This window comes from Pogona vitticeps, chromosome 3 (genome assembly GCF_051106095.1).
Source record: "Pogona vitticeps strain Pit_001003342236 chromosome 3, PviZW2.1, whole genome shotgun sequence".
Lineage (NCBI taxonomy): Eukaryota > Metazoa > Chordata > Lepidosauria > Squamata > Agamidae > Pogona > Pogona vitticeps.
This window is the reverse complement of record NC_135785.1, coordinates 67,144,892-67,278,509: the sequence shown is the minus strand read 5'-3', so window position 1 is coordinate 67,278,509 and position 133,618 is coordinate 67,144,892. Positions and strand designations below refer to the sequence as shown.

General features: G+C 40.3%; 2 protein-coding genes and 1 long non-coding RNA gene across 3 annotated transcripts; all 3 read left to right on the top strand.

Moving 5' to 3' along the window:
* The first annotated feature begins 50,680 nt into the window (after positions 1-50,680).
* Positions 50,681-56,092, top strand: LOC144587925 (uncharacterized). The gene is made up of 3 exons (XR_013543183.1): positions 50,681-50,744; positions 51,313-51,407; positions 56,055-56,092. It is a non-coding gene; the product is annotated as an uncharacterized LOC144587925 (long non-coding RNA).
* Positions 56,093-57,200: 1,108 nt separating this feature from the next.
* On the top strand, positions 57,201-95,490 carry LOC110075339 (prolactin-releasing peptide receptor). The gene is made up of 6 exons (XM_078389610.1): positions 57,201-57,270; positions 57,366-57,510; positions 59,072-65,475; positions 70,026-77,164; positions 78,655-89,757; positions 93,487-95,490. Exon 6 carries the CDS (start codon positions 93,493-93,495, stop codon positions 94,543-94,545), a length of 1,053 nt encoding a protein of 350 aa, XP_078245736.1. The 5' UTR covers positions 57,201-57,270; positions 57,366-57,510; positions 59,072-65,475; positions 70,026-77,164; positions 78,655-89,757; positions 93,487-93,492; the 3' UTR covers positions 94,546-95,490.
* A 1,459-nt stretch (positions 95,491-96,949) lies between these two features.
* On the top strand, positions 96,950-113,267 carry LOC110075346 (prolactin-releasing peptide receptor). Its single transcript, XM_072995482.2, has 3 exons — positions 96,950-103,757; positions 103,963-108,067; positions 109,260-113,267. Exon 2 carries the CDS (start codon positions 104,108-104,110, stop codon positions 105,140-105,142), a length of 1,035 nt encoding a protein of 344 aa, XP_072851583.2. The 5' UTR covers positions 96,950-103,757; positions 103,963-104,107; the 3' UTR covers positions 105,143-108,067; positions 109,260-113,267.
* The last annotated feature ends 20,351 nt before the right edge of the window (positions 113,268-133,618 follow it).

The window sequence follows — 133,618 nt, the reverse complement described above, 5'->3', positions numbered from 1 at the left end:
TTACAGAGGCATATGAATTATTACCATTGACATCTCACAACACGTTTTTGGCTCCTTTGGATTAGCCTTATCCAGTTTGGCATTACCTTCAAAAACCCATGATACAATTGTTAGCTGTAGTTGACAGAGCCTTCCAGACTGCTGTGGGTGTCTGCACATTGTCTATCCATCCTAGAGTAGAAAAGGCAGAGAGCAATCTCAGCTTCTTATTGGGTCATTCCATGTCAAATCAAAAATCTATTTTAAAACTTGATGGCATGGATATGGTTCATTTTTAGTGCATTTGTACCTTACCATGAGATGCTTAAAAAAAAAAAAGTCAGATTTTTTGGTCCACCCATTTCTGAGATTTTGCATTTTCAAAATTGCAAAAAAAGCCAAAATTTACTAGCCACCATAATTTCAAATGCCGTATAATAGATACCTACGATAGCTACAGACCTGCGACATGTGTCATTTTAAAGCTTATGAATACGGCTTTCATTTGATATACAACATGATGCAATTGTACATTTTCAGAATATTTACACATTTAAAAAAATTAAAATTTGAATTTTTGGGAAAACTGAATTTTTAAAGTTTTCCAAAAACAATCACAGTTAAAGATACATATCTTGTAGCCAGTCAGTCCAAATTTTTGACTGATACCTTATTGTTATCATATAAAACTTAAATTTTCTTGTTGACAATGACAAGAATTTAAATTGACTTAGCCCTGAAAATAGACCAGCATTTCTATACCTAACAATTAAGAACATATTTTTTTTTCTTGGCTAGCATGTTGGATGCTTTTGTCATCTCCTGTGGGGTTAGCTTGTATGTTCTCCCTGTAGCTGCAATTGGATCCAGTTTGCAAAGGATGAAGTTTCCTTGCACTGTAAGAACATCTGATTTCCTAGGATAAGAGAATGATGTTGCTGGTCCAGCTGGATTTAAGAATGATAGCTTTTCATGTTCTGCAGCATCCATTGAAAGAACACATTCCATCCACCATGAGTTGTCATAGGCACATGCCACAAAACCATTCAAATGATCAAAATCTACATCTTGAAGTTCGGGAGTGATACAATATAAAACAGAATTATGAGAAGCTGAAAATGCTTTGGTTTCTAATTTTTCAGTTGATACTGGGAGGAAGGCATGACACTTCTGAGTTCCTGTAAGAGGAACTGCTTCATCAAATCATACTTTTAAAAATCTCTCCTCTTCCAAGTATTCATCATTTGTAATATTAAAAAAACCTTATTGCAGGGATATTTGCCTTCCCCCACTCAAACAACTGTCGAGGTGTCATTATCCGATTTGAGAGGGGTTTTTGGCGGCTGGCCTTTGCTGCAAGTCTCTTCACTGTGCCTCCAACGCCATCACAAACTCCGTTGCCGTGTGCAGTGGCATAAAAATGCCACGCTGCTTCAATGCCTTGGAATTCAGTGTGGTAGTTACACAAATTTGCAAAATTCTTAAGGTTTTTGTATTGTGTTGCAGAACGGTCTGAAAAGTAAAATATCTCAAGTTTGGGAGCAATTCCACTTTTAAAACATTAAGTTTTCTTTGGAAAGCATGAACAATAACTCATGTTTCAGACATTCCGAATGAAAACAAAACTCTTATGTCTTACGGTTGTTGTGGGCTTTTCGGGCTCTTTGGCCATGTTCTGAAGGTTGTTCTTCCTAACGTTTCGCCGGCCACAGAGACTGGCGAAGCATTAGGAAGAACAACCTTCAGAACATGGCCAAAGAGCCAGAAAAACCCACAACAACCATTAGATCCCGCCATGAAAGCCTTTGCGAATACATCTTATGTCTTAGTTGACCATTTTCCTTGTAGTACATAAGAAAGGAATGAACAGTTACCATAGAGTTGTTCCAGTGAAATGAAAGGTTCATCTTGCAGAATGAATGAATAGTTCTCAGAAAAATCACATCACCACAGAATAGAAAGTGAATTCAGAGTAAGTAACTACATTACAAGGAAGGCAAAGAAACTTGTGAAAGAAAAATGGAATTTTGTCCTTACCTAATCCCACACCTGGAAAATTTTTACCCGAAGACAGTCAATTTAGTAAAGGAATTTTACTACAATGAAGAAGTCAACAGCCAAATGTCCAGCAAGAAAGATTATATTTCAATCAAAGATGAAGATGGTTCTCGAACTCATGTCCAAAAGCATCTGATACTTGATAATCTTAGAGAAATTTACCAAATTTTTAAATCCAAGTACCCATCTGAAAAGATGATATTTACAAAATTTGCAAAGGTGCCATGTTCTCTAATGAAAGAAGGTTATACAGAAATTTGCACTGGGTGTGATCTCATGTAGTTCTGGAAAAGCTTCAGTAAATAAACTTTGCAGAAAATATCCTTGCACAATTGTAGCTTTCCCTCCAAATGAAAATGACCCCAAGCTGCTGCTGCTGTTAATATACCCTGTCATACAGGATTTTTTTATTATTAACCCAAGAGATAATTAAAATATACTTAAGGGCATTTTATATACCCTGATATTTAAATACCCAAACTGAACCCAAATCCCCAGTTTGATTTTATAGCGAGTGAATTCACATTTCTCTCCCTATGTAAAGGTAAAGGCTCCCCTTGACATTTAGTCCAGTCGTGTCCGACTCTAGGGGGCGGTGCTCATCCCCGTTTCCAAGCCATAGCCAGCGTTTGTCTGTAGATAGTTTCCGTGGTCATGTGGCCAGTGTGACTAGACATGGAATGCTGTTACCTTAGCACCATGGTGGTACCTATTTATCTACTCACATTTTTACATGCTTTCAAACTGCTAGGTTGGCAGGAGCTGGGACAAGCGATGGGAGCTCGCTCCGTTGTGTGGTCTCGATCTTACGACGGCTGGTCTTCTGTGGTTTAACCCACAGCACCACCACGTCCAGCTTTTTTCCCTATGTAGCTAGGCCATAATGCACATAATCCTTTGGAAACAGATTTTCAAGATATTCAGGTTAAAGGAATGAAGAAGAGGGATGGAAGCCATAAACAGAGAAAGAGAAGCTCGCATAATAAAGATATCACCATTTTTGTGGTGAAAAAGACAAAGCAACAACCTGGAGAAAGGAGACTTCATCAGTGGCAGATTCAAGGGCCAGAATCCTATTGGGATTTTACTGCAGAGTATCTTAAATAATTTAATTCTAAGATAAAATTGTTAATTGGGTTTATAATAATACCCTGTATACTAAAATTGCAGATAACTAAGAAGACTCTGTTTGCATGCTTGGTGGTATGTTAGTCACCTGACAAGATGCAACCAGGCATATGGCCAGCACTTTGTTATTTAGCTGCAGTTCACCACCATGAATTACATAATTGCATTTACTGTACTCAGGAATGACATGCCAACAGGATTCTAGCAAAGGCCTTATGGAAGGAAAACTGTTTTATTTCATTGTAAATTCTGGGTAAAGTTTTAACCCTTTCTTGTTATATGCCTCATTTTTACACACACACACACACACACACACACACACACACACACACACACACACACACACACACACACACACACACACACACACACACACACACACACACCTTTGCACAGATCTTTGGATGGCTTGCATATGTCATAGAGCAGACAGCACAGATAAGCTTTCTCATGGCTGTCTCTAAGAATCAGTCATCATTTCATACTGTACCTTAAAGTACAATAATGAAGGGCCCCCAACAACAGCATTTTCTGTGGCAGCAATTACTGCATGAGGAGGGGAGGAAAGGAAACAAAGAAGGAAGGACAAGTATGTTTGGCATAAAATAGTATAGGGGTACCACCTTTGATTTTATGAAAGTTACTTAACAGCCTTTCCCTAAGCATAAAGAATTGGAAAAGTTGCTTCTTCCGTAACTACACCTGTCAGCCTCTCCTCATTTATCATGGCTAGTAGCTATGCTGACAGGGAATTTTGGGAGTAGTTTAAAAAAAACCTTTTCCAAGAGCTATTCATAAGTTCAAATGAGGGTCTACTCTCGAATAATTGGGCATTGGCATGCAAGCTGGGTTTAAGCCTTTGGACTGTAGCTGTGTTTTCTTACGAAAACTGCTAGAATTTTTAAAGAAGCCAATGAATGCCCATATTAGTGTTGGGCAATCCCTGCTGTGTGTTGAAATATTGTTATTTTTGTTTTTTTTTTAACTTTATGTGAAGAAGAGCAAGATATGCTGCATTTTTTTGACCCTGCTATTCTTGTTGCCCCTTTGAAGTAGGATCTTTCTGTAGCACTTAGAAAGTCACCTTTTATTTTTAATTTACTCACTAGCACCAAATCAACCCCTTCATCTTAAAAAAAAAACACACGTTTATTGCAAGGCTTTGTACAAGCTTGATTTGCTTTCCCAAGGCTATCTTGTGTTAGCCCCACTATGACAAGCAGTTAAGATAAAAGGTGTATTAAATCTTAATTGAAAGTTTGGCTCTGTGAAGAGTTCTGGCTGCATGTAAGCAGCTGTAAACTCAAAAGTCTATTTGAGGGACCCAGTCAAATTGCCACTCCACAAAGACATATTACAGAGAAAGTGATTCATCCAGCAGCCACCCTCTTGTTGCTGAAGCAACCGTGTCTTTTAACGAGAACTGATCCGGCATACCGCTTGGAAGGAAATGGCTGTGTCCACAGGTCGTAAGTGCTTTTTGTACCATGAATCTACATGGTCAGGTGATGTCATGTTTTCAATGATCGTGGATAGTTTATAGTTCTTGGTCTTATTTCTTTCTGGCCACAGTTAGGCTAAGCCAGGGGTCAGGGAACGTTTTTACCTTTTACCCCCCCCCAAAAAAATTATTTACGTTGACATTATCCCCCCTTGGCTCCTGCCATCCACGGCTGACCCCCGCCCTTCCTGCGCTCGCCCGGGACCTGTGGCCACCGTCCAGGCAGCCAGTCTGGAGCTGCCACACCACTGGGAAAGCGTGTCCTTGGAGAGGGGAGGCGGGCACTGCAGGGCCAGCAGGTCCACTGGCCATGAGCTCAGGGGAGGCGGGGTGGGAAGGGGGCCTCCTTGCCAGTGCACCGGGCAGGTGGGCGCAGGCAGGAAGGAGAGCCCCAGCCAGGGCTCCGCCGGGCAAAGACTCCAGCTGACCTGGTCCACTGCCCTCCCCCCCCACACACACTTTGGAGGTGAGGAGGACAGGCAGGTGCCCTGTGCAGTTCCTCGCCAGGGCTCGCTCTCCCCGCGACGGAATGCCCACCTACACACAGCATCGTCGGAAATAAAATGCCTGGAGGTAAAATGCCTGCAGCGACCATCCCCATTACCCCCAGGATTTTCATTTTTACCCCATTTGGGGTAATTTACCCCTGCTCCCTGACCACTGGGCTAAGCTGACTTGTGCATGAGAACATGACTGAAATGCCTTCTTGGCAGATTCTTCTTCATGACCCTGGGGCCTGGTAGTGGGTGGGATACAGACTCAAATGCTGAGGAGCCCCATTTAAGATTAAGTGCTTCTGAGGCCATGAGCCTGAAAGATTTGGGACGTCTGTGACCTAAAGACAAGAAGCTACAGTTTATACAGAATATGGAGAGAGAGAATGGTTTCCTACTGGCAAAGGTGTCAGACAAGTGTGCATTTTATCCCCTCATCTGTTCAATCTGCACATAGAACATGTTATACGGAAAACCAGACTAGATTCAGATGAAGGAGAAATGAAAACTGGTGGAAGAAACATCACTAATTTAAGATATGCAGATTATACTATGTTTCTGGCAGAAAGTAGCAATGACTTGAAATGTTTGCTAAGGAAACTGAAAGGAGAAAAAAAGCAGGACTGCAGTTAAACATGAAGAAGACAAAAATCATGGCAACAGAAGAACTACACAATTTTAGCAACGACAATGAAGAAATTGAAATAGTTAAGATATTTTGTATACCTTGGTTCAATCCTCAACCTAAATAAAGAGTGCAGTCAAGAAATTAGAAGAAGAGTGAGACTCAGAAGGGCAGCGATGAATGCATAAGAAAAGATGATCAAGTGTATGGATGTGTCACTGGAGGGCAAGACCAAGGTCATCCACTCACTATCATATTTCCATTCACCATGTATGGGTATGAAAGTTGGATAGTTAAGAAAACTGACAGGAAAAAAATGATTTGTTTGATACGTGGTGCTGGAGGTGGATACTCTGAATAGCCAGAAAAATGAACAAGTGGTACCTAGAGTAAATCAGGCCTGAACTTATCTCTGGAGGTAGAAATGTTGAAACTGAGGCTGTCCTCCTCTGGGCACATCATGAGAAGGCCAGATTCATTGGAAAAGACAAAAACGCTGGAAAAAGTTGAAGGCAGGAAGAAAAGAGGAAGACCTCATACAAGATGGATTGAGTCTCCAAAGAACTCACAGGCATGAGAGTGCAGGAACTGAGCAGGGCTGTTGAAAACGGTATTTTGGACATCAGACATTCAAAGGGCTGCCGTACGTGGGAGGCAATTGAACAGCACATAACAACATGACCAACAGAAAACCTTCTGTATGTCCTGCAGGCTGTATTATAAGATTATCCCCCCCACTCCCATTAAATATAACCAACAATCATTTGGGACTTCGAATTCAACAGAATAGTGACTGCTTTTTTAAAAATATTGATGCCCTTTGAGTTGCCCTTTAAATCAGCTCTAAAGCTAGTTATAGTCAGCAAATAAAATGTCATCCATTCCTTCACAACAATAAAACATGCCATAGAAATACAGAGCCATCGAAAGAGGTCAGCTGAGTACCTTTCATTTAATAAATGTACAGTGTTTTTACTTTCCTTTTTAAAAGGAAAAATCTGAATAGAATGCTTGGATGTTACCATGGCAATTGGGTTTCTAAGCACCATCAATTGCCCGGCATACAATCAGAAAGGCAAAGAGACAGGCCTGAGTTCGGCAGAAATACTGCAACTATTTTTATTTGTACTTTTTTTAAATAAAGGATTTCTGATAGACCATTGTCGATAAACTTTTCCCCATAACATTTCAAAGTACTAGTAAAGCTGAAACTATCTTAGTTCCCTTGCATAGTAGAAGATTCAGTTCAACAGAAATTCAACATTACTTGAAATGATAAAAGAAAAACAAGACGAACTGAGCAAAACTGGTGAACTTTCTCATAGCACAACTCAGCTTAGGAATCGTTTTAAGAGTTACGGACTTTCTTCAAGTGAACAATCAGAAAACTTCATCTGTTTTTCTGAGGATTTCCTCTGGATTTTTAATGTTGGCACCTCTTTAGGATGAGGGCATCACACTTCCCATGTTGTTTACACATTTCCCATCCTGGAAGTTAGCTGCACTCGCAGCCTAAAGACACCTGAGAGATTGTTTAGTCTACAGTTTGAAGAGGACCGTCCTTTCACTTCCCAGTCTAGATAAATCAATGAATCGGAAAACAGTAATCCTTCAATTTTCTAAATCCAAAAAAAAAAAAAAAAGCATTTTAGGATTAAAATGTGCAAAGGTATACATGTTTTCTGAGTAAAATGTATACAGAGTAAAATGTATACACGCATCCTGGGTGGTTCACAAACAAAAAGCACATTGAAACACAGTCTAAAAAGTGACATTAAAATTCAATCTTAAACAGCAAGAACTATTAAAATTAAAATAACTGTCTTCCAAACAAAAGAAATGTAGACCCAGTTCTATCTGTGTTGGGGGGGGGGGAGAGAAAGAGAAATATCAGCTAAATAAAAGAGTGATTGGTAAACTCCTCACTCCTTGCACTGAGTGAGTGGAGGATCATTTCCTGACCTGCGTGAAAATTTCAGTGTTCGGAGAGCTGGAATTAATAATGCAGTCAGGGTAAGGGTTAGGGCTACGGCTGACTAGGGGCAGAGTTTGGAAGCAACCAGTTGCTTTCGGTGTGATGAGTAGCGATGGGCACGAACCAAAAAACAAACCAGGAAGTTTGTCAAAATGCTGGTTTGTTGGTTCAGGTTCATCAAATAAATGAACCCAACAAACTGAACCAATGAACTTTTAAGTGATTTAATGAACTTCCTGATTTGTTTGTCTCCCACAGCCTCCTTCTCTTTCTTCTCTTCCACTACCACCATCTTCAAAGACAGTAGCCCAGCTTGCTTTCTGGGAGCTGAGCCTGCTGTTTCTGTACATGCACGTGCATATCAGCTGACAGGCACGAGTATGCTCACAGACAGCAGCCTGGCTTCCATGAGCCAGGCTTACTATCTGACAAAATAATGCAACACACAGCCATTCATGTCTAAACTGCTGGCAACAAAAGTGAGTACACCTCTAAGTGACAATATCCAAATTGGGCCCAAGTAGCTGTTTTCCCTCACTGGTGTCATGAGACTTGTTAGTGTCATAACAAGTTGTTGCTCTACATAAAGATAGCCTAGGCTATAAGAAAAACCCTGAAACTGAGCTGCAGCACGGTGGCCAAGACCATACAGCAGTTTAACAGGACAGGATCCACTCAGAACAGCCCTTGCCATGGTAGACCAAAGAAGTGGAGTGCCCGTGCTCACTCAGCGTCATATCCAGAGGCTGGCTTTGGGAAATAGACGTATGAGTGCTGCCAGCACTGCTGCAAAGGTTGAAGGGGTGGGGGGTCAGCCTGTGAGTGCTCAGACCATATGCCGCACACTGCATCAAATTGGTCTCCAGGGCTGTCGTCCCAGGAGGAAGCCTCTTCTAATGATGATGCACAAGAAAGCCCGCATACGGTTTGCTGCAGACAAGCAGACTAAGAACATGGATTTCTGGAACCATGTCCTGCGATCTGATGAGACCAAGATAAACATATTTTGTTCAGATAGTGTCAAGCATGTGTGATGGCAACCAGGTGAGGAGTACAAAGACAAGTGTGTCGTGTCTGCAGTCAAGCATGGTGGTGGGAGTGTAATGGTCTGGGGCTGCATGAGTGCTACCGGCACTGGGGAGCTATAGCTCATTGAGGGAACCATGAATGCCAATATGTACAGTGGTGCCTCACTTAACGACAATAATCTGTTCCAGGAAAATCTCCGTAAAGCGAAAACATCATAAAGCGAAATTAAAAACCTCATTGAAACACATTGAAACTCGTTCAATGCGTTCCAATGGGGTAAAAACTCACCGTCCAGCGAAGATCCTCCATACGGCGGCCATTTTCGCTGTCTGTATAGCGAGGAATACATCCCTAAGCACAGCGGGGAGCCATTTTAAGCACCCGCCAACCATTTTGAAAACCCGACAATCAGCTGTTTTTGATCATCGTAAAGTGAAAATCAGTTCCTGAAGCAGGGAACCGATCATCGCTAAGCAAAATCCCCCCATTTAGACCATTGTTTTGTAAAGTGGATCGTCGTAAAGCAGATTCATCATAATGTGGGGCAATCGTTAAGCGAGGCACCACTGTACTGTGACATACTGAAGCAGAGCATGATCCCTTCTCTTCGGAGACTGGGCTGCAGGGCAGTATTCCAACACAATAACGTCCCCAAACACACCTCCAAAACAACCACTGTGACATAAGGGAATTAGGAGTGAAGTCTTGGGGAGCCCTGTAGTTATTACATTTTGACACGTCACAACCAACTTATATAGGCTTTCAAGGTAAGTGAGATATTTAAGGAGTGGTTTTACCAGTTCCACTACCCCAATGAGTTTCCATGTTGAGTTGGGATTTTTACCCTGATTTCCAGAGTCCTAGTACATCATTATCCACTATACTACACTGGGTAACCTAGTAGCTAAGATATTAAAATATTAATCTGGAAGCCCCTGGTTTTGGACTTTCCTCCACTATTAATTCTGGACCCTAAATGAGCACGGGGGAAGGATAAAAACTAAGATTAAAAAAACAATTAAGGGAGTGACTGAAGAAGAGTAAATGAGGAGAGAGAGAGAGAGAGAGAGAGAGAGAGAGAGAGAGAGAGCACCAGGAAATGCTAAGGGTTTCTCATGCAAGCAAAGCAGGTACTTTTGCTGAGTAGTTATGCTGTGTCATGTGGCAGAAGCCATATCTTTCACTGAACACTCTTCCAACTAGCTAAATCTAGAATCTGGGCATCCCACCTTTGCCCTGGGTATCTCCATTGAAACACATATAGAAGCTATGTGACAGGTCTAGAAAAGCTCTGTAAGAATTGCTTAACCTTCGCTATGGAAAAACATCGTTAAGCGGAACGGGGAAACCCATTGGAACACATTAACGCGTTTAATGTGTTCCAAATGGGCCCAAAACTCACCGTTCTCCGATGTTTTCCCATGTTCCGGTGGCCATTTTGGGTGTCCCGGTGGCCATTTTGGGTGTCCCGGTGGCCATTTTGGGTGTTCCGGCAGCCATTTTGGGTGTCCCGGTGGCCATTTTGGGTGTCTTGGTGGCCATTTTTGGTGTTCCAGCAGCCATTTTGGGTGTCCGGCGGCCATTTTGGAACCGCCGAACACCTGTTCCCCCATCATAATGCAAGCATGCCCTCGCATTAGCGATGGGGAAATCCACATCGCAATGCGGATTCATCGTTCAACGGTGCGCTCGTTATGCGAGGCACCACTGTAGTTTGATTTAATCCAGCTGTGGAAACAAAATACTGAGGTAAAACCCTGGGGAAGCTAATACCTGATAGGCCAGTGGGGGCAATAAAATAGCCTCTGAGCACTGTTTGTTGGGTTGAATGAAGAGAGACAGAAGGAGACACTTTAAAGCACTGATTTATGAGGCTGAATATTGCCAAGAACTGGATACGTGATATGGTAACTGGACTGAATTTATATGCTTTATTGTGTATGGCTATTGCAATGGACTAAGACAACTCTGTATATATGATTCTAATGCTACTACAAACAGTACAGTTTTTTTCTTTACCTTAATGGACTTGCATTCCTTTACTTGTCTGCATACTGGTACCTGAATTGGATAAAACTCTGCTAGGGCTAAGGAAAAGGCACTGCCTAAACCTAAAGTCCCTCTCACTATGTAATTGATATCAAATTGAAAAGTGGACCTAGCTGCTAATAAATCCTCTGAGCATTTGCAGTTAGGATATGCTGTACTGCAAGCCTGCGCTGCAGCAGTTTTTTCTATGTCCTTTTCTGAACCTTCCATTTACATTGACATTCTCTACATCTCATTGTGCAGGATATTGTTGATATAGTTAGTAATAAGTTTTAGGATTAGTAGATTCCTCGATTAATACATGATAAATCAAGAGGAAATATTGATTTACTTTTTGGGGTATATTGGGCAGAGGAATAAAATTTTGTTATATATAGACAGATCTATTAAATGAAGGGTGTGTGTGCGTGTGTGCATGTACTGTTCTTTGGGTAGAATCTGCAAGCAGCATGAAACCTGGGTGTGCTTCTTGCCTGTCCTTAGCAATTTTCTGTTGTCCATCTACGTTTTTCTTTCCTTTTTAGTTCAGGAATTGTATTTTTGCATTCTTCCCTAATACAGTCAACCCTCGACTTATAAATGACCCTAGTTACAAACATTTTGAGTTACAAACCGCTCTGATAGAAAAATATTGACTCGACTTGCAAACTTAGATTCGAGTTACGAGCCAAAAAATGCGCGGGAAATTTGAACTTTCAGTTAATCGTTGGCCAGTGAAGAGGGTGCCTGTCTGCTTCCTCGCTCTTCCCAGAGTTTTGAGAGTGGATTTGGAGACAGTCTTCAGACTGCCTAGTACCGCCTGGTATTGCCAGGTACAGTGTTGTATGGACTGTATTTTTATTTTTTGGGTTTTTTTAAAAAATATTTTTGGATTTTTAAAAGTTGTTCCCTCCCTCCTTTGTTGCCCCCTTTCCCCCCAAAAGGTGCTTGTCTTGATTGAAAAGGTGCTTTTCAAGGTGATCTGTTGTCTGAAAGGTGCTTGGTTTTTCCCAGAAGGTGCTTGTCTTGGCTGAAAAGGTGCTTTTCAAGGTGTTCTGCTGAAAAGGTGTCTGTTCCCTCCTTCCCTCCCTCTTTTCTTTCCTTTTTTTTAACCTAAGTCATTTTAGGTTAAAAGGAAAAAAAGAAAAAAAAATCTGCTCCTAGTGGTAGGAACAGATTAACCAGCTTTGCATTAGTTCCTATGAGAACTAATGATTCAAGTTACAAACTGCCCCTCCACCTAAGAACCAAAAACGCTGGAACAGATTAATTGGTTTTCAGTGCATTCCTATGAGAAATGCTGATTCAACTTATGAACTTTTCGACTTACAAACTTCCTTCCAGAACAGATTAAGTTTGTAAGTCAAGGGTTGACTGTAATATCTCTGGTTTCCCTCAACAGTTCTTCTGGTTCATTGTCAGTTGAGTTAAGTAAGGTAAATCTGTTCTTCATATGAACTTCAAATTCATCAGAAAAATTGTTTAAATTATATTTTGGCACTATTTATTTATTTTATTTTATTTATTTATTTAATTTATACCCCGCCTAACTGGCCCACCGGACCACTCTAGGTGGCTTCCAAATATAAAATCAAATAATAAAACATAGACAAATACATAATAATCAAACAAGAACAGCAGTAAGAAAAAATCAAGCGTTGGCTGGAGGGAAGGCCTGAATAAACAGCCATGTTTTTAATTGGGTTTTAAAGGTAGAATTTTTGTAGTGCTCTTCTCTGACTTTACTCTAATGTTTGATATTAACAATTCACAATCAGTGCCACAATCTGCTCCTGGTCTTGTTTTAACTGAGAGAATCACCTTCTCCATCAACTGCTTCCTTTACCAGTGTCACTGTGGCAGAACCCCCATGTCACGCCTGTCTATCACGAACAGCTCAAGAGCAGGAGCCAATGAGAGGACAGGAGGGGTTGAACCTAAAGGACAGTTAGACAGTTGGTTAGACAGTTAGAGAGGAGAGATGGAGAAAAGTGGTTTTGGAGATAGGGAATTGAAGAGAGAGAGAGTTGTGAGATTGATTTGAGGAAGTTTACACAGAGATTGGAAAGTTGTAATGCTAGAGGGAATAGAAAAGAGTTCAAAAGCCTAGAGAATAACTAGATAGTCAATGGATAGTGTAAAAGTGAATAAAAATAAACAAACCAATGTGAAATCAACTGATATTTAATGAATGATCATAAACATCTGTGATTTTCTCCAGTGATTTGCATAACATCTATAATATCAATAAACCTGTAGTATTGGCAGCATCTGTCTAAGATCTACAGTGGTGCCCCGCATAGCGACGTTAATCTGTTCCGAATTAATCGTCGCTATGCAGAAACATAGCTAAACGGAACGGAAAAAGCCTATGGCTCCCAAACTTACCATTCAGCAAAGTTCCTCCATAGTGCCACCATTTTCACACCCTCGGTAAGAGAGGGCAGGGCGTGAAAACACTTGCGGTGGCCATTTTGGGCACCTGGCGGCCATTTTGGAACCACCAACCAGCTGTTTAAAAAAACATCGCAATGCGAAGATCGGTAAGCAAAACGCTTACCGATCATCGCAATGCAATGTTTTGCCTATTCAGAACATTTCAATGCGATCGCATTAGCGATCTAAAAAAAGAGATCACTATGCGGATTTGTCATTAAACGGTGTGGTCGTTAAGCGAGGCACCACTGTATTTGGTATTGAGGGAATAATACCTGGTGGCAGCATGCTGTGAGGAAACGCACCCAGAGGGTGGATTTGGGATTAGAGAAAATAAACCAAGGACATGGGGTGTACGTCACAGTCACCGTCAGCTATGGCTACTGCCCATTAGCTATCCTTCAGAAGTTTCTCCGCTCAGGTCAGCACTGGAACCATCCTTTCTCTTCTGCTGAAGCAGCCATTAGTCCTGAAGAGGGTGGCTGCCTGTTAAATCTGGTGCCTCTGCTGTGAGCATTCTGCCTTGGATAACCCTGTGAGGAGTCTAGGCTCTAATGGAAGTCTAACCTCCTGACAGCACCACTCTCGGCTTCTCTGACACACTCAAGCCCCTCCTCACATTAAGGTGCGAATCCAAGAAAATGAGTCTTAGATTAGTATTATTATGATGTCTTTCTTCTCTAACTGATGGCCTTTTGGTGATCTGACTATAATATCACTATAATATCAAAGGTTATTATTAATCTTCTTTTGTCAGTGAGGAGCATTCTAATCTCCCCTAATGACTTTATGACCTGAGCTGTTCCCAGAAATGATTTAATGAAGGTCGTCTCTGGATGGAAACAAAATATTTAATACCACGTACTTCAGGTTTTGCATTCAGACTCTCTGTTACTCATCAGCTGTGTGGGAGAGAGAACTTACATTGCAGCCCTATCCTTAACCTTCATGTAAAATAATCAGTAGGAAGAAGAGGAGGGTAGCCTTGTTAGTTATTTTCAAAAGGTGGCATAACCTGCATGTGGCACAGCAGCAATGATGTTACAAAACTATGTTACCTTAAATTGGTGGGTAACTAGTATACTGTTGTAACTGCTTCCGCTAGGGAGCTGGGAAGGGGTCACAGAAGCTTGATTCAGATAGTACATCTACTGGTGGCTTGGCCTTACTGCTTCTGCTGGTGCAGTGTTATATTTACACAATATATGGTCTGAACCTTGATGAGAACACTGAAGTGTGCATTCTCTTGTCTCCTGTTCTTCCACAGTAATGTGGTGAAAATAGGCAAGATGACTCCTCCGTACCTAAGAGGCACTTGTAATGTCTCCTACAAAGAGAATTCAAGGTAAGTGTACCATTTAGAGAAGATATTGTTGGCATTTAAACCTTCAAAGTTACCATGTACTATAGAATACAGTTGAAAACCCAGGTGATCATTTGGAAACCCGTTTTTTTTCTATATGCTAACAACCCTTCTTACTTGAAAAATTGAGAACAGTGTTTGGTATGGAAGAATGTTGAAGGCATGTGTTATATTACATTTGTGCCTTGTTCCTTTAATGTGAGCATGGTTCGTGGTCTGAAACTTTGGAAGTGATTTGTTTTACTTGCCCCTCCATCACTTTGGAGTGAAAGAATTCATTGTACATACTGTACAAATTAAGCAAAAACCACACATCATGTGTTTCTAAAGACCAAGTAGAAGATTGTGGTGCCATTGGGTCCAGAAACACAGGCAAAAACAACTTTTGTGTTTGAACAGCATCACTTGAGTGATGGCCTTGAACAGGTATGCTTACTCTGCAAACAACCCTTAAAAAACTCTCTTCTATCTCAGTTCTGAAGTCTCAGCCCTCAGCCACTGGCATGTTGTTGATACATATATTTAGCCCACGTGAGGTTATACCCCACCACCACACCCATTTATATGAGGGAAAGTAATCTCTCCTGCTTCTCAGAAACAATGTGGAGCAGAAATTCTAAAAGAAAAGAAAGACCACTTTCAAAGTGTTAAATATGCTGTACGCATGAATCTTCTGTTGGCATGCTAACCAACAACAATTCTGGGGAGAATGTTGAGGAGAGGAGGAGAATTGAAAAACAAGTAAAGTGGTGCCTCGCTTAACGGGTGCTCCGTTTAGCGACGAAACTGCATAGCGATTAACTTTTTGCGATCGCAAAAGCGATCGCATTGTGATGTTTCCTATGCAGTTTTATCGCTTTGCAACGATCGGTTCCCTATTTCGCTTACCAATCATCGCAAAGTGATGATTTTTAAACAGCTGATCGGTGGCTCCAAAACGGCTGCCGGGTAAAAAAATGGTCGCCCGCTGTGTTTTCGTGCTGATTCCTCACATAAGAGGCAGCGAAAATTGAGGATCTTCGCTTTAAGGTGAGTTTTAAGCCCATAGGAACGCATTAAACAGTTTTTAATGCGTTTCTATGGGCTTTTTAAAATCGCATAGCGACAAAATCGCTTAGCAGCGTTTTTTGCTGCACAGATTAACATCGCTATGTGAGGCACCACTGTATAGAGACTCCCTCCTGTGTTTTTCTGCTTGGTAAAAAAAGAGAGAGAATTGCTTTTTCCTGAAGTTAAAGTCAAACAAGACGTTTACGAGAATGCATGTCCCCTTATGATTAATCCGTTTCTCCTTCCAGCATGGGTTTCTTCAGCAGTAAGTGCATCAGTAACCAGACATGCAAGTTAAGTCCATGTCTTATTTTCAAAGACCAGACACACAACAAAGCATGCTAAATAATAATAATATGTTACAAAAATTACATGCTCTGACAGACTTTTTAAACACTTTCTGGAGACGTAGCCACGTTAGTCTGTTTCAGGATGTTTGGCAAAAGTACAAGGGAAAAAGAAAGAAATTGTCGCACTTTAAACACCACCACATTTCAATTGAGTCGATTTTTATCCCCCTCTTTCTTTCACTTAGTATGAATAATTTTGACCTTGGTTTCTAGTGACAATCTCTGTGTTCGCTACCATTCAAACATGTTGAAAAACAGCCCTGACAATGACTTTGTGTTTGGGTGAGAAGTGGTTAACTAATTAAAAAAAATCAATTTATGAGATGTTCACTGTGTGAATGGTAGTGAGCACAAGAGCCAGGTGTCACCCTGTGAAAGATAGTGAGCACAAGTTGGGAACCACTGTAGACCAGTAGTTCCCAACCTGTAGAAATTCGAGGTGTTCCTGGACAGAGCACAGACAGAGTTCTGACTCCTGTCCTCTGAAGATGCCGGCTGCAGAGACTGGCGAAATGTTAGGAAGAAAAACCTTAAAAACATGGCCAAACAGCCTGGAAAACCCACAACAACCATTTGTTCATGGACTGCAACTCCCAGAAACCCTGGCCAGCACAGCTAGTGGTGAAGGCTTCTGGGAACTGCAGTGCAAGAACATCTGGGTTATCCAAGGTTGGGAACCAATGTGGTAAATCATCCTGACTGCTGCCATTGGTGTTAACAACATTCAGGCTGCCCTTTGCTAAGTAAAGCTTTACATCCTGTTTCTTGTTGGCAACGTGGGCACAATATTGTATAGCAATATCAGGCCGTTTCCTGGCATTTTGAATTGTGGATATTTTTTAATTTATTTTATTTATTAGTTTTAGTTATATGCCGCATTTCTCCCAACAAGGGACCAAAAAGTGGCTCACAGCATTAAAATTCGTACAATTTAAAAACACAATGAGTTAAATATTAAAAGATAAATTAAACAATATATGATTTAAAATACAATTAAAAGATTAAAACATGAAAACATAAAGGAGATTAAACTTTCTGCTGAAATGGAGTTCAGGGATTCAGTTATAATTGTTAAATTGTTACAGAAGGACAATATCCCACATTCATAAACTAGAGGTTTTCTGAACAATCAAATATCTCACTTACCTAGAAACCCTTATTAAGGTGGCTGTAAGTTGGATGTAACATGACAGCACATAATGCTTATGAACATTGCATACATTTCATTTGTTTCTGAAAATGTCCATTGCTCTGAGTAGGGGGGAAAATGGTTATTTCTTCATGCCTTCAAAATCTCCGAAGTTTTTATCTCTAGATTCCCCTCCCCCCAATATTATTACATTCATTATCATTTGTATCTGGTGATATTTTACCAGGGAGGTTGGCAAGTCTTTGGGTCCGAGTCTCAAGTCCGAGTCCAAGTCTTGAGTCCCAAGTCCCAAGTCTGAGTCTTTGGTACCAAAGTCCTGAGTCTCAAGCCCTAAGTCTGTCCCTATTGAAAATAAGCTTTTTTTTCTCCCAGAAAAAAAGGGGAGAGGTGGGTGGGTTCTGAGTTGCGGGTTGAGTCCAAGTCATTGAAAAAGAAAACATTTTGAGTCCAAGTTAAGTCACGGGCGCGACTTCAATCCAACTTGACAGTGAGATACATGACTCAAGTCCCTGTCCCTGTGTTTTACCTAATATAATTCTCATATAAAAGTTATTTACAAAACCATTTCCCGGTAGTCTATGGATGCTTCCTGATTGGTTAAACAAAGCAATTTATAAAATTAATCAAAAGCGAATTAGAAGATACTGATAACTGATTGAGACATAAATAATTTAGATCAATGAATGGCCATACCAAAAGCATCTGTATAATTGAAAACAAACAGCCAATGTTATGTTTTGTTAATTGACATTTGATATTTTTGGATTTATGCTGTTATAATTGTATATTTTATGTTAGCCGCTCAGAGTGGTACTGACCTACCAGATGGGCGGGATACAAATCAAATAAATAAATAAATAAATAAAATATTCTCAATTGAGATGGGGATATTTGTATTCGTATACAAATATGAATATCCCTCATGGCAGCTGTCCCTAATGAGTGTCCAGCCCCTGGGACCGGACTGTCCACTCATGGGTCCTGCTGCGGTGATGGTCCCACTTGTCCTGCCAACGGCACCCAGAGCTCTGCTATTTTCCTGGTCAGCTGGCCACTCCAGGTAAGGGGTGGGAGGACAAGTCCCTCTTTAGAGCCAGCTGTGATGGGGTTATTCGTATTCCAATACAAATACGAATATCCCCATCTCTAATTCCCCACCCAAGATATCTGAAGTCCAATTTTCTATGCACTTTGCTGACACATAAATCTCACCAAATTCCTCCCAAATAATTTTGCATTGAATTGCATCCTAAAACAATGTACATAACTTGGTACCAATATCTGGGATTTCCATTCCCATATCAAAGCAAGAAGAGATTTCTAGTCTTTGTGGCTGTGTGTGGTATGGATGTGCTAAATTTATAAGGTGGTGGCAATGTGTTCAAAAATTAAATGTGCCACGATGCATCCAGCGGGGTATCCCACTCTTTCTCAGGAATTGTTATTTTACATATTTGACCTAACATTCATAGGGGATATGTATTCTCAGCTGATGACTCTCCACAGTGCTGGCATGAGAAGCTGTGCTGCAGTGGAGGATGAATGCAGCTGACGTCAGCTCCAGGTCCTCCCCCCCCCCCAGAACAGGGCCTATGATGTCATTGAGGCAGGATGGCAGAATAGATAGCTCAGTGGTTTAGGTATCTGTCTGTGAAGCCAGAGGTCAATGATCCATAAGTCCCTTCCCATTCTGGAGTTCTAAGATGATGACTGAAGTGCCAGTGCAATTAATTGATGTTGAACAAAGTTCTTTGATAGAGCTCTTATTGTATGCTAGGAAAATTTATTTACAAACTATTTTCCAGTTTTGATCAGAAGCCAAAGGTTGCATTTTATCTTTCTGAAGAACTTTTGTTAAAACCCAACTTGTTTGCCAAGCTTCAGTCAGAAGTAAGCGCTATTAACTAAACTGCAGATAACTCTGCATGGGATTCAGATTCATGCCCCATATTCTGTGATTTTATTAGTTTGATGTTGTCTGGAGTTATGATAATAGTGTAAAATTTAGCCTGTGGGATCATTGAGAGTCATTTTATCTTGCTTTTCTCTGTTGTTTTTCTCTCTGCCTGGTAATCAGAGATATATTTAGTCTGAAGATGACTAATAGTTGTTCTAGAATTTATTTTAAAGAGAGCACAACAAGAAACCAAACTGAATATAAAATTCAGAACAACAAACCTGTTCTTATTAGGCTCATATAATATGTATGGTGTGCCATCAAGCTGATTCAGATTTATGGTGACCCATTCCACGGTTTTTGAGATAAAGAATCCACACTAGGCTCATCAAGAGTACTTAATAAACAGTACCTAATTCTATTTGCAAAAGGTGATATGGCATGGATTGTCATGCTAATTGCATTTCTCCATTTGGAAGGTTCAGGTTGCTCAGAGTTCAAATATCTCCCACCCCCACCCCCAAGAAAAAGAAAAAGAAATAAAAAAATAACTCAATCCTCCAGTACCTTTATTTCACCAATTCCAAAACCAAAACCAAGCTCTAGTGGTTCAAATGCTTAGAGTGGATAGGTTCATGGAAAGCAGTTTATATGGGCTTTGTCTTTAGCACTGCAGCTAGTTCTAGTATTGATTTTGGAAATACTTGATTTATCTCAGCCATAAATGGTAGAGTTTTTAATTAACTAAAGCTCCAACAGCAACACCACGTTTTTTAGAGACTTCAATCTGGCTTCATGTTATGTTTGTAAGTTACGTAATCCTATTGAACTGCAGCGAGTGTCCATTCACTTATCCTTGGGCTTAGGATGTCAGGTTTTCTAAGTGATTTGCAGCCACTCCCAAGCTGTTTTCCATGTTTTCTCAAGGTGGTGGAAGAGGACTGTTTCTAGCACATAGACACCAGACCCTGGAAATATTTGAGGGGTGGTACTACAGTGGCCGGAAGGGATGTGGTGCTGCTGCGGATTAAACCGCAGAAGCCTCTGTGCTGTAAGGTCTGTAGATCTTCAGCTGTAGATCAAATCCACATGACGGAGTGAACACCTGTCGCTTGTCCCAGCTCCTGCCAACCTAGCGGTTCAAAAGCATGCAAATGTAAGTACAGTGGTGCCTCGCTTAGCGATGTTAATCTGTTCTAGGAAAAACGTTGCTAAGCGATTTAATCGCTAAGCGATTTAAAAAGCCCATAGAAACGCATTAAAACGTGTTTAATGCATTCCTATGGGCTTAAAAACTGACCTTATGCGAAGAGCCTCCATAGGGGCGGCCATTTTCGGTGCTTCTAAAGCGAGGCAAAACAGCGGGCGCCCATTTTGTTTTTCCAGCAGCCATTTTGGAACCGCCGATCAGCTGTGCAAAAAGGGTCGCTTTGCCATGATCGCTTCCCCACGATCATCGCAAAGCGATTTTTCCCCATAGGGGCCATCGCTAAGCGATCGCTCTGGCGATGGCCAAACCCCCATCGCTAAGCGATTTCATTGCTCAACGGAGTGATCACTAAGCGAGGCACCACTGTAGATAAATAGGGACCACCTCAGTGGGAAGGTAACAGCATTCCATGTTAAGTCGCACTGGCCATGTGACCACGGAAGATTGTCTTCAGACAAACGCTGGCTCTATGGCTTGGAAATGGGGATGAGCACCGCCCCCTAGAGTCGAATACGACTGGACAAAAATTGTCAAGGGGAACCTTAACCTTTCCCTTACTAGGGTGGCCACTGCTCCATTGCCAAAAAGAAGTGGAAATACAACACTGCTCACACTATTGCACAGGATTGTGGCTAGGTAACCACCTTGGGACACAGTGTTGAGATAAAGATGGGATATAAATCAAATAAATAAATAAACAAGGCATAATTACTGTTTGTGATGGCCAGTGCCTTGTATTTTCTGCAATCTGACTGAAAATTAACATTTCTATAAAGAAAATAAACAGTATTCGCTGTAGTTTAGTTGAAATATCAAGCTTGGCACCAATCGTTTTTTTTTTTCCAGAGGAGTGGCCTGAATAGTGCTTTTAGAACTTCCATTCCTGGGACTGACCCTATATGTGGAACTTGTGCAAAATTGACATGTCACACCATATACTTTCTGCCATTCATCAGTTGTTGTATCAGTTTGTATGATTTCGATCTTTTCTTATAAAATGACACCCCCCTCAAAGAAAAAACATTTTACTTAAAAAATGAAAGAAGTTTGACTGAATACATTTTAAAGTTCCTACTTTCCTTGACTGGCCAGGGAAACTCACTGAGTGTTAGGGTGACAATTAAACATCACCAAAATGTAGGACAACTCTCCAAATGGAGGATCATCGTCTGTAAAGGAGAACATACAGCCATTCTGGAAACTATGATTTCCAGAATACTCTACCAGTAAGTCAAAATTTTTTGAAAAGATCTGTCTCATTTTATTAGCAGGCTTCTATATCAGTCAACAACCTCTCCCTTACCAGCCTTCCTTATCACTGATCATACCCGCCAGGGTTGCTGGGAACTGAGGTTCAACAACATGTGGAGGGCCCCACTTTGCTCACATCACAGCATAGAGTAGATCACTATCAGAACCATTAGTAAATGGCTATATTCCAGTATCTTCTTCAGCAAAGTTATATTTTTCTAAAATAAGTTGAGAGTGGTGTGTACCATATGTTAGATCATCATTGCATGGTAATACAATGAAAGAATTTGTGAAAAAGAGTAGCTATTAAAATTTTTGGAATAACATACATCCTTTTGGGGTGAAAATTGTAGTTGCAACTACTAAATGCAAACAATGTTACTGCAAAATGGATGAAAAATTATTATTAACCTGAAAGTGCTAGTGCAGGAAGAATGAAGCAAGCAAGCAAACAAACCAAAACACAAGAAACTTGCAAATCTCTGTATTTTGAAAAAAGTGGTAGCAACAAGGACAGTGCTGTTGATACCCTGTTTCCCCCAAAATAAAACCTAACCTGAAAATAAGCCCTAGTATGATTTTTAGGATGCTCGTAATATAAACCCTACCCCAAAAATAAGCCCCAGTTCAGTGAAACCCCCACCCTCCACCATTGTGTAGCAACTGGAAGAAGATGACGTGACTGTGTTTGAATAAATGTAGATAACATGAAAAAAATCCCCTGAAAATAAGCCCTAATGCATTTTTTGAGCAAAACTTAATATAAGAACCTGACTTATTTTCAGGGAAACACGGTAATATGATCTTTGCCTGGGAATGCTGCAGAGAACGACATCTATTGATAGTTAAGAATCATTCAGGATCTCTGCCCACTATCAAAAGGTGTCTGGCTCAGTGCTATAGGCCCGAGGGCGGGCAGGTGGGGGGGGAACGGCAAGGCTTGGAAGCAACTCTTTACAAATAATGGGGGCGGGGGGGCTGTTGCTTAACATAATCAAGTTGCACTTGAGTAGGCTAACTGAATCAGTGGAGATTTGATAAGTCAACTGGTCTATAAGTTCCATGGGCTTATATGGGACTACTGTAGTTGTGACTTACCGTACCATGCTATAATGTAGTGTGGTAGATAAAGTGACAGATTAGGTCTTAGGACATCTTGGTTTAAATCCCCACCCAGCCATGAAAACTGAATAGAAGATGACACTGGTAAAACTGCTCCTTAAATATCTCACACTCCTTAAAAATTCTAGTGTGGTTACCATAAATTGGATGTGACATCTCTCTCACACACAGACACAATTTATGAGTCTATTTAGATAGACAGACAGATAGAAAGATATATAAAAGCTAAATGGAACACACAGAGAAAGCAAAAAGAGACGGAGGTCTAAACTGTAGGGCAGGCCCACAACAGATAAGGTACAATGATGAATTAGAATGATCCAGCTATAAATGCTCACTTCTGTGTAGGTATCTCAAGCTTGAGAGGCAATTCTATGCAAACATGTTTGAAGACATCTCTTTTGAGATGAATGCAATATTATCTTTTTAAATTATCTCAGACTGAAAAAACAAATATTGATTTAATACCAATATAAAACATTTAGACTAAAGGACTACCTATTCAGTCCACACCTTATTTCCTAAAGGGATAAACTTATTGCCCATAAGCAGGGCCAGCATGAATTAACCTCTCTCACTGTTGTTGTGCAGTGACTTATATACAGAAGCATGCCAACACAGATCTGGGAAGTAACACCAGGAATTATGAGTACTTGTTACTCTTAGCCTTGATCTTACTGTGTTACCTGGGAATGAGTCTGACTGAGCATACTTAGGACACCTGCATAGAACTGTGCTGTTAAATGAATATTTGAGTGTTTCTGTCCATGTTTCCTCATGGCCTTCAGTATTGCCCCTGTCTGCGAACTATCCAGTTTCATTTTATCAAAAGTGCAGAATATTCTGAAGAGTACATAGCTCTGGCCAAAAGGGCAACTTTATGCAGTTGAAAACCTTGATAACTTTGTCTAAATTTTACAAAAATGTAGATATTAGAGTTCCAGATTGTGGGAGAACAAATCAATTAAAAATTCATGTATAACCATGATAAATGGCATAGCAATGTCACTGAAAAGGTGATGTAACCTACCATCTGGGCATTTAAAGCAAAAGGGAGGCAGATGGCTCACATTTGCTGAAACAGAAATGAAAGGTTATTGAATTTATGGACACAGTAGGCCTCCAAAAGGCTCACACTGTTGCAACACCCATGGCAACAGACGTTGTGAAGAGCAGAGAGGAGAGTGAACCTTTGCCAAACAATAGCAAGCGCAGAACACCTATAGGAAAGCTTTTATATCTAACAACCACTGTTAGACTTGACATAGGTACAGTATTGCTGTAAGAATGCTGAGAAGGAAAAAAAATTCACCAACACAGGGTGAGAGGACAGCTATAAAAAGGGTAGCTAGATACTTGAAAGGCACTTCTGACTTTAAGCTATGACTGCCAGCCAACAGAAACCCAAAGCATATTGGGTATATGGATACAGACTGGGCAGTGGATAGCACAGATGATGAGTCCACTAGTGGGTTCCTGTTAATGTATGGTAATAGATGAAGAGATGCCAATCCAGATAATGGAATATAACACGAGCAGCTTTATACTGTCTCAGCACACACCAAACACATTGGCATGAGGTATCACCTGTTGTGTGATATGACCACATGAAAGGGATCATCCAGATAATCTACTGTCCCACTGCAGAAATGACAGCACATATCCTGACAAAGTCTCTTATCAACAGATCACTTTGAAAACCTGCACAGCAAGATGAGGCTTGATAATTCTTGCATACAAACTTGAATGAAGATATTGGGAAAATAGCAAACTTGCATGCACTAACAGTGGGTATCAGTGGGAAGAGGGATTCACAGCCTAATATGATTGTCCTTTGCCACTAATTTGAATGGTAACATTCTTTTTTCCAGCCACTGGCATATGAGTCAAGCTCCACCCCCTCTTCCTGTTTCTTTTGCTTGCTTCCATGTGGTGGAGACTTGATCACCCTCCCTTATTAAACTCTTCTGACTGTCACTACACATATACTAATCATCTAGAACTCCTGTGCTCTATCTAAGTGGATGTTCATGTGAGCACAATATACTGAGCTTCAAACGATTATATATTTGGACAACAGCTTCCAGAATTTGTCAGTCAGCATGGCCCCTGGAAATCCTGAATCGGGCATTTTGGGAGTTTTATACCACAAAGTAACTTTTCTGAGATGTACACTAGTAAAGTATAAGCAGTAATCTGAGGTTGGATGCAGACTAACTTAGCAGTGTGTGGATCTCATTTAAATCAGCAGGGCAATTCTTCACAATAATGCCTACATTATTAGCTCTTGCCATTTAAAGAAATAGGATTTTGTACCTATTTTGTTGTTCCAGGTTTTTAGCTCTGAAACAGTAATAGTAATTGCCATTATGCCATATGTGTGACTGTGTATACTAATGCATCTCTTTACAAGAGTACAGAGGACATGGGTGCAATTTCTGCATTAATCAAGCAGGTTTCCATACAGGTTTTCCAGCCCATGGTGGACATCTCAAGTGAACACAGACCTTTTCCCTCTTCCGATGTAAGCTTTATAGTTAAAGCAGATATACTTTACATAGACATGCTTAATTTTCCCCCGAGGCCTTACTATAGGTAGCTATTAGGATTATTATGGCCTCTCAGTATAGTAGGATCATGGTATCGGCAGGGGATCAGTTCCAAGACCTCTGTGGATTCTGAAAAATGCAGAAGCAGTTGACGTTATATATAGCATGGTCTCTGGTGGTCAGCTCTGGTAAATACACACTGGAAATATGTATAAATCTTTTTTTTTAATTTTATATTGTCAGGCAGAGGATAACCAAATCCATGGACACCAATCCTGCACATAGGAGGGTTCTACTGTAGTTAATCTAAAATGACAGTAATCTTAACTAAGAGCTCTGTGGCCCTGTCATCACTGAATATTTCAATTGCTTTTACTTGCATATGCATTTGGAAATTGTACTTGGATCATTTAAATCATGAGCCAAAATAAAGAAACTATCTTGTTAGAGGAAGTGATCTAGAATATAATTTGCAATGGATTTTTAACAGGTTTAAGCGGTCTTTCTAAGAAGTAATTAAAATTTGATCTTTATAAAACTGTAGAATTTATCTTTCCAACACAAAATGGATGCAGTCTGAAGCTAGATCACAGTCAGAACATTTTTTTAAATTAGCAAGGTGTTTCTTTCTTGTTTCTGTTCATCTAGTTGACCTGGATGTGACAACGCTGTACCTTGTAGTGCTCTTTCCTGTCATTTAGTAGGATTTAAACAATGTCCTACCAGGCATCACATTTATAGTGTAATTTTGCTGAACCTTTTGCTTAGACATTAGCATTTCCCTACACAATTCAAAATACGTAATAGGCAAAGCCATTGTAACTAGATAGCATGTGACTGATCAGATATATTGGAAGTGGTCCATCAAGTTACATGCATGAGCTCAGAATGTTCTCAGTTTATACAAATTAGCACCTTTGTATATCTTGAAGTTAACACCAGTAGATATTAGAAGCTTAGGCAACCAAACTGTGAGATTAGGGAACAATAAGCAAGCTCAGCAGAAATTAGTGGTCAGTAAAATAACAGTAGTTCCAGCACGCCCTGCTATGCATCGTATTAACACCTGAGAGATGTTAGCAATTAACCCAAATACAGGACAAGCAGTGTAAAGAGTATCTCATTTTTCTGCAAAGAGGTAAGGCAGTTCAGGGGGTGGGAATGAAACATTTCATTGCACCTTGTAGACACATCTGATGCCCTACTGTTCCATTGAATAACTCTTGATAGTGCTATGTTTCAAGCACAGTAGTGTACAAGTACCAGAAGCAACTGCCGAAGCTCTTCTACCTGCCTAATGCCATCTTGAGTTCTATATGGGTCTCTTAGGCTGATTGGACCCCTGCTGGATTGTTTACATGCAAAAATATCATCATATCCAGTTAACGTCTTGCTGCTTTTCTTGGGAAAAGTGAGCAAGATGTTTTGCTTCCTCTACATTAAAAATCCTTGTAATTATGCACACTTGAAGCAAATCACTCATTTATTTGTTTATTGCAAATGGTAAACACTAGAACCTCCTTCTCTCCCAGGGTAAGGGTATCAACACACCTGGCCTCTTGCATTTCCATTTTGCAGGAATGGAATGCTGCACAAAGAACATGGAATAAGTGTTCTTCTATATATTTCACGGTGCTATGGGTTTCCAAGATGCCAATACAGGATATCTCTACTGAGCCTTCATTGCTGTGGTACCTGGTTGAGGAATCTGCTGACTTCCAGATGTTCCCATCAGCCCTGCCATACTGCATAGCCAATGGTGCAGAATGACAGAGTTGCAATCCAATGTCTGGAAAGCCACCTATTCTCTGCCCTTCCTTCTCTTTGGCCTACTTTAGCAAGCAATGTTAGTGTTTCTTACACAACAAATGTGAAAAGAGAAGTATGAATTGGCAAGTGTGCCGTAACATGCTGCCTTGGTGCATTAAACCAACAAGCACCAGCTAGAATCTGACCATTCAAGCCCAAGTAGAATATATGAAAAATGATGTAAAAATAAATGGAAAAGGACACTTCTTATTGCTTAACTACAATTGGAACTACATCGGTTCCAAATACGTTATGTTATTATCATACTTCCAAAGTCAAGGATGAAAACCCACCCTCCAGTTTAGAACATGAAGTTATGGTTGAAATTATGGCTGTTTAAAGGAAATTCAGACCATAGACCAACAATCTCCATAGTAACTCAAACCATGGGTGTGTTAATGGACCTATTAGTGATGGTGCTACCGTGTTTCCCAAAAAATAAGACAGGGTCTTATATTAATTTTTGCACCAACCAAAAATGCATTAGGGCTTATTCTCAGGGGATGTTTTTTTTTTCATGTACAACAATCTACATTTATTCAAATACAGTCATGTCATCTTCTTCTGGTTGCTGCACAATGGTGGAGGGAGGGGTTTCACTGAACCGGGGCTTATTTTTGGGATAGGGCTTATATTACGAGCATCCTGAAAAATTATACTACGGCTTATTTTCAGGTTTGGTCTTATTTTAGGGGAAACAGGGTGTGTAATCATAGGTTTGTCTCTCTGGAGTATCTGTCTTTTGAGAAGGAAACTTCCTTTTATTTCAAAAATGGCCTGAGGTTTGGTTTATTCTGTAGATGTACAGAACGCTTCATACCTCTGATAGAAAGTTATTTCTATGAAAGAAGCCAACTAATTCTGCACTGCTATGCATGCCTAATAATAATAACAATCATGATATGCTACCAAGTCAATTCTGATGTATCGTGACTCTTTTTCGGGGTTTCCCAGATAGAGAATACTCAGAAATGGTTTACCACTCCCTTCTTCTGGGAGTGCCCTGGGAGTGGGCAGCTTGCCCATGACTACACAGAGGCTGGCTCTACTCGTAGGAGGCACAGTGGAGAATCAAATTCCCAACCTCCGGTTTTGCAGCCGGATTACATAAATCACTGAGCTATCCAGCCAGCATTATTATTATACATATCTACTCAAAGATAAAGTGATAACTCCTGTCTAAAGGCATTCATCGTGCATTCACAGCAGAGGTTCATTTTTATGCTTTAATGCCTTTTAGCACCTGCTGTGTAAAGCTCTATGATTTTAGATTCTTAAACCTGAACATGAATAAGAAGTAACAAGTTTGCTTTTTGTGACATTCTTGGGCAGAAAAGCATATACAGGTTTTAGTTCATTCTACAAACATTATAATGTAGGTTTTCTTGGATTCTTAGTCTGTTAATGTAGAAGTGCACAGCTAGGAGCCCAAGGTGTTTTATGTTAGAATTATCTTGGAACTTTAGAGCTGGAAAGGACCCTATGGGTGACAGTAGAAGACATAATTAAAATTTAAGTGAGCTCCTCAAGAAAAAAGGGTCTTCAAGAAATTAACGTTGCTCCATTTAATTAGTTGAAAGGCAGACTTCACAATTTTCCACAGTAAACACCAATCAAACTGGAAGATGAAATCAAAGGATGCTGGTGGAATTCTTGCTGGTGTTAAGATACTCGGTTGGCTGTTTAAGTGTCACCAGTTTGTAGCCTAGTATGAGGAAGTAGATTGTGTATCTGCTGATGTGGCGCAGGATGGGTCTAGTCTGCACATGGATAGGTCTAACCTGTACATGTGGATGGTTTCCTGTGGTGCCCCAGATAATCTGATATAAGAATACACCAGATCTATGTCAGGCACATTTGTCAGGTGTTCTGATTGACTTCTGCGTGTTCGGTCTTGTTCCTCTGTAAGAAATCAATGGACAGATAATAATTTGCCATGATGTTTTTGAGAAAACTGTTTTGGAGCTTGGTGATCACTGTGTTCTTTGTATTCTTGAAGGCTTTCACGGCCAGGATCCGATGGGTGTTGTAGGTTTTTCGGGCTATTTGGCCATGTTCTGAAGGTTTTTCTTCCTAACGTTTCGCCCGTCTCTGTGGCCGGCATCTTCATAGGACAGGAGTCAGAACTCTGTATGTGTTCTGGTGCAGTTTGTGGGATAGCTGAATATTTATAGCTGTGTGATCAGCTTTTTGTCCTTTTCAGAAGATTGGGTGATTATGGTGATTAGCGTGTTTTTTGTTCTGGGTGTATTGTTGTGATAAGGTGGGGAGATGATCTGTCACTGTGATTGATGGATGTTGTTAGTTGGTCTTTTGCGTGCAGTGATCACCGGTTCTTGTGGCTGGATAGAGTTTGTTGACCTTTTTCAGGCTATATTTTTCAGTGTTGGGAGCTAGGCTTTGTTGAGTTCTTTCCTATATCCTTATGTTCTTACACTTCTCAGTTGCTTGCAACTTCCATCAGCCCTGTATTAAATGTATTTTGTTTCTTTTTAATAAAATGTCATTTTAACTTTATTATTATAGCAAGGAAGATCTATCTCTGTGTCTGCATAAGATCTCCAAGTGAAGCACCAATGGAACACAACTAGGGAGTGGGCATTATAGGTGGGAATTCCAATCTCTCTACAGAAAGCAGTCAGGATTTTTAAAGGGTGAATGTTTCCCACTATATCTTTCAGAATGTACTTTTAAGGATGTATTCTATATCAGGGGTTTTAGTGGTGACAAAGGTAAGGGTAGACAGGACGTGTACTTTAGGGAAGATTAAACCTGGGTTCCACAATAAGGTAGGAAATCATTAAATAGAACTTAATGCCCAGGCTGGGCCAGGGGCAGCTGAAGGAGAGAAAAGTTGGTTTGCTGAGGCTGCCCAAAAGATCATTGCTCTTGGGGTCCACCCTTGCTTAGGGACTGCAGCATGCAAGAAATGGAATGAAATGTGAAAGATCGGACAGGCATGCCTTTGTACAGTTAACACTAGTGCACCAGCTGCACCTGTTTCATGAGAGGTTTGATTTTGCTTTGGCCATGATGACACATGCCCTAGTTATATCTTGGCTGGGTTACTGTAGCACACTCTATGTGGGGCTGGCCCTGGAAAGTGTTTGGAAACTCCAGCGGGAACAAAATGGGTGTGCCAGATTGCTAACTGGGACTGGTCACAGGAAACATAATACCTTCCCCTGTTACAACAGCTCCACTAGCTATCAACTTGTTTCCAGGCACAATTCAAAGTGATGGTTTTAACCTATAAAGCTCCAGGCGGCTTGGATTCAAGCTATATAAAAGACCACATCTCCCTCCATGAGATTGGTCAGGAAATAAGATAATCAGGGGGGAGGCCTTTCTCTCTGTCCTACCACCTCACTTGGTAGGTATATGGGAGAATGCCTTCTCTGTCCCAGACTCTGCAATCCCCTCCCACCAGAGGTCAGGCTATTTTTACTGTCCTCCTATAAGCAGGCAAAGACCTTTCTCTTCAGTTTTTCCTTGGCTTTCTGGGAGGGGTCTTTCAAATTGGATTGCTGTGCTCTATTGCTTTTAAATCTTGTTTTTTGTATGGATCTTATTTACCGTTTTAAATAAAATATTTGTTTAATTCTTTTTAAATATTTGTATACTCATCATTTTTAGCTTTTAAATATTGTCCTTGGGTCCACCTTGGTCATTTCAAGGAGGAAGAGAAGGTAAAAAAGTATTATAAATAAACAAACAAACTAGACAACAAACATTTGGCATAACTCGGTTCCTTGATCTGCCTTCCTCTGCTCCTCCCCCTCTCCACCCCATTTTACGGCTCTTGTGGCAACTGATCTTGGATCAGCCAGTAGAGGGATTAGGCTGGCGCAGGGGCAGTTGTGCAGGCACAAAGGGCTTAAACCCATTCCAACCAGCCTCTCTTGGAGTTTGGATTGTGCCTTAAAACAACTGGATCTCTATTGAAACAACATATCTCCAGAGAGGAGACAAAATAGTCTTTTTTTTTTTTTTTTTTTTTTGCTTCTCCAAGATCAGACAAGTTGCACACACACAAACCCTACCCAAGGGCAAGATGTGATGTTACTACAATTTTCCGCCCATAATTGCCACCCTAAAGGGTTCATTTGGCTGAAAGTCACAAGCTGAGAATTCATAGTAGTAGAAGGTGTCAGGACTGAGAGATGGAACTGCAGCGTCAATGAATAACAGCCATTATAAAATGTTGCCTAAGGGGAAAAGTCTTCCCGATTTGTTTCTGTGAGGGAGATAACATGAAACCTCTTATCAGCAATAGCTATGAAGCCATGTTTAATGTACATTGACTGGAATAGGGATGTTGTTCACTTTTTAACTCAGGCAGAAAAATATATTGAGCAAGGCCTGAGAGTCATGGCTATAATAGATGGGGGGGGTTGTTTCTGCAAATAGGACAGTTTCTGTCAAAAGGGTGTAAGGAAAGGGATGCAGTAAATAGGGTGTGTGTGTGTGTGTGTGTGTGTGTGTGTGTGTGTGTGTGTGTGTGTGTGTTGGCAAATTATGGCTGTGTTAATTTCCTAAGCCACTGCTTTTGGATTTTTAAAAAACATATTTAGGAAGGCTGCAGGCTATCTATTTGCTCGCCCTGATAAGCAACCAGCTTTGAAATGTTTAATGTGTAATGAGTGCAAATCTTAGGGTGGGTTGGAGAATTCAGAAAGACTTTAACAGCCTAAAAGGCTGAATCTGACAGTGGACACAAGTCATTGCAAATCCAAAATGCTATTAAGAGGCAGCAGGCGTATGCTTTTAGCTTGAATATTTATCATTTAATCTCATTTTTGTGCCGGGTGTTAGACAGAAAACAAAAGTGACATTGTCTCTGCCCTTAGAAGCTCCCATCCGTAGATGGAGAAGACAAAAACAATATAGTTGACCTATGCCTGTAATTAAGTAGCTCACTTTGGGATTGCAAGGACAGGCAGAAGAGCTTTGAAACATTATGTTCGCCACATTTATGAGTACAGTTAGCATGACATATGTGTAATTACTTGGTTAACCCAGACGAGTGTATTAGGCAGATACATTCGCTGTGGTTTTATATTAGATAAACTGGAAACCTCTTAAGCAATTTTTGAATGTTTTTACTGCATATGATTGAAAACAGCACACCATGAATAAAGTGCTCCATTAGATGCAATTAGAAAAATAAATATTTTTTATATTACTGTGCCATGGACTATTTTTAATTCTTTAAGAAGAGGCTTAAACTTTCGGTGAAATAATGCTGCAAATTCAGGTAGAATAATACTGCAATTATTGCCGAAGATTTTTTCTTTGACACAGTCATGATTTACTTTGAATATATGATGCAAAGGAAAGGTATAATTTGTTTAATTATTCAAAAAACTAAAATGCAAGGCAGGATGCAAAGTTTGTAAGGATCTTTTCCATACAGAGATGATGGATTAAGAACCTCCAACAGTGGGAAATGGTACTGAGAGTCTTGCTGGACCAGACGACCTGGATCCATGAGGCCTCCTATTGGCTGGACGGGATGCTGTTATTTCTTGCCCAGGACAATGGGTATTGTAGTCCAAACCCATTTTTCCCGGCTCAGAATTGTTATATCTCTCCTTATCTTATTTGCAACCTGGTGCAAAAGCAAAACTAAACAAAGTGTGCTGCTTATATACTGCTCCATGATGGTTAAAGCACTCTCTGGGCAGTTTACAATCTGCCACACACACCCTGCAAACTGGGTACTCAATTTACCAACCTTGGAAGGACGGAAGTCTGAGTCAACAGGGATATCTTCAGGTCTGAGTCCTGAGCCCTGAGTCCCAAGCCTCAAGTCCAAGTCTTGCGTCATTTGCCCTGGCCCTCCTGGGACTCAAGACTTGGGACTTAGAGCCAAAGACTCAGACTGTGCATGTGCCACCCAGCTGATAGGCTGGCACCTGTGCAGAGACAGCAGGTCTGGAAGGGAAGCCAGGAGGGAACGCACACATGTGCAGAGATAGCAGACTGTCTTCCCTTCTCAGAGCCGGCCCCTGCCTCTGTACATGTGCCAGCCTATCAACTGGGAGGCAGGTGTGTGGGGGGAGGCATCAACCAGCTCCTGGAAGGGAAGCTGGGCCTGCTGCCTCTGAGGATGGTGGTGGTGGTGGCAGCATCAGGAGGAGCAGGTAGGGAAACCCACCCCTAACAGGGACTTGAAAGTGTGAAAATGTATATATATTGGTGAGACTTAAGTTGGACTTGACAGTGAGTCACACAGGTTGTGAGCCCAGTCTTTGACTGCAGTACTGCAGTTTAACCACTGCACCACGACACTCCTGCTACTTGCTACCCATGAGGCTCCTAATGCCACTTAATGCCGTGTCTGTATTTCCCAGTGTTCAATGTTTTTTCACCTTGAGGAAGCAGAAGAAATAGCAGATAGTGGACGTCGAAATTAGCTGTAAGCAATATCAAAGCAAGGCCTAAAATGGATCGGCTTTGTCTGCATTGATTCTGCTCAGTTTCATTCCAGCAGAATTCCTTGCCTTAGTTGAGTCATCCTGTGTACTGTATAGCAGCACATAAATACCAGTCTTGGGAAAATAGTCTACCTTTCCTGAACAGTTTAAGGTAGCAGGACTTTTCTATTGTATAAAAAAGATGGCCGTACAAAACAGGTTCTCAACAACAACCTAACAATAATCTGGGAAATGCAGAACTGCAAGGGACCCTAAGGATCATCAAGTCAGCTCCTGTCAAGGAGTCACCATGTGGAAGTGAACTCTCAACCTCTGGCAGCTGCCTAAGCCACTGAGCTATCCAGCATAAAACACCTTGAACTCTCCGCCCCCCCCCCCAGCTTCTCCTGATCTCTAAGGAAACAATGTACATCCACAAAGGAAAATAAGCTGCTGTTTAAGCCACTCCCTTAAAGAGACAGATCCTGTATACAAGGGATTGCTCACAGATCTGTTGCCTGATGACCACTCGATGTACTGATTAAAAAGGAGCAGGACTCACAGGTATTGCTGCGGCATCAGTGATAGCCACAATTTAAAAATAACCAAAAGAGGGTGGGGTGGGGAAACATGAAACCTCTTCAACCATAGCTATTTCGGAGCTAGAGCCACTGTATAACACCTATGAGTTTTTAGTGTCAGTTGGTGGTCCTCTTGGAAGACAAGGTCCGGCAGCTGGAGGCCTGTGTTCTACTCTCTGCACTATCAGGGAGCAGGCTGGGTAGGTGGGGCTCATCAGCCTTGGAAGGAAGCCCATCTAGGAGAAGGAAAACTCCGATTTCAAACCTCCACTGCCTTGTGGCTATATCCAGTGGTGGGATTCAGCAGGTTCGCACCAGTTCTACAGAACCGGTAGCTAATGTATTATTGGTTCTGCAGAACCGTTTGTTGGCCTGCTGAATCCCACCACTGGCTATATCCACTGATGGAAAAGGCTCCAGGAGTTAATCTCGAGGCAAATTCTGGAGCCGGAGTCCCGGAGGCAGTTCATGTTGTTCTGCCAACCCCTGCGACGCTGCTGGAACCAGTTGTATTAGCTCTTGCCTTTCCATTGGACTATTTCGGCAATGTGGAGAGGGGGGATTTGGTGCTTGAGTAACTGCCTATCCTCCATATTATTTTACCCAGGCTTCATGCTCTGGAGAGGACACTCCAGCTTCACATACAGCGTCGAAACAACACAGGAAATAGCAGTTACCGGTTATAAGTCTTTGCTCAATTGGCGTAGAGCATGACGCCAGGGGCTATTTCTGAAGGTGGGAGAGGTCATTGCATCTCACTAGGTAGCTATTGCCCACCTTAAGCTGGGCAGTCCCCAGCCAGTAAGATGCTACCTTGCCATAGTCTGTTAAACTCACGGGGTGCGTGGGGTTTAGTGTGAAACCCGACAAGCAGATTGATAACCCTGCATCATGCAACAATCGTAAGAAAACTTCTGCCCTAAAGCTGGGCACCTGGAATGTACAGACAATGACCCCTGGCTTTTCTGACGACCTGCAAGAAATAGATGACATGCACAAGACAGCTGTCATCAACATGGAACTGAGTAGACTGTAGATGGACATTGTTGCCCTGCAAAAGACGAGATTGCCAGACATGGGATCTGTCAAAGAAAAAACAACACTTCCCATTCTTCTGGCAGGGAAAACCATCGAATGAGACCCCGGAACATAGTGTTGTCTTTCTGGTCAGAAATACTCTGCTGAGATCCATTGTTCCACCTACTGTGGGAAGTGAAAGAATCCTGTCTCTGCAGCTCCACTCATCAGCGGGACCGGTCACCCTCATTAGTGCATATGCACCAACACTGTCATCAGAACACTGTCTGTTGTGAAGACAAAGACACATTCAATGATGATCTGGTAGGTATTATCAAAACAATCCTCAAGAGAGAGCCACTGTTCATTCTCAGAGACTAGAGTTGGTGCTGATCACAGTACTTGGCCCACTTGCCTTGCCCATTTTGGCATTGGGAACATGAACTAAAATGGCCAACGCTTGCTGGAGTTTTGCTGTCATTATGGTCTCTGTGTCAGCAACACATTCTTTAATACAAAACTTCAACACAGAGTTTCCTGGAGACATCCAAGATCCAAGCATTGGCATCAGCTCGATTTGATCCTCACTAGATGTTCTAGCCTTTGTCGTATTAGGCTCACACACAGTTACCAGAGTGCTGATTGTGATGATGATCACTCCCTGGTGTGTAGCAGAGTCAAACTGTGAAAAAAGAGATTGTATCACACAAAAAAGGAAAGAAGACCATGTATTGACATCAGGGAGAAAACTGGATGAATTTCCTCAAGTGCTTGAGGAAACCCTTCCAGGTCTGGCTGATGCAAATGCACTTGAACGATGGGAACATTTCAGGAAAGCTGTTTATAACACCGCCCTGTCCACATTTGGCAAGAAGACCAAAAAGACAGCAGACTGGTCTGAAGCCCATTCGGAAGAGTTGATGCCAGCCATTGAGGATAAGAGGATAACTCTAGCAGCACACAAAGCCTGTCCTAATGAGTACAACTTGCAGGCTCTTTGAGCTGCTCGTAGCCAAGTCCAACAGGCTGCCAGATGTTCCAATGATTATTGGCTTCAGCTCTGCTCTCGGATACAGATAGCAGTGGACACAGGTAACATCAAGGAAATGTATGATGGTATCAAGCAAGCTCTAAGTCCAATACAGAAGAAATCTGCTCCCTTGAAGTCTGCTACAGGCGTGATCATCCAGGACCAAGCACAGCAGATGGAACACTGAGTGCAGCACTACTCTGAGCTAAATTCTAGAGAGATTGTAGTAACTGAAGAGGCATTAAATAACATTGAGTGCCTGCCTGTCTTTGAAGAGCTGGACAGTGAACCAACTTTAGGAGAAATAAAAGCGGCCTTGGATTCTGTTGCCTCTGGCAAGTCCCCTGGGAAGGATAACATCCCCATTAAAGTGCTGTAAAAAGATCATCACCACTGAGCTGTATGAAGTCTTTTGTCTTTGCTGTAGGGAAGGTGGAGTACCACAGGACACGAAGGATGCAAACATCGTCACATTGTATAAGAACAAAGGAGACAGGGGCGACTACCATGGTATCCCTCTTCTCAGCGTTGTAGGGAAGCTGCTGGCTCGTGTTGTGCTGAAGAGACACCAGGTGCTTGCAGACAGAGTCTATCCAGAATCACAGTGTGGATTTCGAGCTAATAGATCCACCACCGAAATGGTATTTTCCCCTCAGACAGTTGCTGGAGAAATGAAGTGAAATGTAGGGAACAACAACAGCCACTCTTTGTGGCCTTCATAGATCTCACAAAGGCCTTTGATTTGGTTAGCAGGGACGGCCTTCTTAAAATACTTCCCAAGATTGGATGTCCACCTCAACTCCTCAAGATCATCAGGTCCTTTCATGAAGAAATGAAGGGCACTGTAGTTTTTGATGGGTCAACATCAGATCCCTTTGACATCCAAAGTGTTGAAACAGGAATGTGTCCTCACGCCGACCCTGCTTGGGATCTTTATTGCTTTCATGGAAAGCTCTTTAATCTCTCTAGATTGAGAGCAAAGACCAAAGTCCAGCTGAAATGCATGCAGGACTTGCTCTTTGCTGATGATGCAGCTATCGTTGCCCACTCTGCTGAAGACCTCCAACAACTCATGAATTGTTTTAGCAAGACCTGCCAAGACTTTGGATTAACAATCACCCTGAAAGAAACACACAAGTCATGGGCCAGGATGTGCACTCACGTCCCTCTATTACCATCTCCACACAATAATTGGAGGTTGTTCATGAATTTGTGTACCTTGGCTCAACGATCTCTGACACTCTCTCCCTAGATGTCAAGCTGGACAAACACATTGGCAAAGCAGCTACCATGTTCTCAAGACTCACAAAGAGAGTATGGCTCAATAAAAAGTTGACGACACATACCAAGATCCAGGTCTATAGAGCCTGTGTCCTGAGCACATTCCTGTACTGCAGTTAGTCCTGGACCCTTTGTGCATGGCAGGAGAGGAAGCTGAACACCTTTCATATACGTTGCCTCCGACGGATTTTTGGTATCACCTGGCAGGACAAAGTTCCAAATAGAGTAGTCCTAGAATGAGCTGGATTTTTTGGCATGTATACACTACTGAAACAGCGACGTCTACGTTGGCTTAGGCATGTTGTGAAAATGGCTGATGGTCGGATTCCAAAGGATCTCATGTATGGAGAATTAGTGCTGGGAAATCGCCCCAGAGGGAGACCACAGCTGCGATACAAGGACATCTGCAAGCGGGATCTGAAGGCCTTAGTAATGGACCTCAACAGATGGGAAACCCTGACATCTGAGCGTTCAGCCTGGAGGCAGGCGGTGCATCATGGCCTCTCCCAATTTGAAGAGACCCTTGTCCAGCAGGCCGAGGCAAAGAGGCAGTTATGAAAGCAGCAAAATCAGGGAGCTGGACAGGGGACAGATTGGATTTGTCTGCAGTGTGAAAGGGATTGTCACTCTCGAATTGACCTTCTCAGCCACACTAGATGCTGTTCCAAGTCCTCCATACAGAGCACGTTACCATAGTCTCTTGAGACTGAAGGATGCCTAATCTAATGAGCTTTTAGGCCCAATTCCTGACCAAGTGGCTTGTAAAAGGCTATACTGCCATGGAGATGAACAGCTTTTACAGTGTTCCAGCACTTTAAAGTACCTGTTCTGCTTTTACATGTTTTGAGAGTGACTGCAACAACATTTTGCAGCCAGAAACAAGTGCTTTCAGTAATGGTTCATCATCATTCGCATCTGTTTCCATAAGTTAGGAAATAACCATTACTCACTATGGAATCAGCTGCAGGCAGTTTAATAGCATTCTCAAAATTCTCTCTCTCTCTCTCTCTCTCTCTCTGCTATGCGTTCATGAATCATTTGCAGAGGAAGTTTTACTCCTATTAGCATATCCGTACAGCAGTGAAATTGTACTTCATGTAAAGTTGTGTTCCAAGATGGGGAAAGACTGCTGGTGGTAACTGATTAAAAGATTGTTCTTTTATGTCTCATCAGAGAGCTTCTGGGTTGCAGTGATCATATGACATAATGATGTCCAAAAGGTTATTAAACTGAGTCAATCTATCTCATTTTAGATCTGTCTTCTACTTTTCTAGGAAATCCAGACCTGGAAACTATCTGGATCAGCATTCCTCATGCCTTACAGATATTTACATAAACATTCTGGTGCTCATGAAGATACTAGCAAAGGACCAATCATGGCAACACATATATGAAACAAGTTTTCCAAAATGAAAACTATAACCCAACTTTGGCCTGTTAGCAAAATAAAACCAACTTAAGGAGATGAAAAAGTTCAATTGCATGCAAATATGGCATTTGGAGATGGGCACTATGTATAAATGCTTGTGTTTGAATGGAAGGACCTTCTCGGCCAAGATTGTATGGAATGGGTATAAGACGTCAAATACTGTGTGGTGCTCCTTTGGGGCTTTTTAAGGGGCTCTCCCTAAGAACTGTGATGTCCAGAAAGTGTGGTACCAGTTTCCATTTTTGTACATTAAGAACAGGAAGTAGGTCTGAGACAGGCATGGAGACTCCAAGACAGGCCCTGCTCCGGGTGAGCAAATATAGGTGTCTAAAAATACCTGTAGGACTAGAATTCCTAGAACTCTATCTGAAGAATTCCTGGACAATTATGGTAGTTGGAGTCCAAAAAGAATGGGGATGTTTACTGTTCCTGAGAGCTAAAGCTAGAAGTAAGCATGGAATAGTTCATGTGATATTTCCACATGACAGGGTCTCCAGACTCTTGAAATAGAAAGCAAGAAGGTGCTGCTACTTAATAAGTTATTATGACCCTACTGGAGGGATTCTTTTTGAAGATAACCAAGAGCCTTTGGCCTGTATGGTGCTTAGCAGCAGAGCATCCCTGAAGATACTGGACTGTTGAGCAGACCAGTGATGGAATCCTATGTCTCAGTTCGGGATGATCTGGGACGAATACCCACCCCTAGAAAATATGCTAAATTGGATGGAAAACCTGTCTATAAGGAAAGATGCTTAGGTGTAAAGAGGGATTCATGCAACATTTTAAGTCCTTAAAAAATTAAAATCATAGAATGACACATTGACTTCTGTATAGTATGCACGTAAGCCGTAGTATGCACATAAGTCATGGCAGCTATTCTATGTGGCATTGCTAATAAGGGGCTGAAGTGACAACCATCCATTGTGAATGTGCAAAGAGGTCAAGCATGTGATAAAGGAAAGCAGCTGTTTCTATTTCATAATTGAGACAACAGCCCCACGGCACAGTGGTTAAACTGCAGTACCGCAGTCAAGCCTCTGCTCGCGATCTAAGTTTGATGAGCTCAATGGAGGGCATGGGACTTAGCATGGCTAGTCTCTATGCAGTGCCAGTAGTGTGGATTAAACAGGTATTTTGGTGAGTCCCATAGCAATATCAGGTAATTATAGCTCATCTGAACTCCTAGCGCTGCAGATCGTGTGATTACAGTGCTTGGGGGGCAATGGGCATGGGGATGCTAAAAAACAACTTGGGGGGCATATTGTAAACCTTCCCCACCCCAAATTGTAAGTAAGACATCTAAGATAATCCAGACTTCTGTTTCCTGTCAAGCAGTTTTCCACAGTGTGCTTTGACTGGTCAACCTTTGCACAACCCTCCCCATGATTTACATAATTACCAAATAATTTGTGTGGTATGCAAATAGAGCTACTCAGATTGGAGGAACTGGAATATCACAACCGTAAGGCAGAGAAACCCTGACAGCTGGTAAAAATCGAGAGAAAGGAAAAGAAAGCATTTGTGTGGAAGAGAGGAGACTATTGAAACCAAAAGCCAGAAAAGAATTGCCATTGTGTATGAACTGTCACAATTTGGAAACATTTCTCTTTGTTTGCACAATGATTTTGCAGCTGTGTCTTCCAAAGTGGAACCATGAAGAAGAACGTAATGCAACAAATTATTGGAGGCTGAGCTTCTGCTATTGTTCACGCTCTCACAAGATTGCTTTGTCTCACAGATGGGCACATCCAATTCTTGGAGTGGCTGAGACTGTGCTTGGAAATACTGGCTACCACATTGTAGTGACTACAATTAAAAAAAAAAAACTTCTGTTGACTTAAGATGATAGAGAAAGCTGGACAAAGAAATCAAGTTCCAAGCAGAAGGATTTTAAATAGTTCACCCTGTTTTCTTTTCCACTCTATGGGGACTCTCACCACAGTTTATGCTACGACTGTGCATAAACTGTGGCTCGTATAAAGACACAATTTTTTTTAAAAGGCTGCAAAATATAATTATGCATGCATTTTAAAAGCAAGTGCCAGAAGCAAAGGAACAGAGAAATTGTATGAAATATGTTTCAAGAAAGCCTGGTGGCACAGAACAATTTTTTCCTTTGTTTTTCTGGGGGATAGGGGACATTTAGATGACTCTTAGAAGTATAGTATTTTGGTTATGGAGGCATTGCCAAGAAAGAGAGTGTGTATCACATAGACAAAGAGTGGAACAAAGTCAGGGGGGTAGCATAAAGATGGGCACAAATTGTGCAGCAGTTTGAAACGGATAACCGAGCAGTGAAGAAACAGAAAAAAATTGTTAGACAACTAGCAATATCATGTAACACAATTTTTATAAGGGTTATAATATGATAACCTTTTGGTTTCCATACCAAAATAAAACTCTGAAACCATGCTATAATTTTATCTTTTTGGTGGGAACCTCCTCTTCTTCACCTTAATCAGTACTTAATCAGTACATAAAATTGGTAGGCCGTGTTGACTGTATTGTATCATGGATCAGTTTAAACCAGCAGCTGAGTTGTGTGCTTCATAGGCAATCATGGTGAACCCTATTTTGAGTTCTTTGAAAGGTGAACTTTGAAGAAATACTGTCAATGCAGTAAGTTGTACTTTCTAGAAACAGGTAATTTTGTGATGACAATGATACCTGAATCTGCGCTACAGTTTGGTGTTTTTTTTAACTTAACCACACTAAACATGATTACAACATGTATTTCCTTAAAAATAATGAAAATTCTGTGCTTGGAGGCATGAATATGTGCTAAGCATCTTGGCTTCTGCACTAATAGTTGTATCCTGCAAGTGATCTAAAGTACATGTTCTTCTATTGTTGATGTCTGAGATGAGAGACATCTTGAGGCAGCTTGTGAGATCAAAATTACTCCTGAAAGTGTAATGTTTTGTTCAATAGGAGTTTTCCAATCTGACAGCAGAAAAGCAATTTGTCTGTTTCTCTGTTTCACAAACACCTTAGGCAGAAAACTAAACTTTAGAATTATGTGGCCACTTGTTAAGTTGGGAGTCTCTTCAAAATTCTGAGATAGTAATATCACCCCCTCCCACATGAAGAAGAAAAGGAAAAGGCAATGTGGCCCTTATACACAGTCTGAAAACAAGGGTGAGCAGCACCTTTATTAGAATCACTAAAATCTTACAAACAAGCTAGCATTCAAGCTTTGCAGAACATTTCATCTGGCTGGCCATTATATAGTTGGAAGTGGCAGGGGAGTGACAAAAAGAAGCAGAAAAGTCCCCCAAATCGTCATGGCCAGTTGCTGAGGCCAGGCTTTCCAGTCTAAAGTACAGTCGTGCCTCAACATATGAACATAATCCGTCCCAGAAGATGTTCATAAGTCGAAAAGTTTGTAAGTCGAATCAGCATTTCCTATAGGAATGCATTGAAAACCGATTAATCCGTTCCGGCTGGTTTTTGTTTGGATGTACAGGCGCTGTTTTTAAGTCAAAGCATTAGTTCCTGTAGGAATTAATGCAAAACTGGTTAATCCGTCCTCTACCACTAAGTCATCTTAGGTTTTAAAAAGGGCAGGAAAAGGAGGGAGGAAGGGAATGAATACCTTTTAAACATAACACATTTAAAACCAAGCAGCTTTAAACCAAACCAAGCACCTTTTAAACCAATTCTTACATTTTAAAATTACAGTTCCAGGCAGTCCGAAATCCATTTCCTGCTCTCCTCACAGTTCGTAAGTCAAAGCTCCATTTGCAAGTCGAAGCAAAATTTTGCGAACTGAGCTGTTTGTAAGTCGAAATGTTTGTATGTAGGGGCGTTCGTAAGTCGAGGCACCACTAAGTTGAGGTAAGTTCTAAAATGGATGCTACAACTTTGTAGAATCTGCTTGAGGAAGCAAGTTTGTTAACTATCCAGAACAGTACATTGCACTAATGGGACGGTGTGACAAACCCAGACCTACTGGGATCTGCCACACGTTAACTAAGCTGCCACCAACCATTCCCTTTAAGAAGTCACACAGACCAGGGATGGATTTTTTAACAAATAAAAGAATGAGGTTTATTTAAATCACACACAGGGAAAATAAAATGATCAGGTGAATAAGATTTAGTAACGTGGCTTAGTTTCACTCATACATACACACAGTTTGGTTCACACAGAACCCTTAACTTGAAGCACAGACCCTGAACCTATCAGTTCTGGCTAACCATTCAGACACCTGAACCTATCAGGTTGGTACTGACACACAGTAGTACCCTGTCTGACACACAGACTCCCACACCAGCTTCTTCTTCCCAGCTGCTGCTTTGTCTCCTCCAGCGTCTTCTGAGCTTCACCACACACGCTCCACATATATATACAGTACAGCCCCTCCTCCTGATGTCCCGCCTTCCACTCCCCATAGGATGGAACTTTCCCTCCAAACCCATGACAGACAGGTAACATCAGTGCTGTATGTAACACCTCCCCTCTTTATAAGTTGTTTTGTAGGGGGAAAGCTAAGGTGCTTTTTCCCAAAAAACAACCTGGATAAAACACACAACAACAGTTATACATACCATATCATACTTACTTATACTTACATTCTAAGTTAACCATAGCAATTAGGCATTTAAACATTTACCATATACATTACATCAATTTACCTTTATTCATACAAACCAAATTCAAAAAACCAGGTACATTTAACTTTTTGTTCACCAAAATATATACATAGTCCATGTTTCTTTCGCCGTCTTCATTCTTCAGGTCTTCTTGACAAGGCGTCAGCAACACAGTTCACTGACCCTCTGACCACCTTCACTTCAAAGTCATAGTCCTGTAGGTTTAAAGCCCACCTCATAAGTTTGCTATTGTGGGTTTTCATTGTCTTTAACCATTGCAGTGGTGAATGGTCAGTACACAGAATAAAATGTCTTCCCCAGATGTAAGGCTTGGCCTTCTGGATCGCGTAGACTATGGCCAAACACTCCTTCTCCACGGTTGCCAAATGTCTCTCACCTTTCTGGAGTTTCCTACTCAGGTAGGACACTGGATGCTGGTCACCATTCTCATCCTCCTGGCAAAGAACTGCTCCTACCCCGCTGTTAGACGCATCGGTGTAGATGATGAACTCCCGGTCGAAGTCTGGAGCACGCAGCACGGGATAGTTGATGAGCGCCTGCTTCAACCTCTGGAACGCCTCCTCACAGTCGCTGGTCCACGGGATGCGGTCATCAGCCTTCTTCCTTGTCAGATCGGTCAGCGGAGCCGCAATCTCGCTAAACCTCGGGATGAACTTTCTGTAGTAGCCCACCAACCCAAGAAATGATTTGACTTTTTTCTTGGTGTTGGGTCTAGGCCAATCACGAACAGCTTCTATTTTGGCCTCCAGGGGTTTTATCACTCCTCCCCCTACCATGTGACCCAAGTATTTTATTTCTGGGCTACCCAGCTGACACTTGCTGGCCTTTACTGTTAGCCCTGCTGCACTTAACCTCTGCAGCACTAATTCCAGGTGTATCAGGTGATCTTCCCAGGTATTACTGAAGATCCCTATGTCGTCAATGTAGGCCACTGTAAAGTCACTGAGCCCTGCCAAGGTCTGGTCCATCAGCCTTTGGAATGTGGCTGGTGCATTTCTGAGACCAAAGCTCAGGACTCGAAACTCATAGAGACCAAAAGGGCTGCAAAAGGCAGTCTTTTCTTGATCCCTGGGATCAATTCTTAATTGCCAATATCCCTTTACCAGGTCCAATGATGAGATGAACCGACAACCCCCTATGGTTTCAATCAGGTTGTCTAGCCTGGGCATTGGGTAGGCATCAGGAGTGGTTACACGGTTTAATTTCCTGTAATCGACACAAAACCTAATGCTCCCATCAGGCTTGTCCACAAGGACTATCGGAGAGGACCAAGGACTAGAAGAGGGGACGATTATGTTCTCCCTAAGCATCTCGTCCAGCTCCTTCCGCACCTTGTCCCTATAGGGTCCCGTTACTCGGTATGGGGATACTGCCTGCGGGGGTGCATCCCCTGTGTGGATCCGATGCATCACTCCCTTCACTATCCCCGGCTTGTTGGAAAACACCTGTTGATATTTACTAAGCAGCATTTTTAGTTCTTGCTGCTGGTCTTGGGTGAGTGCAGGACTGATCTTTACCTCCTCTGGGTTGTATTTTACTTCCCCTCTACCCTCCCAGAAGGGTAATTCAGCTTCCTCACTCTCAGCTGCTTTTATCGCAAATAAAACCCTCTGTTCCCCTCTGTAGTAGGGTTTTAGGGCATTCACATGAACCACCCTCCTTGCTTGGTTCTCCTCCTGCTCTATAAGGTAGTTCAGGTCTGACATCTTGGAAATGACCCTATATGGTCCTGCCCATTTGAGCTGCAGTTTATTTTCTCTGCAGGGCCTAAGCCAAAGCACTTCCTCCCCTGGGTCAAAGTGCCTCTCTCTAGCTTTGTGGTCATACCATGTTTTCTGTCTGACCTTCTGAGCTTGCAGGTTTTCTGCTGCCAGCTCTAGATTTCTCTTTAGGTCATTCATCAAGGTGTCTATGTATGTCACAACGTCTTGTGGGTCATCCTGGGTGATCTGCTCCCAATTTTGTTTGATCAAATCAAGGGGCCCTTTCACCCTTCTCCCAAATAAAAGTTCAAATGGACTGAACCCGGTACTGGCTTGTGGCACTGATCGATAAGCAAACAAAAGGGATTGCAGCTTCTGGTCCCAATTGTTTGGATTCTCTGCCAAGTAAGCCCTAATCATGCGCATTAGAGTCCCATTGAACTTCTCAGTTAACCCATTACTTTCAGGATGATAGGCAGTAGTTTCCTTGTGCTTAATTCCACAGATTTGCCATAAGCGTTTCATGAGCTTTGACGTGAACGATGCGCCCAAATCTGTGATTATTTCTGAGGCAAATCCCATCCTGGACATATACCCCACCAAGGCATCTGCCACTGTGTTAGTTTCAATGTTAGTCAAGGGTATGGCTTCAGGGTACCTCGTGGCATGGTCCACAATGGTGAGAATGAACCTGTTCCCCCTCTTTGTGGCCTTGGGCAAAGGTCCCACAATATCCACCCCTATGCATTTGAACGGAGTGTCAATCACAGGCAAAGGGCACAACTTTGCTTTGGTCCTGTCGCGGCTATTCCCCTGCCTTTGACACACATCACATTGTTTACAGAACTCCCTGATCTGCTTCCCTATGTCAGGCCAGTAAAAATTCTGTGTGATTCTCTGCTGTGTTTTGTTCACCCCTAAGTGTGCAGCAAACATGTCAGAGTGCCCCCTTTGTAAGATCATGGGGCGATACTTTTCAGGCACCACTAGCTGACTTCTGATCCCATCTCCCCCTTTTGAGATATTCCTCAGGGTCTCTCTATACAAAATCCCCTTTTTCTCTAGAAATCTCACTGGGGTTTCAGGTGTTAGCTGGGCGTCAGTCACCTGTTCAAAACACTTTTGGAGAGTGGCGTCTGCCTTTTGCTCCTGTCCAAATCTGCTGTCTGTGGTTAAGGTTTCCACCACAGCTTCTGAACTCCCCCCACCTGCTTCCGTCTCTGGCTCATCATTACCCCCCTGAACTGTCCCCGTGGTGGCTTGTGAACGTGTAATCACTAGCACCCGTTTCACATGTTCAGCCAGGTCATTTCCCATGAGCACGGCTGCTGGCAGAGTCGATGAAATCGCTAGCCGCCAAACTCCCCTCCAGCCTTGAAAGTTGACAGGTACCTCCGCGACTGGCAGTGAGATTACCTGCCCCTCAATCCCTGCCACCTTCATGCTCTCATTTGGGATTACATACTCCCTAGGAATAATATCTGGATGGCACAGGGTCACCTGAGAACAAGTGTCCCGTAGCCCCCGATACTGACGGTTAAGTATTCCTACGTCCACCCCTGCTGTCTCAAACAACTGAGAATCTGTTCTCACCAGTAGGCAGCGCCTGACCTCTACAAGAGGACCATTTTCCTCAGCCTGATCAGCAGATGTAGCTGTTCCAGATTGAGTAGCCATGGCAACAGGCTCCCTCAGTGACAATGAGCCTTGCTCTTTCTGGACACAGAACACAGCTTTTGGCTTGGTCCCACTCGAATCCTGAGGCACAATTCCTTTTAGCTGCTTTAATTTCTCACACTCTGAGATTAGATGGCCCTTTCCCTGACAGAAATAACATTTTCTGGTGTATTTTGATTCTCTCTCATCTTGTTTTGGTTTTCCCTCCAAAATCTGAGGTCTTGGTTTCATTTCTGAGGGCTTCCCTGCACCATGGGCCCCTCCCCCTTGCTGGTTTTTCCCTGGTCCCTGAGAGTACTTGCTGTAGGTTTCTTTGGGTTTACCTACAGATTTCCCCTCACCCAAGGGCTTTCTTATTTGGGAAATAAAATCTGCGATCTCGGCTGCTTCTGCCACAGATTTTGGTTTCCTTTCCCTCACCTGGAATTTCAGTTCCCCATGCAGGACTGAATAGAACTGTTCCAGCGCTATCAAGTCTTTGAGCTGCTGAAAGGTCTCTGTCCCCTCCTGAGATAGCCATTTCTCTAGCAGCCTCACCAATTGAGCCCCCACTTGGGTAAAAGTCTGCTCTGGTTTCTTTGTGAGGGACCTGAATCTTTGCCTCAGCTGTTCCGCATTTATCCCATGTCTGGCAAACACCAGTTTTTTAAACTCTGCAAAATCTCTCATCAGTTCCTGTGGCATCTCTGAATAAACCTCAGCCAGGCTACCACTGATTAAAGATCGCATGATGGTCATCTTCTCAGTTTCCCTCACTGAGAAGTCCACAAACGCTCTTTCCACTAAGGAAAAGAACACCTCAGGACAATCTCCCTTGTGGTACACAGGGAATTTCTTCAGGTCAGCTTTAGACAATTGGCCTCCCTCAGAATCCCTATTGTTATTATTGTTCTGGTTCATCAGTTCCAATCTTCTTAACTCAAACGCCATTCTTTCTTTTTCCAGAGCAATTTTCTCTCTCTCCCTCTCCATTTCCATTCTCTCTCTCTCTACTTCAAATTGCCGTTGTTTCTCTCTTTCCCTTTCCTCCATTTCCCTCACCCTCAGTTCATGCTGTTGGGCTAGGAGTATCTTTCTGAGTTCTGGGTTCTGCTCTCCTGTGCTGTCACCCTGCACTGAGCCAAATTCATCCTCAGAACCTTGGTCTACCTGGGGGTCTTTCACTTCACCCATTTCTGCCATTTGGCTTCGAGTCAAGGGCATAATCCCCCCCCCGAACAGGCTGCTTTAAAAAGTCAAGCCTCAAAATAAAACGACCACTTTTTTTTTCTTTTGCCTCAGAACCAGCTTTCCCTATAGATTGCTGCTGTCCTTCAGCACTACTTGCAACTGTAGCCAGCCGGAGTCCACCCCCCTCTGCTGGGCCTCTCAGCAGGCAGGCTGAATCACTTCTACTTTACAGTTTTGCCTCAGCTTTTTCCCGCCAAAACAGGCTGCCTCAGAGCTCCCTAATCTAGCCCCCAATCTGAGGTTACACGTTTTTCTACTAGTGCACCCCCCCGTGAGGTACACCTAGAAGATTACCTACGTGCTCTCAGATTGTCCCTGACTAGACCCCCCTTGCTCTGGGCACACTTGCCAAGGCTTTGCTGGACCGCTGGACAACTGGACCAGTCGTATCCCACACGCTGGACACCAATCAATGTGACAAACCCAGACCTACTGGGATCTGCCACACGTTAACTAAGCTGCCACCAACCATTCCCTTTAAGAAGTCACACAGACCAGGGATGGATTTTTTAACAAATAAAAGAATGAGGTTTATTTAAATCACACACAGGGAAAATAAAATGATCAGGTGAATAAGATTTAGTAACGTGGCTTAGTTTCACTCATACATACACACAGTTTGGTTCACACAGAACCCTTAACTTGAAGCACAGACCCTGAACCTATCAGTTCTGGCTAACCATTCAGACACCTGAACCTATCAGGTTGGTACTGACACACAGTAGTACCCTGTCTGACACACAGACTCCCACACCAGCTTCTTCTTCCCAGCTGCTGCTTTGTCTCCTCCAGCGTCTTCTGAGCTTCACCACACACGCTCCACATATATATACAGTACAGCCCCTCCTCCTGATGTCCCGCCTTCCACTCCCCATAGGATGGAACTTTCCCTCCAAACCCATGACAGACAGGTAACATCAGTGCTGTATGTAACAGACGGTATATGAATTAAATAAGTAAATAAATAAATGCATAATTGAATGTAAAGGCTGTGGGCTGATTGAAGTGTTGCATGACACTAGGGAAGACGGATAGTCTTCCAGAGTTCTTAGTAATGTACAAACACACACACTGCAGAAACATAGTTGTCTGCAGTATTTTGTTAGAGTTGCTTCTATTTCATATCAGTTTTCATGTTTTGCAACACTTTGCCCTGAGCAAGCAAGTAAGCAAGGTAGTATTGTTTGTTCTGCTTTTCAGCAAAACAAGCTAATTTGCCTTCCTACACTAATATTTTTGCTAAGGTTTAGGTATCCTTTGAATTACAGGACACGTTTCTGACTTTTATAGTGTAGTTCTTCGCTAAGAAACATAGATTTTAGGAGGAAATCCATGCAAAATGTGGGAGGAATGCATGTTAGAATGAATATTTTGGAGAAACTGCATATGACATGTTTTTTAAAAATTAGGAGACAGATACAGAAAAAGAGCAAGCCTTTGAGTAAACACATGTGAAACTGACCAGAGGGAGGTTGATCCATCCATTCCTAACAAGCTTCCTGTTTCTAGCAGAAGCCAACCAGGTACTCTTCTTCATTTCTACCTTCATTTCATAATGTTTTGCTTTTCTACTTGTCCCATCACTTACAGAAAATGAAGAATCTGTTTCATGAGTTGCAGCAAAGACATATGGAATTTGAAGAACTTCATAAAGTTTATATATTGTTGAGTAGTCTGCCAGAATCTTACGAAAATCTTGTGATCAGTCTGCACCCTTACTATTCCCTCCATAAGTTAACTAGTTCCAAAAGATGCTCAACCCCACCATCCCCCCAATAATTTTTCACTGTCACTTCCTGCACCTATTCCAGCAGGTTTTTGAGCAAGATGAACAAAACAGCACATAATCTTCCAGATGTGGTTGCACCCTGGATTTCTATCATGGCTGTTATCATGCTGCCACATTTAATTTACCTTCCTCTCTTAAGAATCTGCAGGAAGAAACATGATTTCTTCCCTGCTGTGCCACACAACAAACCAAAGCAGATTATACCTCAAAGCTATATCTGGCATCTACATCTCTCCCCCACCCCCTTCTGTTTTATTCTAGAATAATTGCAGACCAAGTCTGGTCAATAGTGGGATTGTGGCAAGGGGGTCTTTAATGTGTACTCTTCACGGTAGTCCCAATCAGACTGAACTCGCTGTGTCTGCCATCTGTATTGTGGATTTGCAGCCTGTAAGAGTGAACTGTTGGGACTAGGAAAAGAAAAACGTTTTCTCATATTTTTCCTTAGGAAAAAGGTTACATGATTATGCATGTGTGCAATCACATTGTGGGACTGCTGGTTACATTTCTGGAGGAATGGGCTTGACAGATATAGAAAAGCTTTCACATACTGTCTGAGGAAATAGAGTGTACACTTGGTAGCAACAACTGAGAATATGAATTCTAAGCACAATGCAGATTTTGTACTTCCTCTCGCTTGTGTTTATTATTATTATTATTATTATTATTATTATTATTATTATTATTATTATTATTATTATTATTATTATTATTATTATTATTATTATTATTATTATTATTATTATTATTGTTGTTGTTGTTGTTGTTGTTGTTGTTGTTGTTGTTGTTGTTGTTCTTATTATTATTCTTATTATTCTTATTCTTATTCTTATTCTTATTCTTATTCTTATTCTTATTCTTATTCTTATTATTATTATTATTATTATTATTATTATTATTATTATTATTATTATTTCGGGGTGGATGCCTGCCTGCACAATTGGTCTGATAACATCTTTAAAAGAAAGGTAAAGAAATGCATTGTTTTAAACAGATTTTTTAAATTAGGTCAGTGATGAGCAAAATGGACCTTCCCAGTTTGTATCACCACTTGATCTTTGCTGCTACTGTACCTCTTTCCTTTATTCCAATGATTTTTGGTGCCACAACCAAGTACACTCTGCTTCATCTCACTTCCCTCTACTTTCAGTAAAACATTCCAGCTAATCTGAAGGTATTCATTCTCATGGAGTTTTATGAATGTTATGAATTCTCCATGAGAATGAATACCTTCAGATTAGCTGGGATGGCTTGATAGGCTTTCAACAATATGTGCTAAGAAGAGGGTCACAAGGTGAAGATGGATGTCTAGGTATGAGAAAGTTACAGCCTTACTCAAGTATCTGCTAGTGAATCTTAGCTTGTAATGTCCTAGAAGCCTTACTCTTAATGACCAGAATCCTATTATTTATTTACACCAGCATAAGTAGAAGGGCACTGACTTGCTGCTGATCATACACCTAGCAAGTGATAAGGAATACAAATGGAACCTTATTAACTGAGACAATTAACCACTGCCATTTTGTTGTTGTTTAGTCATCAAGTCGTGTCCGACTCTTTGTGACCCCATGGACCAGAGCATGCCAGGCCCTCCTGTCTTCCACTGCCTCCTGGAGTTTCATCAAATTCATGTTGGTAACTTTGATGACACTGTCCAACTATCTCATCCTCTGATGTCCCCTTCTCCTCTTGCCTTCACACTTTTCCAACATCAGGGTCTTTTCCAGGGAGTCTTCTCTTCTCATGAGATGGCCTCTAGGGTTGATTTCCTTCAGAATGGATAGGTTTGATCTCCTTGCAGTCCAGGGGACTCTCAAGAATCTCCTCCAGCACCACAGTTCAAAAGCATCAATTCTTTGGCAATCAGCCTTTTTTATGTTCCAGCTCTGGTCTGACATTTACACCATTACAATTACGCTCTTGTGAATAAACAGTAGGATTCTGACCAGTGTAATTTAATGCTTAGGGTACTGAGATCCTGCACCGAGCTAATTAAGTGTGATATAAACATTAGAATTAGTTGGACATGTTTACTTAAGCATGAGCCCTATAACCTGTGAAAAGTGTTTCCTAGGAAGTATGACTAAAACAAGATAATTAGGTGAGTCTAATAGCAGGATTCAAAACAAATAGACTATTTTGGTTTCATAATCTTCTGCTGCATTGTCAGTTGCAAAGATCATTTTTTCTCTGTTGTGTGATTTTCCACATAGGAATGTGCTTGGCAATTTTTTTTTCATATTTGTTTCACTATAGATTATTTTGGGAGTACAGGCTCTTTCGTTTCCGTGGTTTTTGTGCAAGCTCTCTCATTTCACACAAAGAGGACCACATCTTTTTTGGTATTTTGTTTTTGTTTTTCACCATTGTGTTTTCTGGTGCTAGCAGTCTAAAAGCCCTGAAAAACCCTCAAAACTAAAATGAAATGAAACAAAACAAAAACAGTGGTTAAGGTAACAGAGAATCAATCTGTACAAGAGAAATCAAAAAGACCTACAAAACTCAATGGCACACACACACACACACACACATACAGAGAGAGAGAGAGAGAGATAGTACTGTAACTTTTTTTAAAGGGGAAAAAACCCAAGAACACAAGCTCCAGACAATATGGTACAGTGAAATAAGTCCTTCACTTTGTACTGTACATTAAAATCCTCACCACTTCCAGAAATGCAGTGTGCGGCTGCTCCAGTCTGATGACCTCAATGAGAGATGCCGAGCAACTGGAGTGTGCAGGAGACATCTCCAGCTTCATGGTGAGGAGGTAAAGTATTCTGTATTCTCCTTTGGCTCCAGTCCACCACCTTCCTTGCAAAGTATTGTTAGCTTCTATTCCCTTCTCTCAATTCTTAATTGCAGTTCCTTTTTATTTATTTATTTATTTAATTTATATGCCGCCCACTCTACCCAAAGGTAGCACCATGAATCTTGAATTTGACATGAGGGATCTGTGGGCAGTGCCTCTCCGCCCTGTGAGTGCCCATCGGCTCTTTGCTCTACATTCTGATCACCATGGAAATGCAGAAATAGCCCTGGTTCAGTCTGTGTTTACACATTTGTCCAAAGGCAGTGCACATGCTTAGTTAATCATATCAAATCCTGCATGAGAATCAACACATCTACACTCTGTCTGATCACCTCCTGGCTCTGCTAGAATGGCCAAGGCATCTCTTCATATATTGACACAGTCGTCAATATATATATTCAGAAAACAGCGTAAGGCTTTATTCATTATGGCCTTTGAATTTTTTTAAAAGGTAGAATTAAACATAGTAAGAAAAGCAAATGCAAGCTTCCTCTTTTTGAAAAAAAACTTTTTTAAAAAGTTGCTTAGGAAAATTACAGGCACCACTGAATCATTGCTTGATTGTACACTGCTCTTTTAGATACATAGAAGATGATGATGATGAAGAGGAACAATTTGGATGCTAATGTGTTTTCTTTCTGGAGCTTTCCTGATGTGTAGTGAGTCACTTAGGGGAGTATATTTAACTTGTGCTTAGTGTTTTGCTCCTTGACACTTTTCTTTTTAACAGCAATCATCTCAAGGTTGTTTACTGAACTTCTAGCCTTTTAGGAGAATGGAAGAGCTTTCCACTGTGCTATTTGAATATTAAAATGTATGTTCAGAAATATAATTTTTTAAAAAGCAATTTCAGAGCAAAATGCAGATTTTTTTCCCAAGTGCAAATTCAACTTAGGCAGTTGTTGGTACTTCACCCCACTCCACCCCACCTTGGGAACTGGGTGACAAAGCAGTGATTCATATTAGTGGTAACATGTTGGACAAAAGATGCTGGCATTTCAGCCTAGACTACAACTCATGTATCCAACCAGTATCAGTTACTCTTTCCCTGAAATTCTCCCTGACCTAGGCAGGAACTACATGTTTCAGAGAACTGCAGTGAGCCAGCCAGTACTAAGGTAATCAGGAAGCTTCCCACCACTGTTTAGGTGGTGATCTTGGTCTTGCCCGAGGGGCATCTCCAGCAACTCCATTTTTTGGGGCCACATGTTGAGCAGGTGAAGATTCTGCTGCCCCAACCAAAGCAACATCAGAAGCTGGGAAGCCTCCCAGCATTGACCAACTGGTGATGGAAGCTCTGATGCAGCTTTAAAATGTGTGCATTGGCACCATTTTTGAACCAAGTCAGAGCGCGAGCATGCCTCATGTAGAATGACATGGGGAAAAAAGTTGATGTTAAGGGTTTCCCCAAAGGTGTTCTTATGGCCCCACTCAATCTTAGCTCCATGAGGTTTGAGACCTATCTGGACATTGTAAATGTGTTTTTCATAGCAGGCATGAAATAATCTTTTGAGGGTATATTGGGATTTCATGGAAACAAGAGTTTTAGCAAAAACACAGTATTTATTCATTTACTTTTTTGGTTTGTTATTTTATACATCCGTTTTCTTTTTTCTTAGTGCTGTGTTAAAATTTTCCCCTGTGGCAAATTTGACCGCTGTCAAATGGATGGAAAAGAAATTACTTTCAAAAAGAATGTCAAGGGAGAAGTTCTGGAGAAAACCGATGAAAATTATTAAGATGATGTCTGGGGTGCTGTGCTTACCTTAACTTATTTGGGAAACGGGCTGACCAGTGTGTTGGTATACATATTTTTCATTGGTCAGCCATCTATGTGGCAGCTAGCAAGCCCTTCCACTCCTCCCCCTCAGTTAAGGTCCAGGAAAGACATAATGAAGTAATTCCTTTCACAAGGCTTTTTCAGATCAGGAAATGTGGGCGCTTAGAGAAGCCACACAGTGAAGATGAGGTGTATAATAGAAACAGGAAATCAGAATCCTCAGCCACCTTCCAATGTTATGGTACACTAAAAAATATAACTAACAGGACATTCCAAAGGGGCCTAATAATAAGGCAGAAAATGGAAACTTCTTACAATTAAATGTTGGAGACATACTGGAACAGTTAACTCTCTGAAATTCTGTGTGCATTGTATTGTCTGCGGCTTACTAAAAATTAATACTGTATACTGTACAGTATATAGAAAGAAAATAGGGACTACTATAGTTTTTGGATTTTTTTAAAAAAATCTCTAGCTAGGCAACAATCAGTTCTTTCAGAGGAATGATCTGAGTGGTGCTTTCAGAATGTCCACTTGTGGCACTGGCCTCACATCTGAAGATCATACAGAACTGACATGTTTTTCCTGCCATTCAGCAGTAGTTATATCAGTGTATATGGTTTGTGTCTTTTCTTACAAGATTAACCCTCTGGACCACTTAACATAAAAAGTAAGAGAGAGACATATTTACCGATCAAAATCTCTACTTCCTCTGCTGAACCAGGGAAAATCATGGGGGGGGGGGGAATAGGGTGGCCACTTATACATCACCAAAAAGGAAGACATCTCTTCCAGTGAAGGACTCTAATTATAAAAGGCCATTCCTGGACAGCTGTATAGTTGTCCAATGTAAATCTCTTTCTGCTGAAGGAATTTTGCAAGATTCCTTCCTTCCTTCCTTCCTTCCTTCCTTCCTTCCTTCCTTCCTTCCTTCCTTCCTTCCTTCCTTCCTTCCTTCCCTCCCTCCTCTTATTTATAGGCTGCTGTTTCCAGCTCACAATATTAAGAAGAATAGAATTAAAAGCAAATTAAATACACATTAAAAACAAATAAACTATAAAACTGCTTAAAATACACTTGAATAATTAAAAACAGATATAACATTAAAAACTCTCTTAACTAAAAACTGGCATTCAGTGACTCAGTCATTATGGTTTAAAACCTGCCTGAAAAGGTGGATCTTTAGCTGTCAGCAGAGGGATAAAAGGAAGTATAGTGTACGATCTGCTCAAAATTTGAGGAAAAACTGGTTAAAGATGTCTGCAGACTGTAACATGTGATCTAAGACAACTTGTTCCCAGAGGCAAAGGATAAGATAGTGTCCCCGGAGTTCCATATACTGGGGGCAAGTGGGCTGGCCATTGAGATACCTTCAACACCGACTCTTTTGACAGCACATGGGGATGATGGAATAGCTTAGGAGGCTCAAAGCTGTCTGTGAAGTGTCCATGGCTGTGTTGTCCAACATCTTGCTGCTGTTCCATGTTTTATGCCAGACTTGGCCACCTCACTATGACAGCTCCTCATTTCAGTTCTGAAAGGAAACTTGAAAAAGATCCCTATCATTGGTTGATATGAACAAACTGTTGTGTGGGTGTGTATCTATGTCTGCCTGTCTGGGTGTAAGTAACTACAACAATTAAAGTTTTGTCTTGTTGACACTTCTAAGATACTGGATTTTTTTTTCAGATTCTCTCCTCTCTGGAATTTTGTCCATGATCAGGTAATTAACCAGTGTTCTAATTACCAATGAACATGAACTGATAGCTTAATAGTTTTGCATAAATCAACTCATTTACATTTTACCTTACCTCTTAAAAAATCAGCCCTGCCATAAGCCAAGTTGGTCCCTGCAGGTAGCATGTCACTGGGGACAGGAGTGAATGCATCATTGCAATTCACTTTCTGCTATCTGGAACTGTCATTAATCATAAGGCATGTTGTGATAATAATACAGTAATTCAATTCATTAAAAAATCTTCCAGTTTATGAATGTGGGATATTGTGCTTCTGTACCCACGACTCAAAAAGCGAGGAGATGGCCCAATACTGCAAAATATTGTGTCCGCGTTGCCAGCAGGAAAAAGGATGCCAAGCCTTACATAGCAAAGGGCAGCCTGACTATTGACAACACCAATGGCAGCAGTCAAGGTGGTCTATAGGATACCCTCTTGTGCTCACCACCAGTTACAAACTGACACCAAGGAAGAGAAAATCCCAGAAGGTTTCATCAATTAGCAACTTATCCTTCATTGTTTTAATAAAATTGGCGGGGGAGGGGGTAGCATAATGCACTAGTATCACAACATTTCAAATCACTCAAAAAGGCCACTACTCATAATTATGGCTAAAACTAATAAATTGAAGTAAAGTGAAATATTAGTCATCATGAGCCCATACAAATTGTTTGGCATTTGGTGATTTTAATTAGCAGTTATCAAACACATAATGCATTTGGAGTAACAAATGACTTTTTAATCAATTCTTTTGAAGCTCTGTCTTGATACATGAATGGATTACCTGCTGCTCTATAGTAACATTGATTAGGCATCCTTCAGTCTCGAGAGACTATGGTAACGTGCTCTGTATGGAGGACTTGGAACAGCATCTAGTGTGGCTGAGGAGGCCAATTCGAGAGTGACAATCCCTTCCACACTGAAGACAAATACAATCTGTCCCCTGTCCAGCTCCCTGATTTTGCTGGCTTCAGGACTGCTTCTTTGCATCAGCTTGCTGGACATAATGGTGCAATAAATATTACAGGACTATATAATAATTTGGAGAAAGAGCGAAAGATACAGTTCTGAATCTGTGCAGTCTTGGAAGAAGCCTGTTGATTTATTATTTTATCTTTCTACTTTTCTGTTCCTAGCTAACACATAGCAATGCTGATTCTGTACAAAAGGTAACATGGCATATCTCAAGTACCATATCCCCTTTTGTAATATGTTGGAACAGCCTGCATGTTCCTGCATTTGTTTCATTCTCTTCATCTTGTAGATTGTTCTAGCCAACAAATACTGTAAAATCATATGAATCAAGCAACTATTCTAAAAAGGAGTTAGAACAAGGCCACCATCTACACGACAGTCCTTCAGTTATTTGAACATAGCTGTTCATATTGCTAAGGATTCAATATAAACAGGTGAGTCATTGCATGGTTTTATCACAGTACAATCCATGAAGGTTGATACCTCTCACTAGCAGTCTGCATAGGTTTGGAAATTAACAGAAGTCATTAACAAGAGGCTTGCTGATAAATTTACCATAATGTTCAGAAGGGTTCGCTTATAATGAATAACTTGATGCCATGTGACAATTAGGGGCACAATCGGGGTACATAGTTCATGATTATTTATTTATTTATTTATTTAATTTATATCCCGCCTATCTAGTCGTGGTGGACTACTCTAGGCGGCCATAGCTTGGCCCATATCTTTCATGAAGATGATTGTATCTAGGAAAGTTGTTTGCTCACCTGATGTTCTAATCTGTGGTATGAACATAATATCCTTTGTGAAGTGGGAGTTTCTAAACTTTACTGATCATTTCTTGGTGTCGCAGATACATTTGATTCAGAGTCAAGCTGTAGATCATGTTTCTTCATATTATTTAGGGTGCCATATTTCCAGTCCAGGAAAGGGTGGAAATCATTGGGTTTTTCAGAAGGATCAGCAACAATGTTGTGGTTCTGAATAGCCAGGAGGACATTGAAAAATTGGATATACAGTATGAAGGTTTAATGGCTGGACTTAAGTGTAATTGTGGGATAGCAGATTTAGTATAATATTGCAATTTTTCTAGGCTTTCCTTACTCTTCTAGGCTGTAAAAGTTGTCCTAATTTTACTACCACCATATATGAGATTTTGACTGGCGTCTTTAATAATTCCTCAGACTTTAATGTCTGAGGAAGTGGACTTGTCCATGAAAGATAACATTAAAATATAGCAGTCAGTCTTTAAGGTACCACAGTATTTTTGTCTTCTTCATTTTTTCATTTTTTCTTTGTTTCCCCCCCCCTGGTATCTTTAACAATGTTGTTTCCTAATTTGCCCTCACAGAGATTTGCATTAAAAGAAGTGACATAAATGACCACTGTTGTGTCGAAAAACTAAACAATGCTCTTCACTGACTGTAAAATTATTACAAGGGCAGAATAGTGTTGCTTGAGAGGAATAACCTCAGTGGGAGAATCATTAGAATTTCAAACGTTGAGGATTCATTTAAAGCACATGAGTCTTGTGGTGCAGTGGTTAAACTGCTGTCCTGCAGCCAACACTGTGCTCACAGTCCGGGGTTCAATCCCAGGTAGCTGGCTCAGGGTTGATTCAGCCTTCTATCCTTCCAAGGTCAGTAAAATGAGTACCCAGTTCGCTGGGGGGGGGCAATATGTAGTCTGCATAATTAACTTGCAAACTGCCCAGAGAGTGCTTTAAGTGCTATGGGGTGGTATATAAGCAGCACACTTTTTTAAAGCTTCAACCCTTAATTATAAGATACAGTATGTGGGTATACAAAGACGTCAAACCATGTTTGGTCTAACAAACAACCATAGTATCACTATCTGTTTATCCAAAGATTTAGTTATGAATAAGAAATAATTAGTGTTTATGATATAATGGCAGAAGGGTATTATTTTTTTAAACATCATACTCTTAAATATGAGTCATTGTAAGGATATAAATGGCGTTTTTCACCCTAACAGGTGGAGAGAAGGAGAATCACCTCTATCATGTACTCTGGGGCATAATAAGTGACACCATTGTTGAGTTCAATGAGACCGGTATGCTAATGTTATAGATGTGTTCATAAAATAATAGAAAAGTGAAGTTGGAAGGGGTCTACAAGGCCAACCCCCTGCTCAATGCAGGAACACCATCAAAGCATCTCTGCCAAGTTTTTCTTGAATGCCTCCAGTGTTGGAGCACTCACCAGCTCCCAAGGTAACTGGTTCCACTGTCGTCCTGCTCTAGTATTAATAAGCTATCTGCAGTTTTTACATCTAGAGATTTGTAATCTGTTCATAACAGGAAATGGAACAAATAACTTTCTAGAGAGAGAGTAATAATAATGATTGGGTCCTAATGCCTAAGCATAATGCCATAACATCTCTGGTTGAGGATAACAGCTGGATTTAGGTTGTATTAAATAAATTAGCAGCCCAGAGTAGTCAGTTGACTAGATGGGCGGGGTATTAATTAAATCAAATAAATAAATAAAAAAACAAACAAATTCATTCTATATTCTAGTTTTCAAAAAAAACTCTGGTTTATGAATGTAGGATATTGTGCTTCTATATCCATGATTCAAAATGCCAGGAAATGGCCCAATATTGCTGCACAATATCGTTCCAGCATCACCAGCAGGAAAAAGGATGCCAAGTTTACATAGCAAAGGGCAACCTGAATGTTGAAAACACAAATGGCAGCAGTCAAGATGGTCTACAGAAACGTTGTGTTCTCTACCTTTCACAAAATGACACCAAGCAGGGGAATATCCCAGAAACTGACTCCTTTTTTCAGCAGTTAACCACTTATCCAAACACAAAACAATTATCAGGGTTGTCTTTTGATAAAAAGTGAATGATGGTGAGTGTTTTTTTTTTTACTGTTTTTGTGATCGTCCATTGTCCTCCAAACATCTTCATTCCCATTCCACAAAACTACAGCAATGTATCTTCTTTGCAATGCTCTTGTGGTAAGCATGATCCATGCATACTCAGTTTATAACAAAGTCACTTACCGTTTTGAAACACCTTTTTTGAGAATCAATATTTCACACACACCCCACAGCCTGGATTCCTTCCAAATAATAAAAAAAAAGCAGTGGGCCAACCATTGTCTTTCAAGATAAGCAAAATTGGTATTTTCAATTTATTTGATCTGTTTTAAATTTGGGAGTGTTTAAGGTAACTTTTTCTTCAAAGGGGAACAGTTTTACTTTTTTTAAAAAAATACCTCAGAAACCCTTTCCCCAAACTTCCCTAAACTTGGCACAGAGCAAGGGCAATCTGTCAGCTACACCTGTGCCAAATTTGGTGGTGATCTGAAGTCCATTTTTAATAATACACATTTTGGTTTTGGCTGCCTCCATTTTTAGATTTGCCTTATAGAATATTGACTTGCTGTGCTGCATAATATATGATGAGTGTTGTGTACCATGTGTTATGTAACATTATCTTTCAATAATGTTATATTATCTTCAAACCATGATATGTCAGTAATTGCTTCCTTTCATATGAATAGATCTTAGATTTATATTCACTTTCTGAAGTCTTTCTCAATGTTCTTTCACCAATTCAAGCAAAACTGGTGGAGATGGTTGAGGGCCTAAGTAGAGGAATAACCTCCCAAACCAGAGTCTTCTACCCCTATATAGTTGAGTCAAAGGGGGGGGCATCTAGTTAGTGTCGCCTCAGTGATGCAAGGTGTCCATTAGTGTAACAGAGAGGAAGATTATTCTTTCAGCTTCTTATTCCTCTCTGAAGCCTCCTCATGCTACTTCAAAGAGTCCCTCAACTCTCCAAAGAAGATGAAGAACGATTGCAGTGAGGTAAGGGAACCACTGTCACTAATCTCCTATTCTGCTGATGCAGAAAAAGAAGACATTTAGCTGAGGAGTTATATGGTATCTTGCTAAATACATCTGTGCATACATACTGTATGTTCAGTGGGGCTTTTTCTTAGCTAAGTGGGCTCAGGATTGCAGTTTCAGATCCTAAGTGTAGAATGAGCATCCATGCATGAGGCAAAGTGTGGTTTGGGCCCCAAATGTTTATGCAGTTGTTTATTAGCTCTCAAGATACCATATGATTATTGACTGTTATGAATAGGATTTTGGCTTTTATTCATTTGTTTAGTACTGATTCTCCACAGGAATAAGTCAAGCAAACTGCTGTACAAACTGGAGTATAGCTCCTAGATATCTAAGCTCAAGAAAATGGTAGACAATTGATGTCTGCAGAAGGTTAGCAGTATGAACTAGAGGTGCTTCTACCAGTTTGTTTGTTTGTTTTGTTTGTTTGTTTGTGTTTGTGTGTGTGTGTGATAGACACATAAAGAATTATGTGCTGTAGTAAGGATATAACAGCAACAAAAGGACTATTATCAAATTGCTGATCCTGTTAAGAAAACAATAATATATCAAATATTTGTCCTGTCAAATCAATCCTTTTCTAAATCACTGAAACAAAGGTAGGCTTTGCTTTCATGTTCTGGACTATTGTTTTCCCCATAACTTCTTCTCAGCTTTGTCTGTCACACCAAGACGAACACCTACAGCTGTTTATCTCCAACTTGAATGTGGATGAGTCATTCCCGTGGTTTAGTTGTTCTGGATTTGTCTGCAGAGTGGGGAGAAGCTGCCCAGTGATAAATTTGCCACCTCTATCTGATGTGGAATCCTAACTAGTTTGCCTTGTTGGCAGTCTGGCTGAATAAGCCATAGCCACAACATGTGGCCCAGGTTTTGCCTCAACACCCAGTTTTATGCCATCTTTGTTTGTTATAGAGTTCTGACGAATTTGTAAACTTACCTTACTTGTAATTTTCTAAGTAAAAGATAACCTTAGACTTACTTCTTATAGTGTTTTTTAAAAGTCTAATAGCTCCTTCTTATAATTTCAAGACACTTTCTGCTCTGTCTTCAAAATTCACCTCTATAGAAGTCAGAACTTCTGATACTCAAAAGCTTGTGACATAAAAAGCTGGTGACCTTTACATTTTAAAGTACCGCAAGACACTTTGTTCTTCTTAAGGTGCTGCAGCTTCTGTACACAGAAGGTAGATTTGGTTTTCCTGTGTTAGTTTATATCACTGGGCATTTTTCTTTATTTGAACTAACCGTTGGGATTTTTCTTGCTTATGCACTGTGATCTCCAGCTGTTTGGAAATGTTCCTGCTACTTTTTGAGGGGACAGCACCTAAGCATGCTCACAGGATCCTCCCCCCCCCATGTTGTTGCTGTTAGGAAACTTTGGTGACTAATGCAACAATGACAATTGCAATGTGATTCATTTTCTCTGGGTGAATTAAATCTATGTGGCCTTCCTGGTTTGAAAATTGGGAAGAAGTCAGTTTTGGGGAAGACAGGGCAATTTCTCACTATGGATCACTTGCGTGGCATGATGATGCATTATTTTATTTTCAAGGCTAAAGGTTAAACCTGACTTGTCAACTGAATGGCAAAATTTATAGTGAAAACTCTTGCTGGTATGTAGATAATGGTCTTGCAGCTTTAAGCATCTCAGTGACTTCTTTGATTTTAGAAATCCCTGTTAAATCTATCAGTATCTGCTACTGAATAATGAATATGATCAGAATAGTCTTAGGAAATGATGGGATCAAATACTGGATCCCCAAATTTAGCTAATTAAGAAAACATGGTTCTGGCTTCTGTGCCTGTTGTGTTTGTGGCTTTGAAGCTGCAAATGACCTAGCAAAAATGCATATTTTGTGTATACCAGACATCAGAGTGCCCTTTACTCAAAGCTTGAGTAATTTGGCCAACTGTTGGCACTGCTTGAGACATATGATTTAGGGATAACGAGTTGCAGCTTCTTTTTTTGGAATGGGGAGGTTATCATCCATATTCATTTATTATTGGAGCAATGTTTGAAACTTGCAGATGTACATGTGCCTTGAAATTATTTACTGATTTTTTTTGTGGGAAAGAGTGGATAAAATAATATTAAGTGGAAGCAGATTCACCATACCTCCTTATTGACCTAAAGACTTTCATTTCATCACTTGAAAGATAAATGCTCACCTGTTATCCATCAGATTGGGGATCTTACGTCTATTTCAACATCTGCACATGTGGCATACAGATGTCAACTGAATTTGGATATCTGTCTGGGCATTTGATTGCCTTTTCTAGGTATTGTTATTGTATTTTCATTGAAAACTCATACTGTAATAAATCTGTTACTTTTAAAAGCTCCTCACAACTCTTAGGTATTTTGCTGTGACAGACTACCAAGGTTACTTCTGCAGAGATAATTTCTATGGAATTATTTTTGCCCTTGATTTTTCTTTCTTTCTTTCATGCTTTTCTTTTGGTGCTTCTGTATATGAGCTAGCAGGTTTAAAAACAAATGAAAATAAATCCTTGAAGCAACCTTCCCATGCCTTTGTAGTCCCCTGGATGTGCTTTTCAATGGTAGTTTTTAAACCAGTTGGGGCCAGTTGCATGGATCTTCATAGCATAATTTCCCCAGTGGAATGGAAATTATCTGTATCTGTTCCAGGGCAGATTTAATTCTCTCCCCACCCCAGTTATGTGTGTGCAGCTGGATGTGTTTTCATAGTTTGCCATTGCCATATCCTTTGAGTTTCAATGGCCAAACGGGTTTGAACCCAAGTCCTAATCTGGCACTAAATCTACAACACCACACTGGCTCTCTAGTTTGGTTAATCAGGTGCATGCAATTGCCAGATGGAGCCATTCCTTTGCAAAAAATGATATTGAGATATCACACAAGGGTGGTGATGTGATCATGCATGCAAACCCTAATTCTAGGATATGTATGTACCTACTTTTTTGGGGGGTGGGTGGGATTTTTGTGCAAATATTTGAAAAGGGTTTGTAAACCTGTTTAGCTGCACATATTTAAAAAACACCTAACGATCAGGAACCCTTATAAAGCTGAATTCCCTCACACAGGGAGACCTGTTCTATGCAATCGCAACATTTTTCCTTGTTGCCGTTTCCCTCCCTTCCTTCTTTCTATTAAATACATGGATAGCTCTAGGAGAAACTAGGAGCCTGGGGGTTGTTGGGGTTGAGCCTTGCCTGTACACAAAGTCTCCTTCTTAGTTAAATCTTTCAAGTGTTATAGGAAAAAATTCTGGCTTAGGGTGTAAGACACATAATGATTCCAGGTCTATGTTTCCAAATATCTGTTTGTGCACAACATGCTCTGTTATTAAAGGGCAAAATCATTTTATATCACTATGCAGGCATAGCTCAACATTGCACCCATCGTAGCTATGGCAGTGCTGAGGCAATGCTTCCACTGGTGCATTGTACACTCTGTTGTGTTAGGGATGCACAATCAATTACAAAATCATAGCCTTGATTACAGGAATCAAATATGCATCTGGAGGAACCGAAGGAGTAGAACATGTGACAGGAGTAAATGATTCATCAAGCAGCACCACAGTCAAAGTGCTTTAAACAAATGAGTGTCAGTGACTGATACAAGTTATTGACTGGCTGAAATGTTTTTTTAAAAAAATTACAAAATTGGATGTATTTAAAGAGAAATGAGTCTTAGAGAATCTTAGAGATTATCAAGTTTATTCTGAGATAACTTTTCTGTCTAGCATCTACCACATCAAATGCATTACTTCAGGAAATTTTAGTCTTTTTTAAAGCTTTTAACTTTGTTTCTTTTAATACTTTAAGCCACCTTGAATCGTTTAGGAGAAAGTTACCATATAAATAGTTTAAATAAATAAAATAAATAAATCTATGCTAACTTGCACAACCACTTTCATGGATTGCTTGACAGCATCTTAAAAAGCAGATAAATTTTATTTATTTATTTATTTATTTATTTATTTATTTATTTATTTATTTATTTATTTATTTATTTATTTACCTTATATGCCACCCACTCTACCCAAAGGTCTCTGGGCGGCTTACAACAATTAAAATTCAATTAAAATACAATAAAAGATAAAATGATTAAAATACAATTAAAATTGCTATCAGGACCCACAGTTGATGTTATTTCAGTTAAAAGCCTTCTGGAACAGGAAGGTTTTGACCCGGCACCGAAATGTTATCAATGTTGGCGCCAGGCGAATTTCAGTCGGGAGGGCATTCCATAGTCTGTGGGCAGCTGCTGAAAAGGCCCTTTGTCTACAAGCCATCCCTCTTACCTAAGAGACATCACCTTGCCAACAAAAGTCTGAATAGTCAAAACTATGGTTTTTCCTGTAGTGATGTACAGAAGTGAGAGATGGACCATACAGAAAGCTGACTGCCGAAGAATTGATGCTTTTGAACTGTGGTGCTGGAGGAGACTTTTGAGGGTCCCCTGGACTGCAAGGAGAACAAACCTATCCATTTTGAAGGAAATCAACACTGAATGCTCACTGGAAGGTGAGATCCTGAAGCTGAGGCTCCAATATTTTGGCCATCTCATGAGAAGAGAATACTCCCTGGAAAAGACCCTGATTTTGGGAAAGTGTGAAGGAAAGAGGAGAAGAGGACGACAGAGGATGCGGTGGTTTAGACAGTGTCATTGAAGCTACCAACATGAATTTGACCCAACTCCAGGAGGCAGTGGAAGACAGGAGGGCTTGGCGTGCTCTGGTCCATGGAGTCATGAAGAGTCGGACATGACTAAACGACTAAACAACAACTTGCACAGCAAGAGTCTTCTTTTTGATACGACAACACAGCTACTTCTGTGGAAGATAAACTGGATCTTAGTTAGGGCTAAATGGAGGCACAGGACTTCTGTGTGTAACCTCACCGCCACCACAAATCTAGCTCTTTATGTGTTCTCCAATCTGCTTGAACAGAGCTAAAGATTTGTATTGATGGGATGTGAGTAACCAATGGTACAATAACTAGATAGTCAGTTCTGGCTTTGGGATTCTGGGAGTTATAATTCACAAAAATATAACTGTATTCAATTTCAAAGTGCAGTTGATGAAAATCTAGAGCACTGGTTCCCAACCATGGGTCGCCGGATGTTCTAGGACTGCAACCCCTGAAAATCCTGGCCAGCACAGATATAGGTGAAGGCTTCTGGGAGTTTTAGTTCAAGAACATCTGAGGACCAAGGTTGGAAACCACAGATCTAAAGTGTCAAAGTTTCTGGAACATCTGCCTCAGTTAAATACTTTGCACAGAGAGAGAGAGAGAGAGAGAGAGAGAGAGAGAGAGAGACCCTCTGTCTCTACTTTTTGAATGTGGAGAGGCAGGCTTTCATTTTAGTTATGTGCAAGTGCCATAAAGGTAAAATGGCTAGTATGTCCATTGTGTGAGTAACTTGACAGGACCCTAGCTATAGGCACTTAGCAGTTACTCAGATCTTGAAGGCGATATTTTGCACATGTGGTTGTTTTTATGCAAATTTGCAGTTAATAACCGAGATCCAGTGGTATACTACCATATCTAACTCCAGTGGAATCTATTCTAGGTGGGTTCTCAGCCTTCTAGACCTGATTTTTAGGGAGGATAGAAGCTGTATGAAGAACAGGTAGTTGCTGAATCGGCCAAAAGCAGTGAGATCCAGTGGAAGTACAAGATTAGACCCTGAGCTTTGTTCTTTTAAATATTGTTCTCTGATCCCAGGTGATGAGGAAGCAATTTTTAGGGAGGGCGCAGCAAAAATGGAACCCTGTATTTCATGGTCTGTCTACAGGCGTATGTGCATGGGTGCATATGGCTGTGCTTACAAATCTTCTATAAGTCACAATAGGATTCATCCACCTGACGTCTACAAAAGCTTATTCTACAACAACTCTATTTGTCACTAAGGTGCCACAAAGGCTTCTATTTATTTCCATTTGAAAGGAAGTAACAGTTGACACCTCACAATGACTCAGTAAAGATTGTTGGGTGACTGTTCTGCTAACCTGCTGTCAGTCTCTTATGTGCTTGGAAGAAAGAACAGGGAGATTTTAAAAGGAAATTGTTGCAAACACATGTACTCCATGGGGCCTGCTTAATGTTGATAAGTGTTTAAGAAAACAGCCAGGTGAGAGTCTCAGCCCACTCAAAAGAACAAACAAGGAGGTATTGTTTGGTTTTTGAAAACTGTCCATACCATTTCCATGAATACATAGCAATACATTGAATACATAGCGTTGCCTAGATATTATGTATATATTACAGTGACTGCAATCCACTCACAAGTATTCATGTCTAGGGAGACATGTTTTGGGGAGGTAAATTAGTATATTAGAGAGCTGGTATAACGTGGTGGTTGGAGCAGGGCCTACCAGTTTGAAGCTTTACTCTGCCTCCTAAGAGAGGATCCATCTGAGATTACACAATATGTGTGGTTGATAGGGTTATGTCCCTGCCATTTGTGCAGCCTCCAACAAGCTGAACGGCCCCGAATGTGACCAGAAGGAGACCCTGGCAAATCTATTTTATACCTAGAAAACCCTGGGAGAGTCACCATAAATGAAAACTGATTTGCTGACAGGAGCCACAGTTCAATGATATCTACAGGTTGTTGCGGGTTTTTTGGGCTCATTGGCCGCGTTCTGAAGGTTGTTCTTCCTAGCGTTTCACCAGTCTCTGTGGCCGGCATCTTCAGAGGACAGGGGTCAGAACTCCAGACAGAGTTCTGACTCCTGTCCTCTGAAGATGCCGGCCAGAGAGACTGGCGAAACACTAGGAAAAACAACTTCAGAACACGGCCAAAGAGCCTCCCCCCAAAAAACCCACAACAACCATCAGATCCTGGCCATGAAAGCCTTCAAGAATGCAATATTTATTTATTTATTTATTTATTTGACTTATATCCTGCCCATCTGATAAGTCTATACCACTTTGAGCGGCTAACAGCAACATATATACAATTATAATAACATAAATCGAAAATATCAATTAACAAAACATAACATAAATCATAAATAACAGATAGATAAGGAAAGTCAAATGAATTAAATTAGATTAGATGCTGGCAGGAGGGAAGGCCTTAACATAGAGCCATGTTTTTAGCTGAGTTTTAAATGTACCCAGGGTAGGGGCCGCGCGAATCTCAGGAGGGAGATTGTTCCAAAGGCGAGGAGCCACCGCCGAGAAGGCCCGGTTTCGCGTCTTCTCCCTCCGGGCCTCCTTCGGCGTCAGGCTCCTCAGCCTCACCTCCTGGCTCGCACGGGTGGTCCGGGTAGAACTTGGTGGGTGAAGGCGTTCCGCCAAATATCGAGGTCCCCAATATCTACAGGATTGAAGTCTCCCCTCCCTTGTCCTGCAGTTTGCTACTATATAATGAGCCCAGTCAGAAATTATGGTGTTAACAACCTGCTTGCATAATCTGTCTACTGAAAATAGGGTCAAAATTAGGGAGGTCTACCTGCACTGATAATTGTTTTCATCAGTGGCTACATTTATTTATTTATTTATTTATTTATTTATTTATTTATTTATTTATTTATTTATTTATTTATTTATTTATTTATTTATTTATTTAATATCCCGCCTATCTAGTCACTTAAGACCACTCTAGGCGGCTAGAGTAATATAGATCTAATATATCCTGATCAAAGCTCCCATGCCTTGGAGGAACTTCTGCAATTCCTTTGGCACAGATTTCTGGGCAAAAATCCTGGTTAAAGGGATCAAAGAAGGCGGTATCACTCCTGTGCCTCATTAGGGTTATATCCTGCCCTTCCAGGTAATGTATCAAGCAGGCTATAGAGCAATATATGGTCCTTGTTGTGCCTTACATTGATTCTATCGACTAGGACTGCTGGAAGTTGTAGTGGGGTAATTCAAGTCACAGATGCACTGTGTGATATTTATCATTTATTGGCTCTTTCCCCACATCCAAAACACTTTGGCCAGTATATGAGCCAAGAATTATGTACATGGAGCTCTAACTCTAGAAGATTCCTGGGTAATCTGGGACAAAGTGCTGGTTGCATGCCCAGTCATGCAACCTGTCAGATCGCCATGGCAACTTCATCAGTTGGAGCTCCACACGCATTCAATGCTGTAATTTGATGTCTCAATGTCAGCAGCTGCCATGGCAAGACCCAAGTTCAGAATGCACATGTCTTGTGTGATGCACCATCAGAGCTACAGCTTGGAACGTCTTTCCGGCAGTTGTAAATCCTCAGGTTCTTGTGTGGCCCTGTCTAAAGGGATAGTCTATGGGCCCTCTTGGATAGGAAAGGCTGCACAAGAATTGCTATTTGTGCAGAAGCATTGCCTGTGCAAGGAGGTCTTCACGCCTCTACTACATATTGTGCACCACTTGAGGCTTCTCTTCCTAGCTTGATCCTAGGCTGTGATCTCCTGTCTTCCCTCTAGCAGTTGCCTGTGGCTGAGCCCTGACATTCAGGAGCTCAATTTTTAGAGTAGAAAATTTTGTATGCATATCAGGTTGGGCATATATGCATAATACTAACCAGATGTGAAAGAGTTGTGATGCATAGCTATAAACCAGGATATAGAGGCATTTTCCATGCAAAGGAGTGGTATGCAGTAAGGTGCTGAATCTTTCCCTTGCTACCTGTCAAGACTCCCAGATATGTTTCTCTGTACCAGGCTCACTTCCAGTCTTGATCTCTGTGGTTATGAGAAAAACAGTGAAGGGAAGGAGCATATTAAGACAATTGGTGGGGGTGGGGAGGATGTATTATTTCTCTCCTGCCTTACACTGGCTCTTATACTTCCTAACTTGAAAGTCTGTTAGCAGGGTTATATTGATCTAATCCCTGAGATGTGCTAATGATACACTAATATTACCCTGTCAAAGAGAGAGAGATGTTCTTATGCCAAGATTAAGGAAGCCTTATAACTGCCAATATTGATTTTTCCCCCTTGAGTATTGACTTCCCCTTCAAAACAGGAGTGGTAAAGAAAAAGCAGAGAGAAATATATCTTGAGTTAAGAATATATGAATTTTCATTCAAGTAATGATGCTTCAGAGAGGGTTACTACATCTTGCTCTTATTTTGCAGTTTAGTAATTTCCCTGATAATCTGCTGGAACTGCAGTTAAAGATTCTGTTTGTTGTTACGTGCCTTTAAGTCAGAAATGATTTATACTAACCCTAACAGAGCTTTCAAGGTAAGTGAGATATTTAAGGAGTGTTTTTTTTTTTCCAGTTCCACTCCTATAGTGAGTTTCCATGGCTGACCAAGATTTTGAACCCGGGACTCCTGAGTCTGTTACTCTACCTACTACACCACACTGGGTATTAAAGATTCTGTGGAAATTCATAATAAAATCTTAATAGGAAATGTGGTGATTATCACTTGAATGATCTTTAATAGCTACCACCACCACCTCATAGGCAAAGCAAAAGCAAAAAAGCAAAAGCAAAGCATTCTGCAAAGCAAAAGCAAAAAGCAAAGCATGCTGCAAGTAAGTCATATATGTTTATTGACTGTTTTAGAATACAGAAAGGTGAGAATTGTTTTATCATAGCTACAATTGCATACATTCTTAGTAACCATTCCTTCTACATTCTTCAATGGACCTTACTTTTGGCTGTGCATGTATTATGTCTGCCAAAGTTCTGCCTCTGAAAAGAGCACCTGGAAGTTTTTTTATCACTTTGGGCTAATCTTTGAGATGAAAGTATATTACAGTGGGGTCTTGACTTGAGAACTTAATCCGTATTGGAAGGCGGTTCTCAAGTCAAAAAGTCTGTAAGTCAAGTCTCCATTGACCTACAGTGCATTGAAAACCGATTAATCCCGTAACAGGCCGTTTTTGTTCCATTTTGTTTTTTTTCTGGTCTGTAAGTCAAATCTCAGTCTGCAAGTCAAACCTAAATTTTGCGGCCAGAGGAGTCTGTAACTCAAAAAGTCTGTAAGTCAAGCCGTCTGTAAGTCAAGGGTCCACTGTACAGTAAAATCTGTGAAGATTCTCAGTCATCCAGGTGAGGCTATCTGGAAGCTGAGTTATGGCAACTGGACATCTTTCTTATTAGGCAGAACCGTTTCACTATTCAACCAAGTAGCATTTACAGTCTGAGGAGAGTTGGTAGGAGACCCCAGCAGAAGTGGGATTTTACTAACCCCCCCATCCTTTGTCCATCTAATGAGCCTATTCAGACTAGGGGGAAGTGAAACCAACTGGGAGGATATATCAGGGATCTCCTACCAACTCTCCTTAAACTGAAAAAGCTACTTGGATGAATAGTAAAATATTTCAACCTAATAAGAAAAAAATCCACTTGCCATGACTCAACTTCCAGATACAGTAAAATCATTTGTCAATGTAATATTTCATCCTTTCTTTTTTAAAAAAAACTTGTTTTGCCTTCAGTTGAAGAAAATGCTGTCTATAAGCATCAAAAATATCTTCCACTTTATTTCATTTTGAACAATTTTCCTTTTTTGTTTTTATTTTCATTTTTGCCTGCATGAAGACCCCCTTGAGGGTTTGAACAAGCTAAAGTTAGTTCTATAAAAGAGTATACCTGAGATAATGAATGAAATACTGTTATGCAGTTATGCAAAAAGTGTAATTTTCAGTGGGTAAATTACTATAAATTAAGACATTTCTATGGGCATTACCAGTTGCACGCCAAGTCGCATGACTCAGTATGCAACAAGTAATGTCCATGGAGATTTCTTAACTTACAGCAATTCAGTGCTAGAAGCTATGCCTCTGGATTTCGGCCATTTCTTGCTTTGCTCCTATGATTTTATGTTACACACCAAAAAAATCTGCTATGATGCAAAATAGGGGTTCAATCAAGGTTGCTTTTTTCTTTTGTGTATTAAAATCAGATTCAGGAGGACGGGAGGAGGACAGGAGAAATTTGCTACTAACAATTTTTAATTTTTTTATTCATTTATTTAATTTTTTTAACCTGCTTTCTTTCAGGAAAAAAGGGCTCTTACATAATTAAAAACACAATATTAAAAGCTAAAAATAGTAACTTATTCAAATACAAAGAAGAATTAACAAAATTAAGCTAAAATATTAGGTAAAAGCATACACAGTCTCCAAATCCCGTGAGGTACTAGTTTGGTACTGGTTAGGCCTCATCTCAAGTACTGTGTCCAGTTCTGGACAGTGCACTTTGAGACGGATGCCAACAAATTGGAACATGTTCAGAGGAGGCCAACAAGGATGATCAGGGGGCTAGAAACCAAGCCTTATGAGGAAGAACTGAAAGAACTTGGCATGTTTAGCCTTGAGAAAATAAGACTGAGGGGAGATCTGATAGCACTTTTTGAATATTTGAAAGGCTGTCATACAAAGGAGGGGCAATCATCCCAGAATGCAGGACACACAACAATGGGCTCAAGTTACAGGAATCCAGATTTTGTTTGACTATCAGGAAAAGCAGCCTGTTAGAGCAGTACAACAATGGAACCAATTACCTTGGGAGGTGGTGAGTGCTCCAACACTGGAGGCATTCAAGAGAAAATTGAACAGCCATCTCTCAGATCCACTTTGATTTAGATTCCTGCTCTGAACAGAGGGTTAGACTTGATGGTCTTGTAGGCCCTTCCAGCTTCATGATTCTATTATAACAAAAAACAAATTTAGAACCAACAAAATATAAGCCATCCTGTTAAAAAGCTTCCTGAAGAAAAAGGTCCTTCTGTGCCTGCTTGTAGAAGGACAGCAAATGGGACCAGCCCAGATCTTCTGTGGGAGGGAGTTCCAAAGTCTGAGAGCAGCAACAAATAAGGCCCTCTCCTGTGTACCCACCAGGTTCACCTGTGAGGGTGGTACAACTAAGAGAAAGGCCTTGCCTGATTATCTTCACACCAGGGCAGATAAATAAAGGGAGATATGGTTTATGAGATAGCTTGGGCCCAAGCTATTTAGGGCTTTATAGTTGAAAACTAACACTTTGAATTGTGCCTAGAAGTGGATTGGCAGTCAGTGGAACTGCTGTAACAGGGAGGTGATGTGACCCTTGTAACCATTATTATTGGAATTTTTTTTTTGGGACTTATATACCGCCCCATAGCGCTACAAGCACTCTCCGGGCGGTTTACAATTTAATTATACAGGCTACACATTGCCCCCCCCCCCAGCAAGCTGGTTACTCATTTTACCGACCTCGGAAGGATGGAAGGCTGAGTCAACCTTGAGCCGGCTACCTGGGATTTGAACCCCAGGTCGTGAGCACAGTTTTAGCTGCAGTACAGCGTTTTAACCACTGCGCCACGAGGCTCTCATAGAGGAATCTATGTCTTCTGTTTCAGTGGTAGTCAAAATGCAACCATCCAGATGCTGCTGGACTGCACTGACAGACCTTTGGCTCTGCTAACCAGGTCAGGTGCCATCCAGCGGTATCCATATTTTCCCTATCTTTTCCCACAGGTTTACGTAGAAGGAAATCATACCATATTCAACCAAACATACTCCCTTTCCACATATGCCTAGGACTGAAGCATCACATTTTATACTAACATTTTATCGTTTGATTTTATTCAAATATGTTTAGATTGCAATGCGATGTTTACATCACAAGATGTGAAATAGATATCAAGATTACTGAAGCAGATAAAAAGCATGGTAGTGAATAAAATTTGGTTTTGTTTGCCAATTTGCTTTCTTTAAGGCTGGTTTCACTAAGCCTTCATTCTTTCCTGACAGCTGCTAAGCAGTTTTTCTTTATCTTTTATGGATTGACAACTGGATTTATGAGGCTGTATTCTCGGAGCAACTGTTCCTCTATGATTTTAATACTGAGGTGCAGGAAAGCTTTGCCTGTAGTGTGTTGATATCCGCTGGGATATAGCTCTGTGATTTTTAGAATGGACCATTTTTGTTCACCCATTTTTATAAAGAGTGGTTGTCTGTTGTGCCTCTGGAGAATAATTTGACACAGCTTCGAAGTAATAAAGCGTGTGACATTAAAGAATATCAGTGTCTCTCTTTCAGACTTCTAGGCCAAAGAATATGTGATGCTAAATAGGTCTGTGGAAGTTTTTACTCTAAAGAGCAGCTGTGGTGAGGGAAGGATCAGCATGGGAATTGTAATATGTGGGTAGGGTTGCTTAACTCTGTCCATTCACACATGATCTGACAAACCTGTCATCTCATCCCACTGTCAACAGCTATTATTTGACTCCGGCAAAGCTAATAGTGCTACTTTTCACTGTTGGGCAGTTGTCACAGCCACAAAATCCTGGCAAGACCTACTTTTGGAATCAGGCAGTGCTTAGAACTAACACATTATGTTTCGTGTGTTAATTGTAATAATTAGGTTTTTGTTACCACAATGGCACAAAAATACTGGTATAGCAAGATAATTAAATAAGATAGCAGTCATTTAATATCAAGAAACTGTTTATTAATTGTTACAGAGACACATGGAATACTGGTTCTTGATATGCTATACCTCACACTGCTTCTATGTGCTGTAGCCTTCATTATAGTTGTTGAGTACTCACAACAAAAAGGAGAAAGAAAGAAGACATATTAGGTGTAGACTAAGGAAGAAAAGATGGAAGAGGAAGGAAGGAAGGAAGGAAGGAAGGAAGGAAGGAAGGAAGGAAGGAAGGAAGGAAGGAAGGAAGGAAGGAAGGTATAATTTAGAAGAAGATCAGATGGGTAGGTGCAGGAAAGGTTCTCATGTAGAAGTTGCAAATATATAAATATGTATGTGTATGAATATATATATATTCTGAAACTGTTAAACGCTCACATTTATGGCATGTATGTGCAGGGTAGTTTTGCTTTCTGAGGAAAAATCTTGCAGTGTGTGTACGTGTGTGTGTGTTGGGGAGACATTTTAATAGATTACTTTCTTGGGGATGGAAGAGGGAGGGAGTAGCTGGGCAGATGAGATAAGTAGACATAACACGTGTAGGGTCATTGGCACATTTGTTTACCACGACATGATTGTTAATGATAACATAATGCTAATGGTATTTAATTGTAATGTAGTAAAGTAGCATAATAAATGTAAACCTTTGTCATATCTGTATAATCTCTGCTAAAGAGCTCTGGAACATTTCCTCAAATTACAGCACTACAGTATAGTGTGCTCTAGTACAGGATTTCTTGGGATGGAGCCATGGCAGTTCAAATGATATCCCATTGTTATGACACTGGTATTTTATTTATGACTACATCTATGCAGGCCAATGAATGACATAGTAGGATTGCATGTAGGTTAATTACAACTGTCTCGTGTAGACACACTCTTAGATTCAAACTACTGTATTTTTCCGTGTATAAGATGCCCCCATGTATAAGATGCCCCTACTTTTCTAACCCAGAATTAAGAAATCCAAGTGGGGCTTAGCAAAAGAAGGGGGAAAGGGATCAAAGCAATCCCGTGACTGCATGATCATTTTGATCCCTTTCCCCCTTATACATATATGGGATTGCTTTGATCCTTTTCCCCTAAACTTGCTAAGCTGCATGGGATTTAGTAAGCAGAGGAGAAAGCAAGGATCAAAGCCGTCCTGCAGCGCTTTGATCCCTGCTTTCCTTTTGTTAAGGCTTAGCAAGTGGAAGGGAAAGCAGGCATCAAAGCCCTGCAGGATCACTTTGATCCCTGATTTCCCCTCCACTTGTTTTTCTCTCTCTTCAGCTTACTTCTGTGTAGAAGATAACCCTCAATTTTTAGTCTAAAGATTTTAGACAAAAGTATAGTCTTATACATGGAAAATACTACATGTTCATGGTATACTCCATTTTATCACAATCTTATGCTTCTCCTCCCCTTCACAAGACTGCTGTATTTTTAAGTAGAGCAGTCGTGTAATGGGGAGGAGAAGCATAAGATTGCGATAAAATGGGGTATACCATGAATAGTTCCCTAACCTCCAATTGGAGGAGCAGCTCCATTGTCCTTCAGGAGCTTCAGACCTTTATACTTTTGTCATCTACTGGCTGTGTGGCAATCCAACCACATATTGTTAGAAGGACATTTGTTATACATTGTTTCGACCCATTGGCCAAAATTGAAACAAATGGAATGTGACAGAAAAAAAGTACATCAATGGAACCTATTTTACTGGCAATATTACCAATAAAAGACACAATGTTACATTAAAGTAAGAAGTTGTGTAAATGCTGAATGTGTACAAGAAGCTAAACGTGAAATACAGAAAACATGACTGATGTAATGTCACTGTATTGATGAGCTGCATACAATTTCATTTCAAAATATCATTCAAACCAATTATTCAGTGCAAAACATCTTGTTTTTGTTGGAAGGCAGCTGAAAATATATTCTGGCTTTGAATACATTTTCCATTAAAACACAGTAAAAGTGTGTGAGATGTATCCAAATAATTTCACAGAAGTTCAAAAAACATTTTGTACACAATTTATAAAATAATGAGATTTTCCTTTCATAAAAAATGTATTCTATATTCATAGAGTCTGAAGCATGAAAATAAGATACAGTCCAGAGATCCAGCAATCTTACCACTGACATAACAGAATCATTATTTCTGAATTTTGTATTTAGTCTCTTGCTATACAGGTTGGGTGATAAAAACAATTTAAATTTTCCTGATATAATACTGTTATCAACATATTTTATCGTTACCCACCTTATCTTTTTCACACATTCCACTGACTCTATTCTAGGTTCCTTTTCTCCCATTTTGGGGTGAGATGTGCCTTTGTAGTTATTATGGCAGCATAGACTGCAGAACAGAAACCAGACTTCACCTGATGCCCAGGTAGCACGCTAGACCACCATCCCCTTTTCCTCAGTACGTTTGGTACCCGGCTGCACAGCCGTATGTCAAAAATTTGGTCCCTCATTGTGCCTGTGTGTCCTTGGGAAACTGCACAGGCTCAAAGGGCCCCTAGAAGAAAGGAATGGTAAACCACTTCTTGAATACCATATTCTTTGAAAATCCTGGGAAAAGTGTTTGCTGTAAGCTGGAAATGATTTGATGGCATATAATGATTATTTATTTGTATGTTTATTTTAAAGGAACATAATAACTATTCAAGAGTAATTTGGTTACAGAGAACTAAGTTTTATGAAGAGCTTTGCTGGATCAGACCAAATGCTTATTTAGTCCTACATTATATTAAGGTAATGGCCAACCAGTTGTCTCTGGGAAGCCCAACAGAAGGAAAAACAACAACAACTACACCTTCGATTTTGGATTCCCAGTGGTGTAAACGAGGAAGAAGACTGGCCAAGGTCTGGAAATTGGGTTCTTGAATGCCGTTATATAATTCTGTGGGCTTAATGAAAAGAGGAAGGGGACGTTCCTTTAGGATGGTATATGCAAATCAGGATAAATGCCGTACTCCTTTGAGCTATAATTAGGAAGAATATTCAGACATAAGTAACACAGTAACTTGATAGTCCTCCCAATTAAAACTAAACTTTGAAAGCAAGAACTTATCTCTAAATTGTCTGGTTATGAAGTAATACAGTACACAGAGAATAAATGAAATGTTTAAAATGTATTGTGTTAACAGATACATCATTCTATATATTATTGTTTCCTTTTTTTTTATGGCTCTTTTCACACAACCATATTATAATTTAAAACTGCTTTGTAGGAATGGCTAATGTTTCTTTCACGTCCTTTAAATTTTTTCTTTTATTTTGGAATTCCTGTCAATTACCATTCATATTTCTGATAAGCTGTGAAGCTTCGCCTTTAAAGCCTAAAGCTTCTCCTGATCACTGGTTTAATTAAAATGTGGATGACAGTTTAATGGTAACTGACATCATTCTGGCACCAGGGAAGAACTTTGTGCAATGATTTACAATTCTCTACATTTGATAAGAAAATTTGGAAGAGAGCCCCAATTAGATGGGAAAGAACAAAGAAGTTGACAAAGTTTAAGCCTACTAATTAATCAGTGTAAAGTCATTTTTATTGGAGTGATGTAATAACCATTAGGATATATACAGAAGATCAGGGTGTTACTAAAAACAAGTAACTTTATATATTCACTTATTTTAAATGCTGTAAGCCGCCCAGAGACCTTTGGGTAGTGTGGGCGGCATATAAATTAAATAAATAAATAAATAAATAAATAAATAAATAAATAAATAAATAAATAAACAAACAAAATATAGTTGTTTGAACTTGCTTATCTCTCTTTGTTCCTTTTGGATGATTTAGACCATATGCCTTCCCTTGAGAAGAGAAAGGCAATTTTACCCTCTAAATTAGCTGCATCTTCTTGATTTGCACTGTAATTTTCTTTCTTGTAGCTTTGAGTATACCTGCCCTTTTGGAAAATAAAGTATTTCTTTTTAAAAAATTTCTCTTCAGCTTTGCTCCTAACCTGGGTCATCATTTTATTTCCTTTCATTTTTCTAATATAAGCCACCTTTGTTTTTAGCTTTGAACATTGTCTTTTAGTGATATAATCTGTCTTGGTGTGTGTTGGGTTTTTTTTTAAGAAGAAAGGCAGGGTAAAAATATTTTCAATAAATAAATAAATAGCTTAGTTGCATACATATTTTATGAAAGCTTATGCCATAATAAATTTATTAACATTCAAGGCACTTTGGCCTAAATCCCATCTGACTGTCAAAGTGCATTTGAGATTCTTCTGCCCCTTTATCCTTGCAGCCCTCTCTGATGCCAAAAACTGTTCCCAAGAGTTCCTGAGTTTTTGAGCCCTCCAAGATGATTTCTTTTTTATTGTTTCTTTGTTTTTAAGTAGACATGGAGAAGGATCTGAAGGAGGGAGGATTGTCATTCTACCTGGATTCTCATAATGGACTTTCGCAATCTTGTCGCAAACATTTTTTCTGCAACATATATTAATATCGGCAGCCCTATGAATATATAGTTTGTGCAGTAATGTGTGATTTTCGGCCACCTGCAGTTAAAAGTCAATAGAGTACAGTCTGATTTGTCTAGACATAGTTCTGAAATATGATTTATTGGTTTAATTCATAATTGGTGGCTCCAGATTTTGCACTGTTTGTCTCCTGTCTGGCACATTGAATACCTTCTGCTCACACAAGACTTCAGGTGGAGAGAAAAGTCAAATGAAAAATGTTTGATATAAACCAGAGTGTATCAGTTGGTTTTCATTAAAACCTAACTACAAAGTGGCCAAAATCCTATTGGCAGTTTATGCTTCTGCAAGGGAAACTATGTAAGTTCTGATAGCAAATTGCCGCTCATTGACTAGGTGCAGCTTGTATTCATAGGCATGCACCTGACAACCTAGCTTTCAATGAGTGTTAGTTCCTGGGTTATAGTAACAATTCAAAAAAACCAGTGAACAATGTCTGTTTGGATGTAATCAATCCGCTATGAAAATGTAAGTCTTATATAAATACTATATTTGGTGAATGTTAAATGATCCACTGGGTGAAATGTGGGGGAAACCATGTACATAAGGACAGTTGCACAAGATGTTTTCCCTTTTTGCTCACTGTTTGTCAGCTTACCTGCTGTGCAAACAGGCACAGAATTGCATCAATTGCTGAGTCATGTGGAATGTGCTGACAATTACTGTACTTGCACGGTTGGCCTTATGTAAGGCAATATGATTCTGTCCATGGAGATAAAGAGATTATTTTGTACATATATAAGAGGTAGCTGTGTAAGTCTGTGTAAACATTATAGGTAAAAACAAAATAAAAGAAAAAATAAGAAAAGGACAAATAAAAAGACAAAAACTTGGTGGCACCTTAAAGACTAACATTATATTGTTTAATGTGAGCTATTACCCCAGACCAGAATTTCCCAACCAAGTACCAGTCAGGTGATTTGGATTATGACTCCCATCAGCCTTAACCAGTATAGTCAATAGTCAGAATTTTATTTCAAAACACATGAAGGGCACCTGCCTTTGAAAGCTGTCCTACCCCTTGAAAAACTATTATTAAATCTCTCTCTCTCTCTCTCTCTTTCTCTCTCTCTCTCTGTGTGTGTGTGTGTGTGTGTCTGTCTGTCTGTCTGTCTCTGTCTCTCTCTCTCTCTCAGTGAATTTATCAACCCTCTATCTTGTTGTATTGAGCCAACTGATGATATAGGCTAAAGTAGGATAGGGGTGAGCTACATTTTCTATAGCGAAATGTTACTGCTTTGTGATTGGTTCCACAAAGTTTGAAAAATGGCCTCCCACTAGCCACACTCAGCTTAAAATTTGTCTCCACTCCCCCACCCCTTTGTATTTCTGGTGCTGAAATGCTGCTGGTCAGTGTAGTCAATACTGGGAGAGAGGGGCTAATGGCCTGATAGAGTATAGAACCTCTCCAGGATTGTATCTGAAACACATTTGTTAACTATATAAGAGCCCAACATATACAGATAGCATTTTTCAGACAAGTAGTCTTTATATGTCATTAAGTCAATTCTGACTTACAGTGACCTTTTCCAGGGTTTTCTAGCTAGAAAGCACTCAGAAGTGGTTTAACATTCCCTTCTTCTAGGGACACTCTGGTATTGTGCACTTGCCCAAGGCTACACAGAGTGTCTGTTTTCCTAGGAGGTGCAGTGGAGAATCAAACTCCCAACTCCTGGCTCCGTAGCCAAATACGTAATTCACTGAGCTATCCAGTCAACCCTATCAGTCAATAAAAATCCAGATAGATAAAGAAGGTGGTTACATTGAATTAATTCTCCTCTACTTCATATTGCAGAAAAACATGCTCATGTAAATACTACTTTTGATCAGTTTTATTTTAGTCATGCTTGAAAACAGTAGTGTATTAAAGTGACCCTGTCCAAATCTAATGGAGACAGGGATGTGGAATGCAATTTTTTTTAAAAAAATGGCTACAGTTGAATTGCAAGTGCTTTGTTGCTAGGATCCTGAAGAATTTCAAGTACTTATTTCCCTGTGGTAGTCACACAAGTAAGAAATGAAAACTGGGAAGGAGAGATGGTTGTCCTAGAGAATATGTGCATTGAGCAACACACATGTGCCCATGCGCGCACAGAGGAGGGAAAGGAAGGGATTTCTAAACTTCTTCACACTATACCTACTAATGTCACAATTCTTTGTATTCAATAATTTAAAAACCTAATAATTTAAGACTAGGGTTGAAATGATCTCATACTGACACAAGCTCCACAGAGTTGTCTAACATAAGGGGAATCTTGGCAAAATTAAAGTGGGAAAATAAAGGAGAAAAAAAGTCAAAATGTTGCAGCAGTCTAAAGACGAACAGATTTATTTTAGTGTGAGCTTTTGTGTACCAAAATCTATGTTACTCTTCTTTAATGCTCAGATGTTGTGGGTCAGGAATGTATTTTGTCCCTGGGATTCATTATTACTGTTGTTCTAGTCCATCTTCACTCAATGAATTGCCTCAAGAAGCCTTGAAATTTTAAACTTCTCTGCCACCCAGTGGCAACAGATCCAGCTGAGCGTGACCAGTAGAACTGATGCCTCAATTTAGGAGCAATAATTTGGTTAGCAGTTATCTCTGCCAGTGATCTCTCACCCCTTTATGTAAGGGCAATGTTGGTTTGGAAGGATGACAGAGTAGCAGGAAGGGCTGCTTGAAAGTAAGTCCATTGTGAGCCTCAGAGAGTATGAGAGATCACTTTGCTTAACAGAATACACGTGTGAGGTTAGCCTTGCAAACAGAATACACTAGACTCCTTGAATTAATTTAATATCCCTCAAACATTAGAGCACTGCCAACATTCTAGCTTCAGAATGGAACAGAGCATGTACAAGGTAACTTTGCTGCTATTTATTGCTGTAGATTTTAATGGGGTAGCAAAACCATAATAACTTTCAGCTGTTGTTCAGAACATCTCCAAACCAATGCCACATTACCTTCTTGGGACGCATGAATACGTAGTTTTTACTAAAATTTGACAGAAATATAAAAGTCCCTTGGAAACAGAAACCATGCGTCATTTTTCATTTTTTTAAAAAAAACTAGTGTACTTTTAATTGGATAACGTGAGATGTAGCATTTTAGAATTCAGCACACATACCATAGATGCCAAAGCTCAGTTTCTTAGTCGCATTTTTGTAAGCAATAGAATTTTATCAAGGTGGAAACTTTTCCTTGTTTTTATGACTCAGAAAATCTTAGAGAAGTAATTTATTCTAATGCTTACGAACCAAAAAATGCTTATATATGAATGCGTGTCAAATACAAATATTCACCAATGGAAGCAATGGCTGAAACACAGCATTAAATCACAGTTAGAGTAGACCCATTGAATTAATGTAACACATGAAGCAGTTGACTCACCAAATCCACACTGATTCAATAGGCCTCCTTTAGTTGCAACCCACTACTGGACTTCAGCCACAGTGACCTAAAACCAGTCTATGATGTTGGTTGACTGATTCCTACAGCCAAGGCAAAATGATGTTGCAGTCATCAGGCACCATGGATATATTTGCACAGTTGTCCAGTGTTTCCAGCAGCAATTTTCCAGCCCTGCCTGGAGATGCCAGTGATTAAACCTGGACCTTCTGCATGCCAACCTTGTGCTCTACTACTGAGTTACAACCACTCCCAGCAAGTAATGAGTGGGATTAAGAATGTGTTTCATGTTCTCAACTGTTTGTCCCACATCTTTTCCCTTTGGCATGGGCAGGAATGTTTAAAAATAGAAAAAAGCCCTGAGCCTTAGCTTACCTCATGTGCACCAGATTACATATCTGTCGGTTCCTCTTGTTTTATCTCGACATTAATCCTTGTTTCCTGCTCTACATAGGAGAGGAATTGGAAAACTTGAATGAACAGATAACATGACTTATCCCACTCCCAACAATTATTGAATATGAGGCTTTATTAGGATGGAAAACAAAATTATTGTACCCAGATTCTTAAATGACCTTGTCCATCCTTTCCCATGGCATCAGCATTAATGTAAGTTCTGGAGGTGTGACATATAATAGCAATATTTCTACAACATATTTAACAGTCCATCTCCCAAGGAATATGAAATCCCAACTTAATTTCCAGATGTAGTTTTCTTAACACTAAAATTATTCACAAATCCAAAAATCAATACAATATATTAGTGGGAGCTATCTATTCTGTGAAGCAATTTCTCCTGCGAATCTGCTGTTAAGCGCCAGGGTTTTGACATGGTCATTAATGTTCACTTAAGTGTGAAACCTCTTTAGTGAGAACTGTCAAATGATCTGGACCATTGTGTGCTTCTTTCTATACATTTTAACAGAATAAAGAGACAGAGTCACACTGGGCTTTTCGGGATGCAGTGAAATGATTCATACTTCGTTGGTTGTAATAGTGCCATAGAATTTTTTGCTGGTGTCCCTGTTTCTTTTGTATTTTTTCATTTCCTGTACTAACACTTTTCACTCTGGCTAAATCGAAGGGTGTTGGCTAATGAAATAATACCTGTGTAATGTTAAACAGAGATTAAAAGCAAACAATGTGCCATTGTTAACATTCTGTGCTGGTACATTGAATAATAAGTGGAAGCTTTTATGAATAAAACAAAAGGAATTGTATCTGATACAAAGTACAGTAGGAAAAAGATGGGAATTAATTAAGAGGATTCAATCTGTTTGATGCATATGTAGTTAGGTATAGCCTTGGCATTTCATTTTTCCTCTTTCCTTGTATACAATGAAAATGTCATTTCAGTGGCCCTAAGTAATAGCCCTTTATATTCCCATTCAAGGTGGAGTTTATAGCTCATTTAGATTATAGGAGCTTCAGTCACAGTAGAAGAATAGGTGGATCAAGGCCAGGGCGAAATACAGCAGTCTACCTAACTCACATTAATATGAAATCTACTATAGTGATGCACAAGTTCCTTTATGCCTTGAGCCATGATTATGTTATACTTTAACATAACAGAAGCAAAATGAAGTGCAATGTGGACAGTCACAGTTACTGCAAAGGCAGGACAAAAGCATTTCCATAGATGAAGGCATTTGAAAAACTTACCTGGCTAGACAGGAAAGCCCACTTTATTGGAAAACTTTGCTCTTTGCCCATTTGCATTGCAGATGAACATCTCTGTATTTAGGGTGCGCATACCTTCAAAGAGAAGATGATAATAATTTAGAGTGCCAATGTTCCTGGATCTCCTGCCTCAGTTAACACTTTGCTGAGAGACCAATTGCCCTTACTTTATGGAGGAAATGCAGAGACACAACCATTCATTTTAATTATGTGACACCTTCTGGCAGCCCATAAGGATGCTAAACTTTAGATAACAAAGGGTAGCCTGAAACACCAATGTCAACAGTCAAGATGGTCTACAGGATTCCCTTTTATGCTCATTACCATGCACAAAGAGATAACAAGCAAGGGAAAATTTCAGAAGAAGATTCCCTTTTTAATCAATTAACCACTCTTCACCTAAACAAAAAGTAACTGCCAGGGCTGTTATTTTTGGTGTTGTTTTGACAAGTGTGAATGTTATGCCCTTTGCTATGTAAAGCTTGGCATCCTTTTTCCTGCCAGTAACACAGCAATATCAAGCTATTTCCTGAAATCTTGAATCCTGGATACAGAAGCATAATGCCCCACATTCATACATCAAAGGATTTTTTAAAATTGTATTTCCTGTTTTTTAAAAAAATGGAGGTTTGACTATACATACTCTACACACAAATTTCAATAGAATTTATGTAGAATTACATGAATTGGAAGATAGATTTCTAGACGATGCCAGGAGATGAGCACAGGTTCTGTACTGTGGATGCTGCAAGAGGACAGAAGCAAGAACAGCTGGGATGTGGCTATAGTCTCTCTGCCAAAATATTTTGAAGGGCTGTTTTCAACTTAATGGTGAAGCAAAGGTGTGGGTAAGTGCAACTCATACAATGGAGAAATATACACATCTTTTAACCTTTAAGATAAACTAAGGTTGCCATGCCTGCTTTGCATAATGCAGACTAGAAAGCTTTCTTCCAATTTCCAAACCCTTTCCTTTGGGTAGGCAAGCTGGGGAAGAAAAGCTGTATGAGGCCAAAAGCTCTATAATACGCCATGTGCATAATTTTCCAAAAGATGTTCCCTCACCTTTTGAAATTAAAAAAAAAGAGAGAGAGTTGGGAGTTAGCAAAGATTGTCACTGGAAACCTAGGTCAAAATCATCCATACTATGTGAAAGAATGATAGTTAGATATGGACAACCCATTTATTGAGCTGTTGGAGGAGAGTCTCACAAGATAATACAGAGAGGCAGAAAAGCAGAAAAGTGGATGCTCAATCAAGTTGAGCCTGAATTATCACAAGAGCAAAAAAATGAGTGATCCTACCATGGACATAAAGTGAAATTGCAGAACTGATCAGAAATGACAATATGGCTGGGAAAAGTAGGGGATAGTAGGAAGAGAGGAAGACCTAGTATACAACAGATTGTCTCAATAAAAGACACCACAGCTGTTAGTTTTCAGGGCTTGAGGAGAATGTACAGAAAAAGATAATACAGTGGTGCCTTGACTTACAAACGTAATCCGTATTGGAATGGTGGCCGTTAAGTCAATATGTTCGTAAATCAAAGCATCATTTCCCATAGGAATGCATTGAAAACTGATTAATCCGTTCTGGCCAAAGGAAAAAAAATACCAAAAAAATTAAAATTAAAAATAAAACACTGCAAGTCCCATGCTGGGACTGCAAAAAACAAAAACAAAAAACAAACAAATCAAAAAATAAACATTGGAGCAAGTCCCACGCTGGAACTAAAAAACAACCGAAAGACAACACAGAAATGTAACCCCCACAGCACAAACCTACCCTCCAAAACCCTCCCAGAACAACTTTTTTAAAAGGAAAAAGCAGCACCTTGCCAGTCTGAAGCCTCTGCGGAGGCTTCCCGGGCTTCCAAAGCACCGGCACCTGACCGCTTCTCCTTCCTCCTCCTGTGCCGCCACGGAGCCCCTCTGACCCGCGCCTTTGGTGGTGCTTACTCATGAGTAGACCCACACCTTTGGCGGAGCTTACTCATGAGTAGATCCGCGCCACCCTGCGTCTCCTTCCTCTTCCTGTGCTCCAGGAGTAAAACAGTTCCCTAACCGCCTACTCTAACCGTTGGGGTGAAAGAGGTACAAAGAAGCAGCCTCTTTGCCACCAACAGTTTGAATTTCCCGCCTTTCCCCCCTGCCTGTTTCTGTTCGTAAGTCAAAGCTCCATTCGTAACTCAAAGCAATATTTCGCCTCTGGAGCTGTTCGTAACTCAAAATGTTCGTAAGTCAGGGCATTCGTAAGTCAAGGCACCACTGTCTTGCTAGGCAGAAGGGGGCAATAGGAAGAGAGAGCAACCTAATAAAGGATCCTTTTGGTTTGCAAGATCTGAGCTGAACTGTTAATAATAGGGCATTTTGGAGGTTACTGTATTAACTTTTAAAATATTCACCACAAATCAGAAGTGTCTTAATGGCACATAACATCTTTGAAGTTTTTCTTTCTTAATTACCAGACAATTGTACAGAGACAAGATGGGTGATATGGTTGAAACTATGACAATGTACAGGCACAAAACCTCTGCTAACATTGGATAAGAATATCCCCAGTCATAAAGAAAAAAAAACACAGTAATTTCACAGCTTAAACAAATGGGGGCCTGAATATTTGGTCTCTTTTCTTTTCTTTTTCTTCTTTCTTTTAAAATTATTTTTGCAGTCAGAATCCCTTTTCCAACACCAATGCCTATTTGGCCAAGAGGAGTTTAAAAGTTCTCCTCCTGAGAGTCAGCTGATTCGGTCCTGACTGACAAGGTCAAAAGATTGCCTTGAAAGAATTTTCTCAGGAGCATTTTCTCAGAAATCCTGAGATAATGTTTACCGAAAGCACTCAGGGGTGGAACAAACACAACTGCTCTTTGGTTTTGTAATGCAGAAATACTTTGAATATGCCTTACAAAAATGCATGGTAATTCCCTAGAGATACATGGCAAAATGTATGTCTAGGGATAAGACACTCCAGGCTTGCTTTAGATGAAGAAATGGAGTGAAAGTTCTCCAGAAAGGCAAAATGTCCCTTTCTGGAGAATCTTCACTCCATTACTTCATCTAAACCAAGCCTGGAGTGTTTTTTCTTCTTTTTCTTTTTTCCTCTTCAAAACAATTTTTTCACTATTTCTGTGATCTTTCTTTGCCCTTCAAACATTTCCTTCCCCACCCTGAAAATGCAACAATGTGTCAACTTCTTAACACTCTTGCTGGTAAGCCTGTCCCATGCATACTCAGTTTTATAACAAAGTGGTTGTTTTTCCATTTTGAAAGGCCTATTTTTATTTGGAAGGAATCCAGGCTTAGATTGTGAGTGCCAGTTGATGAGAAAAGGGAGCGAACTAAATTGGAGAAATTGGGGATATTTTGTTCTGTGATTCCCTCCACTTCTGCTGTGCAACTAGAAGAACTAAACTAAAAATTCAAAATGGTGCAACATATTCTTACATATCTTTTTTTTTTTTTTTGGCTTCCCTGTGGCTGGCCATTCTGGCAAACAAGATGATGGAGTGAACTCTAGTTTGGCCTGATTGACCAAGAACCACTTCAAATGACACCATACTCAATTTGCAGTCAGCTTGTCCATGTGTCCTCTCAAATATCCAAAACGCTTAGAATTCCTTATGAGGCAGGTGTGATGTGTCAGCTGGCAGGGCTGATCCACTTGCCTTTCATGTTGTTTAAAAGGTCATAATTTATTAAAATACTTTTTGAGGCTTACCCGTGTTAAGGGCTGAGCATCTGTAGCTCTCCAGGTGCTTCTGGAGTGTGGCTTCCATAATCCATCACCATTGGCTACTCTGGCTGGGGCTGATGGGAGTTGTAAGCTGAAAGCACCAGGAAAGCCACATTTGCTGACTTCTGTTTTTTAATCCCCTCCCCACAAGCATTCCTTCCAGTCCATGTCACAAGCAACATTAATAAAATAATAACACTGTGCCAGTAACACCTGATTGTGGAGGTCTAAGTATTAGTAAAGACCGTTTGCTTGTATTAGAAAAAAGCCCACCCTCTCTCCTCCCACCCTGAACGCTGCACACTGAGCATAGCCTTCCACCCTCAGTTTACAGAAGCTAGATGCTTGTTCTTATATTCTCCATATATAGATATTTAGGAGAGTCTGTAAGACATAAGACATTTTACCCCACAAGCTACGCAGCATGAATATTGCTTGCATTCTTCAAAAGGAAAAATGGGTATGCTGATGTGTATACAATCCTTATAAATGGTGCATAAAGATGTGATAAAGTATGAGCTAATATTTGTTGAAAAAGTTCACAAAACCTTCCTAAATTTAAAAAAGCGGAAATATTGTGGATTCCTGTCTTTGTGGACAACAGCAGTCACAGTTAAATGCTAGAGGATTATAGTCAATAAATCCACTCATATCTGAAAATGTATTGATTTCTCCAGAAGATTCTAGATTATATTGGTCTTATTCTGAGATGTGGCAACATATCAAGCTTTTTCTATAAACATGATTTCAATAACTACAATTCAAGAGGAAGCCGGCTGGCTGGATAGCTCAGTGAGTTAGGTTTTACCACATTTCGGCTCATTCCAGTTCAGTACTAGGTAGGTTAGGGCAGATCCAGATTGGCTTATGTAGACTTAGGGTCACTTTGACTTACTTTAGAACTGAGTATGCACATGCCTGCATTGGCCTCTTGTGTCTTTGTCTGTGTTTTGAATAATTAGACTTCAGTGTTAGCAGGGCAATGGCTTTCTTTCCCTCCCCCCCTTTTTGGCAGCATTTTGAGGTATTGTTGTTCAGTTTGCCTCAGGAATTCTACCTTGCTGGGGTTGGAGTCTTCTGCCTGGAATCAGCTAAAGCAACTTGCTGTTGCAGCCTTTGGGCTGCCTCAGATATGAAGAGACTGCTACATAAGCTCCCCTAGCTTTTTCTTTCCACTGCCCACTCTACATGGGATTGGAAGGGAGGTTCCACAGACTAGACCCTAATGATGATTGGCCAGAGAAACAGAATATTGCCTGTAGCATTTCCTTCCTTCTCCTATGCTACATGGGTGTAAGGAGACATTCTTGCCAGGCAATAGCCAAGGCAAACTTGCAGTAAACCCACTTAAATTTAAAGATATTTTTGTGTCCCCATTCAAGTGGATGGGGGTTCCAGAGACTTGGAAATTTGAATATCTGTCCAGCTCTAGGACAGAGCTGGACAGATATTCAATTATTATCTGAAGTACCAAATCAAAATGGACAATGAATTGACATGCCCAGCCCTTTTCTGACTCATTCTCTGGTTGTTTCAGTACCATGGAGAGCAACCATGCTTTTGTCTCATGAAACCATCACCCAGATCTTTAAACAAGAGAGGTACAGTACTTGCTTCTATTCCTGCCACCATGCCAGCAGATTTGGAATCAAAAGTGCCCTAGAGATGTTTTCCAGTTCCTCCCAGAACTTTCCAGATTACAAAAAAATTCCAAAAACAAATTTGCTTCCCAACTCAAATACTTCAATTATTCTGTTTAACTAAATGTTTATGAAATTTATGTTTCTCAATACACCAAATTATTTGGGAAGATGGAGAAAATACCCTGCAGTTTAATAGAGGCACGTCTGTTTTGTTGACTAAAAGTGGAGGTTTTGAAGTTGCCCCCCCCCCAAAAAAAAGGATGAATAAAATCAAAAGAACATAATGGGAAATCAGCAGGCATAATGTTTGGGGAGGGGGCACAGCTTCCCATCCAATGAAATCTTTCCATTTGTACTTTACCAAGAAATCTATCTCTGTCCCTTTAAAGTCTTGATCATCAAACAGTGTGGCTGGTTTCACAATCCAGGCACAGCATATTGGCTCAGGAAGACAATGATACCAGATCCAGGACGGTCTCCTCATCATACTGAATAACACAGCTCACCCAAGTCAAGGTAGGGAAAACAGTGCAGATGTTGTGAATCCCATTTAATCCATTTCTGATGCAAACATGTAGATGGATGTTAATTCTGTCTCTTCCTCAATAGCATGCATATTGTGGCTGATTATAAAACTGTTGCTTGTGGTCACCAGAATCTCTTGAGTAGAGAGGCTTGCATATTCATTTAATACACATTGCTTTAGTTTATGAGCTTCTTTTGTATGCATTATATTTGTCCTTGCAACTTCCCTTTTCTTCCTGTTTGTTTGTCTCTTTTAACTCCAGAAGAAACTTACACTATGACCTATGAGTATTGATGCCTGTTACCTTTTCCCATTCTTCAGTCTGGGAACAAAGGGCATTTGCAAGGCAGCTGAATTTAAAGATTTCGCACCCTTGCCCCTTCATTTCACCTCTCTTTTTTCCTGCTTTCATTCTATTTCTAAATGAGCATTCTTCAGCGGGTATGGGCTCCATGTCTGCTTGTAAAAGAGCTTATTAGTGTTTCTGAGGGCCATTTATTTCCATCTTTCCTCAGGGTGTTTTTATTTATAAATTCATTATATTTTTCAGCTTATCATACTATGCGTTATATTCTGTACAGACAGAGTAGGCTATGGTGACCAGAAAGTGCAATGTGAGAAAACTAGCTTCAAAAAAGAGTAATATAGGGTTAGAGGAGCTCAGTGATTGACCTAGGTTTATTGATTCCAAAAACCTAAATGGGTCATTTTGCACTGTTGAGATTCTGCAAGAAACCTTCAAGGACACAAAAATCTTCCTGAGGAAGAGCTACTCTGTTCTTGGTGAGAGGGAAAAAGCTCTTTACACATATTCACCTGAACAAACAGTCGTTCTCCCTTTGCATCTTCAAATCAGTTTAATTTCCCCCACCCTCTTCCTTTCTCTTACCAGACATTAGGGACATGCCCGTCAGGCATTCATAGGGAGATCAGAAATAATTTTGTGTTACCACTGTGTGTGTCAATTTCTAATCAGGTTTACCAGGAAGAGACTAGGTAGATTCTCTCTCTCTCTTTTTCATTAAGAACAAGTTACCAGCTATCTGCACAGGGGTCCTTTGTACCCTGGTGGCAATTACATTATTTGTTTCCTCATTAGTGAAGGTTTTCCAGAAGTGATCCTGGTAGGTGGGAGATTGCAAAAAACCACATATTTCTCACAACTCCTTGCGTAAATGGCTAAGCCAGGAGACATGGCAGAATCTTCATATATCCTCCCACCACAAGAGTGACAAAAGACCTCAGTGCCCCGGAGTTCTGAATCTGTTGCTAAACTATGGCATTCATCCAAATGGATCAATTTTTCTTTAACTAGAAAGTGATAGAGAGTAGAGGAAATCGCTGTCACTGACAAAGGGCTTATGTAAAAAGTTCAATGAAAAAATTATTATTGGAATTTATTTTATTTTTGCTGACTTAATAGTTTATCATTTAAGTTTGTGCAAGCTGCATTGGGTCTTGTTGAGTGGAGTATAAATAAGTAAAATGAATGAAATAAGAAATTTGGGCAATATTATCCTTTTCTTCCTCCATACTCAACCATACTTTGATTCATTTTCTTGGGTTTGTCCAGTCTCTTTCCAGAATTTCCTCCCAGCTTTGTTCTTCCAACCTGCTTTCCACATTACCAGGTGCTGAAGCCTGACTCCTTTCTAGGTCTGGCCCAAAATAACAGAGGGCCAAACTACGTGTATCATTAATTACAATGATTTGTCCTTCCATGTGAGGTTTTCTTTTTAAAAACAGCCAGTGTGAAATGCCTGACCCAGTTTAGGATTACCATTTTCTGCTAAAGTCTCAGAAATTGGAGGAGGGCTAACATGGTCCCTGTCTTCAAAAAGGTGAAAAAAGAGGTATGTGGGAACAACAGACCAGTCAGCCTGATATCAATCCCAGGGAAAATTCTGGAGCAAATTATAAAACAATCACTCTGCAAGTATCTTGAAAACAATGCAGTAATAAATAGAAGCCAATGAAGATTTGTCAGAAACAAATCCTGCCAAACTAATTTCATTTTTTTTTTGCATTGGGTAGCCTCCCTGGTAGACGGTGGGAATGCTGTAGACATAATATGTTTTGACTTCAGCAAAGACTTTAACAAAGTGCCCCATGATATTCTGATTAGCAATCGACATTGGTGTGGGCTGGATAGTGTAGGTGTCAGATTGATTACAGAATCATACTCAGAGAGTGCTTATCAATGGTTCTTTCTTAAACTTGGAGGAGGTGACAAGTTGGGTAGCACAAGGCTCAGTCCTGGGCATGGCACTCTTCAACAGTTCTGTTTATGACTTGGATGAGAGAGTTCAGGGAATACTTCTCAGATTTGTGGATAATACAAAATTGGGTGGAATCGTTAGTACCTTGGAAGACAGGAACAAAATTCAAAAAGATCTTGATAGACTTGAGCACTGAGTTGAAACAACAGAATGAAATTTAGCAGAGAAAAGTGCAAAGTTTGCGGAAAAAAAACAAATCTGGGGAAAAAAAACAAATGCAGTTACAAAATTAGTGCTATAAGTGAGAAGGATCTTGGAATTGTTGTAGACCACAAGCTCAATGTCAGCCAAAAGTGTAATGTGGCTTGAAAAAAACAGAATAAAACAAAAACTAATACTATTTTATGATGCATTAACAGAAGTATACTCTCCAAATCCCATGAAGTATTAGTCTCCCTCTATTTGACACTGATTAGGCCTTATCTTGAGTACTGTTTCCAGTTCTGGACACCACACTTTAAGAAGCATGTCAACAAGCTGAAGCTAGTTCAGAGGAGGGCAACAAGGATAATCAGGGGACTGGAAACCAAGCCTGATGATGAAAGACTGAAAGAACTAGGCATGTTTAATCTTGGAAAAAGAAGACAGAGGGGAGATACGCTACCACTTTTCAATACTTGAAAGATACAGAGGAGGAGCAGAATCTGTTCTTGATCATCCCAGAATGCAGGACATGTAATAACAGGCTCCAGTTACAGGAAGCCAGGTTTCAGCTGAATATCAGGAAGACATCCTGACTGTTAGAGTAATGCAACAATGGAACCAATTACTTCGAGAGGTGGTGAGTGCTCCAACACTGGAGGCATTCAAGAGAAAATGGGACAGCCATCTCTCAGATCTACTTTGATTCGGATTCCTGCACTGAGCAGAGGGTTGGACCTGGTGGCCTTATAGGCCCCCTCCAACCCAGTTATTTTTTGTTTCTGTGAAATCACAGGTAATCTAAATGTGGGTTTTTAAATGTCAAATGCAGTGAACACCTTATGATTTTTCATCTTCTCTTTCCACCTACTCACACATGCTTTGGGCCACTTCTGTTTCTGCTTTCCCATGCTCTTGAAATATAATGGCAATCATCTGAGAATAAACTTCGGGAATGCAGTGTTCCCCATATATATATGGGGAACATTGCATTCCTGAAGTTTATTATCAGATGATACCGTATATATTTATTTGATTAGTCATTTTGACCATATCAAAAAGTGTACAAACCACACAGATCCAAAATAAAGAGCTAAAATACATTTCAATAGTGAAATATAAAACAACATATATATATTTTAATTGAGTGAGTCACCCCTGCAGGGAACCCCATACACTAACATTAATCATATCATTCAGATTGCAGATACAGCAGGATGTAAATGGAACTTGATGTAACACTTGAGTTACAGGTGCTCCCAGACTGCTCACTAACATCCATAGTTTATTGTCTTGCAGGCCAAAATGTCTGAGTTCACTGAAGGTTCTGACACCGTTCTGACCAATTACACTGCAATATCCCACAACTCTGGTACAAATGGGACCTCCATGGTTTTCCAGGGCTTGCAGCTGATACAACGGCTGAAGTTGTTAATCATCCTGATGTACACAGGTGTGGTTGTGATTGGGATGGTAGGCAACTGTCTTCTGGTTCATGTTATCTTGCGCATCAAGAAGATGCACAATGTCACCAATTTCCTCATTGGGAACCTTGCTCTTTCCGATGTGGCTATGTGTGCCACATGTGTGCCACTGACTCTTGCTTATGTTTTTGAGCCACGTGGCTGGATTTTTGGCAGCACCATGTGCTATTTCGTCTACTTCATGCAGCCTGTCACTGTTTATGTCTCCATCTTCACCTTGGCCACCATTGCAGTGGACAGGTATGTGGTCATTATGCACCCGCTGCGACGCCGTGTGTCACTGCAGCTCAGTGCCTACATGGTTCTCTTCATTTGGATTCTCTCCTGCTGCTTGGCATTACCAGCCATGGCCCATACCTATTACGTGGAGCTGGATCAACAAGGAGTCACTCTATGTGAGGAGTTTTGGGGAGAGCAAGAGCGACAGAGACAAACTTATGCCTTGTGCTTGCTGCTCATCACCTACCTCTTCCCTTTGTTGGTCATCCTGATCTCCTATATCAAGATCTCTCTCAAACTGAAGAATAGGGTCATGCCAGGAAGTGTGACTCAGAACCAGGCAGAGTGGGACAAAGCCAGACGCAAGAGGACATTCTGCCTGTTGGTTATGGTAGTCGTAGTCTTTGGGGTGTGCTGGCTTCCTCTTCACACCTTCAACCTTATTCGGGACATTAACATCAATGCTATTGATTCCTATTATTTCAGCCTGATCCAGCTAGCCTGCCACTGGTTTGCAATGAGTTCGGCCTGCTACAACCCATTCATCTATGCCTGGCTTCATGACAGCTTCAGAGAGGAGCTTAAAAAAATGCTTGTTTGCCATAGAAAAGTAATTCCTTCTGGGCAAAGTATGACTGTAAGTGTTATTATCTGATCACCCCTCCTAAAGATTCATCTCTTCCAGTTAATGTTAGTGTGTTAATGTGCAAAATGATTTCAAGTTGTATGTTTGTCTAAACCATAAGTCCATATAAAATACATTCCTCTCATTTTCTGCAGATGATGCCTTTGATGAATGTATAGAGGAGGAAAAAATTCAGGAACCCAGGTTTAGCATTGCATTCTGTATGTATTCCCTTTAAGGGTGGGTGTAATAATTTTAGTTCTTTCCTTGGTGTCATGTAACAGAATATTTTTCATATAGAGAATGGTGATGTAAATGCAATTAGCATCTGATTTATGTATTTTGGACTCTGCGGACACAGTGCACAATGTGTAATAAATACAGTACTAACTCGAATTAAAGGCATGTGCTTGCAAATGCCAGTAAAATGTCAAGATTTCAAACAATGTGTTATGGTTTGCACAGCTTTCTGAATTATCAACTGCTGTCTATTGTTATGCCTTGTCATTGTTGTAGAGATGCTAGATGCTGGACCCTCTCTCTCACTCTTATCAAACAAATCCATTGGCAACTACCCTAAACAGGAGCCACATCGACATCTGATTAAACTTTACATGAGAGGGCATCCTTATATGTTCAGACTGTATTACAGTAAGAGACTAAACTATGTAGCATGGGACATGTGAATTATCTCAGCAATGTCAGAATAGTTGTATTATCAGCACTGTGTTGTGAATGGTCACTGTGCTTATTTTGCATACATTGAAGCTTTGGTGTGATTGCCCTAGTTTAAGGTAAGCTTTCCATTTTGTCTCCCTACCATATGTGTGTAAAAGCCTCCCACCTGTGGAGAATGCTTCCTGCATCTGATAAAATGGACTCTCATCTATGAAAAGTTACATTATAATAAATGTGGTAAACTTCTGGATGCTACAAGTATATTTGCTTCTTTATTAATAAATTAATAGTATTATACCTCTGGAAACCATTTCTTTATTCACAAGTCCAGATTTGTTGACCAAAGTATGTTAAAACATTCAGATCACTAAATGTCTGTCCAATGATATAAATGGATTTAGTTTGACCAAAAATTAACTGCACCTTCAAATGATAACAGGCTTCAATTCCTGTAAGCCCATCTGCTATCTTGTACCTTTGTTCTTCCCAGAATCTTCTATTTTTATCTTGCACATCGTCCGCCTATATGACCAATGACCATGACATCTGGCCAGATTTTTTTAACTTCTTTGTCTTCCCTAATCCCCCAAATGTTGTGTCATCTATGCCTGAACCAGAGGTCTAGAAAATCTGAACATTTGCCATGTTTTCAGTACAACAACAACAATAACAACAACTACTACAAAAACAAAAACAACAATGTGCCATTAAATCGATTCTGAGTTATGGTGACCCTTTATAGGATTTTCCAGGTAGACCATGCTCAGAAGGGGTATATCATTCTCTTCGTCTGGAGGTACCTGAGGCCTCTGCAGTTTGCCCAAGGCTATACAGGCTGGCTCTTCTCCCAGAAGGCACAATTGGGAATTGAAATTCTCAACTCAGGTGCCACAGTCAAGTACCCAACGCACTGAGCTATCTAGCTAACTTTGCAGTATTTTAGTGATCCAGTAAAGGTGCTTACCCATAATGAGACTGACAGATGAGTTCAAGAATAAAATCATTTCCCTTTTAAAAAATCCACAAAATCACAATGTATAAATTGGAGATTTCTTTCCCACATTTCCTGTGTCCAAAGGAACAGATCCTGTTTGTTAAGATGGCCAAGGAAGATGTTTATCATCTGCCAGCTCAAGGGTAGTGTAGATTTCTCTCCAAGTTATTACAACCTCCTGGCAAGTAGAAGGGGAAGATATTGAGGCAGTGACAGATTTTACTTTCTTGGGCTCCATGATCACTGCAGATGGTGACAGCAGCCACAAAATTAAAAGACGCTTGCGTCTTGAGAGGAAATCAATGGCAAACCTGGACAGCATCTTATAAAGCAGAGACATCACCTTGCCAACAAAGGTCCGCAGTTGCGATGTATGGAAGTGAGAGCTGGACCATAAAGAAGGCTGACTGCTGGAGAATTGATGCTTTTGAACTATGTTGCTGGAGAAGACTCTTGAGAGCCCCCTGGACTGCAGGGAGAACAAACCTATCCATTTTGAAGGAAATCAATCCTGAATGCTCACTGGAAGGACAGATCCTGAAGCTGAGGCTCCAATACTTTGGCCATCTCATGAGAAGAGAAGACTCCCTGGAAAAGACCCTGATATTGGGAAAGTGTGAAGGCAAGAGGAGAAGGGGATGACAGAGGATGAGATGGTTGGACAGTGTCATCAAAGCGACCAACATGAATTTGGCCCAACTCCGGGAGGCAGTGGAAGACAGCTCTGGTCCATGGGGTCATGAAGAATCAGACACAATGACTAAAAAACAACAACAAATTACAACTCCAAGTGATGCTTTGCATTTATGTAAACAGCAAGAGGAAGAGCTTTTTCATATTGTGTCTCATCCCTATGGATACTTTTGGTGGATGCAGTTTGCACATCTTCGTGAGTTAGTAAATACACTGGTGTGTGACTCCTAAAAGAATGAAGCTGTGTTGAACCACAAGACTAAAACAAAATCCAGAGTCCGCAGGTGGGCAATACATTTAGAACGTTGATTTGCACTGCTGCACAATCACACAGCTGCACTACCATGCAGGTACAATTGCTTTCCTTTTTAGGTGTTTAATGTTTACATGATGACCAATATTTTAATATTTGTGTATTTATTTATTTATTAATTTATTCAAGTATTTCTAACCTGCCCTATAATGATGAATCTCAGAGTGGGCAAAATCAATAAAACTGATATTTAAAAGAATCTAAAGCAATCTGATTCAAGCTGTTCAAAACAATGTACAAATATTTTAAACAGTCTCCATAGTAAAAGAAAAAGTGACCCCACCCTCAATAAAATGCCCAGGGTTGCTATACCTCCCCCAACCCCCAGTTCTTGTGAATTTGGTTACTAAGTCTGGTTTTGGTGAACCAAGAAGGTGCCTGAATAGATTGACAGTACCAGGTTCTGGTGGTCCAATCCAGATAGCAGATACAGCCTAGAGTGACTAGGAGGAATTCAAAAGAAAACTGGAGATAATCTGTTAAATCTGCTTTGTTTTTGATTCCTGTGTTGAGCAGGGGATTGGACTCCATGAGCTTATAGGTGGCTTCCAACTAAATTATTCCATGATTCTGTAAGATACAGTTTTGTGGCCCTTCCTACATAGTCTGTTTTGATGAACACTCTTACCTGGACCTTTGATAATGAAATGTATTCAGGGAGTAGTATGGTGGCCATAATGGAATACATGTTGGTGTCCATTTTTTGGCTTGCTGAAATATATTGGACAAAATCGTTTTGCTTAGTGTGGTAATTTGCACCAGAGTAGGCTTATTGAATCAATGGAGATAAGTGAGTCATCTCCTTTGTAGATTCCATTAATTCATATTGGCGTACTCTAATTGTGACTTACTCTGTTAAAGTACAGTGGCACCTCGACTTATGAACGTCCCTACTTATGACCATTTCGAGTTACGACCAGCTCCAGCTGCAAAAATTTTCTTTGACTTGTGGTTACGAACAGAAAAAGGCAGGGGAAAAAGGCAGGAAATTCAAATTTTAACTGTAGGTGGCGATGAGGCTGCTTCTTTGTAGCTCTTTCGCCCCAGCAGTTAGAGAGTGTGTGATCAGAGAAGGCTGCCTGGTAAGGTAAGGTGCTGTTTTCTGCTTTTTAAAAACTGTTCTGGGTGTTTTTGCAATGTGGTTTTGGGCTGGGGGGTTATGTTTCTGTGCTGTGATGGGTAATGAAGAGGTTTTTTTTGTTTGTTTGTTTTTCCCCTTGATTTCTGATCAATCTTGGGGGGTTTGGTTGCTTTTTGGAGTGTTTTTTCCCATTTCCAAAGGATCGGGGGGGTTGTTTTTCTCCCCATTTCTGATGGTTCTTGGGGGGTTTGGTTGCTTTTGGGGTTTCCCCCCATTTCTGATGGGTTTTGCATGCTTCCCTTGCTTTTTCCTTTGTTCTCTGTGCACTTCTGAACTGCTCCTGTTGTTCTCTGTGCATTTCTGACCTGGCCCCTTGGTTCTCTGTGCATTTCCAATCTGCTCCATTTGTTTTCTGTGCATTTCTGACGGGACTTGCACGCCTGATTGCTTTTCTCTCCCCCTCCCCTCAAGTCGGAAGGGATTAATCATGTTTCCAATGAGTCTTGCAGTGATTTTTTTGGTGATTTTTTTCCCCTTCAGCCAGAATGGATTAATTGCATTTCAATGGGAAATGGTGCTTCAACTTATGACCATTTCTACTTACGCCCATCTTCCAGAACCAATTAAGTTCGTAAGTCAAGGCACCCCTGTAAGTTGCAGTTAGAATAGGCCCAATAAATCAATGTAACTTATGGAAGAAATGATTTGTCAACTCACCATTGATTCAGTTTGCCTGCTCTAGTGCAATTTACTACATTAAGCAATATGATTTTGGCCTTTGGCTGAAATCCTATTGCAATTGATGTTAAATCTGAAGATGTTCATGGAGAGTTACACCCAGGTAGTCTATGTGTCTGATTCGCAATTAGTTGCACAATTGACTGCACAACTAGTTGAGCAGTGGTGTATGGAACTGCTTCCAGGATATGACTTCTGCCTTGGCACAAATTTTGCAATGGCTTGTCCAACCTCAAGATATGCAGGCAAAGCTGTACAAGAAGATTTTGAATAATGGCTATAAACCACTGGCAAAATCACACTGATGGATTATCACTACCTTAAAGATATTCTTATTTTTAAGGAGCCACAACACCCAGTTTTCATATTAGAAAGTTACTTGAACAGAAGATGGGAAAAAAGAACTAGATTTACATTGACTGTTCACAAAGAGAACCAATTTTCTTGCATTCATTCTAATTCTGTCAACTCAAGTCTGTAACCTATTCCAATTTTCTATGTGACCCAAGGCTAGACTTTTGTGGCTCCATCCATTTTAAAAGATGGTAGTTCTTTCTCCCAGATAATAAGCCTGACATTCTCTGCTGTTTCCTCATTATTCACAGATGTTCTGGGGGGGGGGTTCCTTTCATTTTAATTTGGGAGGGGCAAATTAAAGAGTGAACATGAACTTGATGTAGATGCCTTGAGTCCTTCACTATTATTTATATGTTGCTAAATTGCCTCTGATTTATGGTGATTTTATGAATGAGACATTTCCCAAATGTCCTTACTAGGATCTTTCCCCAGAGAATCTTACCTTCTCATGATGTGCTCAAAATACAACAGCCTCAGTTTCATCACTTTTGCCCCCAGATATAGCTCAGGCTTGACTTACTCTAAGACCCACTTGTTCATCTTTCTGGCAGTCCAGAGTATCTGCAAAACTGTCCTCCAGTTCTGGGAATCTCAATCCAGGAATGCCCGGGTTACCCAAAATGGGCAACCACTGCCACAGAGGAACAAAAGACTGCAACTGCAGCTTTCCTAGAAATGCACGTTAAAGTTTTCTAGAAATTAGAGGAACTCATATTGCCACTCTCTCTGCAAGTAGGAGCCCCCTTCACATGTTCCTGCTCATTGTGGTAAAGTGGAGTAATGTGTGGATGGGGATGCTGGGAGCAGATCTGGCCTGGGCAGCCCATGACAAAGACACATATTGGTCTGATGGCAGACATTCTCTTTCTCCCTGGCATTTACATTTCAATTCACAAAATCCATTGAACACATTAAGTCACAATGGTGAGAGAATTCAAATTTCCATCATTCTCTATACCACTAGACATCCAGCATGTATGTAGGGGCAGAATAGACTGGAAGGGAATGGGAAATGGAAGAGAGTATTGCATCCACACAGGAAGGATCACTGGATCTGATTGCAAGGAAAAGGCCCTTCCACCTAGGATGTCTTGCTACCTTGGATGCATTTCAGAATCGTGCTATTCTTTTCTGTAGAGGGACTCTCTTTGAACTGTGAGTAAGGACTGTGTATAATAATATAGCCAATGTTAAACTTTGAGTAAAGGGTTCTGCGCTCAAAGCCTTGCCTAGGTGACTAATAGCCTACCTCACAAAGTTTAGAGCATTGATAGCCCTTTGGACCTAGGAGGAAGTGGAGATAAATATAACAAGGTAGTAAATGTTAGGTTCCTAACCTTAACAATCTGCTCTAACAATGCCATATTTTGCATCTACTAGAACAACCAAAAAGCCAGGAGAGGTTGTGTGAATCCAACTCAGTCACAGTACAGTGGACCCTCTACGTGCGGGATTAATCCATATTGGAACGGTGGCTGCCGGTAGAAAAGTCTGTAGGTCGAGTCTCCATTGACCTACAATGCATTGAAAACCGATTAATCCATAATTGGCCGTTTTTGTTCCATTTTGGTTTTTTTTCTGGTCCGTAGGTTGATTCTCCGGCTGCAAGTCGAACCTGAATTTTGCAGCCAGAGAAGTCTGCAACTCGAAAAGTCTGTAAGTCAAGCCGTCTGTAAGTCGAGGGCCCACTGTACCTAGAGAAACAGAGTTCCTCTCCTCCAGTGACTTTAAGACTGCACTTTCTCACATTAAAAAAGTGGTAGGTCAGCAAGAGTTGGCAGCCTACAAAGTGACATACTAAAAGAGCCATAATTACTAATTTTAATGCTGGGGGCTTTGATGTCCTGTTGATAAAGCTTGGGTTACATGAGACTGCCATATGTGGAGAGAAAATGGATGAATGTGGTGGCCCAAAATTAGTCTACCTGTGTTGTATTTTTTTTGTATCAAGGAAGAGTGGTTGGAGATGGTATGGGTACCTCAGGATGGTGTGTTTGCACCCTTCTTGTAGCAAATTTGGGGGTCTTTAAATTTTGGCATCCTGGCCCTGGATTACCCAACCCTGGTTATGAGAAACACTTCTTTTTCCTTTCCTTTATTCTCCTCTCCTTTTTTCTTTTAGGTTGCTTACACATGCAGAAATAAACTAACATGACTACCTTTTGAAAATGAACAATACAATGATAAATCACGTTAAACAGCAGTGGCTTCACTTGAACAACAGACCAGTGATGTCGGAATCATGCTGGTCAATATTTGCAGGCTCATTCTCAAGATACCTTTATGGTAGATTTCTGTGAAAGCCCTTACAGTTACAGGAATGATCTCTTCTCATTTTAATTGTTCAGTAAGTACAGTAGTAGATGATTGATAATAACACCAGAGATCTAGGGAAAATGCCATTTCTGGAAGATGTATGAAATTTGAAATTTCTTGTGAGACAGTGTCTGTAGATAGGTTCATGCAAAGTAACTTCAGTATGAAGAAACAGATATAAGTCCGTTGACAGCACTGGTTGGAAAAGAAGGGCTGCTGTGATCACAGAAAGAGTCCATAACTAAATCCAGAATCCAGTTACAAAGTATTCTATTTAAGTCAATTTATTCTAATTGAACTCAATCAGCCTAAAATCAGCTTAAAGCCCAAATCCTGTAGTTTACTGGTGGGTGGCCCACAGCCAGTGGTTCTGATAATGTTAGGAAGAGTTAATTAGCATCTTGAGAAAAGGCACTAGCAGAAGCATGCCCGACACAGCTTGGCATCCAGGAACATATCTAACACAGCTTGGCATCAGAAGAATAGATGGCATTTGGAATGTGATTGGAAATTAAATGCTATTATGAAATCTTGATTCTCCTTGAGTTCCTCAGTGCATGCTGTGGGTTGTCTGCACATGCCTGAAATGCTGCAATGCTTTTTGAACTACACTTCCTAGAATCTTCCAGCTAGCATAGCCAGTGGCCATGTTGCCTGGGGTATCCTTGAAGCTACAGTAAACAAACAAATACCCAAATCTTTTTCAAGCTCTGTTTCTTTAATAGCACTGCAGTGATAAACTGAATGCGTTCCTTTGAGACAAGGACCATAGGAAGACCAAATATTGGCATTGCTCTCTGGTACAGCAGAACAGATACTGAAAACCAGGATGAAAATGCTGCTAGCCTTGGCCACCATAGAGGGCTATAACAGTCAGCAGTACCAAAGGACATAATCATCTGTCTGCATCAGGGTGCTATGAGAGGAGAGCTCTTAACTTTTCATCAATTGCTTGGAAAATAACTGTGACGTTCTCTGAATGGAGATGTTTATGATTCTGAGCATGGGCACAGAGTGACAAAATATTTTCTGGATTACCATAAATGAAATTAATGTTTGTTGGTATAAAGAAAATAATTCAAACATAAAATAAAAAGTGGCAGCCAAGAGACGATTATGATTCTGCCTAAGTGGTTTTATATTTTCCGCACTTTCTTGACTGAAATCATTTTCAATCACAAATAGGCAGACAGAATGGCAACGTAAGTACTAAAGTAGTCCTAAATTCTAAGCTACTATGTTGAGAACAAATGAAATAACAAACTCTTTAACACAATGCATCCAAACAGCTGTGCTGAAATGACTAGATCTTTCAAAACAAAAATGAAATGCCACTTTGAGCAATGTCAGTCTAGCAGGTTCAAAATATAATTTCCATATTCCTTTTAGCACTACAGATGTACTGAAAATAAACAATGTAAATGTAAGGCTTCTAACTGTACATTAGAGCCCAGTAATTAGAGTCCCCAACACACTCATAACTGAATATGAATCAATGCTACATATAGATTGCCCAGCAAGTTCGATCAACTTTTATGTAGCTGAGTCCCTCTAGTGGTGTCAGCATGTTTAGAATTAATCCATTGCTTAAAAGTCAAGAGTGGCAAAGCCAGATTTTGTTTCAGGAGTCTTACCAAGACATCCAGGACGATGGAGTCTCCACCCAGATACTGCATGATAAAGTTCTATTGTTTCATGACACAGTAGTGTAGAGATGCATGACAAGAAGAATAATGTGTTTCACGAACGAAAGATGGTTTAAGGAAGGCATGTAAGGAATACATGTAGTACCCCAGATAGCCAATGGAGGTACGTCCTTCCATAGTACATTCATAATGAGTAAGTAGCAAAGGCTGCTAAAAGCATTGCTCTGCGCTTCATAATACATAAAGCAGGGCTCACTTTCCCTCCCTCTCCCTCTCCCCTCCTTCCTTTTGCTCTCACACAGAGAGAGAGAGAGAGAGAGGATACAGACAGATCTGGCTACGGAGTTTGGACAGAAAATAAACTGGAAGCAGCAGATGTCAAATGGCATATTCAAGACAATCACTTAGCCTCTAGTGACAACCACTGTGAGTATACTACACAGTACTGTACTGGCTGTAATTATCTACTCAGTTGCATGTTTTTGAAGCTATTGGTTTAAGCTGAAGTACAAGTCAGAATTTGAGCAGGCTGATTGCATCTGAAGTGACCTTTCTTATAAATAAATTTTAAAAACAGTGTTGAGGCTTACACCTTTGTTCTGGGTTTTATTCTGTTTTGTTGTTTTTGCAGATGAATATACACTCATTTTGAGGGTGGCCAAGACAGAATTGATTCTTCATCCGATGTGAACAAAACTGTAGGTGTGTATGTGTCTGCCTCTGTGTGTGTGCTCGTCTCATGTGTGGAACTGGCAGCACAACTACAAAGGAGAAAGATGACGAACCCAGAGAATCTGACTTCCCAGAGCTTGCTTTCCACAATCCACAACAATGCTAGCAACCTCTTCTTGGGGCTTCAGGTAGTCCAGTTCTTCAAACCTCTGATCATTCCTTGTTATTCCCTTGTGGTTTTCATTGGTATCATTGGGAATTACCTCCTCATCTATGTTATCTGCAAGACTAAAAAGATGCACAATGTCACCAACTTTCTGGTGGGCAACCTGGCATTCTCTGACATGCTCATGTGTGCCACCTGTGTTCCCTTGACCCTAGCCTATGCCTTTGAACCCAGAGGGTGGATCTATGGACGCTTCATGTGCTACTTCGTATTCCTTATGCAACCAGTCACAGTGTTTGTCTCTGTCTTCACCCTGACTGTCATTGCTGTGGACAGGTACCATGCCATGATTTATCCACTCCAAAGGAGGCTCACAATACCAATCTGTGCCTATATTCTGGCTGCTATTTGGATATTAAGTTGCATTCTAGCTGCGCCTGCCTTGGTCCACACTTACCATGCAGAATTCCCAGAGCTGGACTTCTCTATCTGTGAAGAATTTTGGTTCCATCGGAAGAGGGATCGCCTAGCTTATGCCTATAGCACTCTCATCCTCACATATGTCCTGCCTTTAATCATAATCTCTGTGTCTTACCTGAAGATCTCTGTCAAGCTGAAAAACCGAGTTGTCCCTGGCAATGTTACTCAGAACCAAGCTGAGTGTGACCGAGCCAGAAGACGGAAGACCTTTCGCCTGCTGGTTCTGGTGGTAGCAGCTTTTGGAGTTTGCTGGTTGCCTCTGCACATCTTTAATGTGATCAAGGACATAGATATCAAACTGATAGACAAGCAGTATTTTAACCTTATTCAGCTCCTCTGCCATTGGTTTGCCATGATGTCTGCTTGCACCAATGCCTTCCTTTATGCCTGGCTACATGACAGCTTTAGAGGGGAACTGAAGAAAATCTTTGCTTGCCGAAGGAAAAAGACAGGACCGGCCACCAATTGTATCATGGCCAGTGTGGTGCTGTAAATGGGGGCTTTCTCCCAGGGCTGTCTTGCCTCTCCCATCATGAATGTTACAAGTCTTTGTACTATGACTGACACGTGAGTTTTCTCAATGGGTAGCGGGCTGCCAAGTTTAATGTAACCCAAATTATGCACCATACAACTGACTTTTTTTGATTGGAATAATTTACATGATTGAAGGAAGTTTGCAGACAATTTCTTGCTTTGCACACACTACCCTGAAAATATTGCTGCTGTATATGTAAATAGTGAATTCTTCAGGTTAGAATTGGGGTGTGCACATGAAAGTAAAGGAAGGAAGCAGCTATATTTGACTTTTAGTAAAGAGCAGCAGCCACGTAAAGAGAAAGGTTACGATGAGACAGGATCTGAAAATAAAGAATGAGGTATTGTAATACCAATGAAATCCTTATGGTCCTTAAAGTAGTGTGAGTCAATGTGTATGAATTTCATATTCTCCAGTTGTTGCTCAGTTTTGCTAAAAGCAAAAGTGTACGGAGGAGTTTTAAGTTTCTCCTGAGGGAAAACATGTGGGGAGTGTTGACAGAAATAAATAACTTGATAATATACTTCTCCTTATTTAGTGCATTTCTATCAGTGGTTCCCAAACTTAGGGTTGCAGGTATTCTGGGACTACAATGGACAGATGTTCTGACCATTGGCATGCTGACCAGTATTTCTGAGAGTTGGAGCCCAGGAACATCTGGGTCCACAAGGGACCACTGGTTGAAATCTTATAGGTGTTTGCCTAAAGTTTGCATAAATTGCCATGGTTAATTGCAGCTAACTGATTAGGTGCCAAGACACAACTCAGTTGTGTAACTGGGCATGTGACCAGGCATGTAACGAGTACATGCCCCAAACCTCATCAATTAACCACTGTTATGCAAACCTCACAAAAATACCCATAGGATTTGTGCTATTGATCTATAGACTCCCTTTTCTTGTTTGATTATCTGTTCATCCATTCATTTGTTCCATTTGTATCCTGACTTTCCTCCAATAAGTTCAAATCAGCACACATAATTCCTCTCAGCACAGCTTTTATCCTCACAACAATACCAGGTGGGGGATCAAGATGAGAAAGAGAAAGTGGCCCAGGGAGACATGGTGAGTTTCATGGCAGAATGGGGACTTAAACCTGTGCGTCCCAAGTCTCAGTTCAGCACTGAGATATAGGCATGTTTCTAGGTGATCTCTCATCCAGGTTCTCAATTAGACTGAAACCCATTTAACATCAGTAAGATAGATGAATCATGCAGCATGCTATGGAGCCAGCAAGATTTTCCTGGCCCAATGCACTGTATGTGGACTGGAGTATTGTCCAATACATGTAAAAGAACACTGATGTGCATATAAATGAGGTCCTTTAATTTTTATTTGCAGATATCAATTAGTATGATCTAAAGGCATCTTATCATAGCATAAAACCATAACCAAATTAAATTGCTGTATATGTTACCTCTGTTTGAACCTCTTTGCTTTATTTTTCGGTATAAAGCAGAGGTGGCAAGCCTTTTGTCTGCAAAGTGCCATTGAGCCATATGAGTGTGTGTGTGTGTGTGTGGGGGAAATCAGACAGGTTACATTCAAGTAGTAAGAAGTATAAAAGACAGCATGCCAGCACAATGTATTTCTTAACAGTTGTATTCCCATATTAGGGAAAGCTTAAAATGTATTTTTGCCTACCATGCATTTGTTGAATGACTCATGGGCTGTAATTTCCTCTGGTGCCAATCCTAAACAATTCAAAGACTGACATTTTGTGAAAACCAGTTGCGATATTGTTATGACTTCCATCAGTTGATCATAGATGCCACAGTCAGACCAGCCCCCCCCAAAAAATCCCCTTTTCTTTCTTCCCCCCTCTCCCCATCTCTGTATAAACAGATCAAGAATTTGTAGCAACTAAAACTGAAGTGCTTAAGTGTGCCTAAATTCAAGCAGATTTTTAAAAAATCCTTTAAGATCACTTGTGGTTATGCATTATTCTTCATTATGTAAAAAGTGTTATCCTCCCTTTATATTTCCAACAGCAAAATGCCCCATACCCCCCATGGGATAATAATCATCCCTTTTCCTCTCCCCCATCTTGGTATTCCAATCAACATAATTTCAAAACTCTATTTAGGAAGGCAGGAAGGCAGGCAGGCAGGAAGGAAAATAACAAAATAACAATCCCAGATTTCACTGCAAGGTTGTTGTATGTTACTCTCCTACAACAATCCTGCCCTTAATATATGGGTATAACTTCATTACTTTCCTGGTGGGTATTACTGCTACTCTCTTGGATGATATTACTCCTACTATCTAAACCAGAATCCATCAACCCTCATGTAAGTGAACTAATGATAGAGTTTTTACATTTGCATCAGTAGAATGGGTTTTGAATGTTTGAAAACACTGATGTTACACAAGCACCTGTTTTCTCCTAACATAGGCCGTGAAACCCACAACTCCTTAACCCCACTTTTAAGTTTAAGTAAGGATGTGCATTTGGATTCGGAAATATTTGGAATTCACCATATAATGCCATAGTCAGATAGTTCTGAATATATCCAAATCCAAATTTGACATTTCCAAATATCTGTAATAATAATTCTTAATATCCTGAGTCCCACTTACTTCTATAGATTAAAAAGCAAAAGACTGGGTTTCTGGTTGCTAGAGGAAGAAGTGAAAGTAAAAACTGTTTCTCAGGCATCCTGGAGTGAATTTTTGAGAAATGAAACTTAAAGACACTTTGAAATGAAAGGTAGTGAAGGCAGAGTACTTGGTGTCTCCTTATTGGGGTTAACATGGGTTTCGCAAAGGAGGAAGGCTGGGGTAAGAGCAAAACCTGTAAATGATATCTATCTGCACCCATGATATCTGGAAAGGCACAAATACCAGAAAGGTTTTTTTCACATCGGTTCTTTCCAATTGAAAGGTGGGTTTAGCTGCTTATAAATCCTTTGAGCACTTGCTGTTAGCATATGCTCTGGTACAAGCCTGTGCTGTAGCAGTTTTCTCTGTGTCCTTTTCTGAACCTTCCATTTACATTGACATTGTCTACATCTCATTGTATATTGTTTACTTAATGTAGTTAAGAATAAGAATTAGGATTAGTAGATCTATTAGTACACTATAAATCAACAGGAAATATTCTATGAGGTTAGGCTCCTTTGGGTATATCAGGCAGAGGAATAAGATTTTGTTAGATACAGTGGTGCCTCGCATTACGATCACTTCGTTTAATGACAAAATTGCAAAATGATGTTTCCTATGGGGGAATTTCGCTTTGCGATGATCGGTTCCCTGCTTCAGGAACCGATTCTTCACAAAATGACGATTTTCCAACAGCTGATCGGCAGTTTCAAAATGGCCACCGGGTGAATAAAATGGCTCCCCACTGTGTTTAGGGACGGATTCCTCACAAGACAGGCAGCGAAAATGGCCTCCCTATGGAGGATCTTCGCTGGACGGTGAGTTTTAAGCCCATCGGAACGCATTAAACAGGTTTTAATGCGTTTCTATGGGCTTTTAAATTTCGCTTTACAATGTTTTCATTCTACAGCGATTTTGCTGGAACGAATTAACATCGTAACGCGAGGCACCACTGTATAGGAAGATCTATTAAGTGAATTGATTCTCTCTCTCTCTCTCTGTGATTTTCATTGGAAGGGGTTGTGTTCTTCTGTAGCAGAATCAGATTCTTTTCTTCTTTGGGTAGAGTCAGCAAGCAGAATGGTAGATGCATTTGGCACTTGGAGAAGAATGCTGCTTACCCCAAGGCATCAGCTTTTGCTGAAAGAAGTGGAAGAACGAGAAGAAAAAAACAGCATACAACTCCAGTAATGAGCCCCCCAAACAATACAACAATATTCCACCAATACCAGCAATATGACAATATTCAGTTGTCATATTGGTGGCCGAACCTTGACCCATCCCACTCCAGGTTCAACCCACATCATGGCATGGAAATGGCATTGGTGGCCTTGCAGAATTACCTTTTGAGGGAGACCGACAGGGACAAGATGTCCCTACTGGTCTCCTTGACCTCTCAGCAGCCTTCAACCTGGTGAGACTCTCTGGGTGGGAGATTGGTGACTCGGCTTTGTCCTGGCTCTGATTCTTCCTAGAGGACTGTTCTCAGAGAGTGCAACTTGGGGAGATGATGTCCATTCCTTGAATTGCTTGTTTTATCGCACGGTGAATTGCCCAGAGTGTTGGTAGCCAGATGGGCAGTATAAAAGTAAGTAAGTAAGTAAGTAAGTAAGTAAGTAAGTAAGTAAGTAAGTAAGTAAGTAAGTAAATTTATTTATTTATTTATTTATTTATTTATTTATTTATTTATTTATTTATTTATTTATTTAACACCGTCACTAGGAAAGACCAGTGGACAGAGAATTGTCTTCGACTAAACAGGTCCCTGGTGTCAAAACTGTTGGGATCTACTGATCTGCGGCAACAGCAATGCTGCTGCTTCTGTGGTTGCAAAGGAGATTTTTTTTCTGGCCTGAAGTGGTGCTCCTGGCTAGCAAGCACTACAGGTTTGCCTCCTGGTGGGAAAAGAAGGAGTACATTCTACCAACCACCTTGGACCCACAAATTAAACAGTGAGCACTGAATAAGCAGCAGCAAAGGGAGCGGCAATGCTAACCTACTGTCTATCACATGCAGCAGCAGCTAGTGAAGAAGGTCTGGCTAGCACTGAGGGGTCACACATAGCAGGAAGAAACTAATAATGTCCATAGCATCCGAAATAGCAGTACCAGCAGTTCCATTCTAGATTCCAGGTCTCTCACCCCCTGCAACAACAGAGCAAGCTTTCTGGGACTCTTGATAGAGTAGAAGATTATCCTCAAGAGACACCAGCCCAGAGCAAGGACATGGCAGAAGCAAAGGCACATATGTAGGAGCCCTGCAAGCCAAAAGAGACCAACCTCTTGTCTTACCTACCAACAAGTGTGGCCAGTGATAAAGTGTTCCCTCAGGCAGGGGACATTGTCAGCCCATGTCACTAACACCTGCAACCTAGATCTGGTTAACCGCTGTACTGAAGCCAAAACTGTGCTCACGACCTGGGGTTCAATCACAGGTAGCTGGCTCAAGGTTGATTCAGCCTTCTATCCTTCTGAGGTCGGTAAAATGAGTACCCAGGTCGCTGGGGGGGAGGGAATGTGTAGCCTGCATAATTAACTTGTAAACCGCCCAGTGAGTGCTTGAAGCACTATGGGGCGGTATATAAGCATCACGCTTTGCTTTGCTTTGTATTTGCTAATTTGCTAGTGTTTGATTTGCTATAGAAAAATCATGTTTTGGAGAAACAAAATGTTTAGAAGCCTTGTGTTAACTACTATTCAAGGAAATATATTAATTGAGCACTCTTGCAATTGTTTCAAGGACAGATGAAGTGTGACAACGTGCTGCGGAGAGTGTTTCATAAACAGTAGCCTGGAAATTGAAGTATTTTCTGCATTCAAAAATATCACTTAATTACAATGCTTTATTGGTTAACATAAGAATGAAGGGTAGTTTACTGTTTTCACATGGTGCATTATGAGTAAGAATTAATTACCCAAAGGATGGATTGTTTGCTAGTTCCATTTAAAAGGTCAATGAATACACTGACAGAGCAGAAAGACTGAATATTGGAATCATGTTTACCATCTCATGTTGAATATTGATAATTCTCATAGGTACAATTTCTAGCAATTAGATTCACAAATTAAGCCCATATTTAGCTTCCACATTGACTGATCGCAAAACAAGGCTGCTAAGTCCAAAAAGTATAGATGAGGAAAATCACATGCTGTGACAAACACATCTTTACTACTTGAGAAAGCACTTCTTCACAAACTGTGTTAAATATCCTGTCCAGTAGCATTTGGCCTAGCTCTGTTTTACAGGCCAGCCTCCTGAAAAACACAGACCAGAAACCTGACTCCCACTGGCATAAATCCAACGATGTAAATTTCAGTGATAAATTGCAGCCAGTTAAAAAGTCAAAGCTTGTATTTCTTGTCACATATCAAGTAACACAACTGATATGTAGCAAAAAATACAAGTGCTTATTTCCTAAGTGGCATCAGTTCAATGTTCAGTTGATGTCCTGAAGTGTCTTACTCATTAAGCCACTTCAGGATATTGGAAATTCTAATCTCTGTGTGTAAGTAACAGGATGCTTGCTACAGAACAGAATGTGACCTGACTATCCAGAAGTAAGCCCACTAAGCTTGGAGGGACTTTATGAATTTTTAAACACTCATGTATAAACTGTATTGAGAATCATGTAAAGGCCACTGTCTCCCCCAGTACTGAACACTTGCAGGAGCAGAATGCATAGATACATGAGGGATAAGGTAAGAATTCTGCAGGTCCTGGATTGAAGGGGAAAGAGGGGCTAGAGAGTATTATAGTCTACAACTCAAGAGGAATTAATAATGCCAGAGCAATGATCCAAGTTATATGTCAGAAGAATAAAGCATGGAACATATAGAGGAACAAAAACAGTTCCTACTTGTTCACAGCCTTCTCTCCCATATATGACCTTTGTTTATTCCTAACACTTGTAAAAAGCTTCAAAGATAAAGGAAATGTATTTGGCCTTGGTATATCTAGGGCTGATTTTAAGGTACCTGAGTTTCAACCAGGAGTTTCCTTTTAGCATTTGATTTAGACTTGAATTATACAGAAGTACCAGGATTTTGAATAAGAGCACATACCTTCTTTGAATCTTTTGTAAAAATTATGCTGCATGTTAAAAGAAAGAAAGAAAGAAAGAAAGAAAGAAAGAAAGAAAGAAAGAAAGAAAGAAAGAAAGAAAGAAAGAAAATACATTCAAGGTAATTGATGTCTTGACATAGGAAGCATCTCATTTATGGGAATTTATGCCCCATGTGTCAAACTAAGCAGCTTGATCATTTGCTCCTCTGTTTCAGACACTAAAATGTCTTTGGCCAGCCCTGAATTAAGTTATTTACAATTAAAATGAGTCCCACTGATTCCGATGTGTCTTCCCTAAGAATAGTTAAGTCTGGATCCAGCCCAATATCATTTGAATATCGGGAGGTGGGGGGACACCTAACACATATACCAATCACTGTACGGTGTAAATTATATATTTAATAACAGCATCCAATTAATTAAGAAGTGCCTGTGTCAAAGAAGCAGCAATGAGTCAGCCGTCAATGAACAGAATCTTAAGTAGGAATTGGTACATTGTTATTTTTTTCCTTCTCTCTCTTCTTTGCTGTAGCCCCTGTATCATTCTAAGGAGAATGGAGTGGAAGGACCCTTTGGCAAATCATCAGTAACTTAAGCCTGATGACAAAATGGTACAATACAGTTCCTTTTCTTTCCTCTATTTAAGATTTTTTTTTCCTCCATGTACTCGTCTGTATTTGCCTATGAAACTCCTTAAGGACTCATGTACACTGATGATGCTGTGTAATGTTGGGAAACAGATTCTGGATAGTAACCAGGTTATTATCTAAGGAGTAGCAGTGGAATGGACTGGAGTTTTTTCACCGAAAGTATTAAAGCTATAGCTTGATAATTATCTGTGAGGGGGCTGTGGTTTCATTTAGCATTATAGATACTGCACGGAATAGGAGATTGATTAGACTTACTCCAATTATTTATTTATTTATTTATTTTATATCCCGCCTATCTAGTCGGGAGAGACCACTCTAGATGTCGTCCAACCCTAAAATTTGGTGATATCATGATATCCTGAAAGGATGTACAGTATTCATATTCAACCTGCATTGAATCCATATGTGCATGTTCTTCCAACTTCACTTCCTTATACAGTATTGCAGTCAAAGCCATGTCAGACTTTGGCAAGTGGGTTTGCTGTGAGACGGGGTGCCACTGATCAAACTAAACAGGTATCAGAAGGAGCTTCTTTATACTATGTTTTTGCGTGTGTGTCTCTCATACTATTTTCAGAGATTTTTGCAAACCCTAATATCATTTACTTGATATGTTATGGTGGGGCTTGTGGGTTTCATTAAGGCCCCTCTGCTTCCTGCAGAGAGGTGCTAGTGATATAAACTATCATCATTCTTTTCTCTCTGTTCTAGTGACATGCCCCAGAGTTTGGCCCTATTTGAGCCCTAGATTTGAAAACTGGTTTTTACCTCAGTATTTCTAAGTGGCTAAAAGGTAAATGTTACACGATACTTGGAGAACCCAAGACACTTCTTTCAGGAACCTAATCTCATGCCAGCATGACTGATGAACTTTCTTCAGGACTTCTATCAGAAAGAACAAATAATAACATTGTTTGAAGGCCATATTTGCAGCTTTTGGTTTGAAAAAAAAATATGAAATATGAACAGATTTCAGAAGACCATACATCTTTATATGACTAGATCTTTACTTGATATTAAGTTGCTATCATTGTGTGAGAGAACGTTTATTTACACTTGGTGAGGGTCTTTTACAGAAGCATGTCGGCTCTGCAAGAGTGAAGGTCTTCACAGCTGGAACTGGCTTCAGTCTGAGAGAATTGTGTTAAATTTCCTGGCAAGCAGATGGTGTCATGCTATCATCTTCTCCGAAAAGAAAAGAAGTGATAGTGAAAAGTAACAAGATGGATGTGGAAACCAGGACACTATAATTGCACACACCTTATGCTTATATGATAAATCTTATCTAGAAGTGAAAAACACAACAAGCGAATTCTATGTGTGAAGTGATCAAAATGCAACAACATTCTTTTTTTTCCAGGAAACAATACCCTTACAGTACTGGCCTCAGGTTTTGGGAAGATTGGGGCCCAATAACCTCAATGCAACCCCACCTATCCCCAGAGGTGAGTTGAATTCCTCCTCAGTTGTAATGACACTTCTTATTCAAAAACCACACAACTCTCCAGAAGGAGAGTACAAAGCAAGCCACGAGTGCTCTCATCTCTGCTCACATACTCAGAAAGTGAAGATGAAGAGGCAGCAACCACAAGGGGAAGGCGTTGCAAGGCCAGGAGTCTCGAGGGGTCAACAGTGGGGCCATTGGTAGGGGCAAAGAGCCAATAGTTGACCAATGGAGTCTACTGCTTGCTGATAGTGCTCTCCACCCCGCCGTGCATGGAGCTCGCTCCCCCCAGCCAGTGCACAGCCCCCAAAAGGTTGGGGACTGCTGCCTTAGAGGATACTGAGGTTTCCCATTAGTTGTCATCCTTAACACCCTAAGGATATTTCTCCCCATATGATGGTGACCACATCAGTGAAGTTTGCTTTTCAGACAGCTTTATCATGTATTCCCTGGAAATGTCTAAATAGTCCTATTCAGTCATTAATAATTGAGTATACTTAACTCAAGTAAAGGGGAGCACTCTAGCCCTGCTCCCCTCTGTTTCTGGTTTTGTGATTCTGCTATTCATGGAGGTTGACAAGTTTGAAGGGATGTGCCTCCGCCATCCATGGGGACTGGAAAATCAGTATCCAACTCCTCCACAGATTCCCCATAGATCATGGACACTTTTCTGTTTGGACCTGACACTCCATAAGTACGGCAGAGACTAAACTTGAATTGTGGGAATGTTCTGAGTTGTATATGGAAAACCATAGGCCCATGCCAGAGTAAGGCCTGAAACTTTGTTTCACGAAAAGCAGACACTGTCAGCAGAACCAACCAGAAAGATGGTTCTTGCTGAAGTTGACAGTGTTATTTAAGAGAAAGAGAATTGACAAGAAGTTTTTAAAAAGGTGTTCTTTTCAAAAGGCATTTTTAGATATTTGGTTATGACCACAGCAGGAAAATGAGGAACTATGGAATTGCTGAAGGCGAAAAGAAGTCTGAACGTGTCTATACGAATCTAAACAAGTCTGAGTAAGTTTGTACCGAGCCTATAAATGTGTGTCACCAAATGTGCGTGCCTTTGTTCTAGCTGCCTTTATGACAGGGCCCTGTTGGACTCGTTGCATTGTGCCACTCTGTTTGCAAATTGATATTTTACTTTAAAGTTATCTGTGTTGAGAGAGTCTGTTTGTTTGAGAACCTTGGATTTCCTAACAGATTTGGTGAAACAATCCAGATCCTAATATTTTCTAACAGAATCAAAGGGGAAACAGCATTGGAGAACCTCTCTTTGCTCATGGTGAGCATACTTGATTTAGCAATGATGGAGTAGGGCTATTGTTATGTTCCTATCTTGCACCTGCTATGCTTTTGCAGTCCCTTGACAGCAATGAAGTGTAACTGAAGCACATTAAAATAACAGATGTTCTATTTCTTTTTCTCCTTTCAAACTATAATAAAGTCATTGACTTTTCATAATACACAGTAAAATACCTCTACAGTTGTTCCTCTCAGTGACAAGTGTAGCATCGCTATACATTTGAAGCATTTTTTGGATATACTTTGAGAATTCATGCATGGTCAGCTAGGATGGAAATGAAGACATGTTCAACCATGTTTCCACAAGACAATGGAAGTAGAGACAAGCAATGAGGATTCCCCTTTGTCTTGTCAGCTTTGTTGCCTTTTCAGTCACAGGCTAGCATTTCAAAATTTGGCTTCACTTCTCCCAACACAACTCTCCTTTCTCTTTCTTAGGGCCTAATCACAAAGACCATTTGACTTGTTCCCTTTTCCTCCCTTTTTAATATCAATATATTTGTATGTATAAGTCATATGATATATACTGCTGGGCCTGTTCACATAGTTGTAAGTTCAATCAGTACAGTATATTTATTGCTATTTGTACCTGATCTGTAGGCTACACATGCCATCTGATACAAAGTGATTAATTTTCTCTCCTGTTTCTGCGTCCCTGGTACCTGAATTTTTAAGAATTAAAATACCACTAAAGCAGCATATACATGCCATTTTCCTGCCACTTCCAACTGTGAGTCAGTATGCCATCTGATGGGATGTATCACTAGATAAATGTTTACATTTTTCCTTTTTGGGGTTCAACAGCATTAGCAAGCAATTGCATTGGCTTGACCTGCAGTCTCTTTTGTTACACCCAGTGACTAGTCATTCTGCAGTAATACCAGATTGATTCAGATGGATTCCTTTGAAGGAATCCATGTGCCAATGTGGACAGCCAGCACTGGACAGCTTGAAACATATAGGCTGAAATCCTGTTGTACAGTTAACCAAACTGTGTAATTTATGGAAGAAAATTGCTAAAAGTTAAGAAATCTCCCTTGACATTATCTGTTGCATACTGAGAGCCTGACTACATCATCAAATACCTTGAGATTTGCTCAACTTTTAAAATAGGTGAATTTGAAATAATTTTTCCTACCCACATGTTGCAAAGGTTGAATCAAATCCATGCAGCCCTTTTTTTAATCACAAAAAAGGTTAAAAGGACTTTTTTCTACATGGATGGAAGAAGGTTGTCTGTAGAGAAGGGAGGAAAGAGCAGGAGGAGAAAATGCAGCTGGGAGAAAAGAGAGGGAGCATGAGGGAGGGGCAATGAACAAGAGTAGGGAGTGGTGTGTGTGTGTGTGTGTGCGTGAGAGAGAGAGACAGGGTCAGTGAGGGAGAAATGGGGCAAGAAGGGGGGAGGGAGTATTTGTGTGTGTGTGTGTGCGTGCTCTCTCTCTCTCTCTCTCCCTCACACACACACACACACACACACACACACACACACACACACACAAGCAGTGCCAGTACTCACCTCTCTTCACAAAGCCTGTGCTTCCCTAAACTGCCACTTCTTTTTTTTTAATAACTCCTTCCTGTTCATTCATTCATTTATTATATTTAAACCACTTCAGGAACACTCTGGCTGGCAAGATAAGATATAGAAATGGTTGGGAGAAAAGAAAGTCTTCTTAAGGCAGTTCCTTTGACCGGTGCCAGCTACAGGCACTTGAAATGGAACTGCAAGAAGGTTTCTTTCCTCCTCTGCTTGTACATCCATTTATATTAGAGAAAACTGAATGAAATGACTTCAGTAGGACTTAACCATGAAAAATATGTGTTAATTTGCATTTCCCTCACTGTGTAGTCACAGCCTTAGTTCCAGAATGTAACAAATAATGCCTGTGGAGATTTCTTAACCTATAGCAATTCACTTTTAAAAGTCATATCATTTGTGTAACTGAACAACAGGATTTCAGCCATGTTGTTAAAGTGTAATCCATATAACAGCCCAAAACAGGGATTTATAATCCAGGGGCTAGAGGGTAAAAATGATGGGAAGCTCATATGATTGACTGTCAACAAACTTAATATAATGAAACTGCTGAGGAAGGAGAGGGGACATCAAAGTGTGAGTTCTTTCTCTCTCTGTAATCGATAAGAACTGTTGTGGCCAAACAATATTCCTTGCCTATTTTTATTCTACTGTGTATGCATTTTTATGAGTCACTTACTACTCTGTTTTAATGCAACACAAAGCATGATGAAGGGATCTGGTAAAACAGTGTGAGCCAGCTACAGCCGGCCTGGGGGGAAGGAGCAAAGTGCCAGTGTGGGCAGGCCCCCTCAGTAACGGCGGAAGGGTTGTTGGCCTTTAAGGAAACACCTGAGGCAGATGAGGGTGGAGGCCCTAAACCCACCCCCAGAGAAACAGCTGTAGCTGTAGCTTAGGTAGATATAGAGGTGAGTGAGCAAGGAGAGGGGGAGGAGGAACCGGACATTTGGGGGGATGGCTGGGAGTTTCTGTCACTTTTGGAGAAGAGAGAAAATAGTCCGCCGGGGAGACGCTGAAAGGAGCTTCTAAGAGGCCTGCATCTCCAGAGGATGGCTGGCTTATCTGAAGGCAAGTTGAAAGCTGAAAGACAGAAGCTCCCAGGGACAGCCAGTGCCGCACATCCTCCTCTGCTTGCTGGATGCTGAGGGACTCGGCTGGCAAAGACTGTTTAACAGCCTGGACCTTTCAGCCAAGACGAGCTGCCATGGGAGTGGAGTAACTCCCTTGGAGCTGGGGGGCTGGAACAGAATATTCTCTCAGCCTTGGAAGGAGTGGAATGATAGAAAGCTACCAATTCCATCCTTGCTGCTTAAGGCTAGAGGCCCCATCCTACAAAGGACTACAGAGACACTTTTTTTCTTTCCTTTCCCTTCCTTTGTATGCTGAGTCCAATAAAGCTTAACTGATCACCAGTACCTGCTGCCGCATCATGGATACAGCAGCTGGGATACTCACAAACAGAGTCTGTGAAACCCCTTGCCACAGGATGTGGTGATGGCATCTGGCCCAGATGCATTTCAAAGGGGATTGGACAGATTCCTGGAGGAAAAGGTCCATCGCAGGTTACAAGCCATGATGGGGATGTACAATCTCCAGGCTTCGAAGGAAGGTACCTGAACATGCCAGATACAGGGGAGAGGTATCAGGAGACAGGTCTCTAGTTGTCCCGTGTGCCCCCAGAGGCATCTGGTGGGGCCACTGTGAGATACAGGAAGCTGGACTAGATGGGGCCCTTGGCCTGATCCAGCAGGGCTCTTCTTATGTTCTAAAATGTTTGAATAAAATATTCTATTTTTGGGGGGAAGGGAGTTAATTCTTAGTAAGGTATTGTCCTTGTGTGCAGTTTGTTTTGTGAAATTTAATCATTTCCATAAGCTTCACTTTGTGAACAGTTCATTTGTTGCTGCTTATGGATTATCACTTTCCCCTTTTCTCTCCAGTCTTGGCTAAGATTTGCTCTTACACAGAAAGAAAAACAAAGCAAAGCAAAGCAAAACCCTTTTGTTTGCATATTGATGTTCCTCTTATCTGCAATGATCATACTACACTTTTATTGATTCCTCTACTGCTACATGTGCTTTGGCTGTCACCTTGTGGCGATAAAGAGTAGTTTACAAACTGGTTGTAAAGTGCAAAAAAATATATTATGTTGTGGTGGGGCATTGATTCTCTCTTATTGGAGCCTTGGTTGGTGTGATAGGCAATGTGTCATTTAAATGTTATATGCATAATGGTACGACACTGCTTCTAGCATGTCCATATCTCTCCTTCTTAAAAGTCTTAGTGCAAGTGATCAGGCCTATTCGAATGATTGAATATTGGTCATGACTAAAATTCTAAATAGGTTTTTACTTTCTTTCTGAAGAGTAGTATCACAAAACATAGGGCTGAATTCCTACTTGGATTTCAGGTGGTCCGTTTCAACAGCGGGCCCATCAAAGGGCCCATGCTAGAAATAAGGATATAATAGTGGGATCAAAGCACAGTGTATGGAACCAAATGTAATTGTTACCAGCCTGTACATTTTAACCACTGAGGATACACACTTAAGCTAAATTCTGCCTATGTCTACTCAGGGTTTAACCCCAGTGTAACAGCTTTCTTGCCTTCAATTTCAATGCAACACTTTTTCTGCCTGCAAAGCATAATTCCGTTCTTTAGGCAGCTTTCTTCTTGCAAAGTACCTCTCAATTCCTTGTGTCATCTTTCCCTCCTGCCACTTCCTACACATCACAGCTCAGTTCTATACATACTATTTAGGCTGTGTGACTGGTCATGCATCTGACTGTAACAACCAGTGTGTGATCATGTAAGTGAAGAAGAGCCATTTGGAAGTGGGCAAAGTTTGCAATATTGCCTTTCCCCGGTTCCACCTTATACAAGTAGATTTGGACATCTGCCATGAATCTTTGGGACAATTTTCTCTGACTATCCATAAAAGAGTGATGCACAGCCTGAGGAAGTGAGGTTTACTCACAAAAGTCTGCAATTTATGTGATTTGTAAGTGGTTCAATAAAGGGATCACCAAACTCTTGCATTTCTGTAACCCTGAGTCACAGGGCCTTTCCCTAATTCCTTCTGGACTATGGAGGATACTCAACATCACCACCTTGGACTCTCCCTACATCAGGACTTTTAAGGTGACAATGAACAAAAGAAACATCTATTCACCAGGTACAACTATGAGTTTGACTAATTTGGCTGTAATTGGCTCTTTTTCGACTTGGTGAATGAAATAAATTATGACCCCAACCATCTAATATAAGTTGCTATGTCTCTGAATTGTTTTTTCCCATTCCCAGCCCAGAGGAAACTTCATGTTTTATGAGCAAGGAATAGAATAGTGTGTATGGATAGACTCAGAATAATGAGCTAATCCTTTGGACCTTGGGACGGAAAATTCCAACCATGTTTACAAGGGATGATGCCTGAGACCACACCTTCCAGTTGACTTTGCAACCTGCGTCTGGATTCACCTCCTACAAGCAGACTTGGTACAGGCATCTGCCATGAATTTTGGGGACATTTTTTCTTGCACTATCCATAAAGGGTAATGCCCAGCATGAGGAAGTGACATTTACCCAGGAAAGCTTGTAAACTGTGTGATATTTTTAGTGGTTCAATAAAGGTATCACCTAACTTTTGCATTTACTTGAAAGGAACTCCTTACCTAATTGAAAAAAAAAGTATTTCTTCCACCAGCAGATGTCAGTGAAAGCTGCAGAACTGGCAGAAATAGTATCTGATGTTACTGTTAATTTACAGAAATGTGCAACACGTCCGTGCACTTCAAAATTTGGGACATTTAGAAAACAAAAACTACATTACATTTAAATAATGAATAAATTTCCTTATTATAAAAGATGTGTTCAATATCTTCTGAAGTTTACATCTGGATTCTTCTAAAAAACAGTTCTTGTAGTTAAGTAGTTCATTTAAATTTAATTATACTGCTCACAATAGACCTGTAATCTATGCTGATATTTTTACACATGCTAAACATTTGATACATCTGTTAAATGTCAACTCTTAAGAACAGTTGAACTTATAATTTGTCCAGATATGGAAATATGATATATTTTCATTAATATGTTACACTCATTTACTGATAAGACAAATTGATTAATCTCTCAGTTTTATTTTCCCATACATCTATTTTTTAAAAATCTGAAGTTTCTGTCTGCCCCAGAAAGAAATTTGTGAATTTTAGTAGATCTTATCAAAATTTTAAACAAAATTCACACATATCTCCACTTGCCTAACTCTAAAGACAACTATTTACAGCAGCCATTCCCAGCCTTTTTGGGGGGTTTAGGCATGACCACAAACAGGATATGAAAGAAACACATGATGAATCAGGATTGTATAAGTCGCATAATGAACCTTATCAGGTGGTGTCTGAAGAATTGTTTCCAGTTTGTGACTCCCCTCAGATGTGCCATGGCTCCTGTTGAGAATAGCTGATTCACAGCATATGTAATAATAATTGCATTCCTTCAAGTCAATTCAAAATTATGGTGTCCCTTCTCAAAAATTTTTAGATATAAAGTACCTAGAAGTGGTTTACCATTCCCTTCTTCTGAGAGTACCCTGGGACTGTACAGCTTGCCTAAGGCCACACAGGCTGGCTGTACTCCCAGAAGACACAATGGGGAAATCAAACTCCTAACCCTGGTTCCAACTCACTGAGCTATCCAACCAGCTGTTAATTCCTAGCGCAGACCCATGTAATCTTTTGTGAAACAGTGAGCTAACACTTATCTAAATCCCAGTGATTTAAGTGATCTGCTATACTAGTGACTGTTAGCTGGATTCAGGCCTTAAAGAGGAGGATCTTTGTCAAAAGTGTGTGTTTTCACACTATCAAGAATCCTTTTGGGAAAAGAAATGGTAGAGTCAATGAGTATTTGAAGCAAACATTGGTTTTGAACACCACTGCAGGTTTACACCAATCGATTTATCAAAAGACGTACAGTTGGGTATCTAACAGAACTTTGAAAGCTCACTTTGTTTCACTTTTGCTTTAAAACATACAGCCTTCATGTACATACCTCACATCATCATTACTAAGAATGTATTTTTGGATGACTACAGCCAAGCCTCGGGTGAGTTCATACATACTTTTCTACCTGAAAGAGATGTAGAGAAAGGTGAGTTTCTGAAGTCAAATGTTAGATAATGGGAGCATCACAGTGAAAGCTTCTTTCACAAATGTTAGATATATCCAGAGCAACCAGATCATATTCCTGAGCTTTCATCTGTACAGCTTACAGAAGAGAATAAAATGGCTGAAATCTTGTTGAGCAGTCAAGCAAACAGCATAACTTTTAACAGTGAACTTGCTATAAATTAAGAAATCTCCATAGACATTATGTGTTGTATACTGAGTCATATCACACAGTGTGCAACATACAATGCCTATAGAGATTTCTTAACTTATGAGTAAAGAAATGTATGTGTAACTGTGCCACAGGATTTCAGTTGTAAATAACTCAGGAGCAAAAGAAGAAACAGCATAAAAGTTAATACAGCAATATGTTACAGAAGCCCAGAGCCAAAAAATATTACTTTTCAGATGACAACAATCAGAATCCCAAACTTGGCTGTCTGAGGGTTCTGGGAGCTGTACTCCCAAAAATAATATTTCCAAGTTTTGCAACAGCTTAAATAGAACATCACATTCATGGCCATTCACCAGAACAAGGAATAATATGTTTTGTCATGCAAGGTAAATGTACTTTTGTTAATGCTTTATTTTGTCTTTATTTGGTAGGACGGATAATTCTCACAACCTATATTAAGTTATCAGTAACAGGTTCATTCATCCCCTTTATCTTTCACATATTTCAGTTCCTCCACATTGGATTTTGAAGGACACAAGAACAGTTGATTCACTGTAATCTACATATAATTTATTTTTTAAAAGTTATTGGGAACTTCTTGAAAGTTTTTCATTTTAAAGAGAAAACTGGCTTTCACTGGGTTCAGTATCTAGACTCTTGATGAGCATATTTTATGCAAATAAATGTGTGATTTCTTTTTAATAAGCAGGTCTACAAACAATTGCACAATTTTTGTGGTTCTCTATCAGTTAATCCATTTAATTTCCCAAGAAAAGCAAATGCCATTGAAAAAGATGATCCCATCATTGAATATTTTAGCTACCTGTAACTGCATGGGAGGTTAGCTTCTTTTTATCATATTTTTATGGAGAAATATGATTGCATCTTACTATCATGAATATTTCAATTTTTCTGTTTTACACACAAAAAGAGAAGCTGTCCCAATCTTCTTTCAATCGCTGTAATGAACAACTCCTCTGTGAAGTATCCAAGATCAGATATTTTGCTGTATCTCTGTGTAATTCTCTTGGAATGGCAAAATCCATAATTGCATGGAGCCACCAAAAACAGGCAGACACCTTCGCAGAAATCATAGTGGGTGACAATGCCAGGTTCATAAAGTAATTTAATGCTATCCTCACCATAATCAAAATGTTCAAGGTGATCCTGTGATAGAGAATGAAACTAGAGAGATATGAAAGGAGAAAGTGTGGTGGAAATGGATGACTCCAATTACCCTCATTTAAATGGATAAATGCATATTTTTGGTCAAGACATTTTCCAAATACATTAAGTGACTGTTCCCGAGAACAGTTTGGCACAGACCCAAACATCTGAGAAGCAACCTTAGACTTAACCCTACAATCTAGGATCAAGGAAGAGCTATTCATATTGGTGAACTGATTGGAAAACATCACAGTACTAATTTATATGTTGCTGAGAAAGACTGGTTCTGACACTCCTGACAGCAAAAAGGGTAGCATTTTTTTATTTGTTTGTTTAAGGAGGACATTGGTAAAAAAAGGCAATAAAAATGAAAACTGGAAGGTCATATCACTTCAAAAAGCTGAGTGGCTTCTGAAAAGTGAGCAACAAGAAATGAACCTCAGCTGGACAACTTATCACAGATCAAGATAAGTGCTAGTAGGGCCAAGATGTCACCAGCTTTATTAATAAATAGCATGAGGGAAACTATTGGACAGAAGAATTCCTTTTAAAAAATGAAAACGACACTGTGGAGAAGTTGAATGAATTGTTTGTGACTGTCTTCACTGCAGAAGGTGGAAGAGATATGCCTGCATCAGAACAAATATTTTTAGGAAGGGAGTTTGAGAAACTGAGAACATTAATGGTGGCAACAAGATACAATCTCACTGACAAATTGAAAGCAAATAAATCACCAGGTCCAGATGTTTTCCATCCGAAGGTTGTTAAAGAATCCAAATGTCATAGTTCTGATCTTCCAACTATAGAACACATGGCCTGTCCCCAAGATTAGCCTCTGTACTGAAGGATTTGATTTTGAGACTGAAGATTTACCAATACAATATCATATTTTTGTTTTGTTTTTTAAAGGTCCAGTGTGCTTCCCAGACATGAAAGGGGGCATTCAGCTTAATATCTGTCATTGTAGCTTCACAATAGTGCAGTGATGTTATTGAGTGGTGGAACAAATCAACACCCTACAAGGCAATTCTAAAAATGGGGACACCCCCCCCCAAAAAAATATAACTTTAAAATTGGATCAGGACCAGATCTGACGGAGATGTAGCAGACATTCTGTTTTTGCTCTGTGCCAAATTGGGGAAACTTGGACATAGGGTTTTCAAATTATAATGTTTTAAATAGAAAACCTATTCAGAAATAGGTGGTTCTAAATATCCCCAGAGTTAATTTAGCTCATAGAAATTGAAATGATGTTTTGCTTATCTTGAAAGAGAATGGTTCACCCCATTTGCTTTTTATTCTTTGGAAAGAATCCAGGCTGTGAGTGGTGAAATATTAATATAGAAAAAAGGCCTTTCAAAAGGGAAAATTGTGACTTTGTTATAAACTGAGTATATGTGGTACAGACTGACCAGGCAGAGTGTTGCAAAGCAGATAAATTGTTGTAGCTTCAATGGTGGGGAAGTCTTTAGGGCATTGAAAGGTCACAGAAACACAGTAAAAATACAGGTTTTCTTTAAAGAGGAAACAAAAAACCAGGCTTGTTTTAAAAAAAAGTGATGGAGCAACAGTCCTCAAGAACGTGACACATTTTGCCATGTATCTTTAGGGAATTAGCAAATAATTTTGTAAGTCATATTCAAAATATTTCTGCATTACGAAGCACAGAGCAGTTCTTTCAGTAAATATTCTCTCAAAAATTGTGAGACCAAGCTCCTGACACAAGACTTCAAAAAGGGAAATCAGGTCAAGTTATGGGGCAATCTGAACTTTTGATCCTATCAGTCAGTGCCTAATTAGCTGAGAACAAGTATTCAGATGCTCACTCATTTAAGATGTGAAATTACTGGATTTTTCTTTCTTTCTTTATTTGTACCTGGGATAATCTTACTCGTTTTTTGGAAGAGCTTTGGTGCCTGTATCTTATCACAGTTTCAACCATTTACACTTGTTGAAAAACAGCCCTGACAGTTGCTTTGTGTTTCAGTGAGAAGTGGTTAGCTGATGCAAAAAGTAGTCAGTTTCTGGGATTTTCTCTTGCTTGGTGTCACTTGATGAATGGTAGTGAGCATAAGAGGGTATCCTATAGACCAGTGGTTCTTAACCTTTGTTACTCGGATGCTTTTGAACTGCAACTCCCAGAAACCCCAGCCAGCACAGTTAGTGGTGAAGGCTTCTGGGAGTTGCAGTCCAAAACTCCTGAGTAACCCAAGGTTAAGAACCAGTGCTATAGACCATCTTGACTGCTGCCACTGATGTTGTCAACATTCAGGCTGCACTTTGCTATGTATAGCTTGGCATTCCTTTTCCTGCTGGCAATGCAGGCTTGATATTGTGTAACAATATCGAGTGATTTCTGAGTGTTTTAAATTATGGGGATAGAAGCACAATATTCCACATTCGGAAACCAGATTTTTTTTTAAAAAAAAGGATAGGTAAAAAGATGGAAAGCATTATTAAAGGTACAATTATCAAGCATGCAGGAGACAGGAGTTACTGAAAGGGAATCAGTATGGCATGTCTGTGAAGTATATATATCCTGCCTCAAATACGTTTCAGAGTTCTTTGAAAATGCCAGTAAATGTCTGGTTAGGAGTCAACTGGAAGACATTGTATGGCGCTGAGGATATAAATTTATGATGGTTGAATAAAATAATGTTGGCAGAAAGCGACAGTTCATGATCCAGCAGAGGCATCTCAACCCCAAATGTCAGGGTGAGGCAGCTGCCTTGCTCATCCATGAACTACCTTTATGGAAGACTATACTTCAACCTGAGGGCAGTATAACTGGGGCACTATTCTCTCTCCAGAGTAGTTCAGCTCCTGTATAAAGCTGCTGAGAGTGATTGGCTCCTAGGAAAACTTGAGCAGCTCCTTTCAAGTTCCATTTCTCTGTAAGTTCCATTTCTCTGTAACAGTTGTATCAGAAGATGCCATGCTTAACTAGTGTCTGGATGCAGTTTTGAGTTGGATGATGACCAACAGAATAAATGTGATGAAACTGAACCCTGGTAAGATAAAGAGTTTTGAAGTATTTTCCAACCCCCAGTGAGAATTCTCTTGCATTGCAGTGTATAAAAAGGAGTTTCTGCCAGTAAATTACCCACATGTGCATGATCTGGTGGGTTTTCTGACTGGTGTTCTACTGGAGAAGTAACAACATCCTCTTGATATGGACAAAATGCAACCCATGAGCTGCAGGAGACTTCCCAAAGTATTTCTTGGAATCCCCAGGCTCTCCTGCAGCCTTCCCCCTATGGACACCAGATCAAAAAGCAATGTGTGTTTTATTTGCTTGCTTTGTTTTTGGATGAAAGTGCCATTATTTATTTATTTATTTATTTATTTATTTATTTATTTATTTACTTATTGATTTATTTATTGATTGATTTATTTATTGATTTATTGATTGATTTATTTATTGATTTATTTATTTGTTTATTTATTTATTTATTTATTTTAATTTTATTTATTTATTTTATTTATATCCTGCCTATCTAGTCGGTTAAGACCACTCTAGGTGGCTAACAACATAAAATAGGACCGTAAATATATATAAAACAGTATTACATAGAATAAACATAATAGAAGAGGCAAATAGAGGGGGGAAAAGGACATCAAGGATTGACTGGAGGGAAGGCCTGCTGAAACATCAATGTTTTAAGTTGATTTTTGAAGATACCCAGCGAGGGAGCCGCATGAATCTCAGGTGGTAGATTGTTCCAGTGGTGAGGAGCCACCGCCGAGAAGGCCCAATTTCTTGTCTTTTCCTTCCAGGCCTCCCTCGACGTCAGGCTCCTCAGCCTCACCTCCTGGCTCGCACGAGTGACACGGGTAGATCTTGGTAGAAGTAGGCGTTCCGCCAAGTATCGAGGCCCTAAACTGTTTAGGGCTTTATACGTAAGCATCAACACTTTGAAGTCGATGCGGAAACGGATGGGCAGCCAATGTCATGCAGCCAGAGTGGGAGAAATATGCTGGTATTTTTTCACTCCACTAAGTAGTCTGGCCACCGCATTCTGCACCACCTGAAGTTTCCGCAGCAGCATCAAAGGCAGCCCCACGTCGAGCACGTTACAGTGGTCTAATCTTGAGGTTACGAGCACATGCACCAAGGTAGTGAGCGCCCCAACATTGAGATAGGGCCACAGCTGGGCTATCCTCCTAAGATGAAAAAAGTCTAAAGACAGTCTGGTGAGGAAAAGAAAACCCTCATCTGGTTCAGTATTTAGACATTTGTGACTTGGGCATTGTGTGTGTGGCTTTATACAGGGATGAGAGAAGTCATTCTAGAAACTACTCAATCTTGTTAACAATTTGGGTCTTCATTTCAGCTGTCAGATAATGAAGTCCCAGTTCTCATCATGGCAGCACAAGAGAGTAACCTCACACATATAAGAACATGTTTTCCAGCACTTGTCTTTTCTTCCAGCATGTGACTCTGATTATCTGCAGATCCTTTGAGTGTTTGTGATTTCAATCAGAGATTTGTTCATTCAACGCCTTTTTGTTTATTGATTTATAAGCCCTTTAGAGCTGTATCATTATTGCCAGCATTTTCCTCTCCACGGGGGCAAAACAGTCTTTCCTTAATAGTGTGCTATAAGCTATTTGAAACTGACAGTGTGTTTTGAAGTTGGGCAAGAGATGTGACATAGTTACATGAGATCGACAAAAATGATCGTGAAACCTAATTACTTATTCTGAAGGGGAAGAAGTCTACAGGCACCAGATGGAGCACCTCTGTTGTGCTGCAGCACAATTGACAATATTGCTGTTCAATCCACCTAAATAAAGAACAATTGGGGATGTTTTGAGGCAGGTGTAGTAGCAATAACAGGAAATGCATCTTCAATATCTTGATGAAGCCTGAAACAAAGATATGAATCCTGTGTTTGGATCTGCGTTCATTTCATTGCCTGAAAGTAGGGATGTACACAGGCTTCAGAGAAAAGTGTCCAAGCAAGACAGAGCACCAATATTTGTGTCTTTCAAATCATCTAAAGGTTGGCTTAGGAAACTCCCAAGTGCACCTCTGTCAATTTGTGCACCCCTACAAATCACTGGTGTTTGCTTCATCATGTAGGGGTTTTAAATTCTGAAATTTGAACAAAAATATTTGGTGCCAGCTGCTGTGGCAAAAGAAGAGATTGACAGCTGAAGCCCCAATGGAAGCAAATACCTCTCTGAGCAAGTCCAGTCACTAATCCCTGAGGAGGTCTCTGATTAACTCTATTCATTTCCTGTCCACCAGAGATGGGGGCACGTGACTCATTGTGGAGTATGACTTAAGTCATACTGGCAATTCAACTCAGATTTGACTTGCTTCCCCTCCCCCACTGATTTAGACACGATTCAATGATGCAGATCCATTTTTCCAAGTTGTATTTTCGAGTTTGAGTTCTCCCACACCGCCATTTTCTATGTTATTTTTAATGCCTGCTCCTGGGCTTTTTTTGCTGAGCCAGTTTCTTCCCTACTTGTTAGGAGTGGCTATGTATGCTCCAAAATGGGTGAACAAGTACCAAACGTGCAGTACTCTGATTTGGGTAGGTAACTATTGGGTGGAGATGCCTAAGCAAACCAGGCTACTGACTGGGAAGAGTAGTGTTGACATTTTGCATTCACCAAACCATATCAGCCCTACTTAATCAGCAGATCTTTGAGGATGGCAAGTTCTTTGGCACAGAATATAAGACTGGGAAGAATGGAGGTGAAGCATGCACTGAAAGGGATGGGTTGAATAGATAATAACAGTTTGCAAAGTGTAGGCATCTCCTTGTGTAGGTTAGGACAAAACAGGTAGAACTAACCAACCAAGGACAGAAACATATGTGAGAGGTAGAACATTAATGTTGCAGAAAGATGTCTAAATTACTCTTTCTAGATTGGCAAAATCAGACTTCAAAGAAATCTCAAGATTCAATCTTGAAGACTAAATAACCAAATGAAGCATGCAATCTGCACAATCATCATGCTGAAAGAAGCTTTTACTGTGATGCTCCCATTAAGAGTGTTCATCTTTCGTCCATAGGCTGTCTCTAACATCTTTTTCTGATCTAGTTCTCTTCCTTGCAAAGACAAAAGACACCAGATTTGGGTGGTTTTATTGTGAGGAGACAGACTAGGCCTTATCCCATGACACACTTTATCCTGTGAGGTGTTTCCATTCTTTGAAGGTTGGAATAATCTTTTTTTGATTCCCTTTTGTGCCTGACACAGTCAAATGATCTGCCTTCAACCTTAACTTCCCTACATTTAAAATACTGTATGCTGGATTTCTGGATTACAGTATATGGAATTCATGAGCAAGATGATCAGACAGAGGTGAATTGTGATAGCACAGCCCCATGCAATTTGATTGCTCCTGCTTAATAGGAAGAACAATGGTTGCACTGCCATAGCTGAATCATGGTCTGATTTAGAGCTAAAATGCATTTGCTAAAATTCTCAAAAAACTGTGGATTTTCCAAAAGTAGAAGTACTAGTTGATTGTGTTTTTATTTTGTGCGGGGTTGTTTTTTTTTTTTTTTTTTTTTTTTTGCATTTTTGTCTATATGTGGCCAATTGAAGGTCCCAGTGTGTGCCCCCCCCCACATTCCCCCAACTGGCCTATCTGCCAGAATGACTCACCAATTAAAAGCATCAAAACCCCTTGGAAGAGGAATGTAAAGCATCACATCAGTCTTTCTTTGGTGCTGATATTACATTAAGGGAGGTAGAAGGGAAACTGCCCTTGAAAGAGTAGGGCAGGGACTCACCTCTTTGCTGACTATGCTTATTTTCAGCTACATATGAAAATCTACAGATTTGGCACAAGTGCTGCTGAAGAAGTCATTACCAGACACACTGTAGCCCTAGAAAGCCATTTGGCTTGAAGGAACAGGCCCAAAATATAATTTGATATACACATGCCATGCATTATGGGGCTGGTTTTTAGTATGATGACATGCTATAACTTGTCAGTATTTTTCCAAAGGTCCAGTTTCTTGGAAAGTGGAAATGTTGTTTGGATGCAACTGCACCATGACTGCTTTAGTGTACAGTGAGCTACAGACAGCTGGATATAGTCAGATTAAAATTAAAAACTCATTGGGAGCAACGGACAGTATTTTCACAGATTGCCCATAAATCTACAGTAACTAGGTCTCCCTGGTTGTAACATCAAAAACATTTTTAGTGTCTCATTAGCAGGGAAATTTATTGCTCCACTATTGAACTATGCCAGTTTTCAAAAACACTGTGTGACTAATTCCAGAAATCATGGGTTTGATTTGTATTCATTTTGGACTGCCAGAAAGACTGAGCCAAGTCCCCCCCACACACACCCCATTCCCCACAATGAAATGGCACTAAACATGAAATTAAAGGACATTGCATGTCTTCAGTATGGAAACAAAAGTTCTTCATTTAAAAATACAAACATGCTAGCACCCTTCCTTTTCAGTAATAAGGCAGGGTCCATTGCATCCTTACATACTTCATTTCTCTCCTGTGATTCTTTTTATTTATTTTTTGTTTGGTTTTAAATAAAGGACTCGATGACAGTTCTAGAGAAGAAGTTATTCTTGGGTTTTCCTTTTTAAAAAAAAACACTGCAGTGCGTTTTCCAGCTGTGCTTACTAGAGTGGTTTATCATAGAAGGAGTTGGAAAATGCAAAAGTTCAACCATTTCCAATGAAGCACATATGGGATTGGGGGAAATATTTCATAAACATATGTTTTGCATGACAGATGATGTGATAGTGATACTTAAAGAGCTCCGCCAAGAGTTGACAGCCCTGAGTTAGACTGACTTGCAGGAATTTTCCTTGCCTTCAAGTAATTTTGATTAGATGCTTTAGCAGTGAATGCCTAAGTGTTACTGTATTAACGAACACTACATATGGATATAACACCTAACTTCATATATACAACTTTCTTACAGTAAAACCCTAAAGATGCATACTAAGAATAAATTCCATGGGAGTTACTCCTGAGTAAATGGATATAGGACTGCAACATTATTTAGAGCTTTTTTCTAGGTCTTGTACTTCAAGACAATAACAGAGTTGAGGCCTCTTAAATGTGACACAGCTTAGGGCTTCAGCATGTCTCAGTTCATATTGGCCCAAGATGCAGAAGCATGAGTTAAGCTGGCAAGACTCATAGATGAAGCCATATTGGCTGTGAGACACTTCTGAGAAAGGCAGGAGACGCAAGAATCAAAATCACGATCATTGTCATCTCCTATGTTAAGACAGCCAGCACCAAAGGATTGCTACACACACTTCCTCCTACTAGGAGACAGGCACCAAGTTTACTTGTTTATGTAGTTGTGAGTTGCCCTTCATCAAGGATACCACAACAATGAATAATAATGTATTATTAAATTATCATAAAAACATAATATAACATGTTATAAAAATAATCATAACATAAATAAAATGTGGTTTTAAAATTATAAAGGACTAGCTTAAAATGGCTGGAGTTAGTGGAAGGACAATGTTTTGACCGGATGCTGAAAGCACTTCAAAGCTGGTGCCAATGGCAAGGATGGTGTTCCACAAAGGATGCTGAACAACATTCAAAGGTTCTTATACAAGTTGTTTACACAATGTCTAGAAGCCACCTTGAAAGAGCATTCTTCAGCTCTTAAGACTTGTCAGAGTGGTACAGAAAGTGTGGCTTAATGTTAGGAAAACTACATTATAACATCAATCTGTATGTATGACACTACCTATTTTATCTATCTATCTATCTATCTATCTATCTATCTATCTATCTATCTATCTATCTATCTATCTATCTATCTATCTATCTATCTGTCTGTCTGTCTGTCTGTCTGTCTGTCTGTCTGTCTGTCTGTCTGTCTGTCTATCTGTCTGTCTATCTATCTATCTATCTATCTATCTATCTATCTATCTATCTATCTATCTATCTATCTATCTATCTATCTATCTATCTATCTATCTATCTATCTATCTATCTATCTATCTAAAATATCTTTGCCCTGCCTTTCTTCTTAAAAAGACCCAAGGTGGCAATCATGGGCCCAAAAGTTCCTGCTTCTCTGTTATGACTTGTTATAATTCACTTAAAATCTTTCTAGTCTATATTTTCAGTAGATTTCATAGTTATGAAGTTTATATCAGATGTTTCAGAGACACAGATATTGTATCATTTGTAATAAGTTGAACTGAATGACAGTTGGATGAAAATCAAGTAATTAAATTTAATATCTATGCCACCTTTCTCCCTCTAGAGGGACTCAAACACAAATTTTTAAACAAATATAAAACTCACATGATTGAAAAACAAGTGTACTAATTATTGAAATGCACAACATAGAGCCCTGTGAAAACCAGTTAAAAATACACAGTTTAACAAAATCAAAGACCAATTATCCCCTTAAAGTCCCTTCTTCATCAGGAGTTTACATGTGAAAAGCCTGCACGGAAAGGAAGATCTTTGCCTGCTGGTAAAAGGACAGAAGGAAGGAAAGTAGCATGGCCACTGGGGGGCGGGGGGGTGGAATTCCTTAGTTTTGGAGCAGCTACCAAAAAGTCCCTATCCTGTGTCTCCTGGGCATTGGGACCAAGAGAAAAGTCTCTCCCAAAAATCTTTTGGCCTATGTCCAGAAGTAGCCTGGACCCAAGTCCTTTAAAGCTTTATAAGTTACAACCAACACTTTGTGATGACCAGACGATGGCGGAATCTCTGATCTAGAGGGGTAGTATGGACGCTTAGTTTGAATGTCTTTTGTTTATTATTCTTAGATTTTAAGTGTTTTTTTTTAGTTTTGTATGTTAGGTATTATGAATAAAAAAATTAGTTACAACCAACACTTTGAATTGTGCCCAGAATTCTACCAGTAAGCCAGTGAAGTAACAAAAAATTTCTGTCCTCCCCATATTCGGCTCCAGTCAGGAGTTGAGGCACAAGATCCCTGACCCACTAAAGTTTCCAAACAGTTTTCAAAAGCAGCCCAACATAGAGTGCATTACAACATCCAAACAGAATGTAAGGCATATGTCACCATGATCAGGTCAGACTTCTGAAGGGACAGGCATGAATGGTGGAAATACCTGTATTTCTGTTTCTGATTTTCAGTTTCTGATTTTCAACAGAAATAGACAACAAAAGTTCTGCCTTTAACAATGCAGATTATACAAGAAACACAGGCATATGTTTCACTAAATTTAATAGAAATTATTAATGAATAGATGCGTTGAAGTTACATTGAAAACAACATTTGCTCATTGGGAATAACTTCTCACTATAAGCATCGCTTGAAAAAGTTACTCTTTGGATCCCAAAGTCATGACCTCAGTTTTGGTCCAAAAT

Excerpts from the sequence above, each read along its gene's own strand:
- LOC110075339 (XM_078389610.1), top strand. The coding sequence starts at position 93,493 with ATGTCTGAGTTCACTGAAGGTTCTGACACCGTTCTGACCAATTACACT.
- LOC110075346 (XM_072995482.2), top strand. The coding sequence starts at position 104,108 with ATGACGAACCCAGAGAATCTGACTTCCCAGAGCTTGCTTTCCACAATC.